At 39.5% G+C, this 143434-nt stretch overlaps 6 protein-coding genes across 11 annotated transcripts in view; 4 read left to right on the top strand and 2 right to left on the bottom strand.

The window, feature by feature from the left end:
• Positions 1-44889, bottom strand: part of LOC130922937 (uncharacterized) — a 63132-nt gene extending 18243 nt beyond the window's left edge. The window contains exon 1 of the mRNA XM_057848220.1: positions 42287-44889. The gene's annotated coding sequence lies outside the window, so the exon portion shown is untranslated. The remainder of the gene's footprint in view (positions 1-42286) is intronic.
• On the top strand, positions 44504-54371 carry LOC130922938 (galectin-related protein B-like). Its single transcript, XM_057848223.1, has 5 exons — positions 44504-44726; positions 44931-45014; positions 45086-45174; positions 50286-50472; positions 52505-54371. Exons 1-5 carry the CDS (start codon positions 44682-44684, stop codon positions 52646-52648), a joined length of 549 nt encoding a protein of 182 aa, XP_057704206.1. The 5' UTR covers positions 44504-44681; the 3' UTR covers positions 52649-54371.
• An 8641-nt stretch (positions 54372-63012) lies between these two features.
• Positions 63013-67126, top strand: ciao2b (cytosolic iron-sulfur assembly component 2B). The gene is made up of 5 exons (XM_057848546.1): positions 63013-63273; positions 66011-66088; positions 66172-66297; positions 66536-66581; positions 66645-67126. Exons 1-5 carry the CDS (start codon positions 63145-63147, stop codon positions 66743-66745), a joined length of 480 nt encoding a protein of 159 aa, XP_057704529.1. The 5' UTR covers positions 63013-63144; the 3' UTR covers positions 66746-67126.
• Positions 67127-72667: 5541 nt separating this feature from the next.
• On the top strand, positions 72668-110773 carry wipf1b (WAS/WASL interacting protein family, member 1b). Of its 5 annotated transcripts, none has more exons than XM_057847523.1 (11): positions 72668-72731; positions 72820-72916; positions 90501-90608; positions 105645-105745; positions 105840-105963; positions 106039-106197; positions 106272-106953; positions 107086-107186; positions 108360-108587; positions 108661-108774; positions 109616-110771. In XM_057847523.1, exons 4-11 carry the CDS (start codon positions 105683-105685, stop codon positions 109660-109662), a joined length of 1518 nt encoding a protein of 505 aa, XP_057703506.1. In that variant the 5' UTR covers positions 72668-72731; positions 72820-72916; positions 90501-90608; positions 105645-105682; the 3' UTR covers positions 109663-110771. The 5 variants fall into 5 exon arrangements, with proteins under 5 accessions (XP_057703506.1, XP_057703504.1, XP_057703507.1 ...); XM_057847525.1 differs by lacking the exon at positions 72668-72731 and adding an exon at positions 87694-87730 and having other exon boundaries at positions 72853-72916; XM_057847524.1 differs by lacking the exon at positions 72668-72731 and having other exon boundaries at positions 72794-72916.
• A 469-nt stretch (positions 110774-111242) lies between these two features.
• On the top strand, positions 111243-130895 carry LOC130922631 (integral membrane protein GPR155-like). Its single transcript, XM_057847520.1, has 19 exons — positions 111243-111387; positions 111685-111906; positions 114043-114190; positions 114251-114380; positions 115930-116114; positions 116174-116326; positions 116411-116478; positions 117837-118008; positions 118090-118245; positions 119098-119181; positions 119259-119382; positions 119461-119545; positions 124400-124487; positions 124593-124836; positions 124905-124982; positions 125050-125207; positions 127641-127801; positions 127868-128005; positions 128070-130895. Exons 2-19 carry the CDS (start codon positions 111728-111730, stop codon positions 128116-128118), a joined length of 2400 nt encoding a protein of 799 aa, XP_057703503.1. The 5' UTR covers positions 111243-111387; positions 111685-111727; the 3' UTR covers positions 128119-130895.
• On the bottom strand, positions 129396-139704 carry LOC130922636 (transmembrane protein 41A-B-like). 2 transcript variants are annotated; one of them, XM_057847530.1, is made up of 5 exons: positions 139363-139704; positions 132746-132896; positions 132466-132627; positions 130369-130507; positions 129396-130302 (listed from the first exon to the last, which is right to left on the bottom strand). In XM_057847530.1, exons 1-5 carry the CDS (start codon positions 139503-139505, stop codon positions 130085-130087), a joined length of 813 nt encoding a protein of 270 aa, XP_057703513.1. In that variant the 5' UTR covers positions 139506-139704; the 3' UTR covers positions 129396-130084. The 2 variants fall into 2 exon arrangements, with proteins under 2 accessions (XP_057703513.1, XP_057703514.1); XM_057847531.1 differs by lacking the exon at positions 130369-130507 and having other exon boundaries at positions 132466-132649.
• Between the last annotated feature and the right edge of the window lie 3730 nt (positions 139705-143434).

Raw genomic sequence — 143434 nt, 5'->3', positions numbered from 1 at the left:
ACAAACGTTTTTTTTGACCGTTTTTGAAATTTTGAAAAATGCGTAAGTACCCCCCCTTACAAAAAAGTCAAAAATTGACTTTTCTCAAAAGTCAACTTTATTTGCATATTTGGGCTCTGCCGAGAGTCCTGACATGTTTTTAGAACGTTTCCCGGCGCTCCTTGGCCCAAAAGTGTTTTTTGACCGTTTTTGAAATTTTGAAAAATGCGTAAGTACCCCCCCTTACAAAAAAGTCAAAAACTGACTTTTCTCAAAAGTCAACTTTTTAGGCATATTTGGGCTCTGCCGAGAGTCCTGACATGTTTTTAGAACGTTTCTAAGCGCTCCTTGGCCCAAAAGTGATTTTTGACCGTTTTTGAAATTTTGAAAAATGCGTAAGTACCCCCCGTTACAAAAAAGTCATAAATGGACTTTTCTCAAATGTCAACTTTTTGGGCATAATTGGGCTCTTCCGAGAGTCCTGACATGTTTTTAGAACGTTTCCCGGCGCTCCTTGGCACAAACGTTTTTTTTTGACCGTTTTTGAAATTTTGAAAAATGCGTAAGTACCCCCCCTTACAAAAAAGTCAAAAATTGACTTTTCTCAAAAGTCAACTTTTTGGGCATATTTAGGCTCTGCCGAGAGTCCTGACATGTTTTTAGAACGTTTTCCGGCGCTCCTTGGCCCAAAAGTTTTTTTTGACCGTTTTTGAAATTTTGAAAAATGCGTAAGTACCCCCCCTTACAAAAAAGTCAAAAATTGACTTTTATCAAAAGTCAACTTTTTGGGCATATTTGGGCTCTGCCGAGAGTCCTGACATGTTTTTAGAACGTTTCCCGGCGCTCCTAGGCACAAACATTTTTTTTTACCATTTTTGAAATTTTGAAAAATGCGTAAGTACCCCCCCTTACAAAAAAGTCAAAAATGGACTTTTCTCAAAAGTCAACTTTTTGGGCATATTTAGGCTCTGCCGAGAGTCCTGACATGTTTTTAGAACGTTTCCCGGCGCTCCTTGGCCCAAAAGTGTTTTTTGACCGTTTTTGAAATTTTGAAAAATGCGTAAGTACCCCCCCTTACAAAAAAGTCCAAAATGGACTTTTCTCAAAAGTCAACTTTTTGGGCATATTTGGGCTCTGCCGAGAGTCCTGACATGTTTTTAGAACGTTTCTAAGCGCTCCTTGGCCCAAAAGTGATTTTTGACCGTTTTTTTTTTATTTTGCAAAATGCGCAAGTACCCCCCCTTACAAAAAAGTCAAAAATGGACTTTTCTCAAAAGTCAACTTTTTGGGCATAATTTGGCTGTGCCGAGAGTCCTGACATGTTTTTGGAACGTTTCCCGGCGCTCCTTGGCGAAAAAATGATTTTTTACCGTTTTTGACATTTTGAAAAATGCGTAAGTACCCCCCCTTACAAAAAAGTCAAAAATTGACTTTTATCAAAAGTCAACTTTTTGGGCATATTTGGGCTCTGCCGAGAGTCCTGACATGTTTTTAGAACGTTTCTAAGCGCTCCTTGGCCCAAAAGTGATTTTTGACCATTTTTGAAATTTTGAAAAATGTGTAAGCACCCCCCCCTTAAAAAAAAAAGTCAAAAACTGACTTTTCTCAAAAGTCATTTTTTTTTGGCATATTTGGGCTTTGCCAAGAGTCCTGACATGTTTTTGGAACGTTTCCCGGCGCTCCTAGGCTCAAAAGTGATTTTTGACCGTTTTTGAAATTTTGAAAAATGCGAAAGCACCCCCCCTTACAAAAAAGTCAAAAATGGACTTTTCTCAAAAGTCAACTGTTTTGGCTTATTTGGGCTCTGCCGAGAGTCCTGACATGTTTTTAGAACGTTTCCCAGCACTCCTTGGCCCAAAAGTGATTTTTGACCGTTTTTGAAATTTTGAAAAATGCGTAAGTACCCCCCCTTACAAAAAAGTCAAAAATGGACTTTTCTCAAAAGTCAACTTTTTGGGCATATTTGGGCTCCGCCGAGAGTCCTGACATGTTTTTAGAACATTTCTAAGCGCCCCTTGGCCCAAAAGTGATTTTTGACCGTTTTTGAAATTTTGAAAAATGCGTAACTACCCCCCGTTACAAAAAAGTCAAAAATTGACTTTTCTCAAAAGTCAACTTTTTGGGCATAGTTGGGCTCTGCCGAGAGTCCTGACATGTTTTTAGAACGTTTCCCGGCGCTCCTTGGCACAAACTTTTTTTTTTACCGTTTTTGAAATTTTGAAAAATGCGTAAGTACCCCCCCTTACAAAAAAGTCAAAAATGGACTTTTCTCAAAAGTCAACTTTTTGGGCATATTTAGGCTCTGCCGAGAGTCCTGACATGTTTTTAGAACGTTTCCCGGCGCTCCTTGGCGAAAATATGATTTTTGACCGTTTTTGAAATTTTGAAAAATGCGTAAGTACCCCCCGTTACAAAAAAGTCAAAAATGGACTTTTCTCAAAAGTCAACTTTTTAGGCATATTTGGGCTCTGCCGAGAGTCCTGACATGTTTTTAGAACGTTTCCCAGCGCTCCTTGGCCCAAAAGTGATTTTTGACCGTTTTTGAAATTTTGAAAAATGCGTAAGTACCCCCCCTTACAAAAAAGTCAAAAATTGACTTTTCTCAAAAGTCAATTGTTTTGTTCTATTTGGGCTGTGCCGAGAGTCCTGACATGTTTTTAGAACGTTTCTAAGCGCTCCTTGGCCCAAAAGTGATTTTTGACCGTTTTTGAAATTTTGAAAAATGCGTAAGTACCCCCCCTTACAAAAAAGTCAAAAATGGACTTTTCTCAAAAGTCAACTTTTTTGGCATATTTGGGCTCTGCCGAGAGTCCTGACATGTTTTTAGAACGTTTCCCGGCGCTCCTTGGCACAAACGTTTTTTTTGACCGTTTTTGAAATTTTGAAAAATGCGTAAGTACCCCCCCTTACAAAAAAGTCAAAAATTGACTTTTCTCAAAAGTCAACTTTATTTGCATATTTGGGCTCTGCCGAGAGTCCTGACATGTTTTTAGAACGTTTCCCGGCGCTCCTTGGCCCAAAAGTGTTTTTTGACCGTTTTTGAAATTTTGAAAAATGCGTAAGTACCCCCCCTTACAAAAAAGTCAAAAACTGACTTTTCTCAAAAGTCAACTTTTTGGGCATATTTGGGCTCTGCCGAGAGTCCTGACATGTTTTTAGAACGTTTCTAAGCGCTCCTTGGCCCAAAAGTGATTTTTGACCGTTTTTGAAATTTTGAAAAATGCGTAAGTACCCCCCGTTACAAAAAAGTCATAAATGGACTTTTCTCAAATGTCAACTTTTTGGGCATAATTGGGCTCTTCCGAGAGTCCTGACATGTTTTTAGAACGTTTCCCGGCGCTCCTTGGCACAAACGTTTTTTTTTGACCGTTTTTGAAATTTTGAAAAATGCGTAAGTACCCCCCCTTACAAAAAAGTCAAAAATTGACTTTTCTCAAAAGTCAACTTTTTGGGCATATTTAGGCTCTGCCGAGAGTCCTGACATGTTTTTAGAACGTTTCCCGGCGCTCCTTGGCCCAAAAGTTTTTTTTGACCGTTTTTGAAATTTTGAAAAATGCGTAAGTACCCCCCCTTACAAAAAAGTCAAAAATTGACTTTTATCAAAAGTCAACTTTTTGGGCATATTTGGGCTCTGCCGAGAGTCCTGACATGTTTTTAGAACGTTTCCCGGCGCTCCTAGGCACAAACATTTTTTTTTACCATTTTTGAAATTTTGAAAAATGCGTAAGTACCCCCCCTTACAAAAAAGTCAAAAATGGACTTTTCTCAAAAGTCAACTTTTTGGGCATATTTGGGCTCTGCCGAGAGTCCTGACATGTTTTTAGAACGTTTCCCAGCGCTCCTTTGCCCAAAAGTGATTTTTGACCGTTTTTGAAATTTTGAAAAATGCGTAAGTACCCCCCCTTACAAAAAAGTCAAAAATTGACTTTTATCAAAAGTCAACTTTTTGGGCATATTTGGGCTCCGCCGAGAGTCCTGACATGTTTTTAGAACATTTCTAAGCGCTCCTTGGCCCAAAAGTGATTTTTGACCGTTTTTGAAATTTTGAAAAATGCGTAAGTACCCCCCGTTACAAAAAAGTCAAAAATGGACTTTTCTCAAATGTCAACTGTTTTGGCCTATTTGGGCTGTGCCGAGAGTCCTGATGTGTTTTTAGAACGTTTCCCGGCGCTCCTTGGCCCAAAAGTGTTTTTTGACCGTTTTTGAAATTTTGAAAAATGCGTAAGTACCCCCCCCCCCCCTTACAAAAAAGTCAAAAATTGACTTTTCTCAAAAGTCAACTTTTTGGGCATATTTGGGCTCTGCCGAGAGTCCTGACATGTTTTTAGAACGTTTCCCAGCGCTCCTTGGCCCAAAAGTGATTTTTGACCGTTTTTGAAATTTTGAAAAATGCGTAAGTACCCCCCCTTACGAAAAAGTCAAAAATGGACTTTTCTCAAAAGTCAACTTTTTTGGCATATTTGGGCTCTGCCGAGAGTCCTGACATGTTTTTAGAACGTTTCCCGGCGCTCCTTGGCACAAACGTTTTTTTTTACCGTTTTTGAAATTTTGAAAAATGCGTAAGTACCCCCCCTTACAAAAAAGTCAAAAATTGACTTTTCTCAAAAGTCAACTTTATTTGCATATTTGGGCTCTGCCGAGAGTCCTGACATGTTTTTAGAACGTTTCCCAGCGCTCCTTTGCCCAAAAGTGATTTTTGACCGTTTTTGAAATTTTGAAAAATGCGTAAGTACCCCCCCTTACAAAAAAGTCAAAAATTGACTTTTATCAAAAGTCAACTTTTTGGGCATATTTGGGCTCCGCCGAGAGTCCTGACATGTTTTTAGAACATTTCTAAGCGCTCCTTGGCCCAAAAGTGATTTTTGACCGTTTTTGAAATTTTGAAAAATGCGTAAGTACCCCCCGTTACAAAAAAGTCAAAAATGGACTTTTCTCAAATGTCAACTGTTTTGGCCTATTTGGGCTGTGCCGAGAGTCCTGATGTGTTTTTAGAACGTTTCCCGGCGCTCCTTGGCCCAAAAGTGTTTTTTGACCGTTTTTGAAATTTTGAAAAATGCGTAAGTACCCCCCCCCCCCCCCTTACAAAAAAGTCAAAAATTGACTTTTCTCAAAAGTCAACTTTTTGGGCATATTTGGGCTCTGCCGAGAGTCCTGACATGTTTTTAGAACGTTTCCCAGCGCTCCTTGGCCCAAAAGTGATTTTTGACCGTTTTTGAAATTTTGAAAAATGCGTAAGTACCCCCCCCTTACAAAAAAGTCAAAAATTGACTTTTATCAAAAGTCAACTTTTTGGGCATATTTGGGCTCTGCCGAGAGTCCTGACATGTTTTTACAACGTTTCTAAGCGCTCCTTGGCCCAAAAGTGATTTTTGACCGTTTTTGAAATTTTGAAAAATGCGTAAGTACCCCCCCTTACAAAAAAGTCAAAAATGGACTTTTCTCAAAAGTCAACTTTTTTGGCATATTTGGGCTCTGCCGAGAGTCCTGACATGTTTTTAGAACGTTTCCCGGCGCTCCTTGGCACAAACGTTTTTTTTGACCGTTTTTGAAATTTTGAAAAATGCGTAAGTACCCCCCCTTACAAAAAAGTCAAAAATTGACTTTTCTCAAAAGTCAACTTTATTTGCATATTTGGGCTCTGCCGAGAGTCCTGACATGTTTTTAGAACGTTTCCCAGCGCTCCTTTGCCCAAAAGTGATTTTTGACCGTTTTTGAAATTTTGAAAAATGCGTAAGTACCCCCCGTTACAAAAAAGTCAAAAATGGACTTTTCTCAAATGTCAACTTTTTGGGCATAATTGGGCTCTTCCGAGAGTCCTGACATGTTTTTAGAACGTTTCCCGGCGCTCCTTGGCACAAACATTTTTTTTTACCGTTTTTGAAATTTTGAAAAAAGCGTAAGTACCCCCCCTTACAAAAAAGTCAAAAATGGACTTTTCTCAAAAGTCAACTGTTTTGGCCTATTTGGGCTGTGCCGAGAGTCCTGATGTGTTTTTAGAACGTTTCCCGGCGCTCCTTGGCCCAAAAGTGTTTTTTGACCGTTTTTGAAATTTTGAAAAATGCGTAAGTACCCCCCCTTACAAAAAAGTCAAAAAATTGACTTTTCTCAAAAGTCAACTTTTTGGGCATATTTGGGCTCTGCCGAGAGTCCTGACATGTTTTTAGAACGTTTCTAAGCGCTCCTTGGCCCAAAAGTGATTTTTGACCGTTTTTGAAATTTTGAAAAATGCGTAAGTACCCCCCCTTACAAAAAAGTCAAAAATGGACTTTTCTCAAAAGTCAACTTTTTTGGCATATTTGGCCTCTGCCGAGAGTCCTGACATGTTTTTAGAACATTTCCCGGCGCTCCTTGGCACAAACGTTTTTTTTGACCGTTTTTGAAATTTTGAAAAATGCGTAAGTACCCCCCCTTACAAAAAAGTCAAAAATTGACTTTTCTCAAAAGTCAACTTTATTGGCATATTTGGGCTCTGCCGAGAGTCCTGACATGTTTTTAGAACGTTTCCCGGCGCTCCTTGGCCCAAAAGTGTTTTTGACCGTTTTTGAAATTTTGAAAAATGCGTAAGTACCCCCCCTTACAAAAAAGTCAAAAATTGACTTTTCTCAAAAGTCAACTTTTTGGGCAAATTTGGGCTCTGCCGAGAGTCCTGACATGTTTTTAGAACGTTTCCCAGCGCTCCTTGGCCCAAAAGTGATTTTTGACCGTTTTTGAAATTTTGAAAAATGCGTAAGTACCCCCCCTTACAAAAAAGTCAAAAATTGACTTTTATCAAAAGTCAACTTTTTGGGCATATTTGGGCTCTGCCGAGAGTCCTGACATGTTTTTAGAACGTTTCTAAGCGCTCCTTGGCCCAAAAGTGATTTTTGACCGTTTTTTTTTAATTTTGCAAAATGCGTAAGTACCCCCCCTTACAAAAAAGTCAAAAATGGACTTTTCTCAAAAGTCAACTTTTTGGGCATAATTTGGCTGTGCCGAGAGTCCTGACATGTTTTTGGAACGTTTCCCGGCGCTCCTTGGCGAAAAAATGATTTTTTACCGTTTTTGACATTTTGAAAAATGCGTAAGTACCCCCCCTTACAAAAAAGTCAAAAATTGACTTTTATCAAAAGTCAACTTTTTGGGCATATTTGGGCTCTGCCGAGAGTCCTGACATGTTTTTAGAACGTTTCTAAGCGCTCCTTGGCCCAAAAGTGATTTTTGACCGTTTTTGAAATTTTGAAAAATGTGTAAGCACCCCCCCCTTAAAAAAAAAAGTCAAAAACTGACTTTTCTCAAAAGTCATTTTTTTTTGGCATATTTGGGCTTTGCCAAGAGTCCTGACATGTTTTTGGAACGTTTCCCGGCGCTCCTAGGCTCAAAAGTGATTTTTGACCGTTTTTGAAATTTTGAAAAATGCGAAAGCACCCCCCCTTACAAAAAAGTCAAAAATGGACTTTTCTCAAAAGTCAACTGTTTTGGCTTATTTGGGCTCTGCCGAGAGTCCTGACATGTTTTTAGAACGTTTCCCAGCACTCCTTGGCCCAAAAGTGATTTTTGACCGTTTTTGAAATTTTGAAAAATGCGTAAGTACCCCCCCTTACAAAAAAGTCAAAAATGGACTTTTCTCAAAAGTCAACTTTTTGGGCATATTTGGGCTCCGCCGAGAGTCCTGACATGTTTTTAGAACATTTCTAAGCGCCCCTTGGCCCAAAAGTGATTTTTGACCGTTTTTGAAATTTTGAAAAATGCGTAACTACCCCCCGTTACAAAAAAGTCAAAAATGGACTTTTCTCAAAAGTCAACTTTTTGGGCATAGTTGGGCTCTGCCGAGAGTCCTGACATGTTTTTAGAACGTTTCCCGGCGCTCCTTGGCACAAACTTTTTTTTTTACCGTTTTTGAAATTTTGAAAAATGCGTAAGTACCCCCCCTTACAAAAAAGTCAAAAATGGACTTTTCTCAAAAGTAAACTTTTTGGGCATATTTAGGCTCTGCCGAGAGTCCTGACATGTTTTTAGAACGTTTCCCGGCGCTCCTTGGCGAAAATATGATTTTTGACCGTTTTTGAAATTTTGAAAAATGCGTAAGTACCCCCCGTTACAAAAAAGTCAAAAATGGACTTTTCTCAAAAGTCAACTTTTTAGGCATATTTGGGCTCTGCCGAGAGTCCTGACATGTTTTTAGAACGTTTCCCAGCGCTCCTTGGCCCAAAAGTGATTTTTGACCGTTTTTGAAATTTTGAAAAATGCGTAAGTACCCCCCCTTACAAAAAAGTCAAAAATTGACTTTTCTCAAAAGTCAATTGTTTTGTTCTATTTGGGCTGTGCCGAGAGTCCTGACATGTTTTTAGAACGTTTCCCAGCGCTCCTTGGCCCAAAAGTGATTTTTGACCGTTTTTGAAATTTTGAAAAATGCGTAAGTACCCCCCCTTACAAAAAAGTCAAAAATGGACTTTTCTCAAAAGTCAACTTTTTTGGCATATTTGGGCTCTGCCGAGAGTCCTGACATGTTTTTAGAACGTTTCCCGGCGCTCCTTGGCACAAACGTTTTTTTTGACCGTTTTTGAAATTTTGAAAAATGCGTAAGTACCCCCCCTTACAAAAAAGTCAAAAATTGACTTTTCTCAAAAGTCAACTTTATTTGCATATTTGGGCTCTGCCGAGAGTCCTGACATGTTTTTAGAACGTTTCCCGGCGCTCCTTGGCCCAAAAGTGTTTTTTGACCGTTTTTGAAATTTTGAAAAATGCGTAAGTACCCCCCCTTACAAAAAAGTCAAAAACTGACTTTTCTCAAAAGTCAACTTTTTGGGCATATTTGGGCTCTGCCGAGAGTCCTGACATGTTTTTAGAACGTTTCTAAGCGCTCCTTGGCCCAAAAGTGATTTTTGACCGTTTTTGAAATTTTGAAAAATGCGTAAGTACCCCCCGTTACAAAAAAGTCATAAATGGACTTTTCTCAAATGTCAACTTTTTGGGCATAATTGGGCTCTTCCGAGAGTCCTGACATGTTTTTAGAACGTTTCCCGGCGCTCCTTGGCACAAACGTTTTTTTTTGACCGTTTTTGAAATTTTGAAAAATGCGTAAGTACCCCCCCTTACAAAAAAGTCAAAAATTGACTTTTCTCAAAAGTCAACTTTTTGGGCATATTTAGGCTCTGCCGAGAGTCCTGACATGTTTTTAGAACGTTTTCCGGCGCTCCTTGGCCCAAAAGTTTTTTTTGACCGTTTTTGAAATTTTGAAAAATGCGTAAGTACCCCCCCTTACAAAAAAGTCAAAAATTGACTTTTATCAAAAGTCAACTTTTTGGGCATATTTGGGCTCTGCCGAGAGTCCTGACATGTTTTTAGAACGTTTCCCGGCGCTCCTAGGCACAAACATTTTTTTTTACCATTTTTGAAATTTTGAAAAATGCGTAAGTACCCCCCCTTACAAAAAAGTCAAAAATGGACTTTTCTCAAAAGTCAACTTTTTGGGCATATTTAGGCTCTGCCGAGAGTCCTGACATGTTTTTAGAACGTTTCCCGGCGCTCCTTGGCCCAAAAGTGTTTTTTGACCGTTTTTGAAATTTTGAAAAATGCGTAAGTACCCCCCCTTACAAAAAAGTCAAAAACTGACTTTTCTCAAAAGTCAACTTTTTGGGCATATTTGGGCTCTGCCGAGAGTCCTGACATGTTTTTAGAACGTTTCTAAGCGCTCCTTGGCCCAAAAGTGATTTTTGACCGTTTTTGAAATTTTGAAAAATGCGTAAGTACCCCCCGTTACAAAAAAGTCATAAATGGACTTTTCTCAAATGTCAACTTTTTGGGCATAATTGGGCTCTTCCGAGAGTCCTGACATGTTTTTAGAACGTTTCCCGGCGCTCCTTGGCACAAACGTTTTTTTTTGACCGTTTTTGAAATTTTGAAAAATGCGTAAGTACCCCCCCTTACAAAAAAGTCAAAAATTGACTTTTCTCAAAAGTCAACTTTTTGGGCATATTTAGGCTCTGCCGAGAGTCCTGACATGTTTTTAGAACGTTTTCCGGCGCTCCTTGGCCCAAAAGTTTTTTTTGACCGTTTTTGAAATTTTGAAAAATGCGTAAGTACCCCCCCTTACAAAAAAGTCAAAAATTGACTTTTATCAAAAGTCAACTTTTTGGGCATATTTGGGCTCTGCCGAGAGTCCTGACATGTTTTTAGAACGTTTCCCGGCGCTCCTAGGCACAAACATTTTTTTTTACCATTTTTGAAATTTTGAAAAATGCGTAAGTACCCCCCCTTACAAAAAAGTCAAAAATGGACTTTTCTCAAAAGTCAACTTTTTGGGCATATTTAGGCTCTGCCGAGAGTCCTGACATGTTTTTAGAACGTTTCCCGGCGCTCCTTGGCCCAAAAGTGTTTTTTGACCGTTTTTGAAATTTTGAAAAATGCGTAAGTACCCCCCCTTACAAAAAAGTCCAAAATGGACTTTTCTCAAAAGTCAACTTTTTGGGCATATTTGGGCTCTGCCGAGAGTCCTGACATGTTTTTAGAACGTTTCTAAGCGCTCCTTGGCCCAAAAGTGATTTTTGACCGTTTTTTTTTTATTTTGCAAAATGCGTAAGTACCCCCCCTTACAAAAAAGTCAAAAATGGACTTTTCTCAAAAGTCAACTTTTTGGGCATAATTTGGCTGTGCCGAGAGTCCTGACATGTTTTTGGAACGTTTCCCGGCGCTCCTTGGCGAAAAAATGATTTTTTACCGTTTTTGACATTTTGAAAAATGCGTAAGTACCCCCCCTTACAAAAAAGTCAAAAATTGACTTTTATCAAAAGTCAACTTTTTGGGCATATTTGGGCTCTGCCGAGAGTCCTGACATGTTTTTAGAACGTTTCTAAGCGCTCCTTGGCCCAAAAGTGATTTTTGACCATTTTTGAAATTTTGAAAAATGTGTAAGCACCCCCCCCTTAAAAAAAAAAGTCAAAAACTGACTTTTCTCAAAAGTCATTTTTTTTTGGCATATTTGGGCTTTGCCAAGAGTCCTGACATGTTTTTGGAACGTTTCCCGGCGCTCCTAGGCTCAAAAGTGATTTTTGACCGTTTTTGAAATTTTGAAAAATGCGAAAGCACCCCCCCTTACAAAAAAGTCAAAAATGGACTTTTCTCAAAAGTCAACTGTTTTGGCTTATTTGGGCTCTGCCGAGAGTCCTGACATGTTTTTAGAACGTTTCCCAGCACTCCTTGGCCCAAAAGTGATTTTTGACCGTTTTTGAAATTTTGAAAAATGCGTAAGTACCCCCCCTTACAAAAAAGTCAAAAATGGACTTTTCTCAAAAGTCAACTTTTTGGGCATATTTGGGCTCCGCCGAGAGTCCTGACATGTTTTTAGAACATTTCTAAGCGCCCCTTGGCCCAAAAGTGATTTTTGACCGTTTTTGAAATTTTGAAAAATGCGTAACTACCCCCCGTTACAAAAAAGTCAAAAATTGACTTTTCTCAAAAGTCAACTTTTTGGGCATAGTTGGGCTCTGCCGAGAGTCCTGACATGTTTTTAGAGCGTTTCCCGGCGCTCCTTGGCACAAACTTTTTTTTTTACCGTTTTTGAAATTTTGAAAAATGCGTAAGTACCCCCCCTTACAAAAAAGTCAAAAATGGACTTTTCTCAAAAGTCAACTTTTTGGGCATATTTAGGCTCTGCCGAGAGTCCTGACATGTTTTTAGAACGTTTCCCGGCGCTCCTTGGCGAAAATATGATTTTTGACCGTTTTTGAAATTTTGAAAAATGCGTAAGTACCCCCCGTTACAAAAAAGTCAAAAATGGACTTTTCTCAAAAGTCAACTTTTTAGGCATATTTGGGCTCTGCCGAGAGTCCTGACATGTTTTTAGAACGTTTCCCAGCGCTCCTTGGCCCAAAAGTGATTTTTGACCGTTTTTGAAATTTTGAAAAATGCGTAAGTACCCCCCCTTACAAAAAAGTCAAAAATTGACTTTTCTCAAAAGTCAATTGTTTTGTTCTATTTGGGCTGTGCCGAGAGTCCTGACATGTTTTTAGAACGTTTCTAAGCGCTCCTTGGCCCAAAAGTGATTTTTGACCGTTTTTGAAATTTTGAAAAATGCGTAAGTACCCCCCCTTACAAAAAAGTCAAAAATGGACTTTTCTCAAAAGTCAACTTTTTTGGCATATTTGGGCTCTGCCGAGAGTCCTGACATGTTTTTAGAACGTTTCCCGGCGCTCCTTGGCACAAACGTTTTTTTTGACCGTTTTTGAAATTTTGAAAAATGCGTAAGTACCCCCCCTTACAAAAAAGTCAAAAATTGACTTTTCTCAAAAGTCAACTTTATTTGCATATTTGGGCTCTGCCGAGAGTCCTGACATGTTTTTAGAACGTTTCCCGGCGCTCCTTGGCCCAAAAGTGTTTTTTGACCGTTTTTGAAATTTTGAAAAATGCGTAAGTACCCCCCCTTACAAAAAAGTCAAAAACTGACTTTTCTCAAAAGTCAACTTTTTGGGCATATTTGGGCTCTGCCGAGAGTCCTGACATGTTTTTAGAACGTTTCTAAGCGCTCCTTGGCCCAAAAGTGATTTTTGACCGTTTTTGAAATTTTGAAAAATGCGTAAGTACCCCCCGTTACAAAAAAGTCATAAATGGACTTTTCTCAAATGTCAACTTTTTGGGCATAATTGGGCTCTTCCGAGAGTCCTGACATGTTTTTAGAACGTTTCCCGGCGCTCCTTGGCACAAACGTTTTTTTTTGACCGTTTTTGAAATTTTGAAAAATGCGTAAGTACCCCCCCTTACAAAAAAGTCAAAAATTGACTTTTCTCAAAAGTCAACTTTTTGGGCATATTTAGGCTCTGCCGAGAGTCCTGACATGTTTTTAGAACGTTTCCCGGCGCTCCTTGGCCCAAAAGTTTTTTTTGACCGTTTTTGAAATTTTGAAAAATGCGTAAGTACCCCCCCTTACAAAAAAGTCAAAAATTGACTTTTATCAAAAGTCAACTTTTTGGGCATATTTGGGCTCTGCCGAGAGTCCTGACATGTTTTTAGAACGTTTCCCGGCGCTCCTAGGCACAAACATTTTTTTTTACCATTTTTGAAATTTTGAAAAATGCGTAAGTACCCCCCCTTACAAAAAAGTCAAAAATGGACTTTTCTCAAAAGTCAACTTTTTGGGCATATTTGGGCTCTGCCGAGAGTCCTGACATGTTTTTAGAACGTTTCCCAGCGCTCCTTTGCCCAAAAGTGATTTTTGACCGTTTTTGAAATTTTGAAAAATGCGTAAGTACCCCCCCTTACAAAAAAGTCAAAAATTGACTTTTATCAAAAGTCAACTTTTTGGGCATATTTGGGCTCCGCCGAGAGTCCTGACATGTTTTTAGAACATTTCTAAGCGCTCCTTGGCCCAAAAGTGATTTTTGACCGTTTTTGAAATTTTGAAAAATGCGTAAGTACCCCCCGTTACAAAAAAGTCAAAAATGGACTTTTCTCAAATGTCAACTGTTTTGGCCTATTTGGGCTGTGCCGAGAGTCCTGATGTGTTTTTAGAACGTTTCCCGGCGCTCCTTGGCCCAAAAGTGTTTTTTGACCGTTTTTGAAATTTTGAAAAATGCGTAAGTACCCCCCCCCCCCCCCTTACAAAAAAGTCAAAAATTGACTTTTCTCAAAAGTCAACTTTTTGGGCATATTTGGGCTCTGCCGAGAGTCCTGACATGTTTTTAGAACGTTTCCCAGCGCTCCTTGGCCCAAAAGTGATTTTTGACCGTTTTTGAAATTTTGAAAAATGCGTAAGTACCCCCCCTTACAAAAAAGTCAAAAATGGACTTTTCTCAAAAGTCAACTTTTTTGGCATATTTGGGCTCTGCCGAGAGTCCTGACATGTTTTTAGAACGTTTCCCGGCGCTCCTTGGCACAAACGTTTTTTTTGACCGTTTTTGAAATTTTGAAAAATGCGTAAGTACCCCCCCTTACAAAAAAGTCAAAAATTGACTTTTCTCAAAAGTCAACTTTATTTGCATATTTGGGCTCTGCCGAGAGTCCTGACATGTTTTTAGAACGTTTCCCAGCGCTCCTTTGCCCAAAAGTGATTTTTGACCGTTTTTGAAATTTTGAAAAATGCGTAAGTACCCCCCCTTACAAAAAAGTCAAAAATTGACTTTTATCAAAAGTCAACTTTTTGGGCATATTTGGGCTCCGCCGAGAGTCCTGACATGTTTTTAGAACATTTCTAAGCGCTCCTTGGCCCAAAAGTGATTTTTGACCGTTTTTGAAATTTTGAAAAATGCGTAAGTACCCCCCGTTACAAAAAAGTCAAAAATGGACTTTTCTCAAATGTCAACTGTTTTGGCCTATTTGGGCTGTGCCGAGAGTCCTGATGTGTTTTTAGAACGTTTCCCGGCGCTCCTTGGCCCAAAAGTGTTTTTTGACCGTTTTTGAAATTTTGAAAAATGCGTAAGTACCCCCCCCCCCCCTTACAAAAAAGTCAAAAATTGACTTTTCTCAAAAGTCAACTTTTTGGGCATATTTGGGCTCTGCCGAGAGTCCTGACATGTTTTTAGAACGTTTCCCAGCGCTCCTTGGCCCAAAAGTGATTTTTGACCGTTTTTGAAATTTTGAAAAATGCGTAAGTACCCCCCCTTACAAAAAAGTCAAAAATTGACTTTTATCAAAAGTCAACTTTTTGGGCATATTTGGGCTCTGCCGAGAGTCCTGACATGTTTTTACAACGTTTCTAAGCGCTCCTTGGCCCAAAAGTGATTTTTGACCGTTTTTGAAATTTTGAAAAATGCGTAAGTACCCCCCCTTACAAAAAAGTCAAAAATGGACTTTTCTCAAAAGTCAACTTTTTTGGCATATTTGGGCTCTGCCGAGAGTCCTGACATGTTTTTAGAACATTTCTAAGCGCTCCTTGGCCCAAAAGTGATTTTTGACCGTTTTTGAAATTTTGAAAAATGCGTAAGTACCCCCCGTTACAAAAAAGTCAAAAATGGACTTTTCTCAAATGTCAACTTTTTGGGCATAATTGGGCTCTTCCGAGAGTCCTGACATGTTTTTAGAACGTTTCCCGGCGCTCCTTGGCACAAACATTTTTTTTTACCGTTTTTGAAATTTTGAAAAAAGCGTAAGTACCCCCCCTTACAAAAAAGTCAAAAATGGACTTTTCTCAAAAGTCAACTGTTTTGGCCTATTTGGGCTGTGCCGAGAGTCCTGATGTGTTTTTAGAACGTTTCCCGGCGCTCCTTGGCCCAAAAGTGTTTTTTGACCGTTTTTGAAATTTTGAAAAATGCGTAAGTACCCCCCCTTACAAAAAAGTCAAAAAATTGACTTTTCTCAAAAGTCAACTTTTTGGGCATATTTGGGCTCTGCCGAGAGTCCTGACATGTTTTTAGAACGTTTCTAAGCGCTCCTTGGCCCAAAAGTGATTTTTGACCGTTTTTGAAATTTTGAAAAATGCGTAAGTACCCCCCCTTACAAAAAAGTCAAAAATGGACTTTTCTCAAAAGTCAACTTTTTTGGCATATTTGGCCTCTGCCGAGAGTCCTGACATGTTTTTAGAACATTTCCCGGCGCTCCTTGGCACAAACGTTTTTTTTGACCGTTTTTGAAATTTTGAAAAATGCGTAAGTACCCCCCCTTACAAAAAAGTCAAAAATTGACTTTTCTCAAAAGTCAACTTTATTGGCATATTTGGGCTCTGCCGAGAGTCCTGACATGTTTTTAGAACGTTTCCCGGCGCTCCTTGGCCCAAAAGTGTTTTTGACCGTTTTTGAAATTTTGAAAAATGCGTAAGTACCCCCCCTTACAAAAAAGTCAAAAATTGACTTTTCTCAAAAGTCAACTTTTTGGGCAAATTTGGGCTCTGCCGAGAGTCCTGACATGTTTTTAGAACGTTTCCCAGCGCTCCTTGGCCCAAAAGTGATTTTTGACCGTTTTTGAAATTTTGAAAAATGCGTAAGTACCCCCCCTTACAAAAAAGTCAAAAATTGACTTTTATCAAAAGTCAACTTTTTGGGCATATTTGGGCTCTGCCGAGAGTCCTGACATGTTTTTAGAACGTTTCTAAGCGCTCCTTGGCCCAAAAGTGATTTTTGACCGTTTTTTTTTAATTTTGCAAAATGCGTAAGTACCCCCCCTTACAAAAAAGTCAAAAATGGACTTTTCTCAAAAGTCAACTTTTTGGGCATAATTTGGCTGTGCCGAGAGTCCTGACATGTTTTTGGAACGTTTCCCGGCGCTCCTTGGCGAAAAAATGATTTTTTACCGTTTTTGACATTTTGAAAAATGCGTAAGTACCCCCCCTTACAAAAAAGTCAAAAATTGACTTTTATCAAAAGTCAACTTTTTGGGCATATTTGGGCTCTGCCGAGAGTCCTGACATGTTTTTAGAACGTTTCTAAGCGCTCCTTGGCCCAAAAGTGATTTTTGACCGTTTTTGAAATTTTGAAAAATGTGTAAGCACCCCCCCCTTAAAAAAAAAAGTCAAAAACTGACTTTTCTCAAAAGTCATTTTTTTTTGGCATATTTGGGCTTTGCCAAGAGTCCTGACATGTTTTTGGAACGTTTCCCGGCGCTCCTAGGCTCAAAAGTGATTTTTGACCGTTTTTGAAATTTTGAAAAATGCGAAAGCACCCCCCCTTACAAAAAAGTCAAAAATGGACTTTTCTCAAAAGTCAACTGTTTTGGCTTATTTGGGCTCTGCCGAGAGTCCTGACATGTTTTTAGAACGTTTCCCAGCACTCCTTGGCCCAAAAGTGATTTTTGACCGTTTTTGAAATTTTGAAAAATGCGTAAGTACCCCCCCTTACAAAAAAGTCAAAAATGGACTTTTCTCAAAAGTCAACTTTTTGGGCATATTTGGGCTCCGCCGAGAGTCCTGACATGTTTTTAGAACATTTCTAAGCGCCCCTTGGCCCAAAAGTGATTTTTGACCGTTTTTGAAATTTTGAAAAATGCGTAACTACCCCCCGTTACAAAAAAGTCAAAAATGGACTTTTCTCAAAAGTCAACTTTTTGGGCATAGTTGGGCTCTGCCGAGAGTCCTGACATGTTTTTAGAACGTTTCCCGGCGCTCCTTGGCACAAACTTTTTTTTTTACCGTTTTTGAAATTTTGAAAAATGCGTAAGTACCCCCCCTTACAAAAAAGTCAAAAATGGACTTTTCTCAAAAGTCAACTTTTTGGGCATATTTAGGCTCTGCCGAGAGTCCTGACATGTTTTTAGAACGTTTCCCGGCGCTCCTTGGCGAAAATATGATTTTTGACCGTTTTTGAAATTTTGAAAAATGCGTAAGTACCCCCCGTTACAAAAAAGTCAAAAATGGACTTTTCTCAAAAGTCAACTTTTTAGGCATATTTGGGCTCTGCCGAGAGTCCTGACATGTTTTTAGAACGTTTCCCAGCGCTCCTTGGCCCAAAAGTGATTTTTGACCGTTTTTGAAATTTTGAAAAATGCGTAAGTACCCCCCCTTACAAAAAAGTCAAAAATTGACTTTTCTCAAAAGTCAATTGTTTTGTTCTATTTGGGCTGTGCCGAGAGTCCTGACATGTTTTTAGAACGTTTCTAAGCGCTCCTTGGCCCAAAAGTGATTTTTGACCGTTTTTGAAATTTTGAAAAATGCGTAAGTACCCCCCCTTACAAAAAAGTCAAAAATGGACTTTTCTCAAAAGTCAACTTTTTTGGCATATTTGGGCTCTGCCGAGAGTCCTGACATGTTTTTAGAACGTTTCCCGGCGCTCCTTGGCACAAACGTTTTTTTTGACCGTTTTTGAAATTTTGAAAAATGCGTAAGTACCCCCCCTTACAAAAAAGTCAAAAATTGACTTTTCTCAAAAGTCAACTTTATTTGCATATTTGGGCTCTGCCGAGAGTCCTGACATGTTTTTAGAACGTTTCCCGGCGCTCCTTGGCCCAAAAGTGTTTTTTGACCGTTTTTGAAATTTTGAAAAATGCGTAAGTACCCCCCCTTACAAAAAAGTCAAAAACTGACTTTTCTCAAAAGTCAACTTTTTGGGCATATTTGGGCTCTGCCGAGAGTCCTGACATGTTTTTAGAACGTTTCTAAGCGCTCCTTGGCCCAAAAGTGATTTTTGACCGTTTTTGAAATTTTGAAAAATGCGTAAGTACCCCCCGTTACAAAAAAGTCATAAATGGACTTTTCTCAAATGTCAACTTTTTGGGCATAATTGGGCTCTTCCGAGAGTCCTGACATGTTTTTAGAACGTTTCCCGGCGCTCCTTGGCACAAACGTTTTTTTTTGACCGTTTTTGAAATTTTGAAAAATGCGTAAGTACCCCCCCTTACAAAAAAGTCAAAAATTGACTTTTCTCAAAAGTCAACTTTTTGGGCATATTTAGGCTCTGCCGAGAGTCCTGACATGTTTTTAGAACGTTTTCCGGCGCTCCTTGGCCCAAAAGTTTTTTTTGACCGTTTTTGAAATTTTGAAAAATGCGTAAGTACCCCCCCCTTACAAAAAAGTCAAAAATTGACTTTTATCAAAAGTCAACTTTTTGGGCATATTTGGGCTCTGCCGAGAGTCCTGACATGTTTTTAGAACGTTTCCCGGCGCTCCTAGGCACAAACATTTTTTTTTACCATTTTTGAAATTTTGAAAAATGCGTAAGTACCCCCCCTTACAAAAAAGTCAAAAATGGACTTTTCTCAAAAGTCAACTTTTTGGGCATATTTAGGCTCTGCCGAGAGTCCTGACATGTTTTTAGAACGTTTCCCGGCGCTCCTTGGCCCAAAAGTGTTTTTTGACCGTTTTTGAAATTTTGAAAAATGCGTAAGTACCCCCCCTTACAAAAAAGTCCAAAATGGACTTTTCTCAAAAGTCAACTTTTTGGGCATATTTGGGCTCTGCCGAGAGTCCTGACATGTTTTTAGAACGTTTCTAAGCGCTCCTTGGCCCAAAAGTGATTTTTGACCGTTTTTTTTTTATTTTGCAAAATGCGTAAGTACCCCCCCTTACAAAAAAGTCAAAAATGGACTTTTCTCAAAAGTCAACTTTTTGGGCATAATTTGGCTGTGCCGAGAGTCCTGACATGTTTTTGGAACGTTTCCCGGCGCTCCTTGGCGAAAAAATGATTTTTTACCGTTTTTGACATTTTGAAAAATGCGTAAGTACCCCCCCTTACAAAAAAGTCAAAAATTGACTTTTATCAAAAGTCAACTTTTTGGGCATATTTGGGCTCTGCCGAGAGTCCTGACATGTTTTTAGAACGTTTCTAAGCGCTCCTTGGCCCAAAAGTGATTTTTGACCATTTTTGAAATTTTGAAAAATGTGTAAGCACCCCCCCCTTAAAAAAAAAAGTCAAAAACTGACTTTTCTCAAAAGTCATTTTTTTTTGGCATATTTGGGCTTTGCCAAGAGTCCTGACATGTTTTTGGAACGTTTCCCGGCGCTCCTAGGCTCAAAAGTGATTTTTGACCGTTTTTGAAATTTTGAAAAATGCGAAAGCACCCCCCCTTACAAAAAAGTCAAAAATGGACTTTTCTCAAAAGTCAACTGTTTTGGCTTATTTGGGCTCTGCCGAGAGTCCTGACATGTTTTTAGAACGTTTCCCAGCACTCCTTGGCCCAAAAGTGATTTTTGACCGTTTTTGAAATTTTGAAAAATGCGTAAGTACCCCCCCTTACAAAAAAGTCAAAAATGGACTTTTCTCAAAAGTCAACTTTTTGGGCATATTTGGGCTCCGCCGAGAGTCCTGACATGTTTTTAGAACATTTCTAAGCGCCCCTTGGCCCAAAAGTGATTTTTGACCGTTTTTGAAATTTTGAAAAATGCGTAACTACCCCCCGTTACAAAAAAGTCAAAAATGGACTTTTCTCAAAAGTCAACTTTTTGGGCATAGTTGGGCTCTGCCGAGAGTCCTGACATGTTTTTAGAACGTTTCCCGGCGCTCCTTGGCACAAACTTTTTTTTTTACCGTTTTTGAAATTTTGAAAAATGCGTAAGTACCCCCCCTTACAAAAAAGTCCAAAATGGACTTTTCTCAAAAGTCAACTTTTTGGGCATATTTGGGCTCCGCCGAGAGTCCTGACATGTTTTTAGAACATTTCTAAGCGCTCCTTGGCCCAAAAGTGATTTTTGACCGTTTTTGAAATTTTGAAAAATGCGTAAGTACCCCCCGTTACAAAAAAGTCAAAAATGGACTTTTCTCAAAAGTCAACTTTTTGGGCATAGTTGGGCTCTGCCGAGAGTCCTGACATGTTTTTAGAACGTTTCCCGGCGCTCCTTGGCACAAACATTTTTTTTTACCGTTTTTGAAATTTTGAAAAATGCGTAAGTACCCCCCCTTACAAAAAAGTCAAAAATGGACTTTTCTCAAAAGTCAACTTTTTGGGCATATTTAGGCTCTGCCGAGAGTCCTGACATGTTTTTAGAACGTTTCCCGGCGCTCCTTGGCCCAAAAGTTTTTTTTGACCGTTTTTGAAATTTTGAAAAATGCGTAAGTACCCCCCCTTACAAAAAAGTCAAAAATTGACTTTTATCAAAAGTCAACTTTTTGGGCATATTTGGGCTCTGCCGAGAGTCCTGACATGTTTTTAGAACGTTTCCCGGCGCTCCTAGGCACAAACATTTTTTTTTACCATTTTTGACATTTTGAAAAATTCGTAAGTACCCCCCCCTTACAAAAAAGTCAAAAATGGACTTTTCTCCAAAGTCAACTTTTTGGGCATATTTAGGCTCTGCCGAGAGTCCTGACATGTTTTTAGAACGTTTCCCGGCGCTCCTTGGCACAAACATTTTTTTTGACCGTTTTTGAAATTTTGAAAAATGTGTAAGCACCCCCCCCCTTTAAAAAAAGTCAAAAACTGACTTTTCTCAAAAGTCTTTTTTTTTGGCATATTTGGGCTTTGCCAAGAGTCCTGACATGTTTTTGGAACGTTTCCCGGCGCTCCTAGGCTCAAAAGTGATTTTTGACCGTTTTTGAAATTTTGAAAAACGCGAAAGCACCCCCCCTTACAAAAAAGTCAAAAATTGACTTTTCTCAAAAGTCAACTGTTTTGGCCTATTTGGGCTCTGCCGAGAGTCCTGACATGTTTTTAGAACGTTTCCCAGCACTCCTTGGCCCAAAAGTGATTTTTGACCGTTTTTGAAATTTTGAAAAATGCGTAAGTACCCCCCCTTACAAAAAAGTCAAAAATGGACTTTTATCAAAAGTCAACTTTATGGGCATATTTGGGCTCTGCCGAGAGTCCTGACATGTTTTTAGAACGTATCTAAGTGCTCCTTGGCCCAAAAGTGATTTTTGACCGTTTTTGAAATTTTGAAAAATACGTAAGTACCCCCCCTTACAAAAAAGTCAAAAATGGACTTTTCTCAAAAGTCAACTTTTTTGGCATATTTGGGCTCTGCCGAGAGTCCTGACATGTTTTTAGAACGTTTCCCGGCGCTCCTTGGTACAAACGTTTTTTTTGACCGTTTTTGAAATTTTGAAAAATGCGTAAGTACCCCCCCTTACAAAAAAGTCAAAAATTGACTTTTCTCAAAAGTCAAATTTATTGGCATATTTGGGCTCTGCCGAGAGTCCTGACATGTTTTTAGAACGTTTCCCGGCGCTCCTTGGCCCAAAAGTGTTTTTTGACCGTTTTTGAAATTTTGAAAAATGCGTAAGTACCCACCCTTAAAAAAAAGTCAAAAATGGACTTTTCTCAAAAGTCAACTTTTTGGGCATATTTAGGCTCTGCCGAGAGTCCTGACATGTTTTTAGAACGTTTCCCGGCGCTCCTTGGCCCAAAAGTGTTTTTTGACCGTTTTTGAAATTTTGAAAAATGCGTAAGTACCCCCCCTTACAAAAAAGTCAAAAATGGACTTTTCTCAAAAGTCAACTTTTTGGGCATATTTGGGCTCTGCCGAGAGTCCTGACATGTTTTTAGAACGTTTCCCAGCGCTCCTTGGCCCAAAAGTGATTTTTGACCGTTTTTGAAATTTTGAAAAATGCGTAAGTACCCCCCCTTACAAAAAAGTCAAAAATGGACTTTTCTCAAAAGTCAACTTTTTGGGCATATTTGGGCTCTGCCGAGAGTCCTGACATGTTTTTAGAACGTTTCCCGGCGCTCCTTGGCCCAAAAGTGATTTTTGACCGTTTTTGAAATTTTGAAAAATGCGTAAGTACCCCCCCTTACAAAAAAGTCAAAAATGGACTTTTCTCAAAAGTCAACTTTTTTGGCATATTTGGGCTCTGCCGAGAGTCCTGACATGTTTTTAGAACGTTTCCCAGCGCTCCTTGGCCCAAAAGTGATTTTTGACCGTTTTTGAAATTTTGAAAAATGCGTAAGTACCCCCCCTTACAAAAAAGTCAAAAATGGACTTTTCTCAAAAGTCAACTTTTTTGGCATATTTGGGCTCTGCCGAGAGTCCTGACATGTTTTTAGAACGTTTCCCAGCGCTCCTTGGCCCAAAAGTGATTTTTGACCGTTTTTGAAATTTTGAAAAATGTGTAAGTACCCCCCCTTACAAAAAAGTCAAAAATGGACTTTTCTCAAAAGTCAACTTTTTGGGCATATTTGGGCTCTGCCGAGAGTCCTGACATGTTTTTAGAACGTTTCCCAGCGCTCCTTGGCCCAAAAGTGATTTTTGACCGTTTTTGAAATTTTGAAAAATGCGTAAGTACCCCCCCTTACAAAAAAGTCAAAAATGGACTTTTCTCAAAAGTCAACTTTTTGGGCATATTTGGGCTCTGCCGAGAGTCCTGACATGTTTTTAGAAAGTTTCCCAGCGCTCCTTGGCCCAAAAGTGATTTTTGACCGTTTTTGAAATTTTGAAAAATGCGTAAGTACCCCCCCTTACAAAAAAGTCAAAAATTGACTTTTCTCAAAAGTCAACTTTATTGGCATATTTGGGCTCTGCCGAGAGTCCTGACATGTTTTTAGAACGTTTCCCGGCGCTCCTTGGCCCAAAAGTGTTTTTTGACCGTTTTTGAAATTTTGAAAAATGCGTAAGTACCCCCCCTTACAAAAAAGTCAAAAATGGACTTTTCTCAAAAGTCAACTTTTTTGGCATATTTGGGCTCTGCCGAGAGTCCTGACATGTTTTTAGAACGTTTCCCAGCGCTCCTTGGCCCAAAAGTGATTTTTGACCATTTTTGAAATTTTGAAAAATGCGTAAGTACCCCCCCTTACAAAAAAGTCAAAAATGGACTTTTCTCAAAAGTCAACTTTTTGGGCATATTTGGGCTCTGCCGAGAGTCCTGACATGTTTTTAGAACGTTTCCCAGCGCTCCTTGGCCCAAAAGTGATTTTTGACCGTTTTTGAAATTTTGAAAAATGCGTAAGTACCCCCCCTTACAAAAAAGTCAAAAATGGATTTTCTCAAAAGTCAACTTTTTTGGCATATTTGGGCTCTGCCGAGAGTCCTGACATGTTTTTAGAACGTTTCCCAGCGCTCCTTGGCCCAAAAGTGATTTTTGACCGTTTTTGAAATTTTGAAAAATGCGTAAGTACCCCCCCTTACAAAAAAGTCAAAAATGGACTTTTCTCAAAAGTCAACTTTTTGGGCATATTTGGGCTCTGCCGAGAGTCCTGACATGTTTTTAGAACGTTTCCCAGCGCTCCTTGGCCCAAAAGTGATTTTTGACCGTTTTTGAAATTTTGAAAAATGCGTAAGTACCCCCCCTTACAAAAAAGTCAAAAATGGACTTTTCTCAAAAGTCAACTTTTTGGGCATAATTGGGCTGTGCCGAGAGTCCTGACATGTTTTTAGAACGTTTCCCGGCGCTCCTTTGCCCAAAAGTGTTTTTTGACCGTTTTTGAAATTTTGAAAAATGCGTAAGTACCCCCCCTTACAAAAAAGTCAAAAATGGACTTTTCTCAAAAGTCAATTGTTTTGGCCTATTTGGGCTGTGCCGAGAGTCCTGACATGTTTTTAGAACGTTTCCTGGCGCTCCTTGGCGAAAAAATGATTTTTGACCGTTTTTGAAATTTTGAAAAATGCGTAAGTACCCCCCCCCTTACAAAAAAGTCAAAAATAGACTTTTCTCAAAAGTCAACTTTTTGGGCATATTTAGGCTCTGCCGAGAGTCCTGACATGTTTTTAGAACGTTTCCCAGCGCTCCTTGGCCCAAAAGTGATTTTTGACCGTTTTTGAAATTTTGAAAAATGCGTAAGTACCCCCCCTTACAAAAAAGTCAAAAATGGACTTTTCTCAAAAGTCAACTTTTTGGGCATATTTGGGCTCTGCCGAGAGTCCTGACATGTTTTTAGAACGTTTCCCAGCGCTCCTTGGCCCAAAAGTGATTTTTGACCGTTTTTAAAATTTTGAAAAATGCGTAAGTACCCCCCCTTACAAAAAAGTCAAAAATGGACTTTTCTCAAAAGTCAACTTTTTTGGCATATTTGGGCTCTGCCGAGAGTCCTGACATGTTTTTAGAACGTTTCCCAGCGCTCCTTTGCCCAAAAGTGATTTTTGACCGTTTTTGAAATTTTGAAAAATGCGTAAGTACCCCCCCTTACAAAAAAGTCAAAAATGGACTTTTCTCAAAAGTCAACTTTTTGGGCATATTTGGGCTCTGCCGAGAGTCCTGACATGTTTTTAGAACGTTTCCCATCGCTCCTTGGCCCAAAAGTGATTTTTGACCGTTTTTAAAATTTTGAAAAATGCGTAAGTACCCCCCCTTACAAAAAAGTCAAAAATGGACTTTTCTCAAAAGTCAACTTTTTTGGCATATTTGGGCTCTGCCGAGAGTCCTGACATGTTTTTAGAACGTTTCCCAGCGCTCCTTTGCCCAAAAGTGATTTTTGACCGTTTTTGAAATTTTGAAAAATGCGTAAGTACCCCCCCTTACAAAAAAGTCAAAAATTGACTTTTATCAAAAGTCAACTTTTTGGGCATATTTGGGCTCTGCCGAGAGTCCTGACATGTTTTTAGAACGTTTCCCGGCGCTCCTTGGCACAAACATTTTTTTTTACCGTTTTTGAAATTTTGAAAAATGCGTAAGTACACCCCCTTACAAAAAAGTCAAAAATGGACTTTTCTCAAAAGTCAACTGTTTTGGCCTATTTGGGCTGTGCCGAGAGTCCTGATGTGTTTTTAGAACGTTTCGCGGCGCTCCTTGGCCCAAAAGTGTTTTTTGACCATTTTTGAAATTTTGAAAAATGCCTAAGTACCCCCCCTTACAAAAAAGTCAAAAATTGACTTTTCTCAAAAGTCAACTTTTTGGGCATATTTGGGCTCTGCCGAGAGTCCTGACATTGTTTTAGAACGTTTCCCAGCGCTCCTTGGCCCAAAAGTGATTTTTGACCGTTTTTGAAATTTTGAAAAATGCGTAAGTACCCCCCCTTACAAAAAAGTCAAAAATGGACTTTTATCAAAAGTCAACATTATGGGCATATTTGGGCTCTGCCGAGAGTCCTGACATGTTTTTAGAACGTTTCTAAGCGCTCCTTGGCTCAAAAGTGATTTTTGACCATTTTTGAAATTTTGAAAAATGCGTAAGTACCCCCCCCCTTACAAAAAAGTCAAAAATAGACTTTTCTCAAAAGTCAACTTTTTGGGCATATTTAGGCTCTGCCGAGAGTCCTGACATGTTTTTAGAACGTTTCCCAGCGCTCCTTGGCCCAAAAGTGATTTTTGACCGTTTTTGAAATTTTGAAAAATGCGTAAGTACCCCCCCTTACAAAAAAGTCAAAAATGCACTTTTCTCAAAAGTCAACTTTTTGGGCATATTTGGGCTCTGCCGAGAGTCCTGACATGTTTTTAGAACGTTTCCCAGCGCTCCTTGGCCCAAAAGTGATTTTTGACCGTTTTTAAAATTTTGAAAAATGCGTAAGTACCCCCCCTTACAAAAAAGTCAAAAATGGACTTTTCTCAAAAGTCAACTTTTTTGGCATATTTGGGCTCTGCCGAGAGTCCTGACATGTTTTTAGAACGTTTCCCAGCGCTCCTTTGCCCAAAAGTGATTTTTGACCGTTTTTGAAATTTTGAAAAATGCGTAAGTACCCCCCCTTACAAAAAAGTCAAAAATTGACTTTTCTCAAAAGTCAACTTTTTGGGCATATTTGGGCTCTGCCGAGAGTCCTGACATGTTTTTAGAACGTTTCCCGGCGCTCCTTTGCACAAACATTTTTTTTTAGCGTTTTTGAAATTTTGAAAAATCCGTAAGTACCCCCCCTTACAAAAAAGTCAAAAATGGACTTTTCTCAAAAGTCAACTGTTTTGGCCTATTTGGGCTGTGCCGAGAGTCCTGATGTGTTTTTAGAACGTTTCGCGGCGCTCCTTGGCCCAAAAGTGTTTTTTGACCGTTTTTGAAATTTTGAAAAATGCCTAAGTACCCCCCCTTACAAAAAAGTCAAAAATTGACTTTTCTCAAAAGTCAACTTTTTGGGCATATTTGGGCTCTGCCGAGAGTCCTGACATTGTTTTAGAACGTTTCCCAGCGCTCCTTGGCCCAAAAGTGATTTTTGACCGTTTTTGAAATTTTGAAAAATGCGTAAGTACCCACCCTTACAAAAAAGTCAAAAATGGACTTTTCTCAAAAGTCAACTTTTTTGGCATATTTGGGCTCTGCCGAGAGTCCTGACATGTTTTTAGAACGTTTCCCAGCGCTCCTTGGCCCAAAAGATATTTTTGACCATTTTTGAAATTTTGAAAAATGCGTAAGTATCCCCCCTTACAAAAAAGTCAAAAATGGACTTTTCTCAAAAGTCAACTTTTTGGGCATATTTGGGCTCTGCCGAGAGTCCTGACATGTTTTTAGAACGTTTCCCAGCGCTCCTTGGCCCAAAAGTGATTTTTGACCGTTTTTGAAATTTTGAAAAATGCGTAAGTACCCCCCCTTACAAAAAAGTCAAAAATGGACTTTTCTCAAAAGTCAACTTTTTGGGCATATTTGGGCTCTGCCGAGTGTCCTGACATGTTTTTAGAACGTTTCCCAGCGCTCCTTGGCCCAAAAGTGATTTTTGACCGTTTTTGAAATTTTGAAAAATGCGTAAGTCCCCCCCCTACAAAAAAGTCAAAAATGGACTTTTCTCAAAAGTCAACTTTTTTGGCATATTTGGGCTCTGCCGAGAGTCCTGACATGTTTTTAGAACGTTTCCCAGCGCTCCTTGGCCCAAAAGTGATTTTTGACCGTTTTTGAAATTTTGAAAAATGCGTAAGTACCCCCCCTTACAAAAAAGTCAAAAATGGACTTTTCTCAAAAGTCAACTTTTTGGGCATATTTGGGCTCTGCCGAGAGTCCTGACATGTTTTTAGAACGTTTCCCAGCGCTCCTTGGCCCAAAAGTGATTTTTGACCGTTTTTGAAATTTTGAAAAATGCATAAGTACCCCCCCTTACAAAAAAGTCAAAAATGGACTTTTCTCAAAAGTCAACTTTTTGGGCATATTTGGGCTCTGCCGAGAGTCCTGACATGTTTTTAGAACGTTTCCCAGCGCTCCTTGGCCCAAAAGTGATTTTTGACCGTTTTTGAAATTTAGAAAAATGCGTAAGTACCCCCCCTTACAAAAAAGTCAAAAATGGACTTTTCTCAAAAGTCAACTTTTTGGGCATAATTGGGCTGTGCCGAGAGTCCTGACATGTTTTTAGAACGTTTCCCGGCGCTCCTTTGCCCAAAAGTGTTTTTTGACCGTTTTTGAAATTTTGAAAAATGCGTAAGTACCCCCCCTTACAAAAAAGTCAAAAATGGACTTTTCTCAAAAGTCAATTGTTTTGGCCTATTTGGGCTGTGCCGAGAGTCCTGACATGTTTTTAGAACGTTTCCTGGCGCTCCTTGGCGAAAAAATGATTTTTGACCGTTTTTGAAATTTTGAAAAATGCGTAAGTACCCCCCCCCTTACAAAAAAGTCAAAAATGGACTTTTCTCAAAAGTCAACTTTTTGGGCATATTTAGGCTCTGCCGAGAGTCCTGACATATTTTTAGAACGTTTCCCAGCGCTCCTTGGCCCATAAGTGATTTTTGACCGTTTTTGAAATTTTGAAAAATGCGAAAGTACCCCCCCTTACAAAAAAGTCAAAAATGGACTTTTCTCAAAAGTCAACTTTTTGGGCATATTTGGGCTCTGCCGAGAGTCCTGACATGTTTTTAGAACGTTTCCCAGCGCTCCTTGGCCCAAAAGTGATTTTTGACCGTTTTTAAAATTTTGAAAAATGCGTAAGTACCCCCCCTTACAAAAAAGTCAAAAATGGACTTTTCTCAAAAGTCAACTTTTTTGGCATATTTGGGCTCTGCCGAGAGTCCTGACATGTTTTTAGAACGTTTCCCAGCGCTCCTTTGCCCAAAAGTGATTTTTGACCGTTTTTGAAATTTTGAAAAATGCGTAAGTACCCCCCCTTACAAAAAAGTCAAAAATTGACTTTTATCAAAAGTCAACTTTTTGGGCATATTTGGGCTCTGCCGAGAGTCCTGACATGTTTTTAAACGTTTCCCGGCGCTCCTTGGCACAAACATTTTTTTTTACCGTTTTTGAAATTTTGAAAAATGCGTAAGTACACCCCCTTACAAAAAAGTCAAAAATGGACTTTTCTCAAAAGTCAACTGTTTTGGCCTATTTGGGCTGTGCCGAGAGTCCTGTTGTGTTTTTAGAACGTTTCGCGGCGCTCCTTGGCCCAAAAGTGTTTTTTGACCGTTTTTGAAATTTTGAAAAATGCCTAAGTACCCCCCCTTACAAAAAAGTCAAAAATTGACTTTTCTCAAAAGTCAACTTTTTGGGCATATTTGGGCTCTGCCGAGAGTCCTGACATTGTTTTAGAACGTTTCCCAGCGCTCCTTGGCCCAAAAGTGATTTTTGACCGTTTTTGAAATTTTGAAAAATGCGTAAGTACCCCCCCTTACAAAAAAGTCAAAAATGGACTTTTATCAAAAGTCAACATTATGGGCATATTTGGGCTCTGCCGAGAGTCCTGACATGTTTTTAGAACGTTTCTAAGCGCTCCTTGGCCCAAAAGTGATTTTTGACCGTTTTTGAAATTTTGAAAAATGCGTAAGTACCCCCCCTTACAAAAAAGTCAAAAATGGACTTTTCTCAAAAGTCAACTTTTTCGGCATATTTGGGCTCTGCCGAGAGTCCTGACATGTTTTTAGAACGTTTCCCGGCGCTCCTAGGCACAAACATTTTTTTTTACCGTTTTTGAAATTTTGAAAAATGCGTAAGTACCCCCCCTTACAAAAAAGTCAAAAATGGACTTTTCTCAAAAGTCAACTGTTTTGGCCTATTTGGGCTGTGCCGAGAGTCCTGATTTGTTTTTAGAACGTTTCGCGGCGCTCCTTGGCCCAAAAGTGTTTTTTGACCGTTTTTGAAATTTTGAAAAATGCCTAAGTACCCCCCCTTACAAAAAAGTCAAAAATTGACTTTTCTCAAAAGTCAACTTTTTGGGCATATTTGGGCTCTGCCGAGAGTCCTGACATTGTTTTAGAACGTTTCCCAGCGCTCCTTGGCCCAAAAGTGATTTTTGACCGTTTTTGAAATTTTGAAAAATGCGTAAGTACCCCCCCTTACAAAAAAGTCAAAAATGGACTTTTATCAAAAGTCAACATTATGGGCATATTTGGGCTCTGCCGAGAGTCCTGACATGTTTTTAGAACGTTTCTAAGCGCTCCTTGGCCCAAAAGTGATTTTTGACCGTTTTTGAAATTTTGAAAAATGCGTAAGTACCCCCCCTTACAAAAAAGTCAAAAATGGACTTTTCTCAAAAGTCAACTTTTTGGGCATATTTGGGCTCTGCCGAGAGTCCTGACATGTTTTTAGAAAGTTTCCCGGCGCTCCTTGGTACAAACGTTTTTTTTGACCGTTTTTGAAATTTTGAAAAATGCGTAAGTACCCCCCCTTACAAAAAAGTCAAAAATTGACTTTTCTCAAAAGTCAACTTTATTGGCATATTTGGGCTCTGCCGAGAGTCCTGACATGTTTTTAGAACGTTTACCGGCGCTCCTTGGCCCAAAAGTGATTTTTGACCGTTTTTGAAATTTTGAAAAATGCGTAAGTACCCCCCCTTACAAAAAAGTCAAAAATGGACTTTTCTCAAAAGTCAACTTTTTGGGCATATTTGGGCTCTGCCGAGAGTCCTGACATGTTTTTAGAACGTTTCCCAGCGCTCCTTGGCCCAAAAGTGATTTTTGACCGTTTTTGAAATTTTGAAAAATGCGTAAGTACCCCCCCTTACAAAAAAGTCAAAAATGGACTTTTCTCAAAAGTCAACTTTTTGGGCATATTTGGGCTCTGCCGAGAGTCCTGACATGTTTTTAGAACGTTTCCTGGCGCTCCTTGGCGAAAAAATGATTTTTGACCGTTTTTGAAATTTAGAAAAATGCGTAAGTACCCCCCCCCCTTACAAAAAAGTCAAAAATGGACTTTTCTCAAAAATCAACTTTTTGGGCATATTTAGGCTCTGCCGAGAGTCCTGACATGTTTTTAGAACGTTTCCCAGCGCTCCTTGGCCCAAAAGTGATTTTTGACCGTTTTTGAAATTTTGAAAAATGCGTAAGTACCCCCCCTTACAAAAAAGTCAAAAATGGACTTTTCTCAAAAGTCAACTTTTTGGGCATATTTGGGCTCTGCCGAGAGTCCTGACATGTTTTTAGAACGTTTCCCATCGCTCCTTGGCCCAAAAGTGATTTTTGACCGTTTTTAAAATTTTGAAAAATGCGTAAGTACCCCCCCTTACAAAAAAGTCAAAAATGGACTTTTCTCAAAAGTCAACTTTTTTGGCATATTTGGGCTCTGCCGAGAGTCCTGACATGTTTTTAGAACGTTTCCCAGCGCTCCTTTGCCCAAAAGTGATTTTTGACCGTTTTTGAAATTTTGAAAAATGCGTAAGTACCCCCCCTTACAAAAAAGTCAAAAATTGACTTTTATCAAAAGTCAACTTTTTGGGCATATTTGGGCTCTGCCGAGAGTCCTGACATGTTTTTAGAACGTTTCCCGGCGCTCCTTGGCACAAACATTTTTTTTTACCGTTTTTGAAATTTTGAAAAATGCGTAAGTACACCCCCTTACAAAAAAGTCAAAAATGGACTTTTCTCAAAAGTCAACTGTTTTGGCCTATTTGGGCTGTGCCGAGAGTCCTGATGTGTTTTTAGAACGTTTCGCGGCGCTCCTTGGCCCAAAAGTGTTTTTTGACCATTTTTGAAATTTTGAAAAATGCCTAAGTACCCCCCCTTACAAAAAAGTCAAAAATTGACTTTTCTCAAAAGTCAACTTTTTGGGCATATTTGGGCTCTGCCGAGAGTCCTGACATTGTTTTAGAACGTTTCCCAGCGCTCCTTGGCCCAAAAGTGATTTTTGACCGTTTTTGAAATTTTGAAAAATGCGTAAGTACCCCCCCTTACAAAAAAGTCAAAAATGGACTTTTATCAAAAGTCAACATTATGGGCATATTTGGGCTCTGCCGAGAGTCCTGACATGTTTTTAGAACGTTTCTAAGCGCTCCTTGGCTCAAAAGTGATTTTTGACCGTTTTTGAAATTTTGAAAAATGCGTAAGTACCCCCCCTTACAAAAAAGTCAAAAATGGACTTTTCTCAAAAGTCAACTTTTTCGGCATATTTGGGCTCTGCCGAGAGTCCTGACATGTTTTTAGAACGTTTCCCGGCGCTCCTTGGCACAAACATTTTTTTTTACCGTTTTTGAAATTTTGAAAAATGCGTAAGTACCCCCCCTTACAAAAAAGTCAAAAATGGACTTTTCTCAAAAGTCAACTGTTTTGGCCTATTTGGGCTGTGCCGAGAGTCCTGATTTGTTTTTAGAACGTTTCGCGGCGCTCCTTGGCCCAAAAGTGTTTTTTGACCGTTTTTGAAATTTTGAAAAATGCCTAAGTACCCCCCCTTACAAAAAAGTCAAAAATTGACTTTTCTCAAAAGTCAACTTTTTGGGCATATTTGGGCTCTGCCGAGAGTCCTGACATTGTTTTAGAACGTTTCCCAGCGCTCCTTGGCCCAAAAGTGATTTTTGACCGTTTTTGAAATTTTGAAAAATGCGTAAGTACCCCCCCTTACAAAAAAGTCAAAAATGGACTTTTATCAAAAGTCAACATTATGGGCATATTTGGGCTCTGCCGAGAGTCCTGACATGTTTTTAGAACGTTTCTAAGCGCTCCTTGGCCCAAAAGTGATTTTTGACCGTTTTTGAAATTTTGAAAAATGCGTAAGTACCCCCCCTTACAAAAAAGTCAAAAATGGACTTTTCTCAAAAGTCAACTTTTTGGGCATATTTGGGCTCTGCCGAGAGTCCTGACATGTTTTTAGAAAGTTTCCCGGCGCTCCTTGGTACAAACGTTTTTTTTGACCGTTTTTGAAATTTTGAAAAATGCGTAAGTACCCCCCCTTACAAAAAAGTCAAAAATGGACTTTTCTCAAAAGTCAACTTTATTGGCATATTTGGGCTCTGCCGAGAGTCCTGACATGTTTTTAGAACGTTTCCCGGCGCTCCTTGGCCCAAAAGTGTTTTTTGACCGTTTTTGAAATTTTGAAAAATGCGTAAGTACCCCCCCTTACAAAAAAGTCAAAAATGGACTTTTCTCAAAAGTCAACTTTTTGGGCATATTTAGGCTCTGCCGAGAGTCCTGACATGTTTTTAGAACGTTTCCCGGCGCTCCTTGGCCCAAAAGTGTTTTTTGACCGTTTTTGAAATTTTGAAAAATGCGTAAGTACCCCCCCTTACAAAAAAGTCAAAAATGGACTTTTCTCAAAAGTCAACTTTTTTGGCATATTTGGGCTCTGCCGAGAGTCCTGACATGTTTTTAGAACGTTTCCCAGCGCTCCTTGGCCCAAAAGTGATTTTGGACCGTTTTTGAAATTTTGAAAAATGCGTAAGTACCCCCCCTTACAAAAAGTCAAAAATGGACTTTTCTCAAAAGTCAACTTTTTGGGCATATTTGGGCTCTGCCGAGAGTCCTGACATGTTTTTAGAACGTTTCCCAGCGCTCCTTGGCCCAAAAGTGATTTTTGACCGTTTTTGAAATTTTGAAAAATGCGTAAGTACCCCCCCTTACAAAAAAGTCAAAAATGGACTTTTCTCAAAAGTCAACTTTTTTGGCATATTTGGGCTCTGCCGAGAGTCCTGACATGTTTTTAGAACGTTTCCCAGCGCTCCTTGGCCCAAAAGTGATTTTTGACCGTTTTTGAAATTTTGAAAAATGCGTAAGTACCCCCCCTTACAAAAAAGTCAAAAATGGACTTTTCTCAAAAGTCAACTTTTTGGGCATATTTGGGCTCTGCCGAGAGTCCTGACATGTTTTTAGAATGTTTCCCAGCGCTCCTTGGCCCAAAAGTGATTTTTGACCGTTTTTGAAATTTTGAAAAATGCGTAAGTACCCCCCCTTACAAAAAAGTCAAAAATGGACTTTTCTCAAAAGTCAACTTTTTTGGCATATTTGGGCTCTGCCGAGAGTCCTGACATGTTTTTAGAATGTTTCCCAGCGCTCCTTTGCCCAAAAGTGATTTTTGACCGTTTTTGAAATTTTGAAAAATGCGTAAGTACCCCCCCTTACAAAAAAGTCAAAAATTGACTTTTATCAAAAGTCAACTTTTTGGGCATATTTGGGCTCTGCCGAGAGTCCTGACATGTTTTTAGAACGTTTCCCGGCGCTCCTTGGCACAAACATTTTTTTTTACCGTTTTTGAAATTTTGAAAAATGCGTAAGTACCCCCCCTTACAAAAAAGTCAAAAATTGACTTTTCTCAAAAGTCAACTGTTTTGGCCTATTTGGGCTGTGCCGAGAGTCCTGATGTGTTTTTAGAACGTTTCCCAGCGCTCCTTTGCCCAAAAGTGATTTTTGACCGTTTTTGAAATTTTGAAAAATGCCTAAGTACCCCCCCTTACAAAAAAGTCAAAAATTGACTTTTCTCAAAAGTCAACTTTTTGGGCATATTTGAGCTCTGCCGAGAGTCCTGACATTGTTTTAGAACGTTTCCCAGCGCTCCTTGGCCCAAAAGTGATTTTTGACCGTTTTTGAAATTTTGAAAAATGCGTAAGTACCCCCCCTTACAAAAAAGTCAAAAATGGACTTTTATCAAAAGTCAACATTATGGGCATATTTGGGCTCTGCCGAGAGTCCTGACATGTTTTTAGAACGTTTCTAAGCGCTCCTTGGCCCAAAAGTGATTTTTGACCGTTTTTGAAATTTTGAAAAATGCGTAAGTACCCCCCCTTACAAAAAAGTCAAAAATGGACTTTTCTCAAAAGTCAACTTTTTGGGCATATTTGGGCTCTGCCGAGAGTCCTGACATGTTTTTAGAAAGTTTCCCGGCGCTCCTTGGCACAAACATTTTTTTTTACCGTTTTTGAAATTTTGAAAAATGCGTAAGTACCCCCCCTTACAAAAAAGTCAAAAATGGACTTTTCTCAAAAGTCAACTGTTTTGGCCTATTTGGGCTGTGCCGAGAGTCCTGATTTGTTTTTAGAACGTTTCGCGGCGCTCCTTGGCCCAAAAGTGTTTTTTGACCGTTTTTGAAATTTTGAAAAATGCGTAAGTACCCCCCCTTACAAAAAAGTCAAAAATTGACTTTTCTCAAAAGTCAACTTTTTGGGCAAATTTGGGCTCTGCCGAGAGTCCTGACATGTTTTTAGAACGTTTCCCGGCGCTCCTTGGCCCAAAAGTGATTTTTGACCGTTTTTGAAATTTTGAAAAATGCGTAAGTACCCCCCCTTACAAAAAAGTCAAAAATGGACTTTTCTCAAAAGTCAACTTTTTTGGCATATTTGGGCTCTGCCGAGAGTCCTGACATGTTTTTAGAACGTTTCCCAGCGCTCCTTGGCCCAAAAGTGATTTTTGACCGTTTTTGAAATTTTGAAAAATGCGTAAGTACCCCCCCTTACAAAAAAGTCAAAAATGGACTTTTCTCAAAAGTCAACTTTTTGGGCATATTTGGGCTCTGCCGAGAGTCCTGACATGTTTTTAGAACGTTTCCCAGCGCTCCTTGGCCCAAAAGTGATTTTTGACCGTTTTTGAAATTTTGAAAAATGCGTAAGTACCCCCCCTTACAAAAAAGTCAAAAATGGACTTTTCTCAAAAGTCAACTTTTTGGGCATATTTGGGCTCTGCCGAGAGTCCTGACATGTTTTTAGAATGTTTCCCAGCGCTCCTTGGCCCAAAAGTGATTTTTGACCGTTTTTGAAATTTTGAAAAATGCGTAAGTACCCCCCCTTACAAAAAAGTCAAAAATTGACTTTTCTCAAAAGTCAACTTTTTGGGCATATTTGGGCTCTGCCGAGAGTCCTGACATGTTTTTAGAACGTTTCCCAGCGCTCCTTGGCCCAAAAGTGATTTTTGACCGTTTTTGAAATTTTGAAAAATGCGTAAGTACCCCCCCTTACAAAAAAGTCAAAAATGGACTTTTCTCAAAAGTCAACTTTTTGGGCATATTTGGGCTCTGCCGAGAGTCCTGACATGTTTTTAGAACGTTTCCCAGCGCTCCTTGGCCCAAAAGTGATTTTTGACCGTTTTTGAAATTTAGAAAAATGCGTAAGTACCCCCCCTTACAAAAAAGTCAAAAATGGACTTTTCTCAAAAGTCAACTTTTTGGGCATAATTGGGCTGTGCCGAGAGTCCTGACATGTTTTTATAACGTTTCCCGGCGCTCCTTTGCCCAAAAGTGTTTTTTGACCGTTTTTGAAATTTTGAAAAATGCGTAAGTACCCCCCCTTACAAAAAAGTCAAAAATGGACTTTTCTCAAAAGTCAATTGTTTTGGCCTATTTGGGCTGTGCCGAGAGTCCTGACATGTTTTTAGAACGTTTCCTGGCGCTCCTTGGCGAAAAAATGATTTTTGACCGTTTTTGAAATTTTGAAAAATGCGTAAGTACCCCCCCCCCTTACAAAAAAGTCAAAAATGGACTTTTCTCAAAAATCAACTTTTTGGGCATATTTAGGCTCTGCCGAGAGTCCTGACATGTTTTTAGAACGTTTCCCAGCGCTCCTTGGCCCAAAAGTGATTTTTGACCGTTTTTGAAATTTTGAAAAATGCGTAAGTACCCCCCCTTACAAAAAAGTCAAAAATGGACTTTTCTCAAAAGTCAACTTTTTGGGCATATTTGGGCTCTGCCGAGAGTCCTGACATGTTTTTAGAACGTTTCCCAGCGCTCCTTGGCCCAAAAGTGATTTTTGACCGTTTTTAAAATTTTGAAAAATGCGTAAGTACCCCCCCTTACAAAAAAGTCAAAAATGGACTTTTCTCAAAAGTCAACTTTTTTGGCATATTTGGGCTCTGCCGAGAGTCCTGACATGTTTTTAGAACGTTTCCCAGCGCTCCTTTGCCCAAAAGTGATTTTTGACCGTTTTTGAAATTTTGAAAAATGCGTAAGTACCCCCCCTTACAAAAAAGTCAAAAATTGACTTTTATCAAAAGTCAACTTTTTGGGCATATTTGGGCTCTGCCGAGAGTCCTGACATGTTTTTAGAACGTTTCCCGGCGCTCCTTGGCACAAACATTTTTTTTTACCGTTTTTGAAATTTTGAAAAATGCGTAAGTACACCCCCTTACAAAAAAGTCAAAAATGGACTTTTCTCAAAAGTCAACTGTTTTGGCCTATTTGGGCTGTGCCGAGAGTCCTGATGTGTTTTTAGAACGTTTCGCGGCGCTCCTTGGCCCAAAAGTGTTTTTTGACCATTTTTGAAATTTTGAAAAATGCCTAAGTACCCCCCCTTACAAAAATGTCAAAAATTGACTTTTCTCAAAAGTCAACTTTTTGGGCATATTTGGGCTCTGCCGAGAGTCCTGACATTGTTTTAGAACGTTTCCCAGCGCTCCTTGGCCCAAAAGTGATTTTTGACCGTTTTTGAAATTTTGAAAAATGCGTAAGTACCCCCCCTTACAAAAAAGTCAAAAATGGACTTTTATCAAAAGTCAACATTATGGGCATATTTGGGCTCTGCCGAGAGTCCTGACATGTTTTTAGAACGTTTCTAAGCGCTCCTTGGCCCAAAAGTGATTTTTGACCGTTTTTGAAATTTTGAAAAATGCGTAAGTACCCCCCCTTACAAAAAAGTCAAAAATGGACTTTTCTCAAAAGTCAACTTTTTGGGCATATTTGGGCTCTGCCGAGAGTCCTGACATGTTTTTAGAAAGTTTCCCGGCGCTCCTTGGTACAAACGTTTTTTTTGACCGTTTTTGAAATTTTGAAAAATGCGTAAGTACCCCCCCCTTACAAAAAAGTCAAAAATTGACTTTTCTCAAAAGTCAACTTTATTGGCATATTTGGGCTCTGCCGAGAGTCCTGACATGTTTTTAGAACGTTTCCCGGCGCTCCTTGGCCCAAAAGTGTTTTTTGACCGTTTTTGAAATTTTGAAAAATGCGTAAGTACCCCCCCTTACAAAAAAGTCAAAAATGGACTTTTCTCAAAAGTCAACTTTTTGGGCATATTTAGGCTCTGCCGAGAGTCCTGACATGTTTTTAGAACGTTTCGCGGCGCTCCTTGGCCCAAAAGTGTTTTTTGACCGTTTTTGAAATTTTGAAAAATGCGTAAGTACCCCCCCCTTACAAAAAAGTCAAAAATTGACTTTTCTCAAAAGTCAACTTTTTGGGCAAATTTGGGCTCTGCCGAGAGTCCTGACATGTTTTTAGAACGTTTCCCGGCGCTCCTTGGCCCAAAAGTGATTTTTGACCGTTTTTGAAATTTTGAAAAATGCGTAAGTACCCCCCCTTACAAAAAAGTCAAAAATGGACTTTTCTCAAAAGTCAACTTTTTTGGCATATTTGGGCTCTGCCGAGAGTCCTGACATATTTTTAGAACGTTTCCCAGCGCTCCTTGCCCCAAAAGTGATTTTTGACCGTTTTTGAAATTTTGAAAAATGCGTAAGTACCCCCCCTTACAAAAAAGTCAAAAATGGACTTTTCTCAAAAGTCAACTTTTTTGGCATATTTGGGCTCTGCCGAGAGTCCTGACATGTTTTTAGAACGTTTCCCAGCGCTCCTTGGCCCAAAAGTGATTTTGGACCGTTTTTGAAATTTTGAAAAATGCGTAAGTACCCCCCCTTACAAAAAAGTCAAAAATGGACTTTTCTCAAAAGTCAACTTTTTGGGCATATTTGGGCTCTGCCGAGAGTCCTGACATGTTTTTAGAATGTTTCCCAGCGCTCCTTGGCCCAAAAGTGATTTTTGACCGTTTTTGAAATTTTGAAAAATGCGTAAGTACCCCCCCTTACAAAAAAGTCAAAAATTGACTTTTCTCAAAAGTCAACTTTTTGGGCATATTTGGGCTCTGCCGAGAGTCCTGACATGTTTTTAGAACGTTTCCCAGCGCTCCTTGGCCCAAAAGTGATTTTTGACCGTTTTTGAAATTTTGAAAAATGCGTAAGTACCCCCCCCTTACAAAAAAGTCAAAAATGGACTTTTCTCAAAAGTCAACTTTTTGGGCATATTTGGGCTCTGCCGAGAGTCCTGACATGTTTTTAGAACGTTTCCCGGCGCTCCTTGGTACAAACGTTTTTTTTGACCGTTTTTGAAATTTTGAAAAATGCGTAAGTACCCCCCCTTACAAAAAAGTCAAAAATTGACTTTTCTCAAAAGTCAACTTTATTGGCATATTTGGGCTCTGCCGAGAGTCCTGACATGTTTTTAGAATGTTTCTAAGCGCTCCTTGGCCCAAAAGTGATTTTTGACCGTTTTTGAAATTTTGAAAAATGCGTAAGTACCCCCCCCTTACAAAAAAGTAAAAAATGGACTTTTCTCAAAAGTCAACTTTTTCGGCATATTTGGGCTCTGCCGAGAGTCCTGACATGTTTTTAGAACGTTTCCCGGCGCTCCTTGGCACAAACATTTTTTTTTACCGTTTTTGAAATTTTGAAAAATGCGTAAGTACCCCCCCTTACAAAAAAGTCAAAAATGGACTTTTCTCAAAAGTCAACTGTTTTGGCCTATTTGGGCTGTGCCGAGAGTCCTGATTTGTTTTTAGAACGTTTCGCGGCGCTCCTTGGCCAAAAAGTGTTTTTTGACCGTTTTTGAAATTTTGAAAAATGCCTAAGTACCCCCCCTTACAAAAAAGTAAAAAATTGACTTTTCTCAAAAGTCAACTTTTTGGGCATATTTGGGCTCTGCCGAGAGTCCTGACATTGTTTTAGAACGTTTCCCAGCGCTCCTTGGCCCAAAAGTGATTTTTGACCGTTTTTGAAATTTTGAAAAATGCGTAAGTACCCCCCCTTACAAAAAAGTCAAAAATGGACTTTTATCAAAAGTCAACATTATGGGCATATTTGGGCTCTGCCGAGAGTCCTGACATGTTTTTAGAACGTTTCTAAGCGCTCCTTGGCCCAAAAGTGATTTTTGACCGTTTTTGAAATTTTGAAAAATGCGTAAGTACCCCCCCTTACAAAAAAGTCAAAAATGGACTTTTCTCAAAAGTCAACTTTTTGGGCATATTTGGGCTCTGCCGAGAGTCCTGACATGTTTTTAGAAAGTTTCCCGGCGCTCCTTGGTACAAACGTTTTTTTTGACCGTTTTTGAAATTTTGAAAAATGCGTAAGTACCCCCCCTTACAAAAAAGTCAAAAATTGACTTTTCTCAAAAGTCAACTTTATTGGCATATTTGGGCTCTGCCGAGAGTCCTGACATGTTTTTAGAACGTTTCCCGGCGCTCCTTGGCCCAAAAGTGTTTTTTGACCGTTTTTGAAATTTTGAAAAATGCGTAAGTACCCCCCCTTACAAAAAAGTCAAAAATGGACTTTTCTCAAAAGTCAACTTTTTGGGCATATTTAGGCTCTGCCGAGAGTCCTGACATGTTTTTAGAACGTTTCCCGGCGCTCCTTGGCGAAAAAATGATTTTTGACCGTTTTTGAAATTTTGAAAAATGCGTAAGTACCCCCTTACAAAAATGTCAAAAATTGACTTTTCTCAAAAGTCAACTTTTTGGGCATATTTGGGCTCTGCCGAGAGTCCTGACATGTTTTTAGAACGTTTCCCGGCGCTCCTTGGCCCAAAAGTGTTTTTTGACCGTTTTGGAAATTTTGAAAAATGCGTAAGTACCCCCCCTTACAAAAAAGTCAAAAATGGACTTTTCTCAAAAGTCAACTTTTTGGGCATATTTGGGCTCTGCCGAGAGTCCTGACATGTTTTTAGATCGTTTCCCGGCGCTCCTTGGCACAAACATTTTTTTTTACCGTTTCTGAAATTTTGAAAAATGCGTAAGTACCCCCCCTTACAAAAAAGTCAAAAATGGACTTTTCTCAAAAGTCAACTGTTTTGGCCTATTTGGGCTGTGCCGAGAGTCCTGACATGTTTTTAGAACGTTTCCTGGCGCTCCTTGGCGAAAAAATGATTTTTGACCGTTTTTGAAATTTTGAAAAATGTGTAAGTACCCCCCCTTACAAAAAAGTCAAAAATGGACTTTTCTCAAAAGTCAACTTTTTGGGCATATTTGGGCTCTGCCGAGAGTCCTGATATGTTTTTAGAACGTTTCCCGGCGCTCCTTGGCACAAACATTTTTTTTTACCGTTTCTGAAATTTTGAAAAATGCGTAAGTACCCCCCCTTACAAAAAAGTCAAAAATGGACTTTTCTCAAAAGTCAACTTTTTGGGCATAATTGGGCTGTGCCGAGAGTCCTGACATGTTTTTGGAATGTTTCCCGGCGCTCCTTGGCGAAAAAATGATTTTTTACCGTTTTTGAAATTATGAAAAATGCGTAAGTACCCCCCCTTACAAAAAAGTCAAAAATGGACTTTTCTCAAAAGTCAACTTTTTTGGCATATTTGGGCTGTGCCGAGAGTCCTGACATGTTTTTGGAACGTTTCCCGGCGGTCCTAGTCCCAAAAGTGTTTTTTGACCGTTTTTGAAATTTTGAAAAAATGCGTAAGCACCCCCCCTTACAAAAAAGTCAAAAATGGACTTTTCTCAAAAGTTTACTTTTTTGGCATATTTGGGCTGTGCCGGGAGTTCTGACATGTGTTTGATGAGTGTCCCGGCGCTCCTAGGCCCAAAAGTATTTTTTGACCATTTTTGAAATTTTGAAAAAATGCGTAAGCACCCCCCCCTTACTAAAAAGTCAAAAATGGCCTTTTCTCAATAGTCAACTTTTTTTGGCATATTTGGGCTGTGCCGAGAGTCCTGACATGTTTTTGGAACGTTTCCCGGCGGTCCTTGGCCCAAAAGTGTCTTTTGACAGTTTTTGAAATTTTGAAAAAATGCGTAAGCACCCCCCCTTACAAAAAAGTCAAAAATTGACTTTTCTCAAAAGTCAAATTTTTTGGCATATTTCGGCTGTCCCGAGAGACCTGACATGTTTTTGGAACGTTTCCTGGCGGTCCTAGGCCCAAAAGTGTTTTTTGACCGTTTTTGAAATTTTGAAAAAATGCGTAAGCACCCCCCCTTACAAAAAAGTCAAAAATGGACTTTTCTCAAAAGTTTACTTTTTTGGCATATTTGGGCTTTGCCGGGAGTTCTGACATGTTTTTGATGAGTTTCCCGGCGCTCCTAGGCCCAAAAGTATTTTTTGACCGTTTTTGAAATTTTGAAAAAATGCGTAAGCACCCCCCCTTACTAAAAAGTCAAAAATGGCCTTTTCTCAAAAGTCAACTTTTTTTGGCATATTTGGGCTGTGCCGAGAGTCCTGACATGTTTTTGGAACGTTTCCCGGCGGTCCTAGGCCCAAAAGTATTTTTTGACCGTTTTTGAAATTTTGAAAAAATGCGCAAGCACCCCCCCTTACAAAAAAGTCAAAAATGGACTTTTCTCAAAAGTCAACTTTTTTGGTGTATTTGGGCTGTGCCGAGAGTCCTGACATGTTTTTGGAACGTTTCCCGGCGGTCCTTGGCCAAAAAGTGTCTTTTGACCGTTTTTGAAATTTTGAAAAAATGCGTAAGCACCCCCCCCCCTTACTGAAAAGTCAAAAATTGACTTTTCTCAAAAGTCAACTTTTTTGGCGTATTTGGGCTGTGCCGAGAGTCCTGACATGTTTTTGAAACGTTTCCCGGCGGTCCTTGGCCCAAAAGTGTCTTTTGACCGTTTTTGAAATTTTGAAAAAAATGCGTAAGCACCCCCCCTTACAAAAAAGTCAAAAATTGACTTTTCTCAAAAGTCAACTTTTTTGGCGTATTTGGGCTGTGCCGAGAGTCCTGACATGTTTTTGGAACGTTTCCCGGCGGTCCTTGGCCTAAAAGTGTCTTTTGACCGTTTTTGAAATTTTGAAAAAATGCGTAAGCACCCCCCCTTACAAAAAAGTCAAAAATGGACTTTTCTCAAAAGTTTACTTTTTTGGCATATTTGGGCTGTGCCGGGAGTTCTGACATGTGTTTGATGAGTTTCCCGGCGCTCCTTAAAATGGTTTTGTCATTTATTTTGAAATATCAATAACATATCATTCATTTGGCCACATTTGGGCTAGCTTTATCATATTTAGATTGGTAGGAGCTGTCCCATTACCTAATATCCAGTTTCAGCTATGTGTAGAGCATGGAAAAATATACAACCATGTAATCGCATTCTAATAAAAAAATAACGATGCTGGACTTACCACTCACTCTCCCGTTCGTGAAGTGTCGAGCTGTCAATTGGCGTCATGACGCCATCTGCTGTGTCAAGTAAATCGCCGTCATCTGACGCCTCAGGTTCAAACATGTAGGGATTAATTGTAGTTCATCTTTCCTGGGAGCCTTTGCCATCGGTAGCGTCATGAAAGAGCAATCCTGAATGGTTACCTTTGGTGGAAATATCACTGACATCGTTGTTGCTGCTATGCTAGCTGTGGGTAGTCTTCTGTTGCCTACGTCACACTTCCGGGTTTGCGACGGGACCATTAACGGAGTGCAAAAAAACTAAAAAAACGCAAATTATCCTTACAATTACGTGTTGATAATGTCATGGTTGTTTTGATGAACTCGTCCAAAGTTTATATTCATAAAATTACACCAAAATCCGGAAAGGTCTTCAGTTGCCCTTTAAGACAATCTCCTGCAGTTCAAACCGAGCATCAGTATGGGGAAGAAAGGTGATTTGAGTGACTTTGAACTTGGGATGGTTGTTGGTGCCAGAAGGGCTGGTCTGAGTATTTCAGAAACTACTAATCTACTGGGATTTTCACGCACAACCATCTCTAGGGTTTACAGAGAATGGTCCGAAAAAGAAAAAACATCCAGTGAGCGGCAGTTCAGTGGGCGGAAATGCCTTGTTGATGCAAGAGGTCAGAGGAGAATGGACAGACTGGTTCGAGCTGATAGAAAGGCAACAGTGACTCAACCACCCGTTACAACCATGGTAGGCAGAAGAGCATCTCTGAACGTACAGTAAGTCAAACTTTTAGGCAGATGGGCTACAGCAGCAGAAGACCATGCCGGGTGCCACTCATTTCAGCTAAGAACAGGAAACTGAGGCTACAATTTGCACAAGCTCATCGAAATTGTACAATAGAAGATTGGAAAAACGTTGCCTGGTCTGATGAGTCTCGATTTCTGCTGCAACATTCGGATGGTAAAGTCAGAATTTGGCGTCAACAACATGAAAGCATGGATCCATCCTGCCTTGTATGATTCAGGCTGGTGGTGGTGGTGTAACGGTGTGGGGAATATTTTCTTGGCACTTTTTGGGCCCCTTGGTACCAATTGAGCATCGTTGGAACACCACAGCCTACCTGAGTATTGTTGCTGACCATGTCCATCCCTTTATGACCACAATGTACCCAACTTCTGATGGCTACTTTCAGCAGGATAATGCGCCGTGTCATAAAGCTGGAATCATCTCAGACTGGTTTTTTGAACATGATAATGAGTTCACTTTACTCAAATGGCCTCCACAGTCACAAGATCTCAATCCAATAGAGCATCTTTGGGATGTGGTGGAACGGGAGATTCGCATCATGGATGTGCAGCCGACAAATCTGCACCAACTGTGTGATGCCATCATGTCAATATGGACCAAACTCTCTGAGGAATGCTTCCAGCACCTTGTTGAATCTATGCCACGAAGAATTGAGGCAGTTCTGAAGGCAAAAGGGGGTCCAGCCCGTTACTAGCATGGTGTACCTAATAAAGTGGCCGGTGAGTGTGTGTGTGTGTGTGTATATATGTATATATATATATATATATATATATATATATGTGTGTGTGTGTACACGTACATATATATACGTATGTATATTCATTTTTTTATACTATGGGGAAAAAGGTAAAAAGAAACATATTAATACATAAACTTATATGTATGTGTTTCCAATGATAGATCTGAGTAAATACATTGAACAAAAAACAAAAAAAAATGGGGGGCAGCGCTTCTTCGCGGTTTTTAACTTATCGCGGCAGGTTCTGGTCCCCATTATCCGCGAAAAACGAGGGATCACTGAATGTACTATTTGGACTTATATGTAATGCCACCAAATGTCCACTTGGAGGTAGCAGCGTATCTGCATTATTTATAAAGAAGGTGCGTCTGGTAAAGGGGCAGGGTTTTCCCTGTCAATCAATTAGAACTAGGTAAATTCAATGATTTTTATAACACATAACGGGTTTTCAAATAAAAACTAAAAAATGGGTGTTGGGCTTAGTTTAAAAATAAACACAGACACGCCCGCGTTATGTAATTGGGTGAAGTGTGTGATTAGTCCTCTCCAACAGACGGGGATTAAACCGGGGAGTGTGTAATTATGAAAAAAAGCATACGTCAACAGTTGAGTTAACCACCCGAGGCGGGATTCGGGAATACCCTTTGGCTACCGCTGCTGCTCGGCCCTCTCGCTAGGCCGCCCATCAGCAACCCCAAACCGGAAGACGACGACGCAGTAGCCCCGCTCACGGCTCCGGAAGGAGTGCCACGACGCGGACACACGACGCTCCCAAAACGGCAGGCAGGGCAACTCCTTCCTCCCCCTCCTCCTCCTGGTCTTCACCCTCCTCCTCCACCGGGACAGACAGCATCCTATGCGGCTCAAGATGGCGGTGCAGGCAGCAGAAAACGACGCGATTGTGAGTATTTGTGCAGTCCGAAGAGGCGGATTGCTTTTTAAAATGGATTCTCTTGTGTGCGTGCGTGAGTCCGTTCCGTGCGTGCAGATTTTGCACGCGGCGAGGCGAATTTTAGAGGCTCACCTGGCTCGTCGGAGCTCCTGTGGTGTGTTCACGGACCCTCATTCTGTTTAGTACAATGAATAAAATGAATTAATTTTGTAGGTAGTGGAGGACGAGCAGCTTAATGACTCATTGGGGAGCGTCGGCCTCATCTCACCTGACAAGGAGGATTTAGCACGGCTTCTGGTAGGACTGCATGGAGGGGGGCATCCATTCATCCATTTTTCATACCGTTCAAGCTTACACCTTATTTTTAGACAGTACCCTTCAGTGGACGCATACGAGGCGGCATGAGGCCCGGCAAGAAGATCATAGTGATGGGCATTGTGGACTTGGAGCCAGACAGGTAAGTCATTGCTTGCCAATGCCATTGACGGCATTAGACGCCCATTCCATTTATACAGGTGTGTCCCTCGTTTTTCGCGGTAAATGGGGACCAAAACCCTCCACGATAAGTGAAAAATTGCAAAGTAGCCCCCCCCTTACAAAATATTTTTATTTATTATTTTACTTTGTTCAATGTATTTATTCATATAAGACATGTTTTCTCCACTTTTCCCCAAAGCATGATTCAACTTTTACGTATATATAAAGTTTAATAAATGTTTTTTAAGCACTTCAAATGTAGTTATTATGATACATGTTACTGAATTATTTTTAAACAAGAATAAAGTAGAAAAATGCTTGTCTTTATTATATGCTTCATTGAGTGAGTCCACTCAAATCCGCTCAAGTCGCTCACTTGCACACAATGAGTTGCCACAGCAACAGTTTAACAAGTGAAACAATGATTGACGCATGCGGCACTTTGAAGCTTTGGCTTCCGCGTATTTGTGGTAAGAACAAACATTAAACGTATGTCAATCATCATTAAATTTAATAAGCAACTCCAGTGCACTGCCTGAGCAACAAAGAGCAGCAGGAGGGAGAGTGAGACTACGTGATTGGCTCGGGACGGCTCATCTGTTTTTATTTATTATTTTTTTTATTGAAAAAAAATCTGCTATGGACTGAGGGTGCGAGGTTTGAAGCGCGAAGTAGCGAGGGACCACTGTAATCATGTTTCAATGGCATTAACGGCGAGAGACGGCCACTCCATTTTGAACTGTCTTGAATGATCACTGCCCAGCCCCTACCTGGTAAGATGGATCGAATACCTATTGCCATCAATGGCAGGTAATGTGTTAAGTATAGTAGATGAAAGAGTTTGAAAATGACAGACAAGAGTTCGTATAAATGACCGTGTAAAAAATAGTTGCTCAAAGAATCTTAATATGCAAATCACAAATCTCTTAGAACTCTGATAATGTAAAATCTAATGTTTAGACACAAGTAGCGTAGCCAATGGGAGACAAACGTGTCGTCAGGTGCGCTGTCAGTCACAAAACACTCATACAATTGAAAAATTTGTCTCTTTGCAGTATCTGTCTGTCCTCTTTCTCCGTCTGAGACTCAGACGAAGTCTGCTTCATCTCTTCAGCCTATTAAAGCGTGCATAGGCCAGTGACTGTGCATATTACAGTGATTAGCCAATATGTAAGGGGTAGCCGTGATCTGAGATGGTGACATTTGATTGGCTAAAATGGTACTGGCATTTAAACATGCCTGAACATTTTTTTTTCTTTCAATTATTAAACAAGATTCTTGCTGCTGGGATGCACTTGATCAAAATATTGTCTGTGCCTTAGAAAATTTAGACTCTTTTTGGTCTGTCCAGTTGCTTGGACTTTTCCACTAAGAAATCTCTCCATAGTCACTTTCTGACATAAATATTTTAGACTTGCAGATTGAGCCAGAGCTCATAAGGTGTGAACTCTAAAAGCAGACTGAACAATGACACGTACTTAATAACAAGGTTTATCTTTGAAAAAGAATTAAAAACTATTAAAAACTATTTTAAAAAAAACATATGTTATGTAGACACCTTATTGTTTAATCACACACTATTTAATCCCTTCATACCTGCATTGTTTCTGCTGGGTAAACAAACAAACTGCGCTGATTTTGACTCAAACACCAGAACAAACTTCAATTTTTGGTCAGAGATATTAATGCTTTTATTTTTTATTTTTAATGTTAATGTGTTTTTGATGAGAAATGAGCACTTTACGTTATCCTTTTGCAAGTTGCGCTTGGTCAGCTATTTTCCAAGAGCCAAAAATAGCAAAGAGGGCGTGCCAAAACTCATGATTTGATTTCGATGAGTAATGTTAATCGAATCATCTCCCAGAAGTGGCAATAGCAACTAAATTCAGTGTATTTATAGGTTTTGAGACGCTAACGCATCATGTCCTTCAGCAGCATGCTTAGGCTGAAGGGGTTAAAAAGTTAGCTTTTGTGCGCTGCATTCTCATCACTCAAAACATTGCAGTGATGCGGTCGTAAAACATCGAGTCTCGTGTCTTCCCGTTCAAAAGTTTAACAGTCTCATCTTCAGCCTTAAGATCAAGCAGCTATCAGACTTGTCAGTCGTTCCAGTTTATTATCTTAAAACATTCCTATTCCTTTGCTTACTGCTTATCAAAAGTTGTTACTTCATGTTGTGGTGAAGAAGAATAAAGAAACGACGGCGTGCTCTAGGAGTCTTGGGTGCACTGTCGTTGTATGGTAGTTGGTGCATCAACCTGCGTGTCTAAAACATACTTTTGCTTGTATTAAGACAACAACGCCTACCACAAATTTTCCAGACTGTCAATAGGTCGCTAGGTGGTAAATCACTGCATAATGTTGGAGTAAAATGAGCCGTCGGACACATTAACCGTCACATTACTAGACTTCAAGGCATGTCGGGGATTAATTTAAAAAAAAAAAAATTTTTTTATAATTGTACTTGTTTTTGTGAGTCATTTTGTCCCTTGTACCAAATGATTTTAGGGTTCCCCACGGGCTCAAGTCTTTAATTTAACAACCTTGATTGATGAAGTCCTTTAAAATGTATTGACTTTCTTCTGGTAGGTCATAAATGAAATGATGTCCGAGAAATTTTCTGATATTTTAGGAGTTATTCAATTTTTGCGAGATTGGCTGTGAAATTTGTTCCGGAAGTGACTGTAAATTCTGTAATAAGGGGTCTGAAAAAAGGTCTTTAAAAGTCCTAAATTTCAATTGATGGAACCTGTATGAATCCTGTTTTTTCTATTTTGCCCCCCCCCCCCCCCCCCCCCCCAAAATTACCCTGGCTTGGCTGTAAAGGTGTTGCCCATCTCTTCATTCAAAGAGATAAACCCTTTTGTTCGAGATTTGCCCAGCAGATTCCCTCGACCCCCACCCACCCCGAATCCAATGAATAATTACTGCTTTGGGCGCCACATGAACGAGAATGACGACTTTTTTAAGGCAGTCAGGGCGTTCCCTCTCCAGAACCAGCTAGCAAGGAAGGGGGCGGGGTGGAGGGGTTGGCGACTTCTCTGGGTGTGACTTGACCCTCTATGGAAAGTTCAACCGCCTCAGTGACTTCATTGCTCACTGCAGCTGACCACAACCAGCACAAAATTGATGTTGTAACTGCACTAAAGCATTGGGACATGATAGACGATTTCCTTTAAAAAGAGTTCAATGATGTTGGTTTTCAAGCTGTTTTTTACACTACAGTTGTGCTCAGCTGTGAAACTAAAGACACATAACAAAAGAAACTACATATACTGTGCATTAAACTCAAGAATACACTTTGCATTCTTTTTTCCCCACAAGTTAGCTTAAAAAGCATACGACAGGAGAAAAAAAGTCTTAAATAGCATTATTATGTGAATTAGAATCATATTTTGAGACAATTCCACTATATACAACAATTTAGCAAAGCGCAGATGACAAGAAATTAGTCTTTTAATCTGCCGGTTAGCCACGCCTACCATTATAGGGCTCAAGCGTCCCCAACAGGTGGATGACGTCAGCGGGAGACTGGGCTCATCGGTTTACAATACAGCCCATTGAGGGGGAATTATTCAGAACGAGGAAAACGCGACGATGAGAGCCGCAAAATGTCATTGTTTCAGTTTCTCTACTCCAATATTTTTACAGGATATTCTTTTTATCCAAGTATTTTTTCCCCAATAGCTAAATAAATGGCTTGAGAAGGACCAGTCAGCCTGTCGAGGGGGAACTATTCACAACGAGGAAAATGCAACGAAGAGATCTGCAAAATTTCATTGTTTCTGTCTCTTTACTTCAATATTTTTACAGGATATTCTTTTTATCCAAGTATTTTCCCCAACTGCTAAATAAATGGCATGTTCATGACAAATAACAGTCTTGTTCTAAATTGAATTTGAAATAATAAAAATGCACTTATTCAGGACGACATGGCAAAATTACTCCATAATGGTCAAAACTGTCGACTTCACCTTTACTGTTTTACCTCCCGAACGATATTTTATGACACCTAAATCGGACGTATGTCATTTCCCTTCCCCGGCTTCGGAGAATGTAAACAAACCAAGAGGTGTGACAGCTAGCCGACATGCTAACCCGAACCGAGTGATGTTTCAAAGTCTTCGAAGCGGAAAATCACACGTAACTAGCCTGGATTATTTGACATGATGACTGGGTTGTCGATTGTCTTTGCGGATCGGCAAACCGCCCGGCGGAGAGCAATTTATAGCTCGTTCCCCGGAGGAGGGCGGCTGCAGTTGTTGTGCAGCTAACGTGCAGCTAATGTGCGTGAGGAGAGCTTTTTACATGCCTATCAATTATCAAACGTAAGTGGTCCTTTATTTAAAGAAAGTTTGTAGTGTTTACTTTGTAATCGCTGTATTCGTATTTGACATAATACAAAACAAGATGTTTACCCACTTCCTCGTTAGTCCAATGGTCCCACAGTAGTAGGGCTTGTTTTGGCCAATATCCACCGGTGAATGGGAACCTTTTGAAACCCCAAAAAGGCGCACACGCCTCTCCCTCATACAGCAAGATTTTTTGGCAGCCGTTTGGCTGGCGTGATGCGAAAAATAAACGTATTAATCCGAAAAATCAGCTGAATCCTTAGTCCTCATACACAACAGTAGGCTGTATAGTGAAGAGGAGTCCTTCTCCCTTACACTGTGATAAGTGCTCTTTTTGAAAGGCAGGCGTATTTTATGTTAATATTTGCTTCACATGTAAAATCCTGAACTACTTTCTAGTTTGTTGCATTCTTTAAACTAACATTTAAAAAAAAGAACAATTGAAAAATCAAGTTTCAAAAAGTAACATTTATTGGGTAATATGAAAAAGTATAATAATAATTTGGGGCCAGATCACCCAGCCTTATTGCATTGTAACTTTCGGGTGTCCCAAAACTTTTGTCCGTAAAGCCCTTCAAGCTTGTTCATTTCCAGTTTCCGCACGTGTGCACAAGGGCACTCGCCCAAATGAGCAGTGGAGATTATGATTCATTCCAGCCATCATCCCAGATTAGCCCGCAGATTCAAACATCTGGCAACCCCCATGTTGACTCCCTTCCCTTCTCTTTAACCCTCTCAGTTTTGATGTGAGCCTGACCTGCGGCCGGGACAAGGACAAGGAGGAGGTGGCCTACGACGTGGCCCTAAAACTCACCGCCCGCTTCTCAGACCGTCAGTTCCTGCGAAGCGCCCGTGTGGCCGGCAAGTGGACAGAGGCAGAGGCCTCCACCGCCTACTTTCCCTTCATCCCAGATCAGCCTTTCAGGGTAAAACACCTTCATCATGAATTAACGAAAACACTTTTTTTTATCTGTTGAAAGAAACTATTGCATGTTTGTGCAAATGTGCTCTCAGAATTTTTCTGAGGGGATAAAGTGTGAATCCAAACGGTGAGTCATGTCGTGATTGCAGCTTTTGCGTTGACAATGAGTACTTGTCTCTTGTTTTCCGTCCATGAAAACGAAACCGCGTCTCGGTGACGATGATAAAACTTGTTGTGGTTTTGTCCGACACAATAATTGCAGTCTCGACAAAACAATTGGATGTACTTCTCTTTGGGATTGTTGCAACAAGACAGTTCACTGCATTAGCAGAGGTGGGTAGTAACGCGTTACATGTACTCCGTTACACTTACTTGAGTAACTTTTTGAGAAAAATGTACTTCTAAGAGTAATTTTACTAAGCCATATTTATTACTTGAGTAGATTTGTTAAGAAAAAACGCTACTCTTACTCAGCTACTTTGGGCTGCACAAGTTGTTACATTTCTCCTCTTTATTCTACACATTAGATTTATTTTTTATTTTTTTTGCCAGTGATGCAAAGAGTAGCTCTACCAATTTCACCAATGAGACGTCGCAACAATAATAACATGACTCCATTGCACCAATCAAACGCAAGCTTGCCATTGTATGATCACGCTGACCTGTTCAATCACGTGGCGTCTTTAAAGCACCGTAAAAGAATCAAATATTTGACATAGAGGGCCACCGTCAACATGACTCGAAAGCACGGATTTTAGAATACATTAGAATAGAATAGCCCTTTATTTTCATTATACAGTTGTACAATGAAATTGTGGAGCATATCCCTTTACAGTGCAGGACAAGTAAAAATCTCAAAGTGGCTCGCAAGAATAAAAGTATAACATCTAAATAAATATAAAATGTGTATGAGGTAGTCCTATGTTCAGGCAGTGCAAATCATTGAAGGGAAGTAGCAGCAGTTGACAGTGAAGGCATTGATTATTGGAAATTGATATTGCACGTAAATAAGTATTGCACATAGAATATGGTGAATAGAAGTTAAGTAGCAGCAGTTGACAGTGAGGCAGTCTCGTCAGACAAATACTGGCATCCAGCTATTAATCGTCACTTCATCGTCATGAAAATAAATGTTCGTTGACGAAATTTTTGCGGTATCGTCATCATTGACGAAAACAACACTGGTGTTCATCAAACATAACAGGAAAAATGCATAGTGGTGCGAAGCTTCTCAAAAGCTTAATTGGCCATCAGAGAGGCTTATCGTTGAAATATTTTCAGAAGTTAAAATGGGTATTGGTAGAGATGTACACATATTTTGGTGATGATCAGTGGCTGTTTACTCACATTGAAAGCAATGTAAATCACAATGTTTTCCAATGTAAAAATGGTCTTTGCTGACTTCACACGCACTGGAGTACAAAAGCATCGGGGGAGTGTTCACTTTTCCGAAGAAAAGTGTTATGTGGACGAGTCATTATTTCCAGATTGCTCCAAAATTGATTAATGATAGTGAAAATGACTATTACGATGGGCAAAAAAATTGTTTGTTTGTTAAAATAAATTTTAAAAAAGTCTTGCCCTTGGGAGGAGAAAATGGGTGATTGCAATTGCAAGTTTATAAACTGGATGAGCTAATCTGCTGGTCCCAAAAAGCAAATATGCACGTTTCCGGCACTGCGCAACTAACAAGCAAACAGGAAATTCCACATTCATGCAGATACATGCTACTATTTCTGCACCAGCGCAGCTGTAGATAACATATGTGATGAATTTCTCCCACGTGACCAGAGGAAGGTCACACATTCTGCTCTAATAAACCTTAATGTGATGACGACGAGCACATGCGTCGCTCAGCCGTTTGTCAAATGAAATCTAATACCTCTGTGAGAATTTTCAACCTCATGCTTTTGTTCTGCGCAAACTTATGTAAGAGCATCCAAATGATAAAACTCTGTGTGCCTGCAGATTATGACTGATACCGATGCTGTTTTGTTGTTATTATTGCCGAAGTTGAATGGTTTGTCTGTTTCTAGGTGGAGATCCACTGCGAGCACCAGAGGTTCCGGATATTCGTGGACGGACACCAGCTCTTTGACTTTTACCACAAAGTAAAATCTTTGGCCTCCATCGACACGGTACGGATAGACGGAGACCTACAGATCACCAAACTGGGCTAACCGCACATCTACGCACACACTCATGCGCAAAGCTCGCCAGGTTGAGGGTGTGTGCATGAAGGACTTGAGCACGCACACACACACACAAATGCAAAGCTAGCATACACAACAAGGCTCCTCCACTTCATAGTCTTTAAATGTTAAAGACTAACAACATTTCACCATTTCTCATGTTTTAGTTGATTTGAAGCCCAAAAATATCTCTACTTGCTATTTTCATGCTATCTTGTTTTAAAATGAAAGCATTATTTAATACTCACTGGCTGCTATTGACAGTGATAGACATCCCCAAAAGAGTTGACGTCTGTTGTTGTCAGTTGCAGCCAATAGGTTAATAAAAGCTTAGGTTAAAATGTTCAATTTATTTTTCAAATGTAACGCTCACAGCATCTTTAAATAGTTCCCCTCTTTTTTTGTATAAATAGTTTGGATTATATTTTTTATTTAATTTAAAAATATATTTCACTAACACTAAATTACAAATTTGAAATATCACAGCATCTTTACATTTTTTTTCAGTTTATTTACAGTATTAACTCATAGAAAAGATATATTTTCCAATTAATTGTGAGCCAATTTCAATTTATTTGTGACTTTAGTTATTGTGAAAAGTATTATTAAAACTTAAAAAAAGTTCTGAGCATCGTTTATTGCTATTTTCTTTCCTGAAAACCGCTTGCATTTTCAAAAATTTTAAGAAGTGTAATTAAATGCTTTTTGAAGTTTTACTTTAATTTATACAAATACTTTTTTTTTTTTTAAATGCAAGAAGTTAAACCTCACCGCAACTCTACTTGTTAATGCCTTTATATTTTTTTAAATTTACTTTTAAAGGGATTCACGGACAGAAAGACTTTTAGTTCTTAAAAGATAAACGTTATTATGAGTTAGTATAATTTGAAATTGAAACCCCTCTTGATGTTTTCGTTTTTATACAATTTGTAAAATTTGTCTAACTAGTAGGTCGCCATTATTGTTGACGTCGCAGGGCAGTGACGTCACATGGTCACGTTGCCGGGCTGCGAGAGTATGACTCTAGCGATATAAACATGTCATCGGTTCAACCCTTTCAATTTGAACCCGAGAAGAACATTAATGAGCATGACAGCACTGTTGATATTCCACAAAACGAGCAGCAAAAGCAAAATGAACAGGAAAGACGGGATGAGCCGAGATGAGCGTAGGGGAGAAAAAAACGGTGTCCTGTCAAAATGTACTACACCGGCAAAACGTCTACAAGAGGCAAATTTGACACCCAAAGTACTTCCGTGTGCTTTCAGCTTGTTTTGTTTAGATGCATACAGACAGAACATACGAAAGATGCCTTAAGAAAATACTTAAGCGTGGTAATATCAAACAAGGTTGGTTTAAATATGCTATGTGACTAATGTGGTCAGCAGTTCAAGTATCTCCTTTAAAGCTACCACAAGAAAACACAATACTTAAAAGTATGAGAAGGAAGCACATGCAAAACGTATTTTGAGGCAATAAAAAGGTAATAATGGACTCAATAAATACACAAATAGTAAGTACTCGCCGCTTTTAAACGATGTGTGCGTGTGTTGGACGTCATGCCGCGTAGAAGGAATTGCAGTAACCCGGTAGTATTCGTCGAGTGACAGTGACAATCTACGTCAGGGGTGCCCAATCCCAGTCCTCGAGAGCCCCTATCCAGCTTGTTTTCCATGTCTCCCTCCTCTAACACACCTGAATAAACTAATAAGGATCGTTATCAGGCTGCTGCAGAGCTTGCTGATGAGCTGATCATTTGATTCAGGTGTGTTAAAGGAGGGAGACACAGAAAACAAGCTGGATAGGGGCTCTCAAAGACCGGGATTGGGCACCCCTGATCTACGTCATCACCCCGAGCGTCCATTGCACGCTTAAAACATGGCGCCCTCCGTAGGTTAGAACATTTACTAAATAATAGATTTTTAAATCGATGGCAATATTTTATGTGTTTCTATTAACATATTTTAGTAAAAGACAAGTCTTTAAGTCCGAGGTTCCCTTTAAAAAGCTTAAGAAATGAAATTTAGCGATTCTCTTGATGCCTATTGCTCATTGATCAATTCAACACAAATCTTTCATTTCAGAACACAAAGATTGCAACAACAAAAAAATCTCCCTTTTTAAAAACTCTTAAATAAATACAGCATAAATAAAGTCTTCATGCATCTTTGCTAAATATAAATTCGGGCATCAAGTGGTTAAAATTTACTGGATCTAAAATTCCCTGTATATTATTTGTTAAGTAAAACATATGAAGTTATTTGTTTGAAAATAAAATAAAAGCCACAACATCTTTCCTTCGCTATTTCCATCCATACAGGACTGCTGTCATTGCAGTCATCGACAGTATGTGCACACAGACACTCCATCTACCGTGATTTATAAGCATATCTAATTGAACCTTAGAATTCACTGCCACAAAGTCATCAAACATGTTTTATAGTGAGCGTAAATCCCAGTTTAGATTATTGCACTAAAAGTGGCATCGGAAAGATGCATATTTCAAGTATTCCAGCCACGTCTGCTTTCCCTGATGCCCCTGAAGGGATGCCTTGTGTTTGGTTGTCATGGTAAAACATGACCTAAATAATCTAAAATAGGAGGAAGACGATCAGGAAGTATAATTTTGACTGGTGGGCATTTCTGAGTGGAATTAGCATTTTTTAAAATCCCTTCTTTAGTCACATTTTGTTGGATGTGAAATGGTGGGCAGGCTTTCTGTGAATTGGATAATAACCTGGAGTGTTGTGTATAATTTGATGTGCAAAATACTAATATGGTGCCAGTGATAGAAGATGATGATGGGAAATTTTTGGTTTTAACTTTAAACAGGGTCAGATTGTGGTCATGTTTTGAATGTATACCGTTTCTCTTGACGGTGACAGACGTCCAATCCATTTATACTTGCAGTCAAAATGAATTGAACATCTCTCGCAGTCAACGACAGACAATGAGTTAAAGTAATTTTAGTCTACATTGCATCCTGAAAGCATTTTCTGAGCTTCACGCAGCTAAAATTCTGGTCATGACATTGCAAGGATGGACATAGTCACCGGTGCACTTTTAATGGCCCAGTTTACATGCAGCTATAATTTTGTGATTTAGGTCATATTCCGTTTTAACAGTCATTGAAAAATGATTTGTTTACATTCGGAAGTGTGCAAGGTTGTTTATTTAAAAAAAAAAAAAAAAAAAGCCCTTAGTGATGTCATAGCATCCATTTGGTCCCACTTTTACTTTTCAAGGCACCGCCATGTTTCCCGTCCACATTGGCGAAGACCATATATTGGCTTTTTACTAAATCTTGCTATCCTGGACTAGTTCTTTCTACAACCAATAATATACAGTGGGGCAAATAAGTAGTTTTTGTCAATCACCAATTGTGCAAGTTCTCCTACTTGAAAAGATTAGAGAGGCCTGTAATTGTCAACATGGGTAAACCTCAACCATGAGAGACAGAATGTGGAAAAAAAACAGAAAATCACATTGTTTGATTTTTGAAGAATTTATTTCCAAATTACAGTGGAAAATAAGTATTTGGTCACCTACAAACAAGAAAGATTTCTGGCTTTCAAAGAGGTTTAACTTCTTCTAACGAGGTCTAACGAGGCTCCACTCGTTAACTGTATTAATGGCACCTGTTTTAACTCATTATCGGTATAAAAGACACCTGCCCACAACCTCAGTCAGTCACACTCCAAACTCCACTATGGCCAAGACCAAAGAGCAAAGGACACCAGAGACAAAATTGTAGACCTGCACCAGGCTGTGAAAACTGAATCTGGAATAGGTGTACGCTTGGTGTAAAGACATCAACTGTGGGAGCAATTATTAGAAAATGGAAGACATACAAGACCACTGATAATCTACCTCGACCTGGGGCTCCATGCAAGATCTCACCCTGTGGCGTCAAAATGATAACAAGAACGGTGAGCAAAAATCCCAGAACCACACGGGGGGACCTAGTGAATGACATACAGAGAGCTGGAACCACAGTAACAAAGGCTACTATCGGTAACACAATGCGCCGCCAGAGACTCAAATCCTGCACTGCCAGACGTGTCCCCCTGCTGAAGCCAGTACACGTCCAGGCCCCTCTGCGGTTCGCTAGAGAGCATTTGGATGATCCAGAAGAGCACTGGGAGAATGTGTTATGGTCAGATGAAACCAAAATAGAAGTTTTTGGTAGAAAAACAGGTTCTCATGTTTGGAGGAGAAAGAATACTGAATTGCATCCGAAGAACACCATACCCACTGTGATGCATGGGGGTGGAAACATCATGCTTTGGGGCTGTTTTTCTGCAAAGGGACAAGGACGACTGATCTGTGTAAAGGAAAGAATGAATGGGGCCATGTATTGAGAGATTTTGAGTAAAAATCTCCTTCCATCAGCAAGGGCATTGAAGATTAAATGTGGCTGGGTCTTTTAGCATGACCATGATCGTAAACACACACCCAGGGCAACAAAGGAGTGGCTTCGTAAGAAGTATTTCAAGATCCTGGAGTGGCCTAGCCATTCTCCAGATCTCAACACCATAGAAGATCTGTGGAGGGAGTTGAAAGTCTGCGTTGCCCAACAACAGCCCCAAAACATCACTGCTCTAGAGGAGATCTGCATGGAGGAATGGGCCAAAATACCAGCAACAGTGTGTGAAACGCTTGTGAAGAGTTACAGAAAACGTTTGGCCTCCGTTATTGCCAGCAAAGGGTACATAACAAAGTATTGAGATGAACTTTTGGTATTGACCAAATACTTAGCATTTTTCACCATGATTTGCAAATAAATTCTTTAAAAATCAAACAATGCGAGTTTCTGGTGTTTTTTCCCCCCACATTCTGTCTCTCGTGGTTGAGGTTTACCCATGTGTGAGAGCTTGCACAATTAGTGGTTGACTAAATACTTACTTGCCCCACTGTACTTAATGTCCAAGAATTTCACCACACTCGAGATGGGTTTTCTTCCATATCGCAGGCCTTAGGTTTATTGGGTAAAACCTGAAAGTCTGTAAGAATTTTTTTTTAAAAATTAGATCCTAAAAGATTACTTGTGACTGGAGCATGTGCAGTAAAGCTTACTTCAAATGTGGTAGAAGCTGTAAATTGGTTAATAAATTGGGTTGAGTCCTTGTTTTTTTTTTTTAAAGGAATATGAGGGTATTCATATATTTAAAAATAAATAAATAAGAAAGAAACATGATTTCATGGCCTTGCATAACCAGGTTATTGCCAGAAACCCAAAATGTGGCCAATGACTTAATTGAACAAAATAAAGACACTACTTTCTGCTTGCGTTTCACTGGACGGGAAAACGTGAGGTTCACTTTGAGTAACAGAAAGGGTCTAAAGATGACGACTGAGTGCAAAAGTAACTTTATTCATATCGGCAAATATGGACCACATACAGTACAAGCATTTGACTCTTTGGCTGCCATTGACGGTAACAGACATCCTATCCTTTTTGACTGGGAGCTGCCAATGCTCTTTTGTGTCAATAGCAGCCAATGAGTTAAAATGGGGGACAATTACATGAATGTAATAGACTTTCAACCCCAAATTAGACTTTTCTTTTTAACCCTTTCCCAGTTTCCTGTGCTCACACGGCCATAGCTCAAACTCCCCCCCCCCCCCAAGGGGGGGGGGGGCGAACAGGAAACGAGCATCCAGCCTGTTGCATCATTACTGCAGCAGCAGAACAAAACGTGCTCTGTGCATGTGTCGACTGTGCCTGGCTCTCGATCGCAGGCTTACAGTACACTACTGTAATGACACGTTTTTTCTTTTTTTTAACTAGCACATTCTCTCGCATAGGGAATGAAAAGCCTGTATAAATAATTGTGACCTATTTGTTATTAACTTTGGGGAAACAAGTGTGGTGTTTTTTGGTACTGAAACACTTTAAACAACTTGAAGACTGTTTTTTGTAAATTAGGACCTGATTCAAGTGATGAAATGGATATTAGATGATGAAATGAGTGTTCCTGTTCCATAGAGGAAAAACGTGTTTACACTATTGTCTTATTCTTAAACTTGCTAGCTGCAGAGAAACTTTGTTTTGCTCTTCCACATCTGCAGCTTTGAAATGTCAGTTTTACATGTTTTCGTACTCGGAATGGGACCCGAAAGAAGCAAAGTGGTACGTTTTGTATAGTTGTTGACTAAAGCATTATTCACAAACAATTCAGGTTTCTATCTTCAGTGGTGCCTTGAGATATGAATTAATTTGGGTTCGTAACTACAAACACACATTTGTTGGAAATGCCAGTTTACACTATCATTCAGCAGTGTTATCTTAAGTAAAAAAACGGCTAACAGCTCAAATTTCAAGGAAATCTGAAGTCTGGTCACTCATATCTCAAGGCACCGCTGCATTCCTTTAATAGTGTGAAAATATGAATGTTCTGATTGTAATTTGATTTGATTGAAAAATGTTTTTTTAAAGTATATATTTCACACCTCTTTGTAGTAATCTAGATGTTGTCACGTTTTGCCACTGATTTGATTTCTGTACGTGCTATTGGACTTTAGATGTACATATTTGTAAAATTACCCTTTGTTTTAAAATAAGCAAGGAGTCAAGGAACAAGCACAGAAAATAGTCTTGTATTCATGACTGAGGCATTCAAACGTGTCATTAAAGCATTTTAGGACTGACTACCTAGAAAGAGTCTCAAACTCTGTGAAGTGTACTCTGGAGTGTTTTTGACTCTGAGTGGGTTTTATTTATTGGAGCATAAACCAGCCGTGTGTGAGTGCGTGTATGCACGTGGTCCCAATGAAATCGATTTAAAGAGTTGAATACCAATGTAAGTGTTCTGGTGTGTATACGGAAGAACTGCAGCCTGCAGACATTTTATTTTGGGGTGTATTTTTTTTAAACCACAAAATCAACTAAAGTATAATTTTTCGCTGCACTGTTTTCTGCTGTGTGGTATAACCCCAAAAATAACCAATCTACTCCACTGCTGTTTTTAGTCCAGTCTAAGCTTCTGCAACCCCCCATTCAGCTGCTTTTGTAAAAAAATAAATAAAATGTTCCTCTAAAAACCATTGAACCTAGTTTCCTGGTATGTGTATGTTGTTTTATTTTAGTGTATTTAATTGCTCTCATTTAGTTTGACATCTGGATTACAATAAGACTAAATCGAAGTCTGGTCGAATTATTTGACACCTTACATTTATAAATGCTTTTAATTTGAATCTATACCGCGGCGGAGAAAAGTGAGATACATTGAGGAACAGAAGTATTTGCACCCCTTGTGATTTTGCAAGTTTACACACTTAGAAAATAGGTAAAGGTCTGAAATTTCAAACATAGATGCATTTTCATACATAGAGACATAATCTAAAAAAAAAAAAATCCGGAACTCACATTGTATTTTTTTTTTTAATGATAATTTATTTCTAATTTACTGGGGTTCATTGGTATTTGTGCCCCTGATCATCAGCAATAATCGTGACACTCCAGTTGTCTTAAAAAAGTCCACCTTTCCCCATGAGTAACCACCTATCCACCACCTGTTTGAGCTCAATATTGTCACCTGTGCACCCCACAGTTAGTCATAATCCAACTGCTACCATGAGCAAGAAAGACCAGAGAGCTTTCGAAAGACACCAGAGAAAAAAATTGTTGAGCTCCACAAAGCTGGAAAAGGCAATGGGAAAATTGGAAAGCAGCTTGGTGAGAATACAGTGCCCTCCATAATTATTGGCATTCCTGGTTAAGATGTGTTTTTTAGCTTCTAATAATTTTTTTTTTTATTCAAATAATATGGGACCTTAATGGAAAAAAGAGAAAAATCCAACCTTCAATACAAGCGCATTTATTCAGTGGGGAAAAAATCCCACATAAAGAAATGATTATTTGACATCAAATAATGTGTGTCACAATTATTAGCACCCCTGGTGTTAATACTTTGTACAACCCCCTTTTGCCAACAAAACAAGGTCTGGGGACTGAGATGGCCATGGGAGGAGCTTGATTTTGTGTCTGGTGAACCATTTCTGTGTAGATTTGGCGAAGCAGCACCACAGCATCACTGACCCACCAGCATCAGATGAGACCAAGATTGAGCTTTTTGGCAACAAATACTCTAAGTGGGTCTGGCGTGCCACGAAAGATGCGCATGCTGAAAAGCACCTCATACCCACTGTGAAGTATAGGGGTGGGTCAGTGATGCTGTGGGGCTGTTTCGCTTCCAAAGGCCCTGGGAACCTTGTTAGGGTGCATGGCATCACGAATGCTTTGAAATACCAGGACATTTTAAATCAAAATCTGTTGCCCTCTGCCCGAAAGCTGAAGATGGGTCGTCACTGGGTCTTTCAGCAAGACAATGACCCTAAACATATGGCCAAATCTACACAGAAATGGTTCATCAGACACAAAATCAAGCTCCTCCCATGGCCATCTCAGTCCCCAGACCTTGTTTTGTTGGCAAAAGGGGGTTGTACAAAGTATTAACACCAGGGGTGCTAATAATTGTGACACACATTATCTGATGTCAAATAATTATTTCTTTATGTGTGATTTTTTCCCCCACTGAATAAATGCACTTGTATTGAAGGTTGGATTTTTCTTTTTTTTTCCATTAAGGTGCCATATTATTTGAATTTTAAAAAAATATATATATATTAGAAGATAAAAAAACATCTTAACAAGGGGTGCCAATAATTATGGACGGCACTGTAAATCAACAGTTGCAGCAATTGTTAGAAAATGGTAAGGGTAAACATGAGCTGAGGCTCTGTAAATTCCCCCCTCGTGCAGCATCACTCATGATGAGAAAAGTGATGGCTCACCTTAGAAATACACGGCAAGAGCTGGTCAATGACCTAAAGAGAGCTGGATGCACAGTTTCAAGGGATACCGTCAGTATAACACTACGGTGCAATGGTTTAACATCATGCATTACTCAGAAGGTTCACCTGTTGAAGCCAGTACATGTGAAGGCCCGTCTGAAGTTTGCCAGGGACCATTTGAATGATGCAGAGGGGTCATGGGAGAAAGTCATGTGGTCAGAGGAGACCAAAGTAGAACTTTTTGGTGCAAACTTTACTCGTCGTGTGTGGAAGGGAAAAAAAGGACGGGTACAATCCCAAGAACACCATTGTCTGTGAAGTAAGGAGGTAAAAACCTCATGTTTTGGGGCTGCTTTTCGGCAAAGGGGACAGGACGACTGTACTGTACTGTATGAAGCAGAGGATGAATGGTGAAATCTATCATCACATTTTGAGCCACAACGTCCTTCCCTCAGTAAGAGACTTGAAGATGAGTCGTGGCTGAATCTCCCAACATTGACAATGATCCGAAGCACACAGCCAAGCTAACCAAGGAGTTGCTGTGTGAAAAGCATATCAAGGTTCTGGAGTGGCTTAGCCAGTCTTCAGACCTCAATCCAATAGATCGTGTTTGGATGGAGCTGAAACCCTGTGTTTCTCAACGCCAGCCCCGAAGCCTGACAGATCTAGAGGGGATTTGTGTGGAGGAATGGGCCAAAATCCCTGTTTCCATATGTGAACACCTGGTGAAGAACTACAGAAAGTGTCTGACCTCTGTAATTGCGAACAAAGGCTTCTGCTGTAAATATTAGCACTGATTTTCTCAGCGGTACAAATACTTATGAACGCCAGTAAATTACAAATAAATTATTGAAAATCCTGCAATGTGAGTTATATATATATATATATACAGTATATAGATTATTTCTCTTTAAGTGGAAATGCATCTATGATTGAAATTTCAGACCTCTGCCAATTTTCTAAGTGGGTGAACTTGCAAAATCACAAGGGGTGCAACTATTTCTGTTTCTCACTGTATTTACTCCACGAAAATATTCTCAATTTACTGAACTCTTGATGGATTTTTAACAGATTTGGCTTGTAACAACCCGTTTTAGCTGAATTGAAAAAATAATAATAATAATTAATCTTTTATTCGTGCAGTAAATGTATCGTATCTCACGTTTAAAATAAACCAATCTCTTTGAAAATTGAACAATCTATATCTAATTAAAACTGCGGTGAACTAAAAGTACGGACTCGTCGTGCCATTGGCTCCGACACAAAATGGCCGATGATTGACAACGCCCGTATCCGTTGGCTCAGTCCACATTAGTCATCTAGCATTATTTAAGTTATATCTGTGGGTCATACTTTAATCTTTAGTCACCCACATACAGCGGGGACGTTTTTATCAGCCACTTGATTAAATCAAAATTTTTTAGATATATGCATGATTTTCTCACGTTCCCATTCTATTGTTCTGCAAAACAAAGATTGATTTTAGCTAAAGTAAACCATGAACGGTTGTGAATTTTTAATGAATTCTGTCGCCACCTGTAGCCCGTAGTGCGATGATTTAGGTGGATTTGCGCATGCGCCGTTTTTCCAGGAAGCGTGTTTCGTTTTTGTAACCGAGCAGCCTTACATATGTACACGAGCTGAAGGTCTCAAACTTCTGTTTTGAGGTATCAACATACCGTTTGAAAATGTCCGTCGGGACCCAATTGGAAAACGCCAACCCGGTTATATTCCAGCGGTCCGGCGAAAGGCTGCAGACGGCATCCGACGAGGACGAAGACGTGCACGACCCTATCGATGACAGGGAAATCTTTGATATCCTTGATGTCGCAGTTTGTATTTATTAAAAACCCTCCTTAGGGTTTTAATGTTGAAATGTTGGAGTAACTACGTATGCTTATTAGTTGTCAATCTTACCATTCTTTGAAAATGTCCATCCTGGAAAATAATGTTCAAATTATTATTATAAAAAAATATTTAGTCCCTGTGTGTAGATCTCGTCAAGATAAATATGGTTTATCAAGTGCGTTACCACCACCCAAGTTGTATTAAATATTTGAAGTGACCCTCCAAAATGTGGAATAGAATAGAAAGCCTTTACTGTCGTTATATTTAAAGCTTCGCCATAACTTGCACCACATAGATATTGAGAAAGCTTAATCATGAAAATAACAAGGAACACCTCTTTCTATAAAAATGAATATTAAAAAAAAAACAACCTTGGATAACATCACTTAATTGCATGAATGTCTTTTTTTTGTTGTTGTTGTTGTTAAAACACCTTGAAAAAAACGTACGTTTACAATAATATTTAAAATTCTGCATAGGTTATAGTTATATTTCACCAACAAACAATAACATAACATGATCAGATGTGCATTTTTATTCATGCAACTGTATTAACAGAAAATAATCTAAATAGATAGTAGGCCTGTACAATATATCGTTTGAACATCGCAATGTGCGCATGTGCAGTAGTCCCATCGTAGGATGTGCAATTGTTATTTGTTTGTTTTTTGAATGTAAGCTTTTGTTTTTCTTCCTAAAAGCAGCAATTGTGCAGAAACATGGCTTCCTGGATCCCTTTTATATACACCAGTTTTCATCATTCACAGATAAACCCCCTTATCCTGGATCACACGGTATTATATGAATACTAGGGATGTCCTGATCGCATATTTTTGCACCCGAGTCAGAGTCCAAGTCACCTGATTTTGAGAATGTGCCGATAACGAGTCCTGATCCAATACCAAAAAAAGGTTTTGTTTGTTTGTTTTTGCTTTGACACTCACGCTGCCAAGAACAGCACACTTCAGACTGAGTAGCAAGCTTAACGATGATTAACACATTTGTGCCTTAGATCATAGAGCTAACGAGGCGTCTATGGCCAGATCAGAGCTACAAACCTGTCAATCATAAGTAACTTTAAGTACCAAACGCCAGCTGCACTGGTGACCAAGAAACGCAGCAGAAGGGAGGGTGAGAGGCATGAAGCAGAAAAACATAAATATATTTTTTAAATTAAAAACCCGTTCCTTGTCACCCGATTCCGATCCTCTGAAAATTTTCCAATCATGTGATCGGATCGGGACATCTCTAATGAATACAATGTGGCCATAGAGATCCACCAAAGTAGAATAGAATAGAATAGAATAGAATAGCCCTTTATTGTCATTATACAGTTGTACAATGAAATTGTGGAGCATCTCCCTTTACAGTGTAGGACAAGTAAAAATCATGGCTTGCGAGAATAAAAGTATAAAATATGTATGAGGTAGTCCTATGTTCGGGCAGTGCAAATAATTGAAATAGCAGCAGTTGACATTGAAGGCATTGAATATTGCACATTAATATTGCACGTAAATAGGTATTGCACATAGAATATGTGTGAATAGAGGTTAAGTAGCAGAAGTTGACAGTGAGGCATTGAATATTGCACTTAGTAAGTATTGCACATAGTATATTGCATGTCATTAGATATTGGACATCTGATGATGTGATGTTACATATGGCTGTTCAGGGTGGAGATGGCTTTAGCAAAAAAAACTGTTCCTCAGTCATTTCTTGCTTTTAAACACCTATAGCGTCTCCCAGAGGGTAGCAGTTCAAACAGCTGGGAACCAGGATGTGAGCTGTCCTTGAGGATGTTTAGAGCGCTGCTTAGGCATCGAGAGGAGTAGATGTTCATCAGGGAGGGGAGAGGACAGCCAATGATCCTCTGCGCCGTCTTGACTGTCCTCTGATGCCTCTCCCCGTCTGCAGCAGTGCAGCTTCCATACCAGGTGGAAATGCAGTATGTTAGCAGGCTCTCAATGGATCAGCGGTAGAAGGCCAGCAGCAGGTTCCTATCCAGCTTGTTCTTCCTGAGGACTCACAGGAAGTGCAGACGCTGCTGAGCTTTCTTTATGATAGCTGTTATGTTTGCTGTCCATGAGAGGTCATCTGAAATCTGGACTCCCAGGAAACTGAAGGTGTGGATCCTCTCCACACACTCGTCGTTGATGTACTGGGGCGGCGGGTCAGTACCGTTCCTCCTGAAGTCCATCATGACCTCTTTGGTTTTGGTTGTGTTCAGTGCCAGGTTGCTGTCTGAGCACCAGGCTGAGAGTTTGTGGACTTCCTCTGTGTAGGGTGCCTCATCTTCCTGTGAGATTAGTCTAACCACTGTGATGTCATCAGCAAGCTTGACGATGGTGTTGTTCCTGTGGATTGGACTGCAGTCTTAGGTGTAGAGGCAGTACAGGAGGGGGCTCAGCACGCAGCCCTGTGGTGAGCCGGTGCTATGTCCAAAACAGAGCTATTCAAGTTATTTGGTGAAAATTTTTCTAGTTTTAATATCGCAATACATATTGCAAACCCCCCAAAAGTTGCAATGTTAGTTTTTTCCAATATCATTCAGCCCTAATAGATGGATACTATTAAAATTCAGTCGTACATATTGCAGCTGCAAGGTTTCACCTAGATCTTGGCATTTCTTCTTTTTTAGGAAATTACATATTTGTCTCATTCCACAACATGATTAGAATGAGCTATTTTCTTTAACTGATTGAACATCTTATTCGATCCATTAATGATCCCGAACACCCACTTTCTCTGGAGGAACTTAACGTTGTGGAGCAAGTCCGAGTCAAAGTACGTTTGCAAGGAAAATGTCTATATTCTCTGTTATTGTAGTGAAATTCTTGAAAAGCCCCTTGTTGTTTTTTGGAATGCAGGTGAACGATGCAGACAGTAACGTGAATGTGGAGTTCACGCCCACCATTCCACACTGCAGCATGGCTACACTTATCGGCTTGTCGATAAAAGTCAAGCTGCTTCGCTCGCTGCCCAACCGATTCAAGGTGCGACCGGGTTAAAGGTTATATTCATTGAGTACCATTGAGAATGCTAGATGTCCAACAGTCCAAGCGATTATGACTGGGAGGCCCTCCCAGTTAAAATGGATAAGGCTTCTATTGCCGTTAATGTTGGGATACGTTTAGAAGTGGGTCTAATTATTTATTTTAAAAAATCAAGCATTTGGAAATGGGTGTGTAATTTTTTATTTCTTTTAAATATCATTTATGTTGTCACCTCTAGATTGATGTGCACATCACGCCTGGGACACATGCCTCCGAGGATGCAGGTAGGAAACTTTCACCCTCCGGTGTGAAAATTCTGGATTTGACCGTGCCTTCTGTCCCTGCAGTGAACAAGCAGCTAGCCGACAAAGAGCGAGTGGCGGCTGCGTTGGAGAACTCGTCGCTGCTGGAGGTGGTCAACCAGTGTTTGTCCACAAGGAGTGTCTGATGAACGGGAAGTGTTCCCTACTTGAGGTTGTTGAATACGCCACAGAAGTGTGAATCCGTGTTTTAAGTGCGTGAAGCACACGCTCACCAGCACGTCATTTGCTACTCTTGCACAATCAAATGATGCCTAAAGCAAAAGAAGACATTTCTTTGTCACATTATAGAAAGTTGTGGTTGTATCTCTGTTCAAAGCAAATTAAAGTGTTGTTTTCTGACATCCACCTTCAGAAATGATTGGGAGCACTGGAACTGGAGCTGCAAATGTGCCTGTTATTGTGCATCCAAGTGGTAGTGTGTTCCATAAAGGCCGCAGACATTAATTCTGTTAAGGGTTTTTAACATTTGCTTGAAAATGGAGTATTAAAATGTTCACATTTGTATCTTGAAATTTGTCCTTCCTTGCATATTAACCAGATATTCTTGGTGAGACTTCAAAAAGCACAATACATTTGTATCCAACAACTTTTGAAAATGCTAAATGATTGTCAACAAATATATGAAGTCAACGTTATTTATGGTATATTGCTTTAAATCCTCAAAAGCTCCCAAAGGACATGCCAAACACGTATTTTTATATGAAATTAAAAGCAAATGAGTAATTATAAATATTAAAGATTAATGGTTAACTGAATTCTATCGGATTGAAAAAAAAACTTATTACCATAATTTGAATTTACTGCATGTCATTTGTTAACATTTCTATTCACAATTTTATCCGAATAATTAAAAAAATTTTCAAATAACATTTTCTAATTAAATGTAACGCCGGAAAGTTTCCTTTATTTTACATAGTTCTGAAGAATTGTTAATCTTAGAATAATTTTACGTTCCACAAACAGTTGACTTATTTTAATGCGAGTTGTGTCGAAAATGACCAAATTTATAGGCAAAGTATTTTTTACAGGGCACTAATTTAACTCATTGTCTGCAAGTGCACGCTGCCATCCTCCCCAGTCAAAATTGATTGGACGTCTGGTACCGTCAACGGTAGATGAGCATTCAGGGGCCTCCTAGTTTAAATTAATTGGGCCTGAATTGTTGTCAAAGGCAGGCAATGAGTTAATAGTAAATGTTCTTTTATTTTTATTTTTTAAGACGCTTTTTTTTGTTGCTGTCGTAGATGTTTTTACAATTTATTCAAAAAACAAAAAAAGACAGAATCCGCTTATTTACTTTCTGTATTTGGACCACATTTTGGGTCATATAGATATAGGCCACCCCAGGGCCATCTGGGCCACCCTTGTACAATGCCAACGTCCACGGATGGATGCAAGGTCTTTGAGGCAATTTTTGTGCCATATTTACAAAATATTTTCTTTAAATCAGCAAACAAGCTTTTACACCCTTAAAAATATTCATTAACGCAATATACAGTGGGGCAAATAAGTATTTAGTCAACCACCAATTGTGCAAGTTTTCCTACTTGAAAAGATTCGAGAGGCCTGTAATTGTCAACATGGGTAAACCTCAACCATGAGAGACAACGTGGGAAAAAAAAAACAGAAAATCACATTGTTTGATTTTTAAAGAATTTATTTCCAATTTAGAGTGGAAAATAAGTATTTGGTCACCTACAAACAAGCAAGATTTCGGGCTGTCAAAGAGGTCTAACTTCTTCTAATGAGGTCTAACGAGGCTCCACTCGTTACCTGTATTAATGGCAACTGTTTTAACTCATTATCAGTATAAAAGACACCTGTCCACAACCTCCGTCACACTCCAAACTCCACTATGGCCAAGACCAAAGAGCTGTCGAAGGACACCAGAGACAAAATTGTAGACCTGCACCAGGCTGGGAAGACTGAATCTGCAAAACACTTGATGTAAAGAAATCAACTGTGGGAGCAATTATTTGAAAATGGAAGACATACAAGACCACTGATAATCTCCCTCGATCTGGGGCTCCATGCAAGATCTCACCCCGTGGCGCCAATATGATAACAAGAACGGTGAGCAAAAATCCCACAACCACACGTGGGGACCTAGTGAATGACATACAGAGAGCTGGGACCTCAGTAACAAAAGCTACTATCAGTAACACAATGCGCCGCCAGAGACTCAAATCCTACCCTGCCAGACGTGTCCCCCTGCTGAAGCCAGTACACGTCTAGGCACGTTTGCGGTTCGCTAGAGAGCATTTGGATGATCCAGAAGAGGACTGGGAGAATGTGTTATGGTCAGATGAAACCAAAATAGAAGTTTTTGGTAGAAACACAGGTTCTCGTGTTTGGAGGAGAAAGAATACTGAATTGCATCCAAAGAACACCATACCCACTGTGAAGCATGGGGGTGGAAACATCATGCTTAGGGGCTGTTTTTCTGCAAAGGGACACGGATGACTGATCTGTGTAAAGGAAAGTATGAATAGGGCAATGTATCGAGAGATTTTGAGTGAAAATCTCCTTCCATCAGCAAGGGCATTGAAGATGAGACGTGGCTGGGTCTTTCAGCATAACAATGATCCCAAACACACAGCCAGGGCAACAAAGGAGTGGCTTCGTAAGAAGCATTTCAAGGTCCTGGAGTGGCCTAGCCAGTCTCCAGATCTCTCTAATATTTTCAAGTGGGAGAACTTGCACAATTAGTGGTTGACTAAATACTTATTTGCCCCACTGTAAACCTATGTCAATTCTTGCAATCTAGTCGGCGACTACAAAAAAAAATCCACATGCTTGTATTTGGGGAACACAAAGTCATTAAGCTGGACATGTTCTTTTCCAACCGCTAGATGACGCTAGTGTAACATTAATGTAGCCCGTCAGTGCTTTTCCATCAGATACTCTTTCGGTTCCATTAATGGTGATAGACGTCAAATCAGGTGGCTCTTTTCATCCCATCTGCTGTGCAGTTAAATGAGTTTGCCATTAGTAGACGTCCACTCTAATTAAACTGGGAGGTTTGGTCAACCCTCCCAATGGATTGTATGTCTGTCGATGTCAATTGAAGCCGCTGTAAAATAAAATTTACATCACGAGGTGATATGGGAAGCAGGGGCGTCACATTAAACATTACTTACATTCAGGCATCGCACAAGGCTTATGGATAAGTAATTCAAGAAAAGTTTGGGGCAAGCGATTATTTCTGGTAATAATAATGTTATTATACAGTCCCTGACAAAAGTCTTGTCGCTTATCCCTTTTGTAGAAACAATTGCTAATAAGCTGACTTTTAATTATTCAATTGGTTTCAGAAATGGCTCATATGGAAGCTAAGACCCGCCCAAATGATGTTGAATGTACAAAAATATAATTGTTTCACTGAAAAAAAAGATTTATCATTTAATGAACACATAAAGGTCAATTTTTGGCAAGACAAAAGTTTTGTCGCCTACAGAAAGTAGTGTGAAAATTGAACTAAAAATGTACTTTAAATACAAAAATATGTTACATAATATAGGCAAATTAAGTAGTGGTGTTGTGAGATCCAATTTTAATATTTTGTATGACTTCCATGGGCTTGAAGGACTGCATCCATGCGGTTTGGCAAGGATTTATGCAATTTATTGATGAAATCATCAGGAACATCAAAGAAATCAGTCTTGCATGCCTCCCAGAGTTCATCAACATTCTTGGGTTTCGTCTTCCATGCTTCCTCTTTCATCCTACCCCAGACATGCTCAATGATGTTCATGTCTGGTGACTGGGCTGTCCAGTCCTGGACGATCTTGATCTTCTTTGCCTTGAGGAACTTTGAGGTAAAAAATTGTATCCCCTGGGCGGAGCCATATGGAGGTATATTTGTGCCTTTATTATTCAATCAAAAAAAAGTTGCTTCAATAAAAAAAAGTTGCTTCAATCAAAATATATATTTTCAATCAATAAAAAGTCGCTTCAATTAAAAAAATGTGTTTGAAAGCAAAAATAAATTTGAAACTCAAAAAAATGCATTTGAAAGCTTTTTTTCTTTGATTTTTTTTTTTTTTTTTTTTTTTTTTTTATTGGAGTCAAGTTTTTTTTTTTTTTTGATTGAAGCAACTTTTTTGATTGAAGTAATGTTGATTTGTGTTGGGGCCACATTTTGGCTATGACGTTTTTGTCTTTTATTGAATCAAAAAATAAGTTGCTTCAAAAAAATATATTTTCAAATAGAAAAATCACTTCAATCAAAAAAGAAAAATTTCAATCATGGAAAACGTTTTTGAATGCGAAAAAAATATTTGAGATTGAAAAATTTGCATTTGAACACTTAATTTTTCATTGATAAGTTTTTTTTTTTTGTCTTTCTTTGATTGAAGCAATCCTTTTTGTATTTGGGTCATATTATGGGTAGGACATCAATCCCAAAAAAGTTGCTTCAATTAAAAAAAAAAAAAAATTAAATCAAAGAAAAATCATTTGAAAAATATAATTGCCCCCCCCCCCATTTTTTATTTTTTATTTTATTTTATTTGAAAATTACCGTATATGCAAAGCAAATGACCGTCTAAGGTGCTAGTCACATGATCTGTTCAAAAAAATAATTTTTACCCATTGTAAATATTTTTTTGTTCATTTGATTATTTTTTGTTGCAGTTTTATTGCGTCACAGCTTTTATGTATATAGGAAAGTCAATTTCATGCAAAGACACTTTTCGGCCCCCATGTCCCCCCTTAAAATCCGCTTGTAATTTAGACAAGGGCGTAAGTTTGCATAGGGACGGTAGGGACATAACACTAGCAACTTTTCAGGATGCTCAAATTATCCCCACAAACTTTTAGGCAACCTTATTATACAATGACTTCAGTTATATTGGTCATTTAGATTGTCTTCCTATATGTTGTAAGGATAGACTTGATCCTACCATGATTAGGTGAATTACAGTACTTTCATTATGTTCAGACTTACACTGACCCGTTTTCACTCGCTGAGTGTGCCAGTCCTTTTTCCCCCCTCAAACGCACGTTTGATTGGCTGTTAACTTGAACCCCCCCCCCCCCCCCCCACACACACACACACACACACACACATTCATAACCCGATAGAAATACAACATGCCGCCTCCCCTGCCCCCTTCAAAGACGTGGGATATTACAAGTTTTTTTCTGCCAGCAGCAGCTACTGTAAGTAATATGAAAAGACGTCAATGTTGTGGAGGTGGGTAACACTCCACTAATTATGTTACTGCTACAGTGCTTCAAGTCGATTTTACTCACTTAGATTTCTTGAAAGACAAAAAGCTAGCTGAAAATAAGCTTAAGACTTATTTTAAGCAAAATGTTTGTGTATTTAATCTTAAAAGAAAAACTTGTTTGTCAGAAATGTTAATTCAAGAATATTGTTCAAAACATTATTTGAAAGAATTTTTTTTCTTGATTTAGGTGAAAAATGACCAACTTTTAGATGTATGGGCTCAATATAAACAAATAGTAATGTTTACTTCATGTAAATCGAAGAATCTGACACATTAATCTGTTAACTAGCCTTTAACACTCAAAAAAAGATGGAGAAAATTATTTGACTAGATTTAACAAAAATTATCTAATTAAGACGTAATAAATCTGCAGTGTGAAACTTAGTATAAATCAATACAGATTTATTTTTGCATTAATCATTTATCCAATCAATTAATTAGGTTCATATAGGTGAGAAATGTAGCCCTGACCCCCATTCACCAAACATGTTTGGTCTTATTAATGTCCAATCCCCAGCAAAAAGTGTACATTCAGGTTATGCTGTTATATCATCCCTACCAATATTAAGACCAAACCTACGCTCTTGGATTTAGACGTTCATTTCGAAGAAAGCCAACAAATGAACACTAATGTTAATCAAGATTTTGATAGCAATGTCCTGTCATTCATTCCACTGCATGGCTATTAAGCGTGTCCTAAATAGATAAATCATGCAGTAAATCCCTCACGCACACACATGGAGGAAAGAAGGGACTTGGCCGCTGCTTATTCAGGGAGGAGGAGGAGCAACAGCTGGCCCGCCCTCTGCAGTCTTGACCATTGACTGCATGCCTTCCCCATCATTACCCCTTTTGACGCCTCCTGACTCGGGCTCGGGTGAGTTAACGCAAAGTCACGTTCTCGAGGAAGTAACGCGCGCATGATGAAGGCTTGTCATCCCTCCTCTTCCTCCTCCTCCAAGCAGCAGCTGGCAGCGATTGAGGCTGCTGCGGGGATTGTTTACTGCAGAGAGAAGACGAAGAAGAGGGGGACTACTTCTTGCTTGTTGGCGGAGGGCCCAGGTTGGTTGCTGCCCTTTTTTAACCCGAAAAAGTATCTCAAAACGAACGTTTTGTTTGGACGAGAGCTCCATTGCGTCCACATTTGGTTTTCATTATCATGCTCAAAGAGGTCTTTTATATAAGGAGACATCTGCCTGCTTCATGCGCATCAGTACGTGGAATGTGTGTGTATATCCTGTTTGACAGAAAACAGTCTTTTTGCTTGGCTTGTGTCAACATTCAGGGGGAAACTGAGAAAAATATGTTAAAAGTGGTGCACTGCATGTAAAGTAATGAGAAAGTAGAGAATCTGATGTTTCAGACGTCCAATCCGTTTGAAATGGGAGGGGCTGGCTTGTCATTTCGAGTGCGGTGCGGTTTTTAATTGCAAAAATTAGGGCTGTCAAACGATTAAAATTTTTAATCGAGTTAATTATAGCTTAAAAATTCATTAATCGTAATTAATCGCAATTCAAACCATCTATAAAATATGCCATATTTTTCTGTAAATTATTGTTGGAATGAAAAGATAAGACACAAGACGGATATATACATTCAACATACGGTACATAAGTACTGTATTTGCTTATTATAACAATAAATCAAGAAGATGGCATTAACATTATTAACATTCTCTTAAAGTGATCCATGGATAGAAAAACTTGTTCTTAAAAGATAAATGTTAGTACAAGTTATAGAAATTTTATATTAAAATCCCTCTTAATGTTTTCGTTTTATTAAAATTTGTAAAATTTTTAATCGAAAAATAAACTAGTAGCTTGCCATTGTTGATGTCATTACACCATGCTCACTCCCCAAATCCATAAAATCATTTGGACCCAAGCGCCAGCACAGGGCGCCAAACAACAAAAAACAGATAACAAGTAACAAGCGGACATTACTCTTCTGTCATTTTAATCTGAGCGTGGCATGTGCGTTAATTGCGTCAAATATCTTAACGTGATTAATTTATAAAATTAATTACCGCCCGTTAACGCGATAATTTTGACAGCCCTAGCAAAAATTAATAATTATACTAATTCGTCAGAAAGCTATATGCAAATTACAAAAGTGTAAATCACTTAAATCCTGTATTTGATAAAATAAAAATGTTGATTTAAAAAATACATGAACATTTGTACCATTTCATAATTACGATTAGGGCTTTAGCGATCGATTATTTTAGTAGTCGATTAATCGATGAACTAGTTAGTTCGAATAATCGAGTAAGGAACACAAAAAATTAAAATAGCTGACATGAACCTCAAACGGTTTAAAAAAAAAAAAATGTGGATATATGTACAACAAAAAAACCCAAAGGGCTAACCTACATAACAAAATTCCGCTAGCTTAAATGGTGAGCTTAAATGGTGTAATATGCCAACTTTTTTTTAATTTTTTTTTTTTTATACAATACTCTTAACAAATAGTTCAAACACATATTCCCACAAAAAAAAAAAAAAAAAAAAAAAAACAGCTAAATATACCTTTAAACTAAATTACAAATGCATTAAAAAAAAAAAAAAAAAAAAGTTTGCTCAAACAAAAACTTGTGTTGGCCCTAACAGGGAGCAGCTGGATTCAGCCATGTGAAATTAGGTGGACTAGAGGGCAGCATATTCACCCAAATTAATAAAATTAAATGCAAACACTTTCGAAACAAACCATTACAACGCCACTTTAATTAAACGAATGTTCGAAGCAGCAAAATTTAATTTGAATATTTTTTTCTAATCGAATACTCGAGTTAATCGATTAATCGTTGCAGCACTAATTACAATATAACTTTGATGACATTTTTAAAAATATATTCGGCCTTGCTATATGGCAGTAGTTAGCTAGCAATAATTCCTGAAGACTGTTTGGCATTGCAGGTAATAAACAGTATTAGTTAAACAGTTTGTATTAGTTTTCTGTTTGTCATTCATCTGTGAATATAAAAAAAAAACAAAGGTTTGACAACATTGCCCAGTATATTGCAATTCGCATTGCAATATGGCATTTCCATATTATTGCTATACTGTACACTTCAAGCCACAGTACCAGCCCTGATAGCAAAGCACATTTTCATTATGAACGCACAAGATGCACCAGTACTTGGTATCACTGACTACTCAAATCGACCACCAATCTAATGTTTTATTTTAGTTTTTTAAATATTGAAAAAAAAAAAAAAAACGTTTGTGGAAAACGCTTAAATTGCAGGAAAAAAAGATCACTGTACTTAACTTGGAACTGTAATCTTAATCTTAACTGTAATCTTAAAAATCTTAATTTATAAAGACAATGCATTCATGCCAGTTATTGGGAACAGAGTTGTTGGGATTCCTCATTGTTTTGGATCATTTCAGTCTGCCGAAGCATTTCCCGACACTTTCTTTCCATCTACCGCTTGCTCGGAAAGACTATAAAGTGATGAAGGGAACATATGAGTGTGGAACACATTTAGTTTGGCTCACTAAGTCAAACACAATCCAAAGTTAATACACAGGAGAAGATTGGAAGAGCAGATCTTTTACACACGAATGCGTCTGCTTACTTTAACAGCACATGACACAGATAGAAACATCTATTCAAACATCTATTCAAACATTTTACACGGTCACATGCTTTTTACGCTACAATGTTTTACTTGTTCACCAAATTTGTCACGCTCTGTTCAAACGATAAATTAAAGCAATGTCTCTCGAAATTTGTAAGTACTAACTCTAAATTATTCCTAAAAGTAAAATTAACACTTAAAAATCTATCGAGATACTCCTAGATGTATTGACATATTTTCCAAAAGTCACCAAAATAAACTTTAGCTCTATTTCAATAACTCCAATTGTGACCAAAAACTGTTAAATCTACTAAAATTTTACAAAAATTTTTTTTTGATCACTGAAATTCTCATGTAATCAAAATACTGCTAGATGTACAGAAATATTTTCTAAATGTGACTGAAATGCTGTTAAATTTACTTCAATAGTCTCAAAGACCCTAAAAAAATTCTTTGAATTACAAGTTTTTTGATAAAATTCCATTGGCTGCCATTGACATTGATAGGCATCCAATTACCGGTAGTAATATGCAATATATTTAATAGCCAAATGCTGTCAATATTTTATTAAAGCTCAGTGTGGTAAAAGGATTATTGAATTTATTTCATATACTACAGACACACCAAGATTTTGAAAGATTTCTGCATGAGCTCCTTTTTCACAGACATGAAAGCTCCACGGCTGCCACTGTAGCTCCCCACTGACTTACCAGTGAGGATGTAAACAAAGTCTAAATTCATTATTTTAAAAAAAAGTGTCATTTAGAATAAATTTTTGCCATTGGTGCATATTTGCCGGTGAGCTCTTCTCAAAGTTGAAACCACATCCGGGTGGGTGGGGTGGGGCCGTGTACGTAAAAGGTGTTGGGAGACCATGGCGCCTCCATGGTCAACCATTTCAAGAGCCTCGCTCTCCTGGAGGTGGGGCCAAGTCGAAATTTCCCAAAAATCACTCCCATATTTTAGTCAGTTCAAAATGTGTTTGTCTTTGTTGACAAATACCCAAAATGTTTTCATCTGTAAAAGTCAAAAGGTTTTAGTCCAAAAAAAAGTAAATATAAAGATTTCCAACAAGCACATATTGTAGTGTCTACAAGGACAACGCAAATTGGTAATGATGATAGACCAGTGTTTTTCAACCGGTGTGCCGCAGCACACTAGTGTGCCGTGAGAGATCGTCAGGTGTGCCATGAGAAATTATCTAATGGCGCATTTATTATACATATATATTTATATTAGGGCTGTCAAACGATTAAAAATTTTAATCGCGTTAATTACAGCTTAAAAATTAATTAATCGTAATTAATCGCAATTAATCGCAATTCAAACCATCTCTAAAATATGCCATTTTTTTCTGTAAATTATTGTTGGAATGGAAAGACACACGACGGATATATACATACAACATACTGTGCATAAGTACTGTATTTGTTTATTGTAACAGTAAATCCACAAATGCCATTTTTAACATTCTTTCTGTTAAAGTGATCCACGGATAGAAAGACTTGTAGTTCTTAAAAGATAATTGTTATAGTTACAAGTTATAGTAATTTTATATTAAAACCCCTCTTCATGTTTTTGTTTTAATAAAATTTGTTAAAATTTTCAATCAAAAGTAGAGTTAATATAATAATAAGAAGAATAAAAATAACAATAATAAAAATAGAGTGACCAAAGTTTTACGTGTATTTTGCATAGCTATTTTGATATGGAATGCCAGTTCATTTTGCATTGTTGTTTAACTGTGTGTCCGAATAGGGCCTCATTAGTATAGACTGAAGTGTTTTTCTTTTTGTGAACATTATTTTTTTTTTGGAGAGATAGGAATATTATTTTTGTTGTGTTTTCATTAAACGATACTTATGTTTGTTGTGAAGGAGAAGCTTATGCCAATAAACGGCGCGGTCCAAAGAACGCCTGTGTCTACTCGCCTTTACTGTATAACATATATCTGCACATATCTTACCCAAAATACAACAAGAGACACATAATTGCCACTAAAAGAAAGAAAACTTACCGAAATATGTGTGGAGCACAAATAGCAATTTGCATTGCATTGTGAATACAGCATAAACGTCTCACAACTACTAATTCTCCCATGTTTAGAAGAAATAACATGAGTATGGAACGGCGCTGCCCCCAAGCGGCCGGTGGCATTCTCTTCACTCTTAATGTCCATAAACGGCCTCATTGTAATCTGTTTGAGGCAATGTGCGAGCGGGTCATTTCGTGCATGCGTTAATTGCGTCAAATATTTTAACATGATTAATTTAAAAAAATTAATTAACGCCCGTTAACGCGATAATTTTGACAGCCCTAATATATATATATATATATATATATACATACATATATATATATATATATATATATATATATATATATATATATATATGTTGTAATGTCCATAACTGGGCGGGCCCTTAAAGGGGCCATCAGACTGCAGAGTGGTGACGTAGCAGGAAGCAAGCAAGCAAGGAGGGAGGGAGAACGGTGTGAGAGCAAGTTAGCGGTCGCATGTTGCGGATGAAGCTGTTATTTTGTTTATTATTTTCCGTTGTTGCCACAATAAAGTGGGAAAGCCATCACCGACTCCTTTCCTTTCTATTTCCCCATTCGGGGCAATTACTATATTTTTTTTACATCGTCGGGCGGAGTTGCAGTAGGAAGTAACGAAGGAGTAGGAAGAAAGTTCTCGGTCGTGTGCAGATGAGCGAAGTGTCACTTTCAAAAACTGCTCGGATTGCTAGCCATCAATGACCTTGCTGTCCACGACAATGTGGACCCCAACATGTCTACTGCACCTTATATAGTTAGACTCGTCATGTGTCGATATACTCGAAAGTGTCCTTTCTATTTCATCAATATGTGACGACTGTCAATCCTCCCCGTGTTATATTACAACACATTGTTGAGAACAGCAAGGAGGCTAATGGCTAAAAATCCGAGCAGTTCTTGAACGCGCCTAAGGGCCATGGTGCCAAGCAAGTTTAAACGTCATCTCCAAACGAAACACCCGTCGCTTCAAAACAAGTAGATGGACTATTTTGTTCGCCTTCGTGAAAACACAGAGAAACAGGCAACTTTTTTTTGTAATATAAAAACTACGAAGGAAAGTAAGAAAGCCCTCAAAGCCAGTTACCATGTTGCTAAATCCAAAAAGTCCGACACCGTGACAGAGACATTAATACTACCTGCCTACAAAGCCATTGTCTGTGAGATGCTTGGTCCTGATGTGGTTAAAGACATTGCTCAAGTCCCCCTGTCTGATAATTCTGAGATTTTTCAAGCCTAACTGCTATTAAAAAAATAATAATAATAAAAATACAAATAAAAACAAAGACTGAGAGCTGTGGAAGAATAAGGATATCGACTTTGTGTTCATCTGAACAGGCTCAAGTTTCACACTGAGTAAGTATACATACTGAGAAATTATTTTATAATTGAATATACTGTACAGAAAATAATTTTGGAACATTTTTGGTTCGTGGTGTGCCGCAAGATTTTTTCCAATGTAAAAACGTGCCGTGAGTCACAAAACACTGTGATAGACACAGCAGGAAAACAGTACATTATTGTCAATTAATTATACCCACCTGGACGCTATGAACTGTATGTGAAAAAGGTTTTCCAAGAGTTTAAGACGCTCGCTACACTAAAGTTAATGCTAACGCGAAAGCTATGCTAACGATATGAGTTACATTTAGTGTGTGATGATCACACAGCGCAGGCCTTTAAAGGCTAAAGCAACATTGCATATTCTCTCTTCTAAAAATCTTGCCGCGTGTTTCCAAAAAAGCAGGCCTGGAGCACAGCCTAGTTTGAAGGACATCATAAACAGCAGTGAGCGGAGTGAGGGAGAGGGGCAGCACATGAGTGACATGACCCAAGCACTCATACGATGCAGGCTGACATACTACATGGTAAACAGAGTTATACTTGTATAGCGCCTTTCCACCTTCAAAGCCCTCAAATTGCTTTACACGACATCCCCATCCACCTACTGGTGACTCAGCACCAGGAACAACGTGGGGTTCAGTATCTTGCTCAAGGATACTCAGTCGAGTTCATCAGGGTGGAGATTCGAACCCACAGCCTCTGGGTTGGGGAACAACTACCACTGAGCCACGCTACCCCATAATGTACAATAAGTAAATGTCATGCATTGTGAACATATGACAGAAACTATGTTGCACTTTAGTCTCGTTTTCATCTCATTAGATGAAATCTGGCATTCGTATTGTTATGTTTTAGTCTCCCAAGACACGTTTTTAGCGCGTCATCATAATGAAAAAATTGTTCGTCGACGAAATAGTTTTGTTATCGTCATCGTTAACGTAAAAAACAATGGTATAGAACAGTCTGAGAATTGAATCGGTGTTTTTGATCACAATAGCAGTAAATGAACTATTTATAAAACACGTTTTTCTGAATGCAGAAATATGTGCATAATATTTTAAAATAATATGCATCACTGAATAAAGCACATGCAGTAAGAAATAATGACCTATCATTTATTCATGAACAAGAATTGTCAATACTCAACAAAACGATTTTTTTAATTGTATTTTTATTTTTATTTTCATTATTATTTTTACTACCATTTGTATCTGTGCGCTCCTGTGTACGCTCTGTTGTGCCTGTGCAGCCTACGCTGTAGAGGAATTAGTCCCATGCTCACTCTGAGTCAAGGCTTGTAAAAGTATATTAAAATACTGTATTACATTATACTGCACAAAGCTATATACAATGAAAATATTAATACAGCTTGAGTGTTCAGCCGCGTATGTGTGTGAGTGGTCTATCAGACGTTAGTTTTTAATGATCTGTGAGACTTTAACAACTTGGTGATTTGTGCAAACGGAAATAATTTAGCGTTCTCAAAAGAACTTCACTCTTTGCCAAGTTACATTAGCAGTGGTTCCCAAACCGGTCCTCAAGGACCCCTGTGGGTCCTGGTTTTTGTTACTACCGATCGAGCACAGATCGTTTAACCAATGAAGTTTCTGCTAAAACAAGCAGCACCTGACTACAATCAACTGATTACACTTGTAAAACACCAGATTGGTACACATGTGTCCTCCTGTTTTGTTGGAAAGAAATTCAGCACCCACAGCGGCCCGGTGTGGAATAGTTTGGGAACCCCTGCATTAGAGACACAAGCTGGGTTCAGCTCTGCCTTTTAAAATGCACAGCGTTAGCCACCCACATAGCAAAACAAGTCCTTCAAGTAACTTTACAATCCAAACACAAATACAGGTGAGGTAAAAAAAACTAAGGACTGAGTAGGAAGAAGAGGGCAACGAGTTTCTAAGTTCCCAGTAAGCAGGGTTCTCAACACGAGCACTCCGTAACAAATACTCATGTCACTCGGGTATCTTGCTCATCCCTACTACTTACAGAGTGCATTATGTAAATATTGTGTTGTAAAAGTTGCATTGCAATTTGCTTCATTTTGTGAGTTAAATGTCTGCAATCTTTTTGGGTGCTTTAAAATGCATAATTTAAAAGTGAGCAGTTATTTTTTTGGGTTGTCAAAAATTGAAATGAAATTTTATTTTATTGTGATGATTTGTTGTGAATATTTAGTAAAAAAAAGAATGTTCAAACTAAGTGGTTACCTACTGAAGTCATAGGATGCCATTGATTCAATTTGATTGCGATAATCCATTTCAATTGTATTGGACGTCTATTGCCGTCAGTGGCTGCCAATGAGTTAACTTAAATTTGATAAATATTGAATAAACATTGATATTTGGAAAAAAAAAATCAAGATATAAAATTTAAGCCATATCGGCCATCAAAATGTCCAATCCATTTTAACTCTAAGGGGCCGGTCAATTTAAATAAGTGGTTTATTCCTGTTGCACTAGTGATACTCGCACCGTACTTTAATAATCCCTAATCCTCTATTTATTATTTTTTTATGGCACCAATTGAAGCGTCCACACCTGTCAGCCAATCACAATGAGACCATGTTAATCACCTTGCGTGACCCAGGCACTAATAAACTCAAACACTTACCACACTTTTATTCAAAAGTGTGACTTGCTGAAGGTCTTTGGATGGATTAATAACATTAAAGTCCCTGTGACACGAAAAAGCATGTTTATTTCATAATATACGCGGTATTTTATGCTTCTGAATGAAATGGATCGCTTGGATGTGTGTGGAAGCGATCGCTATATTTTAGGGCTGTCAAACGGTTCAAATTTTTAATCGAGTTAATCACAGCTTAAAAATCAATTAATCGTAATTAATCGTAATTCAAACGATCTATAAAATATGCCATATTTTTCTGTAAATTATTGTTGGAATGGAAATATAAGACACAAGACGGATATATACATTCAACATACTGTACATAAGTACTGTATTTTTTTATTATAACAAATCAACAAGATGGCATTAACATTATTAACATTCTGTTAAAGCGATCGATGGATAGAAAGACTTGTAGTTCTTAAATGTTAGTACAAGTTATAGAAATTTTATATTAAAACCCCTCTTAATGTTTTCATTTTAATAAAGTTTGTAAAATTTTCAATCAAAAAATAAACTAGTAGCTCACCATTGTTGACGTCAATAATAATTATGGTGCGAAAACCCATAAAATCAGTCGCACCCAAGCGCCAGCAGAGGGCGGTTTGCCGACTGGCGAAGACAATCGACAACCCAGTAGTCATGTGAAATGATCCGGGCTGGTTATGTGTGATTTTCCGCTTCAAACACTTTCAAACATCACTCGGTTCGGGTTAGCATGTCGGCTAGCTGTCACGCCTCTTGGTTTGTTTACATTCTCCGAAGCCGGGGAAGGGAAATGACATAAGCCCGATTTAGGTGGCATAACATATCGTTCGGGAGGTGCGACAGTAAAGGTAAAGTCAACAGTTTTGACCATTATGGAGTAATTTTGCAATGTCGTCTTGAATAACTGCATTTTTATTATTTCATATTCCATTTAGCACAAGACTGTTATCTGTCATGACCATGCCATTTATTTAGCTATTGGGGAAAAATATTAGTAGAGAGACTGAAACAATGACATTTTGCGGCTCTCTTTGTCACGTTTTCCTCGTTGTGAATAATTCCCCCTCAATGGGCTGCATACTAAGGGGCTGTTTACATGGTGACTCTCCGAGAATACGAAAAACTTCAAATTTGCATTTGCATTTGCGTCTCCATTTGAATAATGTCGCAATTCCGCATGAAAACGATGTAGTATTCATGCCAGGCCCTAGGGGGCAGTGCAGATTTACAGGGTGACAGAGAATTATGCACTTTGACACCGCCAAGCTCCCTCAGCCCGGAAAAAAATATGCCCACCCACTCGAAGCAATGTAATTTTTCTTTTGTTCAAAAAAGGACAAAAATTGAAACATTCAACAGTATTTAATTTAAAAATATTATTGAAACAGTAAATTAAAGCCGACATTCTGACATATTTGCTGTTTTTAATGTTTAGTAGCACCGTGACGTGTACGAGTGCTGACGTTAACGGCGCGGTCTCGCGCCGCAGGAGCCTTTGATATGCATGCCGAGGAAGCCCCCCTCAATCGGATTCTTCCACTTTGGAGGCAGGATTCAGAATTTTTCGTCTTCGCTGACACCATATGCACGCGAGGCGAGTCAGCTACTCAGTCATTGCGTCTTTGTGTCGCAGAGTCGCCATGTAAACTGCCCTTACTCCGCTAATGTCATCCACCTGTTGGGGACGCAAGAGCCCTATAATGGTAGGCGTGGCTAACGGGCAGATTAAAACACTAATTTCTCGTCATCTGCGCTTTGCTAAATTGTTGTATATAGTTGAATTGTCTCAAAATATGATTCTAATTCACATAATAATCCTATTTAAGATTTTTTTCCCTTCACTTTAAATAACATGTGATGCTGGTCTTTGGGTCTTTAGTAGTTTTAGCTGTGTTAAAGGAACTAGCGTTACAAAGATATATTGGTGAATATCTGTTGAAAAGCATAAAAATACTGTGTGAGGCAGGCGCATGTGACTAGCACACGCAAAAGTTGAAAAGTTTGAATAAAGAATGTCCAAAAAGCAGTTGAACAAGTACTGCATTCCCTTTTCTGCTCTTATCTTTTTCTTTCTTTCACACTTGAGATGTATGTGTGTGTCCACACACGCACACACAGAGTGTGACATTGCTAACGAAGCAGGAAGTGGGACGGTAAGATGACAGGAAGTGACAGGAAGCGTCTGCTGTGAAGTCAGCATAGCGCTCGTTCACGTTTAGCTTTTTCTGCTTCATCACTTGCGCTTTAGACACATTTTTGCAAAAGGATCCATTAGTTTGTTCAAATTTCAATCGACATATGTGACCCGGCGTAGTAAGGGCTAAGAAAACCTAATGGTTGTTGGTTTGCAACTGGATTGGTGCTGCAAATGCATGGCCTTGGACTGAACTGGTGTTCTAATATTTGTGTAACAATAATGGATGTAAAGGCAGCAACTTGGGAAAATCAGACAAGACAGCTCTAGTGAAGTTGAAAATAATTCTGGAGATTGTCAAATCAATGGGAATGACAATAACGGTTCAGGATTGAACATAAATCAATCAATCAATACTCCTTGGTTGTTGATGACCCTCAATGGCACTGGGTAGGTTTACATGCGTCCAAAAATCCTATTAATAATCCGATTGAAAGGCCATTACGATAAAAAATGTCACATATAAACACCTTAGCCAATTGGATTCACCCGGATCGGATTGTATTTTGGATCAGATTGTCAGAGGTACCTTATGCCAATTGATAATCCGCTGCATGCCCCATGTAAACTGCTGAGTGGAGCGGATTGTGTTGATAGAGAGGATTGTTCGGTTTGTGCATTCGCTCCTGCTACGTGAGAGCAAGATGGTGAAGCAGGAAGTGCACCTGTTCTTGTCTTATACTGCCTTCATGTGATGTTGTAATTATAGTAAATACCACTTATTGAGTGGAAAATTGCATGTGAACCCCTCTCAAGTCATATTTTCTACTGGAAAACTGGGATTTTATTATGATACCCGAGATGGAACGACCGTTTACTTTCAAAATGGCGGAACGTGAACAAGAAGTTGTGAAAAGATTTTTTAAAGAACATTTTTCATCAATATGCAGGTTTTTTTTTTTTTTTAAACACCAGCATCAAATCAATTGGTAAAATATCCATCCATCCATTATCTTCCACTTAGTCCGGGGTCGGATCGCGGGGGCAGCAGCTTTAGCAGGGAAGCCAAGACTTCCCTCTCCCCACCCACTTCAGCCAGCTCCTCCGGCGGGATTCCAAGGCGTTCCCAGGCCAGCCAAGCGGCATAGTCTCTCCAGCGTGTCCTGGGTCGACCCCGGGGCCTCCCGCCGGTGGGACATGCCCGGAACACCTCTCCAGGGAGGCGTCCAGGAGGCATCCGAACCAGATGCCCGAGCCACGTCAACTGGCTCCTCTCAACGAGGAGGAGTAGCGGCTTGACACCGAGCCCCTCCCGGATGACCGGGCTTCTCACCCTATCTCTAAGGGAGAGCCCGGACACCCTGCGGAGGAAACTCATTTTGGCCGCTTGTATCCGGGATCTTGTTCTTTCGGTCACAACCCACAGCTCGTGACCATAGGTAAGGGCAGGAACGTAGATCGACCGGTAAATCGAGAGCTTTGCCTTTTGGCTCAGCTCCTTCTTCACCACAACGGACCGGTGCAGAGTCCGCATCACTGCAGACGCTGCACCGATCCGCCTGTCAATCTCCCGCTCCCTCCTACCCTCACTCGTGAACAAGACCCCAAGATACTTGAACTCCTCCACTTGGGGCAGGATCTCATCCCCGACCCAAAGAGGGCATGCCACCCTTTTCCGGTTGAGGACCATCGGATTTGGAGGTGCTGATCTTCATCCCCACCGCTTCACACTCGGCTGCGAACCGCCCCAGTGAGAGTTGGAGGTCACGGCTCGATGAAGCCAACAGCACCACATCATCTGCAAAAAGCAGAGATGCAATGCTAAGGTCACCAAACCGGACACCCGCAACGCTTCGGCTGCGCCTAGAAATTCTGTCCATAAAAATTATGAAAAGAATCGGTGACAAAGGGCAGCCTTGGCGGAGTCCAATCCTCACCGGGAACGAATTAGACTTACTGCCGGACCAGACTCTGACACCGGTCGTACAGGGACCAAACAGCCCTTAACAAGGGGCTCGGTACCCAGTACTACCGGAGCACCCTCCACAGGACTCCCCGAGGCACATGGTCGAAAGCCTTCTCCAAATCCACAAAACACATGTAGACTGGTTGAGCGAACTCCCATGCCCCCTCGAGGATCCTGCCGAGGGTGTAGAGCTGGTCCACTGTTCCACGGCCGGGACGAAAACCACACTGCTCCTCCTGAATCTGAGATTCAACTTCCTGACGGACCCTCCTCTCCAGCATTCCTGAATAGACTTTACCGGGGGAGGCTGAGGAGTGTGATCCCTCTATAATTGGGACACACCCTCCGGTCCCCCTTCTTCAAAAGGAGGACCACCACCCCGGTCTGCCAATCCAGAGGCACTGTCCCCGATGTCCACGCAATGTTGGAGAGGCGTGTCAGCCATGACAGCCCCACAACATCCAGAGCCTTTAGGAACTCCGGGCGGATCTCATCGACCCCCTGGGCCTTGCCACCGAGGAACTTTCCAACCGCCTCAGTGATTTCAACCCCAGAGATCGGAGAGCCCACCTCGGAGTCCCCAGACCCAGCTTCCTCAAAGGAAGGCGTGTCGGTGGAATTGGGGAGGTCTTCGAAGTATTCTCCCCACCGACTCACGACGTCCCGAGTCGAGGTCAGCAGTACCCCATCTTCACTATATACAGTGTTAATAGTGCACTGCTTTCCTCTCCGCAGACGCCGGATGGTGGACCAGAATTTCCTCGAAGCCGCCCGGAAGTCGTTTTCCATAGCCTCGCCAAACTCCAGTAAAAAATTCAGTTACAAACAAAAACTTACTGTTTGCATTTTGAAGCACTAACTTCTTACTGTAGTTGATAAATTCATAGGTCTAAAACCTTTTTGCTCACGCAGCAAACCAAATTGAAATACCGGTACATGTCTGTTTATTTTTTTATTTAAAAAAATTTTTTTTTGCAACGACAACAAAAGCATATGAACAGGAAGTACGGTACTCGTAATTACCATTTAGCACGTGATAAGGATCATTTTTCACAGAACATGTGAAGTCAGCATTACAGATTACAGGTTGTGGCAGAGAATGAGGGCGCTTGCACGCTACTACCACTGTTTGGTCCGCTTTAAACGGTCCAGAGTTCTTTTTCTCAGATAGTCCGGTACGTTTTGTAAATGTTAACGCGCATCCGAGCTCTAGTTTGGACCAACCAAACAAACAAACTCTGGTGCGCTCAAAGTCGTGGGTCACTGTCTGCTTTAAGCGCAACCTGCTTTGGTTGTGAATGCGACCGGAGCAGGGTGCGCTTTTCCTACTTTTACGTACATCGCCACAGCCCGGAGCTGTGATGCTCCAGGCTTTGACGCCAAACACAGTGTATCCATGGAAGCAGAAGTATAGCACGCACGCTATTCAAAATAAAAGAATGGCAAGAGGACAGATGATTAACAATGGCCAAATGTTGTGCTGCGCTGAGATGTTGTATTTGATACACAGAATCGGGTTCTAATGTGGCGGTTGTGCTTTGCATGCTGTTCCTGAGCTTACCGTGTGAGAGTTAAGAGAGGTGCGGGATACTTTCACTTTCTATGTTCTGTTGTTGTTGTATTCGCCTACGGCAGACAGTAGTCATGTTGTGTTGCACAAGTTCTAAAATAAAGGATTAAAAACCTGACGAAGCTATCGTTGTTACAGTCTTAAGGAAACAAATGCCTGCTCCAGAGGCTCCATTTTTCGGTTTTGTTTTTCTCCCTTTTTTCCGAAGGGTTGGGGTGAGGGGGGATAGTTCGGTTGGCTCAGTGTGAATGCTGAACCTTTTCAAGTCATTTGCAAGTGTTGTTGCCAGGAAGTCCTCCAACCGGACCCTGGTCCTCTGGGTCTAATGTGAATGTGCCTTAATATAATGTGCATGTCAGAAAGAACAATGCAAAACAATCAAATTCAGCTGGGGCCATGCAAACGCGGATTGAATGTGAATCTCCTTACTTTAACTTCATGTATACAGATCAAATCCTATTCATTTAATTCGATTTATTTCAATCAGATTAAGAAAAACTACTCATGTAAACGTACTAACTGATTCCTATGTATCTTCCCTCTCCCTTTCTCATAGTTACCTAGATATCCCCTACCCACATGGTGTCCCATCGGTAAGCATAGACAGAGATAGCAACAATACTTGTATTGGGTAGCATGATAAATAACCCTAACCCTGTATATTTAATCAAGTTTTTTTGTATCACGATATCCTTTGTTTTCTGTTTGTTCATTTCCTTCTGTCCCCCAAAACCTTTACTGTCCAGCTGCTTCGCTGAATAAACAACACAATGCAAACAACTACAATGGGAGTGCACCAAACGCCCATGTGGAACATTAAAACTGTTCAACCTATAAAGGCAGTCAGATTCCCGTTCTCCTTGTCAAAGTAACTGAACAGGTCAGGTTAAAAAAAATGACACTGATTTAAAATTTATTTGAAAATCTAAACGAAATACATTTAGATTATTAAATTATGGCTGAAAAATGCACTTATTGTTCCTCAGTATATACAGTGGGGCAAATAAGTATTTAGTCAACCACTAATTGTGCAAGTTCTCCCACTTGAAAATATTAGAAAGGCCTGTAATTGTCAACAATGGTAAACTTCAACCATGAGAGACAGAATGTGGAAAAAAAACAGAAAATCACGTTGTTTGATTTTTAAAGAATTTAAATTGCAAATCATTGTGGAAAATAAGTATTTGGTCAATACCAAAAGTTCATCTCAATACTTTGTTATGTACCCTTTGTTGGCAATAACGGAGGCCAAACGTTTTCTGTAACTCTTCACAAGCTTTTCACACACTGTTGCTGGTATTTTGGCCCATTCCTCCATACAGATCTCCTCTAGAGCAGTGATGTTTTGGGGCTGTCGTTGGGCAACATGGACTTTCAACTCCCTCCACAGATTTTCTATGGGATTGAGATCTGGAGACTGGCTAGGCCACTCCAGAACCTTGAAATGCTTCTTACGAAGCCACTCCTTTGTTGCCCTGGCTGTGTGTTTGGGATCATTGTCATGCTGAAAGACCCAGCCACGTGTCATCCTCAATGCCCTTGCTGATGGAAGGAGATTTTCACTCAAAATCTCTCGATACATGGCCCATTCATTCTTTTCTTTACACAGATCAGTCGTCCTGATCCCTTTTGCAGAAAAACAGCCCCAAACCATGATGTTTCCAGCCCCATGCTTCACAGTGGGCAGGTGCAATTCAGTATTCTTTTTCCTCCAAACACTACCAAAAAGTTCTATTTTGGTTTCATCTGACCATAACACATTCTCCCAGTCCACTTCTGGATCATCCAAATGCTCTCTAGCGAACCGCAGACGGGCCTGGACGTGTACTGGCTTCAGCAGGGGGACACGTCTGGCAGTGCAGGATTTTAAGCGCCTGGCGACGCATTGTGGTACTGATGGTAGCCTTTGTTACTGTGGTCCCAGCTCTCTGTAGGTCATTCACTAAGTCCCCCCGTGTTGTTCTGGGATTTTTGCTCACCGTTCTTGTTATCATTTTGACGCCATGGGGTGAGGAGGGAGTTGAAAGTCCGTGTTGCCCAAAACATCACTGCTCTAGAGGAGAGTTGCATGGAGGAATGGGCCAAAATACCAGCAACAGAATGTGAAAAGCTTGTGAAGAGTTACAGAAAACGTTTGGCCTCCGTTATTGCCAGCAAAGAGTACATAATAAAGTATTGAGATGAACTTTTGGTATTGACCAAATACTTATTTTCCACGATGATTTGCAAATAAATTCTTTAAAAATCAAACAATGTATGTTTCTGTTTTTTTCCCCCACATTCTGTCTCTCATGGTTGAGGTTTACCCATGTAGACAATTACAGGCCTCTCTAATATTTTCAAGTGGGAGAACTTGCACAATTAGTGGTTGACTAAATACTTATTTGCCCCACTGTTTATACTAAGGAACAATAAGTGCATCTTTCAGCCATAAATTAATAATCTAAATGTATTTCGTTTAGATTTTCAAATGAATTTTAAATCAGTGTCATTTTTTTAACCTGACCTGTTCGGTTACTTGTACAAGGAGAATGGGAATCTGACTGCCTTTATAGGTTGAACAGTTTTAATGTTCCACATGGGCGTTTGGTGTACTCCCATTGTAGTTGTTTACATGGTTTGTTTATTAAGCAAAGCAGCTGGACAGTAAAGGTTTTGGAGGACAGAATTAGTGGTTGACCGAATACTTATTTGCCCCACTGTAGTTAGAATGTGTGCCAAATGCTGGTTGTTTATGGAGAAGGGTCAAAGGAGTCAACCAAGATCAAAATATTGAAGCGCACGACATCCTTTGGTTTGCTAGATAAGTGCTTCACAATCTACTTTTTGGTAGAATTTAATTTCAATTCCTAACCAACATGCGTATGTATACGCGTAAAGACTGTATCTTTGCCTCAGTCAATTGACCCTCATGCTATGCATGTAGCACGAGCATGATAACTTTGTTCTTTCATTTAAAAAAAAAAAAAGGGGGAGGGTCAGTGTGACGAATTTTGCGGTACTGGGTCATATATACAGTGATTTTCATGATTATTCTGTACTTTTTTAGTCACAGTGTAATAATAAAAATACTGTGAATTTTAACATAGCACGTTTTTTTCCAAGAAACTCAAAGATAAAAAAAAAAAAAAAAAAAAAGTCCCACCAAAAAAGATAATTACAGAGCCGAACATATAGCTGATGAAAAGAAGGCTTGTATGGAGAAGTAAAAAAGTGGAAGTGGCGCGTGCTGCATGTCATGTTTTATGCCCTAACAGGAAATAGAAGAAATACTATGGGGGAGGGGCATCTTTTTTTTCTTTTTTTTTTTTAACATTCAAGCAATCACTCATCTTCTGCTTTTTTTTTCTTTACTTTTTTCAGCTGCATGTGGCTTGTGCTCACACTTTGCATTTTCATGAGGACGGAACTGAGGTGCTGTTTTTATTGTCTCCTCAACATCCTGCTCCTTCTTCTATGGACGCAGATTGAGTGAGTACAGCCATATTTTACGAATACTCATAACTCGCATTCTAGTGTTTATTGGACTGAAAAAAGGGGTCTAACAGTTTGTTTTCTTTAAAGGAAAATACTTTTTATGTACTCTTGGAGGCATTTCTAAAATATATACTGTATATTATAATTAGTAATATATTTAGATATTAAAACCAACATTGCATACTGTACATTTTACAAATTTTACATTTTTAATCCATTTAAATAAAAAAAATAAATAAATAAATAAATAAACAATCAGTAAAAACGAATACTTTTTCGACCATAAAAGTAGAAAGATATGCGAGAAGATGGTCCTGCCGGATTCATCATGCGGTACTGTCTTGACAACCTCAAGTCGTCCAACCAGCTCTTAGCCTTCCGAGGTCCGCGCCAGTCAGGTGAAAGAGCCTGGAGCTGCAGACGTGACATCACTTGGAGCCGACGATCTGGTTGAATAGAATGGCGGAGTGCAAAGTGATTCTTGTTGATAGGTCCATTTTCAGAAATATACTCAATTTCCTCATTAAGATAAAATCAAAGAACGTCACCAAAGGCTTCTTTGAAAGTAAGCAATGTTTTTGCTCTTCTCCTGACCAATATGTCATACTGTGGCTTAATGTGGATTGGTCGGGGATAACTGTGACGAAAAGTCACCCTCCCATCAGCAGCCGTATATTTTTTGAAGGTTCCTCCCATGAGGAAGGTCCCAATTGGATCTTTCCCAGATGGACATGTGAAGTATTTCCGTGGTGGATATATGGAACAGTCTGTCTGGTGTACTAGGTAATACATTTATAAAACAAAATAAATTTTGATATAATAGAACACAAATGAAATGTATATTGGACAATAACAATAATTTAAGCTATATTATTGTACTGTAAAATAACTGACCTTTTAGAATGTAAAATACAGTACATTTAATGTGAAATAAATACAAATGACTAATTCGTTATTAAGATACTAATTACTAAATTAATATGAGTAAAATACTGCCAGTAAATTCATTTTTAGAAATATCATAATGAAAAAGATACACGTACTGTATGTCACATAAACATGCATCTTATACACAAAAGTTATTTAAAGTAACAGTAATCTTTTAGTATAAATTTAAATGGCCATATGAAAAGTGGTTGCTCAAAGAATCTAACTATGCAAATGATGTATTACCGTAATTTCCCGAATATAACGTGCACTTTTTTCCCCCAAAATGAACTTGTAAAATCATGGTGCGCATTATAAACGGGTGCATGGATGGAGACAGAAATATATATATATATATATATATATCAGGGGTCGCGTTAATCGAATATTTTCCGTCGTTGACCGGTTTTCTAAAACGGTGACGGAAAAAATTGAGGTCCATCTGTCATTTTGACAGGTTGCAATTCACACCCCAGACCACAGGGTGGCGAGTGAGCATATTAATTAGCTATTGTCTCTCTTGATGCATGACGTCGTTGGCCTTACTCGGAAAAATGTCAAGGCAACTGAGTGTTTGCTTGGCACGGCCAGACTGTTCTCCCTGTATTTTTCAAACACTGAGAGAAAAGTCTGGGACCCAGCCCATTAACCGCCTCTCGAGTAGGTACAAAATCAATCGACAAATCAGATTTATTTGCGTGATGTGTTCTTCACGAGCAACGTCACTCTTGCACGCCGAAAGTCGTCTCTACGACAACACGGATGGCGAACGGGAGAGCCGAGAATATGTTCCAATCCGCGGTAAATTCAGTTTTAAATGAGCTAAAACACATCGACACGAGTCATTGACAACAGTCTTTCTCGCGCTAGCCATGTTGAATAAACTCCGCTCTCCTCGTATGTTTACTTCCGCGCACAAGTCCCTCGTCCTGCCCTCGTCGCTGATTGGTGCACTCCGCTGTCTGTTTGCCTCTTGTTAAGCTTGTTCAGACAGAATATTGATTAAAAATGAATGAAAACTAAATACTATTGAATATGTCATTATTATCATTTTAAAAATGTAAGTGACGGGTAAAAATAGATTATGACCGGATTTTTATGACACTGTCAGTCAAAATGACAGACAACGAAAAAATCTAGCGCAACCTCTGGTGTATATATATATATATATATATATATATATAGATATAAACTGATTTTTTTAAATTGACACGGCCACGTTGTGTTGAAGAAACGTATGCAGCGATCCGTTGCCTACCATTACGGTACCTGACGTCACCATTATGTTTCGGTAATACTTCACTCTGATCGGCCGAATGATTTCGTCCGTGTTAAATTTAGCTTTTTTCACTCTTCATAAAGCACAGAATTTAGTTTCTTGAACTCATTTGAGTCAACGTTTATTGCAGCTCCGCAACTTGGACCATAACAAACGTAACAACACACTTCCTGTGTGTGTCCTTCAGCTAACCTTAATAACAATTGTTCCTATTGTTACTGTCGTGTCTGTTTTATCTTGTCTTGAAAAAAACTAGAATACTTCGAGTGCCGTGTTCAACGTTTATTTCTTGCTTTCAATGAACTTAAATGCAGACAGTGCAGCTATAATGCAGCGCTATGTTGTCTAGCCTCAGTGGCCCTCTGGCTCATAGACAATCACAACATAGATATGACAATACAGCAGCATGGAGCCACCAGTGCCACAACATAGAACAACATAACATAGAATACCAATATGTCACAGTGTCGACAGCGATGAGCTCTCTCAGATTTCCGACTTACGTTCTCACTTTCAGTTTACCGTATCAATCCATGGAAGAAACATTTATTCATCATGATGAAACGAACAAGTTATACAGCAGCCTTTAAAGAAAAGTCACATCTGTTTTGTTTTCTCCTAGATTCTGGTAAGTTGGAGAAGCTGTCAAATCATATTATTACCGTAAATATTGTCAGTTTATGGTAATGTTTTGAACTACCAATATGCTATGCTTGTGCTGTGTTTCACCAGTCAGTAAAATGACATTTCTGTATCTGTACACGAGCTCTGTTTTCTTGTATTCTTCTATTTATTGGTGCTAAAATCAGGGTGCACGTTATAAACAGGTACAATAATTTTCCCTAGATTTTACAAGTAAATTTGGGGTGCGCATTATACACGGGTACGCCTTATATTCGGGAAATTGCGGTACTTAAAGTGCCTAAGCCAGGATTTAAAAAGTCTTAAATGGCATTATTATGTGAATTAGAATCATATTTTGAGACGATTCGACCATATACAACAATTTGGCAAAGCGCAGATGATGAGAAATTAGTCTTTTAATCTGCCGTTTAGCCACGCCACCATTATAGGGCTCTAGCATCCCCAACAGGAAGATGACGTCATGGTTTCATCCGATTTAGAAGTCAGCCCATTGAGGGGGAATTATTCAGAACGAGGAAAATGTGACGAAGAGAGCCGCAAAATGTCATTGTTTCAGTCTCTCTACTCCATTATTTTTACAGGATATTCTTTTTATCGAAGTATTTTTTTCCTAATTGTTAAATAAATGGCTATGGTCATGACAAATATCGGTCTTGAGCTAAATGGAATATGAAATATTACAAATGCATTTATTCATAACGACTTGGCAAAATTACTCCATTATGGTTAAAACTGTCGACTTCACCTTTACTGTCGCGCCTCCCGAACTATATTTTATGCCACCAGAATTAGCCACCGGCTTCAGAGAGCGTAAACAAACCAGGAGGCATGACAGTTAGCCGACATGCTAACTCAAACCGAGTGACGTTTCAGAGTCTATTCTCAGCTTTCGAAGCGAAAAATCAGTCAAAACCACCAGGCATCATGTCACACGGCGGCGGGGTTGTCGATTGAGCAAGTTACAGCTCATCCCCTGCTGCGGGCTGGAGAGCGTGTTTGCCGGGGAAGCAGCTGGAGAATTACCGCCGGACAAACCGTCCGACGTCACAGGAGCGCGTAGCTGCCACAGGATCAACACGAATATGGCGTAAACAAATGCTTAAGGCGAAGACGTAAACAGTGAGGAGAACTGTGTGTCTAAGTGTGGCTGAGGAGAACTTTTCTACATGTCTGTTCGTGATCAAACGTAAGTAAATAGGCCTTTATTTAAAGAAAGTTTGTAGTGTTTACTTTGTAATTGCTGTATTCGTGGCCAATTTTAACACAAAGTTGCAATTTCTGATCGGATGAAAAATTTGACAGAACACAGGGCACACAAAGAGGGCAATAAACCGAGTATAGCGCTCTCCCGGCGGGATGATGTGCAACAAGCCGCCGTTCGTCGGCCGAGTGGCATTCTCGGTAGACAAGGAGCATGTCAGCCACAAAATGCAAGCCCCCTCCGTATTAAAACCTGTGCCATGATCCCAGTATTTGACATAATACAAAACATAATGTTTACTCACTTCCACGGAAGTCCAATGGTCCCACAGTTGTTGCACACTTGTTTTGGCTGATCTCGGGGTGAACGGGAACCCAAAAAGGCTCACACGCCTCTTCCTTGTACAGCTACAAAAGCCTGTAGCCGTTTGGCTGGTGTGATGCGAAAAAAAACCAAATTAATCCACAAAATCAGCTGAATCCGCAGTCCATCTACATGCTATAAAGCAACGCTGTATTGTGAGATGCTGACCCGGGTGACGTCACATTCGCATTCGTCCTAAACCCGAGACTGGAGCCGGAAGTAACTCATTTTCATGGCGCGGGATTCAAAAATTAAACGATCGCTTCCACACACATCCAAGCCATCCATTTCGTTCAGGAGCATAAAACACCACATGAAATATGAAATAAACATGCTTTTTGGTATCATACGCACTTTAAAACTACTTCCAACACTGAAAATGATACACTCCTAGATGCTGACATTTTGGAACGAATGTGAAGTCGGATAAATAGTGGTACCTCGACACACAATCGCATCAACATACGATCTCGTCATTTGTCTCGACATCCGACAACTTATGACAGCGTCGCAATTTCATTGTTTTCCCGCAAGACTGACGCACGGCGGATTTTCTTGTCAGAGAAATCAACATGGGTCCCAAGAAGGCTAGTGCAGGTGGTGAGAAAAAAAGTGACGCTTACCATTGAAATTAAGAAAAATATAAGCGTGGTGTACATGTGAGTGAACTGGCTAGACAACGCGGCTCACCTTCCCCCCCGAAACCCACCAACAACAACAGAACATGAAAAAAGACAGTAAAAACCCACTCTTCCAATCCTCTCTCGTCAGTCACACGATGTGTTCAGGAACAGCATGCAAAACGCAACTGCCAGATCAGAACCCAATTCGTTACATTAATTTGTTATTATTACCTGTATTATATTATTATTATTCCAATTTATAATATTTGTTATGCTATATGTAATTGCTATTAGTAATTGTACCTACAGTATTTATTAAGGATCTAGCATAGGTTTTTGGCCTGTGGAACGAATTAACCGAATTCTAAAGCATTCTTATGGTGAATTTCTGGTCGACATATGACCATTTCCCTTATAGTCATATGTAGAGGTAAAACTAGTTTCATGTTCATGTGCACGTCAGCAATGTTAGCAGGCACTGTTAGCGCACAGCACGTAAATGCTTGTAGACTCAAGTATAAAGAAGAAAAAATGAAATAGGCACACATTGTTTAAAGTTATTAAACCTCTTCTAGTCTCACGTTCTTACTCTGTTTAACCATACTGGACGAAGATGAAGCCTTTGTTCCAGTGAATTGTAGTGCCATGTAGCGATAGCCTTTTTGCTTAATATTGTATAAACCCTCTGTCCTCCTGGTAGGGCTAAAAGTTGAACTTTGTGACCTCTTGACACTGCCTTCTCCTTTTCTTAATGTTGGTTTTGAGAGTAAAATCCATGTATGAAACAATTATTCCGTGCATGACTGAATGGCAGCAAAGCTGCGCAGCAGCAGAAAGCTACAACATATCAAAGTACGGCAAAATAGTTACCTAAAGCCAGACGAGTTGGACAAAGTAACACAACTATCTCCTTATCATACATGGTTTTTGCCTGCGCAAAATCAGTCCATATGCAACTATAGATGTGACGACTTGCACATAAAAGAAATTGACATTGTAATACCCTAGGAATTTGTGGGCGTCTTTGACATCATAAGCGATGTAGACTATCTGAAATACTCGCATTTGATTGGCTAAAACACTTCTGACATAAAAAATGGCTGCTCTCAGCAATTCTGCCCACTTGCTGGAAATATTGACCTTTATTGAGTTTTTTTTCCTCCACTATTATTAAACAGCAGAAAAATGAAATTGTTATTCTTTTAATTCTTTGATCAAAAGATCTTTTGATAAAAAAGATTACAAAGCGTAAAAATAGTTCACATTGAAAATATGTTATCGTAAGATGAGTAGTTCTCTACAAAATATAATGTTAGGACTGAAACATTCATAATAGTTATTTTGTATGTTTGGAAATTGTTTTTTTTTTTTTTTTTTTTTTTTTTACATTTAAAATTGCCATTTTTATTTTTTCTTCTTGTGGAATTTTACAGCAAAATGTCCCCCCCCCCAAAATTTGGAGGAACATTTTTTTTTCTTCTTTTTTTTTAATATTATTTTTGTCACATAACAGTTATGTTTGAATAAGAAACCAGAGAAAATGGGTAATTTTATGATTTTAAACCAAATAAAAATAGCTTTTCAACCCATATTTGCAAGTGGAATGTTTCTGTTTTATGGTTTGACTCAATAAGGAACAGACATGGGGTCAAATTACATTGTACATCTGCGTGTGTGTATGAGTGTGTGGGTGCATACGCATGTGTATGCAGTCTTACAGAGTGCTAGCTTAGCAGCTCAGCAGCGCACTTCTCACACTGCCAAAATTTTTGCCTTCACTCTGTCCAAAACATCTGAAGTTACTTTTAAAAATTCTCCTTTAAACTTGAAAAAATGTGTGTTGCACTAATTATTCGCCCTTTTATGGTTGCTAACCCCCTGGGGGGAAAAAAAGGATACCTCATTGAAAGAGACCGCCGGCCCAATAACAGTCACCCTTTACTTCTTTTTTAGTATGTGAAAAGTGATTTTTTTTTTTTATTATTTGACCAAAACCTGAATTAATTAGGTGCATATTTGAGTGATGTAAGCACGCAAAAAAAACAATCATTAGCAGCAATGTATTTTTAAAACACAAAAAGAAAACTAGAGTAAAATATCCTCAAATATCCTCAAATTAAAACTGATTAAAGCCATGGATATCCAACTCCGGTCCTCGAGAGCGCCTGTCCAGCTTGTTTTCCATCTCTCCCTTCTTTAACACACCTGAATCAAATGATCAGCTCATCAGCAGATTCTGCAGCAGCCTGATAACGACCTTGATTATTTGACTCAGGTGTTTGGAGGAGGGAGACATGGAAAACAAGCTGAATAGGGTCTCTTAAGGACCGGAGTTGGATACCCCTGTCCTAAGCCTTTTTTGTGTCTGTTTCTTGGCTGTTTTTTTTTTTTTTTTAAATACTTTTTATTTTTGTCTTTTTATAGCATGTAAAACATGTTTAACATGCCCTGGGTATGTTGCCTGGTATAGTTGTTCTCAGCACATAATCTATATGAAGTATTGTTATTACACTATAACCTATTAAATGACCATACTATGCTAATAAATACATGAAAATAATCCAAATTTCGACTTGAAAAATACTTCTACATAAGTGAAGCATCTAGAGCAGTCATCAGCAGATGTCATCGATGGCGTAAATGCGTTGACGAGCACATCATCCTGTCGACAGTGAATAAAGGGTTTAAAAAATATATATCCGTGGAAAGTTGAGAATGGCGGAGCGCAAGCGGTGAAAGTGACACAAAGCCAAAAAAGCGCACCAGAGTGGCAAAAGCTTGGACTTATTTTAACAAAACAAAAGAGGGTACAATATGTGTAAGGTCTCTTCAATGCCAAGCTTGCAATTGCATACCTTGGTAGGACGTCAGCCGTGAATGAACACTTGAAGCGCCGTCACCCAGTTGTAATTTTGGAAGACGACAGGAGACAAAAGCTGGCAGATCATCAATCCATATAACCAGTGTTGTTCATCTCAGCGTTAGAGTATAACAGCATTATTTTTGTCAGTAGTGAGTAATATAATTAGGTACTTTTCCCATCTTTGCAACGCCGTTACCATTACTGAGGATGTAAAGGCGTGCTTTACCACAATTGCTAACTTGAATGACGCGAGAGATGTCTGAAAGACAGGGAGGAGGGAAGGGGGTTGTGGCGCCGTTGCAAATGCGATGCTTGGTGGCTCGGGCCATTAGCTCACTTATTACTTACTTACTTACTTACTTACTTATTTTTTTATTTTTCAACCAATTATATGCGCTAAACAAATCCATTTTACGTATTTCCTTAAAAATTTCACATATGAATAAAGATAAACTGCTTGTTTTTACCCTGCATGCTGCACTGTTACTCGCGCTCCTTGCTCCGAGAGGCGGTTTCTCAGCTTGTTCAAGGCCGCCCTCCGCCACTCCGTCCCCTAGTTTGGATGTTCGGAACTTTGGATGCCTGCAGATATCTGCTCTAGCTAACTCAAGCGGGCCGCTGCTGCTATTTTTCTTTCTGCTGCTGCACTGCGTAACGGCAGGGCCGCGCTGCAGCGCCCTCTGTCTTTGATAGATATGCGTGCTATGGTTTATGTATTGTAACTCTTGAGAGAAAGTATCGTGGCTGGCGAGGCGGCCGCCAGCCCAGCGGCGGTTCTGTGCTTCTCCCGAATGCACATATGGCCAGTCCACCTCTGGTTAAAATGGCCAATATAAGATTAGGCTTCCTTTTTTTCTCCCTTTCATGCTGGACCTGATATGTTAGCATAACTAACATAGCAAACGTCCGCTAGCATAGCATGCTAATAGAATAGAAAGCCTTTATTGTCACTGTTGCTAACATTATGATGAACTAGTTCCATTTAAAATGGCCGCTACAAACAACACAAGAACTTGTTTGCGAACACTAGTCTTACAAACATCACACAATAAGCAGAAATAGTCAGTTGCAGCCATATGTGGGCTAAGACTCCAAATATCTCTTTTTACATGTCATTGAACACAAGACCAAGAGGACATCAGTAATGTCCTTTTTTGAAATTTTGAACAATTGTGTGTGTATATATTAGGGGTGCAACGGTTCAGTTAGCCCACGGTTCGGTTTGCACCTCGGTTTTGGGATCACGGTTTCGGTTCGGTTTCGGTTTGCTTTTTGCTTTTTTGTTGTTGTTTTTTTGCTGCCTTTATTTTGCTTTTAAGAAAATGAAATAAACACTTAAAATGTAAACATGTTCGACTGTTAAAATGCCTCTTAGCTCTTTGGCTAGTTTAGTGACTGACTACTGAAATACACAGACAGTAGTAAAAACGTTACTTGGCAAAGTAACTGGTGTTACCTTTCATTGTTTTTTTCCATTTTTTTAAAAAACAAAAACAAACAAACAAAAAAAACATAGTAACCTTTGCTATGTTTGGAGATCATTTAATTCAACTGTTAAAGTTGATAAAATTGCTCCCGTTTTTGCATTAATTCCCTTCTGTCTACTTTTGACATGTGAAAATTTTAAAACTGTTTCATCATTTAAAGATAGACTCAAGTCAAGATTTTACCGATTCAGGAGTATTTTAGATAAAAAGATACTGAGGTTCACTAGGAAGGTTCACTACAACAGCCTTTCTGAGAAGTTTACTGCTCTAAAATGGCGGCTGTTTACTAACACTACCGAGTCTGTCATTTCGCATGTAGTTCTATATGCATGAGATATCTAGGCGTAGGTTGTAGGCTGTCTGCTACAGTCAGGAAATATTGGAGCCACCTAGCCTAGCATCACGTTTGCTACAGCGTCACAACAAACACTCTTCCTTCTCCGTGCCTCTGACTTTTCTCGCGTCATTCAACCAACGTGTTAACGAACGGAGGAAACAAACGTAATGCACGAAAAACGTACAGAATTTGAACGTACGTACGGCGTACACATTTAAAAATCAGTGCTCACTTGTACAAATTACGCCGAGACCGTACAACTTGACAGGTATGAATTATAGTGGACCGTCACAGTTAGATAGTAGCACTCTGTAGCATGGGACGTCCAGCTATCAGTGGTCACGGCGAAACTATGTGCTTTAGCGAAGTCATCTTCGATGGCTTTGCGTGCCATTTCCTAAATGTCGGGGAATACGTTGTTGGAGGAATATATCCGCGAGCGAAAAATGTAACGCGGGTCAAGCGTTGCAAATAAATTAACGAAGCCCGCCGTGTGTTTTCACTGGTGTCATCCCCGGGGTTGTCCTGCTCTGAGCAAGTGATATCTGTGGGTGATGCCGGCTGAGGTGCCGGAGTCATGTCATAAGTGTTGCCATTAACATAGGGAACAAGCGCTGAGCAATGCTTGCAAATTGTTTTTTTATTTTTTTTTTATTTTTAATATTTTCTCTCCCTCCTATTTTCTCTCCCTCTGCATTGTAGTCCACGGGGAAACCGAAATGTTGCCACACAGCAGATTTGAAAGAAGCCAGTGCTACCTCAAAATTCGGTCTCTCCACTCCTCCGCTCGCCATAGCTTTTTGTTTTCTTTCTTGTTTCACTTTCACTTCGCTCGTAAGCGAGAGAGGGTGTTACTCGGCTTCTATTACACAGGTGCTTGACAGCGATCGGACATGTACTTTCGGCAGGGCGGGAATTTCTCCACAGCTGTGCTTCACGTCACACACAGGCACACAGAGCTCGACCAATTCATTACACAAGCGTTCGGAAAAAATTAATTGCAAAACCGAAAAGGCGCGGTTCATAAAGGCGTATTGAACCGTACAGGGCGAACTGTACGGTTCGGCTTTGAACCGCAAACCGTTGCACTCCTAGTATATATACAGTACATACACAGTTTATTTTTAAAAGACACATAGACAAGACAGTGGGCGTTGTTTAGGGCAAGGCTTTTGATTGGATGCTGCCAATGATGAAAAGTCAAACAACTAAACGAAAAGTGCACATAAAAGACCACTGCTGGATCAATGTTGGCTCAACTGGGCAAGTCCACGTGTGCGACAAGTTGTCGGTAGTAATTGTATGAGCAAAAGTGAAACCAATCAGATTGTAAAGTATGATGGCAGATGTCAAATGGTGGCGCCTGCGATTTTCGCAGAATAATGGTGAGTAGCTAAAATCATGATACTTTTATGAATTAAAGACCATACTGTGATAAAAGTAAATATTTTTTTCATACGTTTAGAGAGTATTTGAGTTAATTTAATAGTATTTAGTCAGTGTTTAGGGGGTATTTCAGTAGGTTATACTCAAATCAACATGTTTTTCTATAGTGCAGAGCTGTACCAAAGCACTTTACATAAATGAAAAACTGCTGATTTTAGAGTATTTAGCTCACTTTAAGGGAGTATTTGCATATATCTAGTAGTATTTAGATAAAAGGCATGCCCAAATTGTGAGTTAACGCGGCTTTGTTGTTGTAGTAGCACATAGTGTTCGCATCACTGTGCTATACAGAATTTTGAATGAATTTAAATAGTCTACAAACCATTGTTTAAATGACCATTCATGATCATTTCAGAATTTTTCTATCATCCATGTGAATAATACGAACTAGAAAACCCCCTTTAAAAAAAAAAAAAAGAAAATTTGTATGATGGAGTTAACAACGGTCCAAAACAAGGAAAAGCATAACCATTTGCAGATTTCAATACATTTGAGTGGTTCTGGAGGACGGAGGAAAGAGTCCAAGCATTAGAAAGGAAACAATTGGACTGTTTGTTATTGCCTTTCAACACACGCACACACAATTGTGCTACTGTTCAGAACTGATCAGAGTGTGCATGTGACTTCAAGAGATACTGTCGTCCACATGTCATTGGTTTGGAACTACAGTGGGCTAACTCCATTTATGTCATTTTGCAGCACATTGGCTATTATTGACAGTAAGGTGACGGTATCACTGTCAATGGCACTGTTGCGGGAGATCTACTGACTTTAGTTGGTCACCTTGGACATCACGAGCAAAACTGTCAAAACGGGTGCTTACATTTCCTGTATGATGTCCTAACATGCACTATTTCGCCATGGCTTGCAGAAAACTTGAGTTGATGTATGCTTTGTTTTCACAAAAGTTGATCAAGATTTAGTCTCAAAGTAACAAATGTGGTTTAATCCTGCTATTTATCCTTTTTAAAATTTGAGGTCAGAGGTCACATTAATGGCGGTAATGTGCTGTTGTGCTAATAGCTGCACTTCCTGTTTTTCTGTGTCCTTAATGTCTTAATGTCCTGGGCTAGTTTCAATGCTCCCACCCACTCCTTATTTTATAGTTTACGCCTTCTCCGACTCACTGATTTGAACACATTTCATAACGCATGTACAATGTTCCAAATTGTAAATAATATGAATAGCAGACTGTCTGAGCTCATTCCAGTCTGGACTCCTCTCCATACTCATAACACCAGAAACAAAGACCTCATCAGTGGAAAAAAGAGAAGACTTGTTAGCACCAGCCTGAGCATTACAACTAGAGGCCCCCAGATTTGGAATGAGCTCGACGAAAATCTAAAAGTGTTGAAATCCATCTCCATCTTTAAAAATAGGTTAAAAAGTATTCTGATCAGTAAATATAACAATTCCAACATACCTAGGTTATGAATTGTCTTCTAGGGAAGTATTTCTTTTTTTTTTTTTTTTTTCCTTTTTTCTCTGTGTGTGTGTGTGGGTGGGCGTGTGTGTGTGTGTGTGTGTGTGTGTGTGTGTGTGTGTGTGTGTGTGTGTGTGTGTATATATATATATCGAGTTATTGTACATTATTATGTTTTTGTATGAGAACAGTGTAAAAAAACTGCAACTCACCCTTCTGCTCATCTGATAATGATCTGATAATGTTTCTTGTGATTGTCTTAATGTATGCAGGCTCCTGACTATAAGCTTTTAGTAGCTTCTTAAGGAGACCTGACTCACACATAATCTTGGCTCAGCACTGAGATATGATGTACACTTTGTAAATATGAATGTGTGTGTGAATAAATTGAAATTGAAATCTATTTCTATAATTAATAGGGGTGCGAGAAAATATCGAAATGGTGATATCTCGTGATACTTTGTATCCCAAAAGGTTATCGATATGCTTCTGTCAAGAATCGAGATATCGTTTTAAAAAGGTGTCAGTGTTTAAAAAAAAAAAAAAAAAAAGAACCATCAAGTTGCTACCAAAATCTTCCACCATAATAGTGTCTCAGTTAACCCTAAGGCTGCCAGGGACTGTGCTCTAGTGATGTGTTGGTCGCGAACGAGCCGGTACAAAGGTGAGGTGAACGATGAGAGCCGGCACCCTCCCTCGAGAACCGGCTCTCTCCCTCTTTCTCTCGCGCGCTCTCTCTCTCTCTCTCTCCCTCTATATGTCGCTCTCTTTTTTTCACGTGTCTGAAGCGAGGTTTGGCAGTGGCTCAACTGCCGTGCTCAGAGAGGGAGACAGGAAGAGAAAGGGGAGGGGTGAGGGGCTTGGTACTAGATACTGCACGGAGTGCACGCTGACCACATGCTCCGTCGCGTCTGCGCAGCCACAGACAGACACAGGAGGAGGAAAGGACTTCACACGAACGCGATTTGTAGGCCTTCAAGCTGAGCCGAAAACACAGTAACATTTGGAGACATTTTAATTGGTTAAAGGCAGATGACAATAGGGCAGAATGCCATGTCTGCAAACTATAATGAAGAGTAGATTGTGCGTTGTAACAACATCTGTACCATCAGAGAGGGTGTTCTCAAAGACTGGACAAATAATTACTGAGAGAAAAAGCCGGATCAGCCCATCCGAGTTGAAGTATTTAGTTTTCTTGAATGCAAATCTAAAATAAAGCAAGGAGTAGCTTATGTTTGTTAGAATAAAGCAAGGAGTAGCTTATGTTTGTTTGGTTCGCTGCTGCTGTTGCAGTTACTACTCACTATTTTTGTTATGATGAGCATGTTTGATTGTTGTTGGTTGAAGTTTAATTATGTTTCTTGTTTATTGTTTGGACCCTCTTTAATGTTCAATTGTACAGTGCAGTACACCAAGTCATTTATCAAAATTTATGCTAAATTTGTCATAAATATTCAAAAGAAAAGCTAAAATTAAAGGAGCCGTTTGAGAGCCAAAAAGAGACAGCTCTTTTCACTGAGCCGATCCAAATGAACCGGATCACCGAAAAGAGCCGAAAATCCCATCACTACTGTGCTCGACGCCCAATCCATTTAGACTGGGAACGTTCGTTCATTCAAAACCAGAGAATTCACAGTCATTCGGTCCGATTTTCCGGGCATTAACAGGTCACTTGCTGTTCATTTTGGGGCATTTCAAGGTCATTTCCTGTTGAGTTTGAGTCTCTGCCTATTCATTTGGATGATTCCCAGGTCACTTCCTGTTGTGTAACTCAAAATAAACAGGAGGTTTATCCTGTCCTGTTCTGTAACTCAAAATAAACCGCAAGTGACCCATAAAATACCCCAAAATCAACAGGAAGTTACTGAAAATCAACCGGTAAATGACCGTAAATGGCCAAAAATTACCTCATTGCCTGATATTGGCTGCCACTGACAGCCATAGTTGTTCAATCCGTTTGAAGTGGGAGGGATGGCAGCGAATGAACGAATGTTCATTCGCTGCCACTCTCCCAGTTCAAATGGATTGGGCGTCTACTAGTGATAAACTCATTCCAGTTCACAGCAGAAGCCTGTTTTTCTGTTTATTAATTTTTTGTAGAATATCCTAGAATGATTTCCTGACCAGTGTATCAATAATCATTGTATCGCCATATCGTCAGATCATCGTTATCGTGAGCTTTGTATTGGAAATCGTATCGTATCGTGAGGTACCAAGAGGTTCCCACTCCTAATAATTAACACAGTTGATAATAATTAACTAATTGGCTGCCATTTATGGCGATAGACATCCACTACATTGTAATTGGAAGGGCGGGCTTTGAATCCTCATTCAGTGCAATTAACAGTGATACTGGTAATGACGGCCAATGAGCTACCTGTCGGATAAAAACTGCTATATGAATGCAAACAAATTGACCAGCTGTTTGTCCCTCAGCGTGCAAAGTCGAGCGCAGACAGCCTAAACCTAAAGAGATGCCTGCCCCACCTCCGCCGCCTCCGCCCCCGGGAGCCCCACCTCCTCCCACGCTGGCACTTGTAAGTCACAATACCAATCTCGTTAAACCCTCGCATTCGTATTTGTTCCCTCGTGGAGACACTTGACACCAATATTATTCTGTGGCCATTGCAGGCGAACACGGAGAGACCGAGTCGTGGAGAACAAAAGGGACGCAACGCGCTGTTGTCTGATATCTGTAAAGGAGCCAAACTAAAAAAGACTGTCACCAATGATCGCAGTGGACCTCAGCTGGACAGTAAGACATGCTCACATGCTAACTCAGGTTCACCATATAATATGAACATTAAAAATGTGTTATGCTTGTACTCAGAACCCAAAGGAGGAGGGGGAAGTGCAGGTTCAGGAGGAGGTTCAGGTTCAGGAGGAGGTGGTGGAGGATTTGGTGGCGGTGGTTCTCCTGCTGGCTTAGGAGGCCTATTTGCAGGCGGGATGCCAAAACTGCGCTCAGCAGGCAACCGAGATTCAAATGGTAAGAACAAAAGGATGCCAAAAAGAGTAATCTGTTTTTGTTAATGTTAAAGTAATATTTTGCTCCCCCTCCAGACTCAGGATCTAGCAGAGGACCAGCGCTCCCACAAAATCGCTTCGGTGGGGGCCCTAGTCCTTTCGGGGTAGCATCTGCTGGTCCTCCAAAGCTCCCAGGTACGCCCTCTGCAGCCCGTGGCGGGGTTCCTGATATTCCCAAGAACCGCGTAAACATATCAAGGCAAGACACTCCTGGGGGTGGCCCACCCCCTATCCCTAACACGCCCCGGCCCAACCAGAACTTCAGTCCTCGAGGGGGACACCCCCCTCCGTCACTCAATGTAGGACCAAGATCTAACCCTTCGTCTGGACCGCCACCACCAAGTCTTCCTCCGGGGCGGCACGGGCCCCTGCCTCCGCCTCCAGGCGGCTCCTCAAGACCAAGCTTCTCCTCGCCTCCAAATAATAGCCGACCGCCCTTACCCCCGGTTCCCGGGGGGCGGCCCCCGCTTCCTGACGACCGGCCCCCTCCCCCGCCAGCCCAGATCGGAGGGCACCGACCCTCCATGCCTCGAGACACGCCCCCACCACCACCTCCCGCAGTCAACACCAAACCACCATCTTCTATCTCCTCTCGCTCTGGTGGGGGGGCACCCCCTCTTCCACCAGGGCGACCGGGCCCGCCTCCACTACCACCGACACCTGCTGTGGGGGACCAGCACTGCACACCTCGTCTACCGCAGAGGAACACTTCACTCAGGTACGCTAAAAACAAAGCAAAAGGTGTAAAGTGCCTCTTTGTCTGGATCATATTAACTCATTCAATGGCAGCAAATAAGTTAAAATGACATTTGATACTTCATTTCAGTTTTGTAAATGTTATTCATTTCAGCACTAGTGCCTCTTCACCACATATCCGCACCGGACCCCTCCCTCCTCCACCCAATGAGAGACCACCATCTTTTGGAAGAAGCCAATCGTCAGGCCGCACAGGTTGGCAAAATGTATTCTACAGAAACCTAACCGTTAAGAGTAAATGTTTCATTTTTACTTTAGGGCTCTCACTAATAGTCATTTTGATATTCGAATAATCACCGATTCTTTGGGGGACGATGAATCGACTAACGTAAATCACGTTATTCACTATAACTATGGGCTCACCATTTTTGCTGTGAATGTGCATCATCATTGAAAAATAAGGTGCTGAGGAAAATTGGACTTTGAATACAGTTAATATATAATTGTTTTCTAAAGCAAAAGATGTTTGCAAATATCTTTGATAAATCATATACGATTTGCTCGCTTTCCTTGAGAATAGTTTTTGAATTGTTTGCTTTTTAAAACTTAGAAAACTTAATTAAACAAACTTAAAATGAAATACATTAAAGTGAATACTTGTCTTTTTCTTTTCCTGTATGATTATTTTCATTGAAAATAATTGAAAAAAAGACCATTAAAAAAAAGTAAAAAGAATACATTTAAAAAAGGATATTTGGTATTTTTAAAAATGTTCTATTATTTGTATAGTAAATAGCGTTTAATTTTATTTAATTCCCCTTATTATTTTTTTGGTTTGAAAAAAAGAATATTTAGTATTTAAAGCCCCCCATAAAAAAAAGTAACATATGTTTCTGAATACAAGGAGTACTTAAAATACTTTTATTTTTCCCCAAAATTTACAGTATAACAATCCAGTACGCCTTATATATGAATTCTGGTTTGCTTAAGGACCTCAAACCTATTTTGTTGGAACATAGCAGTATTATACTGCTCCAATAAAATGCTCAAAACACACATTCATCAAACACATATATAAAACAATACAGCAGATAATAAATAAATGAATAAATCAAACAGTAATTATAATGTTAAAGAAGAAAAAATGACAAATGCAGTACATTGATGTATTAATGCATCTTATTATTCTGTTGCGTCCTATGTTTGAAAATAGTCGTTCGTTGCTGGTCTCTTTTATAATCCGGTGCACTTTATAGTTCGAAAAATATGTTTTTAGACAATTTCTATCTCAACAATGTCTCTTAATCGATTGTCCAAAAATTTGTCAGTTAGTGTGATAATCAATTCTATTGTCGATTAACAGTGGAAGACCCAGTTGACTTCCAAAGTGAGTTTTTGAAATTGACTTGATCATTGTTACCTCCACAGGCCCCCTACCCCCGCCTCCTCCGTCAGGCCGTAACATGGGCGGCATCGGCGCAAGGTCATCGCCAGCACATTCATCTATTAACCGGTCGGGCTCAGATTCTCCACGTGGTGGGCCCGGAATTAGGCCCCCTCTACCTCCTGACAGACCTGGGACGGGACCGGGTGGTGCCCCTCTGCCGCCATCCATGGGCAATGGCTTTCAGAACTCGCACCACAATCAGATACATGGTGAGTGCTCATGCCTGAACATGTTTATTGAAAATGAAAAGGGTGTTGAAAATGGGGTTCCCTCTTTGTGCAGACGATTGGGAGGCTCGCTTCAATTTCCATCCTGTCTCGGACCTGCCGCCGCCAGAACCATACCAGCACTTCCACAAGACGTACCCCAGCAAGATCAGCAAGAATGACGGCTTAGGTCAGCGCGCCCGCATGCTTGCATTGGGAATTTAAAACGTCATCTTTTGACAGTACCGGAATTCAGTGTTCAGAAAAATTTCACATTGTTCACAATAAATCGATTGATTGAATATATGTGAACAAATGTATTTTAATCACTTTATTTTAGAATTATTCTGGGAAAAAACATATCTTGTAAAAAGATTCATCCTTCAACCACATTTTTTTTTTCTAAAGATGGCAACTTTCTCAAAAAATATATCTGTTTTCTAACAAAACTATATTTCTATCCTGGCTAAAATACAACTAAATTGTTAAAAGATTTGGCATTCAACTATTATTTTAAAAATCAATTAAGATGATTATTTAACCAATTTTATGACTAATCGATAGAAACAATAAATCATCTCAATTTCTATCCCTTTCTTCAAAACAGTTGACATTGCAGAAAATGCAAAGACTGCAAAAATTGATTATGCTTTAGTTAGTAATATGCTAACATGAAAAAATGGTAAAAATAATGCAACATTATTTTCCAAAGTAAAAGTAAATATTTACAAATGTCTTATTTTCTGTATATTCACTCATTACTTGTTATAGACAGCAATAGATGTTGAAACCATTTTGAAATGTCAAATACAATGTCTTGCTGTCACTGGCAACCAGTTAAATGCAAATATAATTAGTCTACTTCCATGGAGAACTAGAAAAATCAGAGAATATGTGCTAATGAGGTGCCGATATTCTGATCTTTTTAAAATTAAACTACGTCATATATATCAAAAAGTAAAAATCCATCAGTAATCAATTTAACTGATGAATCGTTAAACTTAAAAACCATTTTTTTGTGTTCTTTGCAGGTTCAGGTAAAAAGGAAAGAGGGGCTCCTCCTCCCATTCCCAGGTGAAGAAGATCTGCAAAGCACATACCAAAAGACCAGTGTAAAGATTGAAAAAAAAACATCTATATTGAATTTTAGTGTTCCTCAAGCACAAGTTTTCCTCTTGCTTTCCCCTTAATTTAATTGATCATCCCTGACAAAATCCACACTTGTGTGAGGTTCATAGCACAAAATGAATGTCACTCGCAGTCAATCAGCTTCCTCAGGGCATTTGTTGTTTGTGTTTTTAAGGATCGAATGTCTAAGGTTTTGTGCCTTATGGAGAAAGCCAGGGATTCATTCCCCCTTAGTGCCTTAAGGTATATTAATTGCCTTGTTGTGGTTGCTGGAGTATTCATTCTAAATATCAAGAAGAATGTGTGTGAATGGGGAAATGCAATGTCCAATTTTTCCCACAGCCACGCGTGCCTATACAGTATATTTACCTATTTTTGTGTGTTTCTCAATGGTACTATTTTTTCTCATTTTCACCAGAGCACACACTCATTGCACTCAGCTGCAACAACAGCACTGATGTATTTTCATTTGTTAAAAATGCCTTGTTCTAAGATGAAGGTCCTGTGTATATATATGTATCTTTTCGGTTAACGCAGGTGGTAAAGTTGTTCTTACAGAAACTGTGCAGTATTACGTGTTTCTATTTTGTGTGTGTGTGTCTTACAACATTTATTAATAATACGAGTGGAGTCAAAGACAATCAAATGGAATAAAAGGAGCTGATAGGTTTGTACTCTACTTTGGCTGATGTGTAATTCTTTAAAACAAATTTTTGGCAACATGTGTAACAATCCAAAAGAGTTCACTCATTACCAGCATTGACAGTGATAGACATGGGTGTGGTAGAGGAAGCAAAAGTGGACCTGATTAGTACCCAGGCCCGAGGAGAAAATCCTGATTTTTATTTATGTATTTTATTTACTTTTTTCATAAATGATTTTACTTTCAAATTAGAACCTCTAATAAATTGATGTCATAAATCATAGTTCATTTCAAATACAGTTGATAATGATAACTATTATTATAATAATATTTTTATTAACTATTACTACGATAACTCTATTGCATTTCTATAAACTAGCTCCGTCTGCTATTCCTATTAGCAGTCCTGGTGCATCTTGTCTATCCGTCCTGGGAGTGGATCCCTCCTGATTGTGGTTCTCCCCAAGGTTTCTCATTTTTTCCAAAGAGTTTTTGGAGTTTTTCCATTGCCGACATGGAGGATCTAAGGATGAGGGATGCCCAGGACTTGGACTACAACTTTATTTAATTAATCTACTGTTTTTGTCTTTGTATCATATTGCCTCTGCAAAGCCCTTTGATATAGGGCTATACAAATAAAATTGAATAACATTGATAGTCAATTTGGTGCTATGCCTCAGGCAATAGAGAAGAGCATGTCATTGGAAAGACGACTTGCTCGCATTTGATCCCTCTGAATAAATAAAGTTGAAATGAAAATTATAATCCAGATAATACTTGAAATATATATATAAAGTTTCTATCGAAAACATCACATGATCGGATCCACCACCCCCTTCGCCGCGCCCTTTGTGTCCTCCAGCCAATCGCAGAGGGTTGCGGATTCTCCTCTGACGTTTGATTGGCCCACTTGCCTGTCAGTTACTTCCAGCTGTCAGATTCAGAAATTCCAACCGCTTCTCTCCCAAAGGCAATGAACCTGCACGCCTGGCGAGAAATTTAATCGGACAAATGATGATTTGAGTAATAGAGGTGAGTATTATGACCAAAACGGGCTGTTTGTGTGTATTATAAAGTCTATAAAGTGGAATTAACGTGAATGTCGTCAGGGCTTGGACGTGCCCTGGTGTTTTTAGCATGCAGTAGCTAACGAGGGTAAAAACGGGCTAGCCCCCCTTTTACAGAGTTCCCATTATTTGATTAAAAATAACAAGTTTAATTCCTTAACATACGTTATAGAGTCTCGTTAATCTGTCAAGTGAGACTGTATTTAGAAGCTCTAACGTTTCTTAAAACAAGTTCACCTTTATGTTTGCCTTCTTCCTCCAGTCAAGGTGTTCATCTCCCCTCCACATCAGCCCCGGCCGTCACTATGGAGACAGCCGGCGGATACGTGTTCATCCACGGGAAGAATATCTCCCACAGCTCCATGACGAGCCCTGGCGGTGGTGTTGGTGGAGCTGCTGCTGGGCCTCACATGTCCATTGACAAGCTGTTTCCTGCACTGCTCGAGTGCTTTGGAATCATCCTGTGTGGATACATGGCTGGCAGGTGGGTTTTACATTTTAATTGATGTTTTTACAGTTAATGAATTTGGTCGAGTGACACTAGCAAAATTGATTGTAGGCAGTGCTTAATTTGTAAATCATAAGGTGCCGGAACGCAAAGTACATATGACAGCGCAGGGATGACAAGACAGGCGCAGGTCCCGGACCATACGCAGAAAATGGTGCAGAAAACAACACGGAAATGCCCACTTGCCATGCTGTGGGACTTACCACCCTCAATGTCAGATAATATCCATGGTATAAATGTTATGACAACAATTTACAATTATTTAAGCTATATTCTGCACAGCACGGGCAATTGCTCACAGACCACGGGTGGGACTTACAGTGCACAGTCAGCAATTAGTTTCTCAACAGGTCTAACTTGTAAAACAAAAACAAAAAAATCAGAGATTACAATAAATAACACAAACCCATTTTTTGGCGAGTTTCATCCTTTCGTCTTCTCTGGCCCCAAAGTTCCCACTGCCTTACAAATTGTGCAGCCCAAACCCGAATTTCCCATAAGAGTACTGGCCTGTTACGGCTGTTGGTGGTCCACCTGGCTGACTGCTGGCGCTGTAGCTGGCCCCCTCTCCGGGTGGCGCTTAATCTGACCAGCTGCTGCCACGGTAGCAGCCTCCTGCCCCGGCTTAGCATGATTGCTGCAGCTGCCCTCATCGCCGGTTGTTGCTTTACTGATTCGTTTTTAACCATTTTCTTCTTTTTAAAAAAGGACCATAAATGCAACTGTCTTTTTGGCATGTCAAAACACCGTTTGATCCTGGCTGCTTGCTCCCGAGATTCCGCAAATTTCCATAATTTTTTTTTTTTTTTTTAATGTTCGGAGCGTGATTTGTTGATCCAGCTTTTCAGTGCATCAACAAATCTCAGACTCTTTCAAATGACATACAATTTTTATAAACAACATGCAATTCTTGGGATTTGTTCTGTAAATGAATTTATACATATTATTTTATTTTATACATTTTTTTAAATCATTTTTATATTGTAGCGAGTTTTACCAGAATTCACCTGCGGAACTAATGTTGGCAAATTGTGTGTTTCCCGGGGGGAAGGGTTTAGTTAAAGGAAAATCCGGAAGTAAAACAATGTTTTCCCGCAAACGTTTCTTAAAACGTTATTTTGTGATGTTTCAATGTCAATAAAACAACGCAGCTTGGCTCTGTGACTCCTGTCCTAGCGCACCACAATATTATTATTATTTTCTATACACGAAAGGTGCCGGATCTGCCCAAATAAGTCCCGGAACACAGGGAGGCCAAAATCAAGAGGTGCTGGATCTTGTTCCAGCAGGATCCAGCACAAATTAACCCCTGATTGTAGGTGTTTGATAATCAGGCTCGCAGGCATTGAGCACATTTTTATCATAATTTATTGATAAATGGTAACGAGAATCAGTAAACCAAAATAATTGTGGATTTAATTTTTATTTTCAAAAAAAAAAAAAAAACAATGACATTTTTAAAAATGGCTAAATGTACATGTTATTTTAATAACTATAGCAGTGTATTGAAGTAGTGTAATTATTGCAAAAATAAAATGCAACAACAAATATCACTGAATTAAATTAAGGTTGGCATGACAAGTATTATTCGCCAGCCATAATAGTCTTATGTATTTGTTTTTGCTAAAAGCAAATAATACATCTAATTCCCTTCATCACTCAAATGAAATGAATTGAATGGTAATAGCTTCTTGTTGCACTGTTATTTCAAAAGCAGTTTTAGGTAATTAAATATTTAATGATTGAGAAATCAATTTTGATAAATGAAAAATAAAACAACATTTGACATTTGAGGCAAAGACTCAGAATTTAGATTTTCACACACTAAGTAAATATTGGCCCAGTCTGTGATCTACTGTATAGAATAAAGAAATGATTTAAAAAAATACTAGGGGATTAAAAAATAATTAAATAACAACATTTTGAAATTATTTAAAAATAAAAAATAGAAAAAATTCCAGATTGGAATTGTGTGTTTTTTTGGCCTGACTTGTTTCCTTAAGTATATGAAACTCTTTGTCAATGAATCTCATTTGTAGTTAGCACCCAAAAAGAAAACCTTGAACTATAAGACACGAACATGTCATTCAAATGTTTGTTGTCCCTCCACAGGGCTGATGTGATCACTGAGAACCAGGCCAAGGGTCTGGGCAATTTTGTCTCTAAATTTGCCCTCCCAGCTTTGCTGTTCAAAAACATGGTGCTGCTAGAGTTTGGTGACGTGATCTGGTCCTTCCTATGGAGCGTCCTGATCGCCAAGGTCAGTTTATTATCCTTGATGCTAACAATTGATAAATTGTATACATTTGTTTGTGTCTAGGTGGCTGTATTCGTGTTAGTGTGTGTGCTCACATTAATGGTTGCCAGTCCAGAAAACAGATACGGCAAAGCTGGACTGTACGCCATCTTTGCCACGCAGAGCAACGACTTTGCCTTGGGTTATCCAATAGGTGAGTTCCCACACAAACACATTTATACTGGAGTTAGTGCTGGGCAATAATGAAAAAGGGTATGGGCTATTTTATATCACAGTAACGATGTGGATTTCACTGACTATTGGCCACCACAGTATGACGTATTGGATGTGTCAGAAGTGCAAAAACCTTGTTTCTTGTCAAAAAGCTTTAGTGACGTTCTTTGCTCCCTTTTCCCCAGACAAAATGTAGGAAAATGACTAGGGATGTCCCGATCGCATATTTTTGCACCCAAGTTCGAGTGCAAGTCACCTGATTTCGAGAATCTGAATAACGAGTCCCAATCCGATGCCGAATTATTATTTTTTTTTTTTTTTCTTTTAACAAAAGTTCCAAACATGTTACAGTACTGTACTGTTTACAGTACCTCTTCCTCTTTTTCCGGTACTGTTGCGGAGTATAAAATGTATATATTTCCGCACTGATAGCACAGTGCATTTTGGGGAATGTTGCTTGTAAACCTCCGGTGAAGTGAACAACTGTTATTGACTTATTTCCTACAACTTGCATTCTTCCCTTTGAACTGTTCTGTATGCAGTCAACGTTACAGGGCACTTCAGGGTGATGGGAATGCAGCTTGTGTGTTTGCTGTTCTGGAATTCCCAGCATGCCCTGTTGTGGCCTTTTGTAAAAGTTATTAATATGTACAGGTTTATTTGTAGGTGGATAATTCTTACCCAATGTGGTAATAGTCACCGTGTGTCTATACAACCTTATAGTTCCTTAAATTTCATGAATTGTTTGTTTTAAAATGTTATATGTTTATGACATTTGGTGATTTAACAAACCCTTGACGGTTTAGAGAGTAGTAGCCATTCCACATTATTGATTTAAGAAGTACCATATTTTTCGGACTATAAGTCGCACCTGGGTATAAGTCGCACTAGCCCAAAAATGTGCAATGAAGAGGGGAAAAAAACCATGTTAGTCGCACCGGAGTATAAATCGCATTTTTGGGGACATTTACTTGATAAAATCCAACACATAGAACTGATATTTCATCTTGAAAGGCAACTTAAAACAAAAATACAATAAAGAACAACATGCTTAATAAGTGTACAGTATGATAATGTTACATGATGCATGAACAACGAAATGTTAACGTGGCCGGTATGTTAACGTAACATAGCTATTAAGAGTTATTCAGATAACTATAGCATAAAGAACATGCTAACAAGTTACCAAACCATCAGTGTCACTCCAAAACACCAAAATAACATGTGAAATGATATAATAATGTGTTAATAATTTCACACATAAGTCGCTCCAGAGTATAGGTCGCACCCCCAGCCAAACTATGAAAAAAAACTGCAACTTATAGTCTGAAAAATACGGTATAAGCTCTATACTATAGAGTTAAATCAGTTAATTTTTACGATACGAGAGAGTATATTATTCAAATTGATGATCATAACAATAACATTTATGTTGATACTTAATTTACCATTGTTTTAGTGATATACGATATATCACCCAATACTAATTACAGTAGTCCATTTTTGACTTACGAGTGGTATTTTCCCAGTGGATGCTTTGTATCGGAGCACGTACCCGGAATACCTGCAGTACATCTACCTGGTGGCTCCCGTGTCACTCATGCTCCTCAATCCGGTCGGCTTTGCTTTATGCGAGGTGCAGAGGTGGAGGAGACGGACCGACCACCAGGCGGAGCGAAGCACGGCCCGAGTGTTGGCAGTTGTCGCCCTGCAGGTACCGCGCCGCTGTCAGAGGTGAAAGATACTCAAATGATCCTCAATTTGCTCCTGCAGGTGTTGAAGAACCCTATCGTTTTCATGGTGGTGGTAGGAATTGTCTCACACTTTGCTCTGGGTCAGAAGATCCCCGAAGTGCTGTCCCAGTTCATCGACGGCTTGGCTAATTCCTTTGGAGGGGCCGCTCTGTTCTACCTGGGCCTGACTATGGTCGGGTCATGTTTATTTGCGTGTGAAGCATGTGTTAATTAACTATGATGACGTAACTGCAAGGGCTTTGTGTTTGTGTCGCAGGTTGGTCAGATGAGGAAGTTGACGCGAGACGCTGGCGTTGCCTTGATTCTCCTCACCACTGCCAAACTGTGAGTGATAACTGATTATGGAAATGTTTACCCCAATCAGTAACTCTATTAAAAAGAGCATCAGCACTGTGATGCGCTTTCATGCTGTTAATTCTTTCAATTTCCAGAAGTTTGCCATGTTTTGTGAAGTGAATTCACCTTTAATAGTCAATTTTTATTAGCTGTTCACCTACACGTGCTTGTTTTCTTTTAACTAACTTTGGCAATACAATCACAATTAGATGCACATTTCTAGCACCAATATAAAATCAAATCAAATGGGGAAGCAAAATTACTGTACATATGAATTTGCAAACATACATTTCCAGATGTAATATCATATTTAGTTCTATTTATTTGATTATTATTATCTATTATTTGATTGCTTATTATCTTTTGTTATTTAAAAAATGATATAAAATAATTAAATCAAAATGGAAAATAGTCACAGCCTCGTAATTAGATTTATTTCTTGATGTTAGCGTAAAAAAAGAATAAATGAAGACATTACATGCCATAGCCATATCTAGCTATCGAGCTAGATCTGCGGTATATATTAAATAACATGTTTAAATTTCTCTATAAAAAATTTTATATTACCTGTGTTATATTAATTTTTATATTTAATCTTTAAATCACATAAAAATGACAAAATCATTTTGGCGGTATGTAATTTTTAATGTAATTATAAACAGTAATAAAGTTCGAAATTTACAGTGCCAAGATCATATTGAGCTCCACATTAGTTTAGCATTTTAAGGAAACATGCTGAACCATAGAAAACAGTTAAAGACAAAAGCAGACTTTCACATTTTTGTGAATTGGCTGGAATGTTTTTTTTGGGGGGGGGGATTTCCAGTTCCTATTTAAAACGTTGGTTTTTTTAAATTATTATTTATTTAGTGTGGCGGCACAGTGGCTGAGTGGTTAGCACGTCTGCCTCACAGTTCTGAGATCAAGGGTTCAATCCCGGGCTTCGGCCTTCCTGTGTGGAGTTTGCATGTTCTCCCCGTGCCTGCGTGGGTTTCTTCCCACATCCCAAAAACATGCATGGTAGGCTGATTGAACACTCTAAATTGTCCGTAGGTATGAGTGTGTGCGTGATTGGTTGTATGTCTCCTTGTGCCCTGCGATTGGCTGGCAACCAGTTCAGGGTGTCCCCTGCCTACTGCCCATAGGTGGCTGGGATAGGCTCCAGCACCTCCGCGACCCTCGTGAGGAAAAAGCGGCATGGAAAATGAATGAATGAATGAATTTATTTAGTGTATTTCAAGTAACAAGTATAAAAGAATTCAGCGGCTAATTTGGGGGAAAAAATCGAAATTTTATTGAATAACGCTTTCATTTTGCATTGGAACTCTTCACTTGCTTCTCCTCAGTCTGTTGATGCCGCTGTTCTGCAAAGACATGATAGACATTTTGGATGTTGGCGTCAACAGCACCAGCGCTAACCACACCAGCTTGTCCAACTTCGCTTTCCTCTACGGCGTCTTCCCCACAGCGCCCAGTGTGGCCATCTATGCCGGCCACTACGGCATGGAGCTGGAGGTGGTGAGTCAAGCCCAGCACTTCATGTAAAAAAGACTCTTTATGTACACTGATAGCAAAAAAAAAAAAATTTGTGGTGTTCAGGTGACGTCGGGCATGGTGATCAGCACATTTCTTTCAGCGCCTATCATGTATGTCTCGGCATGGCTGCTGACCATTCCACTCATGGATCCCGCACCTCTGGTGGCCGAACTTCAGAACGTCAGCTTCAACATCAGCGTCGTTTGCCTATTAGCACTGGTACGGACAAAGCAGATATTTACATTTTTTTCCCCACCAAAGCAGACATTTGATATTTAGTTTAGGTCTCATCAAGTATTCAACTACCTTTAGGAATCAATGTTGCAATTTTAAATAATGGTTATAATAATTGCTGATAACTGATTTTTTACAAACTGTTCAGTTTGTAAAATTTAAATGGGCTTACAATAACTTTGAAAATGCAAATAAATATATATGTTTCATCACACATGCCTCAATATTTCCATAGACTCATTTAGGAATTTTTCAAGGATCATGTTTTCATTTTAAAATTTTGATGTGTTTATGTGCTGATTTATTTGTCTTTTTCACTTTTTTTAAAGACTCAATTTGTTAACCTATTTATTTGGTCTAACATACTTTAGTTTGGGATGTTTTTTTTTTTTTTTTTTTTTCATTTAAAAACATTGACTTTTTTTATATTTACTCATGAAATTGATTCTTAATATATTTCTATTCAAAATGTTTGTTTTCGTTATTTTTGGAATTACTGTACGTTGTTTTTTTTTTTTAACATTTTATTTATATGTTTACTATCCCTTTAGCTGCATAATAATTCACTAAAGTAATCTAGTATTGATTAAACAGTATTGTTGATTTAAGTCATATTATCATGAATTTGAACCAAAAAGATTCCTTACTTGACTTCCTGATTTGAGGAAAGTTGGACTTGAAAAAACAAATGATCAGTCATAAAAAAAAAAAAGTGTGTCAACGATAAAATAAGACAGGATCTTTTCTCGTAATACTATAAATTAAGCTGTGTGACAGCAAGAAACGTAGCACTTATGTACCTACTGACATTTTTTGTTGCTCCAAATGTCCTCTCAGGTTTGGACCATTGCTGTGCTGCTGCTTAGCGGGAAATTCAAGCGTCTTCCCCACCTTTTTGCCTTAAATCTCTTCTTAGCGCAGGTCAGTCTTGAACATAACAAAAAAAAAAAAAAAATCACATTTTGAAAAAAACGATCATGTTTGTGCTCTTCTTCTAGTTCCTGGTGTGTGTAAGCATGATTCTATGGAACTTTCTGGCCAGACAAGAGGATAATCTGACAGGCAAAATGCTGACGTTTGTGCTGCTCTACGGCTCGCTATACAGCACATACATTTGGACGGGCAAGTGTTTCCGCTTTTATGCGCTGCCGTTAATCTGCGTACCAACCAGCGCTTCTCTCCTCTACTGGATTTTTTTAGGTTTAATCCCGCTGTGCTTGGCGCTAACCAGCAGGGACGATCTGCTCAGGCTGCGGCCAGCCGTTTTCATGATTCTGGGTTGGGGGTGAGTTTACCTATTTACTGCCATTGAATTCCAATTTCAACTGGGAGGGACTGGCAGCACTCACTCAGTGAGTGATTGTAAATAATATACACAGACGTAAAGTTTGGCATCACACTCCTCAGCCTCCCTGGGAAAGTCTACTCCAAGGCACTGGAAAGGAAAGTCCGGCCAATTGTCGAACCTTGGGTTGAGGAGGAACAATGCGGGATCCGTCCTGGTCGCGGAACAATGGAATTGATTTGAATTGAATTGAACCAGCTCTTTACTCTTGCTGGAATCCTGGAGGGGGTTTGGGAGTATGCTCATCCACTCTACGTACAGTGGGGAGAAAAAGTATTTGATACACTGCCAATGGGTTTTCCCATTGGCAGTGTATCAAATACTTGTTCTCCCCACTGTATGCTTTGTGGAACTGGAAAAGACATATGACCGGGTCCACCGGGATCAGGGGTCGAGTTAACCGAATATTTTCCGTCGTTGACCGATTTTTTAAAACGGTGACGGAAAAAACTGAAGTCCATCCGTCATTTTGACCGGTTGCAATTCACACCCCAGACCACAGGGTGGCGAGTGAGCATATTAATTAGCTATTGTCTCTCTTGATGCATGACGTCGTTGGCCTTACTCTGAAAAATGTCAAGGCAACTGAGTGTCCGAAGTTTCTTCAAAAAGCCCCAAAACGACGATGGTGTTGATAAAAGAGGTGAAAAAACAGGGGCTGCACAAGCGGGCACGCAATTCAAGTCCATGCGCACCAGGAGGAAAGTGTGAGACTACGTTCAGGCCACAGCAGGTGAACTGTTAATTTCATTGTTCCTTAAAGCATATGACACCAGAAAAAAAGTCTTAAATGGCATTATTATGTGAATTAGAATCATATTTTGAGACGATTCGACTATATACAACAATTTAGCAAAGCGCAGATGACGAGAAATTAGTCTTTTAATCTGCCGGTTAGCCACGCCTACCATTATAGGGCTTTAGCGTCCCCAACAGGTGGATGACGTCAGCGGTAGACTAGGCTCATCGGTTTTACTATTCAGCCCATTGAGGGGGAATTGTTCAGAACGAGGAAAACGCGACGAAGAGAGCCGCAAAATGTCATTGTTTCAGTCTCTCTACTCCCAATATTTTTACAGGATATTCTTTTTATCCAAGTATTTTTCCCCAATAGCTATATAAATGGCTTGAGAAGGACCAGTCAGCCCGTCGAGGGGGAACTATTCACAATGAGGAAAACGCGACGAAGAGAGCGGCAAAATGTCATTGTTTCTGTCTCTTTACTTCAATATTTTTACAGGATATTCTTTTTACCCAAGTACTTTCCCCAATTGCTAAATAAATGGCATGGTCATGACAAATAACAATCTTGTGCTAAATGGAATATAAAATAATAAAAATCCATTTATTCAAGACGAAATGGCAAAATTACTCCATAATGGTCAAAACAGTCGACTTCACCTTTACTGTCACACCTCCCGAACGATATTTTATGACACCTAAATCGGACATATGTAATTTCCCTTCCCCGGCTTCTTAGAATGTAAACAGACCAGAAGGAGTGACAGCTAGCCGACATGCTAACCCGAACCGAGGGATGTTTCAAAGTCTTCGAAGTGGAAAATCACACATAACTAGCCTGGATTATTTGACATGACGACCCGGTTGTCGAGTTTCTTTGCGGATCGGCAAACCGCCCGGCGGAGAGCAATTTACAGTTCGTTCCCTGGAGGAGGGTGGCTGGAGTTGTTGTGTAGCTAACGCGCTAACAGCTAACTGCTAATGAGCATGAGGATAGCTTTTTACATGCCTATCAATGATCAAACGTAAGTAGTCCTTTATTTAAAGGAATTTTATAGTGTTTACTTTGTAATCACTGTATTCGTATTTGACATAATACAAAACAAGATGTTTACTCACTTCCTTGTAAGTCCAATGGTCCCACAGTAAATATCCACGGTGAATGGGAACCTTTTGAAACTCCAAAAAGGCGCATACGCCTCTCCCGCATACAGAATGATTTTTCTGCAGCCGTTTGGCTGGCGTGATGCAAAAAATAAAAGTATTAATCTGCAAAATCAGCTGAATCCTTCGTCATACACAACAGTACACTGTATAGTGAAGAGAACGTCTTCTACCGTACACGTCACAGCGCCCTCCTCCTCAATGCAAGACCGAAGCCGGAAGTCACTCATTTTCATGGCGCGGGATTCAAAAAACTAAATAAATATAGCGATCGCTTCCACACACATCCAAGCAGTCCATATCATTCAGGGGCATAAAATACCGCGTGTATTATGAAATAAACATGCTTTTTCGTGTCACAGGCACTTTAATGTAGCCTACCTACTGGGGCCAGTCAGCTGTTTTTGTCACTGCGGAGAAAAAGTTCATATTCATCTGCTTGATGTGTTATGGCACGGTGTGGATTCTCTGTTAAGCTTGTTCGGACAGAATATTAATTTAAAATGAATGAAAACAAAATACTATTGAATATGTTGAAGCGGTATGCAATGTAAGAGTCTTGTTAGCTGTAGGCGCACTATCCTATTCCCCTCACTATCCACTCGCGGGGGCCTGCGCTTGTCAGTGACGTTCCTTATTCTCGCTATATGATTATACAACTTTAACATTTGTTAATAATACGCTCTGTGTGTAGTATCATCCATCGCTTTTCCTTTTTAAATGGGCACTTATAAGCGAACGCAAGAAGTAACAACGGGAACATTTTTAAACAGGCATTTTACGGGAGAGCATTTCGACTCTTCGGCCAATCATATAGCGAGAGCGAGTGGATAGTGAGGGGACCGCGCGCGGCTCTTAAGTGTCTCTGTCACGTGACTGTCGTAGCCGGTAACGCGCTCGGCCAAATGAAGACACAAGTACGGAAGGTGAATTATGCCAAACAAAGGGTCACCACAATGTCATTATCATCATTTAAAAAATGTAAGTGACGGGTAAAAATAGATTATGACCGGATTTTTATGACCCTGTCAGTCAAAATGACAGACAACGAAAAAGTCTAGCGCAACCTCTGCCCGGGATATACTGTGGGAGGTACTGCAGGAGTATGGGGTGAGTGGGCCACTCCTCAGTATACCCCTGTATAACCCAAAGTGAGAGTTGTGTCTGTGTCCTTGGAAGTCAGACTTGTTCCAAGTAGGTGTTGGCCTACGCCAGGGTTGCACTTTGTCACCACTTCTGTTCGTGATTTTCAATGATAGGATATCGAGGCGTAGTCGTGGCGGAGAGGGTTTATAGTTTGGTGGGCTGAAGATTGCATCGTTGCTTTTTGCAGATGATGTAGTCCTGTTTACATTGTCATCAGCCTGTGACCTGCAACATTCACTGGATCGGTTTGCAGACGAGTGTGAAGTGGTGGGGATGAGCATCAGCACCTCCAAATTTGAGGCCATGGGTCTCTGCAGGAAATCTGTGAATTGGTAGGGAATGAGGTTCTGAAGGAGTTCAAGTATCTTTGGGTCTTGTTCACAACTGAGGCAAAAATGGAGCATGAGATTGGACGGAGAATCGGGGCAGCAGGAGCGGTATAGCAGTTGCTTTATCACACTGTTGCAACGAACAGGGAGCCAAGCCGAGAGACAAAGCTCTTCATGTACCGTTCGATCTTCGTTCCTACCCTTACCTATGGTCATGACCGAAAGAACAAGATCCCGGGTACAAGCAGACAAAATGGGTTTTATCAGGCAAATTGCTGGCGTCTCCCTTAGAGAATGGTGAAAAACGATGCTATCTGTGAGAGGCTCAGAGTCGAATCGCTGCTCCTTCGCGTAGAAAGGAGTCAATTGAGTTGGTACGGGCATCTGGTCCTGATACTACCAAGGTGGATCCCTAGGGATGTGGTCCTGACATGTCCAGCTGAGAGGAGACCTCGGGCCAGATCCAGGTGGAAGAATTATATCTCGACACTGGCTTGAGAGCTATACAAGAGGCCAAAATGAGTTTCCTCCAAAGGGTGTCCGGGCTCTCCCTTAGAGATAAGGTGAGAAGCTCGGTCATCCGGGAGGGCCTTGGAATTGAGCCACTTCTCCTCCGCATTGAGAGGAGCCAGATGACCTCGGGACCCGACTTCAGATAAGCTGTTGAAGATGGATGGATGGAGACGTAAAGTGTGTTATTAATGATGAATAGAATTTCCTCAGCCAAGTTCTCCACGCTATTAATTTGGCAATGAAGAGGGAACTTGATTTATTAGGAAACGTAAATCAGCAAGCATTGCTTAACAACACACGTCCAGAACATCCTCGCAAACTTGAGTTTCGTGCGTAAATGATGACTAATGAATCATTTTTAAATCAAGTTACAGTATATTTTACATGAAATGCGCATCCCGTCTTTTGGTAGCTGTTCGCCGAGCTAATGTTTCGGCCAGATTAATTAGTTTACCAGGAAATAGTGCACTGACAAAGGTTCCATCTTGTTTAAAGCTTCCATGTTTAAAACCTAACCTGCAATTACAATGCGTTCTTTTTTTTTTTTTAACTCCTTAAATCTTGTAATTAATTAATCGTTATTAACATATTAAAGTCTCATCCCTTATAAATACATAAATAGTGGAACAATAACATTTAATGACAAATTTAATTACTTATTTTGTATTTATATACTGTATTTTTTTTATCCTGGCCCTCCATACTGGGAAAATTTATAAAAGATGTAAAAACGTTAAGTAACTTATCTGGATTCAGTCGATAATGTAAGATATTTTTTGTGTTTCATATATTATATACAGTATATTTATTTTATGTGCTAAAATTTCATACACATTTTGACGAGGAAGAATGTCTCCGTCCCATTTCATTTTATTATTGTAATGAATGGTTATGTGTTCAGGGTGCCTTTCTTCGTGGTGGGAGGTCTTTTGTTAACAGGCCAGAGGACCGACTCCATCGACTCGGCTTTCTTCTACGGCAAAGCCCAGGTTAGGCACACACATTCAGAAACATTTACTCTTGTTACTATTTTTTAAAATCCAAATATGATAAGTCAAAAACAATTGCAAATGAATGTCAATTTTTCTTTGCAGATTATTAGCACGGCGGTAGTGCTGGCAGTCAGTTTGGTACTCGCCGCGGTTTCTCTGATGGGCCTCAGCCAGGGAGAACGTGAGCAACGAGGCTACCACGTGCTGAGCCGCACGGTGCCGCTCACCTCCGGTGAAGAGCTGCTAAGGGTTCCTGCTGGTATGGAGGACTCACTACAGCAACAACAGCCGCAGCAACAAGAGCACTTGGGGGAACTTTCTCCTTCCGCCTGCAGTGTTAACTCAGGTAGCTTATGTTTGTGCTTGCTTAAAAGAGAGGTTAATTAAGAATGGTAATAATTATTTTTGTGTTAGACCTCCACACGCCTCCCCTGCTCCAGTCCATGCCAGATATGATCACCAGCACACAAAGGAATCGCTGCCACAGCACAGGCAAGACATGAGTATTTTTTTTATGGCTATAATTTTGATTGGCAATTTTATGCAATGTCCTCTACAGGCCACACGGAAGCGCTGTGCGACGGTCATCAGCAGAGTTCGTCTTCTTCAGAACAGATGCTCAATTTAACTGTGCCTGAGCATCGACAAGCCATGGATGACAAGCAGACAGTCAGACACGTTTTACTCTGTCTACTGCTTACCGTCAGCCTGCTAGCAGTAAGAAATTACTCATGGATATTATTATGAAAATATGAATTGTAGTCAGTAGTGGTATACAGTAGCGGTACTTTGTTAGGACTTTCTGTTCTGTAATCTGGTTTTTACTACAGCTCCCCACAGCCCTAAACAATATCAGCAGCAGATAAAATGAAGTGATGAGTAGCCAATATATGCAGTATATATTTGAATTGATTTTTCAGCTTTTTATAGTAGGGAGAATTCACATATGTATATTTCTTCTTTGTATTACTAGTCTATGAAATTTCTTCGATCATTTTTTTTAAATGCATCTGTTATGGGACGTTCAACCAACTTTGTACTTAGGCATGTCTACACCTAGCAGTTTTTTGTTTTTTTTTTTTTTTTTAAACCGAGGATCATGCCCTACTACGTCCTGAAAAAATAATTACGTCCACACCAGCACGTTTATAGAAAAAAAAAAAATCCACAGCCAACCGCATTCATTCATTTTTAGGTACATTCATAACAGTGCACGAAAAATTATTGTCCATAATACCACCATCCTTAGGATGTGTTGTTCAATATGGAGCACTGCGAGAGTTTGTAATAATTAAATCTCAGTGTAAACATTGGTCTCATGTGTGACGTAGGAACAAAGTTTGTCGCAGTCAGTAGTGATGTTTCCACAGTTAAATCTTCGATTATCAGTGTCCACATGATGGCGCCACAAACACAAAATTCGCACATCTTCACTTGGGACGGAGTCTTTAAAGAGTATGTCATGCCCTGGGAAAATGTTAATATTCCATCTTTTATCTATAAACGCATGCCTTTTGTATTCATATCATGCCTCTTCGTGTAATTACACACAAGAAAATGAGAGAAATTTGGCTCGATTGTCAAGCTAAAACGACCAGCGCCCAAGATCTGGCAGATTGTGTGTGTGACGTCATTTCAAGTGAAGAGAGTGCCACCGGCCACTAGGGGGGCAGCGCCTGTCTGCATCAATATAATTCCTTCTAGTGAGGGGAGAATTAGCGGTGTTTTGAGCTGTTTATGCTGTTGCATTGTGTTCGTCCTGCACATATTCCAGGTTCCCTCATGAAGAAACACCCCTCGTTGTCAATAAAAGAGAATTCAGAATTGACAGTGAGGGGTGTTTCTTCAACAAGAAAAAAGGCTCAGTGCTTTAATACTGAATGGCGGCGATGATGGCAGACAATTTCGTTTCTAGTTTCAGCGACGAATCCGACGTAGAAGGACGTAACGAATGTTCATCTAATGGTGATGAGGAGAGTTACGAAGCTTTAATTGGTGTTTTAGGTTACCAATTTGAGCCTAAACGAACGCCAATGCAGCGTAATGAAACGGTCATTGAGGGGAGCAATGACACTGATGAAACATCGGCAGCAGATCGTGTGGGAAACAACGAATTATATTTTTTGCATTTCTTTTTGTGAAGCTGATACACCGTGACCGCAAAATAATGTATAGAATAATTATCATTTATTGGGCTATCATAGTTTTTCGCTCTGCCAACAGACACAAATATGAATGGGATCAGAGGATTTGTTCTATATATTTTACGAGCGATAATTTATACATGTGTCCAGTCCTGTATCCAATGCGTGATATATTTTTTATTATTAAAGAGTACTCACTCTGGCCATTTCGAGCTTGGCTGCTCCCCTCCTTTGCTTAGCCTTAGCCTCCTTTGCCAGTCATCGTCCTCTTTCTTGATATCTCGGGACATTTAGGAGGCTGGTGTATGGTGGGCACCGCATCTGCTTTGAGCAGCAATCTTGCGGCAAAACCCGATTTCACTTGTCCATAGTTCAAGAAGCTTTCAGGTGGAAAATAACAGAAAACAGTGCCGGAGGCTGGGTCTAGAAAATTAGCCCTCTTTGCACGGATGAACTTTACCTATTGTCTGCGCAGTCCAGCTTTTTTTTTTTTCGCGTTCGGGAACCCATGGATACTATATTCCGATAAATAGCTATTTGTACACCACATAGCACAGCAGTTTTGTACCATTTTAGTGATGTTTTGGTCAAACAAACCCGAACGCTATTCTCTCATCGATAAAAAAACAATGGCACCTGGCTCCGCCTCGACTGTCAATCACTTGTTGTGACGTCCCCGCCCCATTCGGCTGTTTCCGGAACACTTTCGGAAATGTTCGTCATTTTCGATCTATTTTCGATAATTGCTCAGTAATGTGATTGATTTTTTTGTTAACTTTATCAATATTTGTTATCTTGGCACATAACGGTTCTATTGATGTCTCACACCCCCTTTGCCGTTACATAACCTTTAAGAACCTTCGTTTTCAATGCCTAAAATAAGCGTGTGCTTGTGGATGGTAGGCCAAACCTTAGAAACAGTTCTTCTTTTTGCCAAATACTCTACTACGTGTATACATGGCCTTAGTCAGCATGCGTCCATTCAGACATTTTCTTTCGATTGCAGAATGTGTCAAGCTGTCTGTGGTGGCTGCTGAACAAAGACCCCGGTCGCCTCTACTTGGAGCTTCAGTTCTTCTGCGCAGTGGCCAACTACGGTCAAGGCTTCCTGTCTTTCGGGATCTTCGGCCTGGACCGCCACCTCATTGTCCTGCCCTTCAAGAGAAGGTGAGCAGACTGCTGACACCAGACATTTTAAACAGGGTGATCACCATACCGCCTTTGTCCCAAAAGGTTTTCGGCGTTGTGGCGAGGGCGAGACGCGGACGGGAACTGTCCTTCGGTAGCTCGCGAGGAGGTCCGACTCACCTGCACACAGTTTGTGCGCTACCACAAGGAGCAATGTGTGCAAGGGCTGGTTCACGTGCGCAGGTATGGGACGACTAGTGTTGGTGTTCTCTTCTTACTGCTAAATTTTTGCACTTCTACCCCACAGTACCTCAGGAGAGAGTGCAAACACTCAGACTGGTGAATCCTTGCTCTGATGACCATCAGTTAGAACCGGCACCGACACCAGCATGACTTCTAGCTGACATAAAGGCAGCAACCACCATGAACCCTTCACAAAGTGCCTTACGGTGCCGTTCTTCCGTCTATCAAGTTGGTCGCTGATTTCACATCTGATCAATTTACTCCTGTTGAGATGTTTTTTTTTTTTTACTCTAAAGCACTATAGTACAGACATAATGTTAGGTACACCTTCATTGGATGTGAAGTATAGCCCACTTTTTCAAATGACAGGCTTTTGGGAAAAAAGATTGAAAGCATTGTTAGATGAATACCTCGACTGACACTTGAGCATTTTTATCTTTCTTTGTTACCAAAGAAATGGTACAAACGTATTTTTATCTAGGCACATTAACTCATTGGCTGTGGTTGACGGTCCCCCCAGTTCAAATGGATTGGACGCCTGTCACTGTCAATGGCAGCCAATGTTAACATTTCAGCTGGGTACTTCCACTTATGTCGTGGCGGTGTTCTCATTATTAAATATGCAACATGCATTTGATATTTGAATATGCACTGCATTATCTGAAATCCAAACTTGGTACACTTTCCTCAGTCTCAAATCTGTTTATTGTATTGTATTTTAAAAAACAACAACATTCAAAAATGTTTTAATTACAGTCAGATATGGTTTAACTTGATTTAACTCAAATTAAGAAATAGATTTGAAAATTAAAAGATGAAATGTGAAATATTAACTCATTGGCTACCATTGACAGCGACTGACATCCAATCCATTTGAATTGAGAGTGCATGCAGCGAATGAGCATTGATGACAACCCTAAACCCTAACCCTTAATTCGCTGTCAGACCTCCCAGTTCAATAGATTGGACATCTATCGCCGTCAATGGCAACCAATGAGTTAATAAATCAACCAATCAAATGAATTAAAAACAATCTGTGTAAAAACATTGATGATTCTAAATTATTTTCACACATCATTAATCTAAAGTACAACCAAATTTACTTTAGAAATACACCATATTTATATAAAGTGAAAAGTTTTAAATAGTAATAATAAAAACATTAAAATGAAGAAATACATTAAAAATTTTAAATGAAAGAAGTCAATTTAAGACAATGCATTTCAGGTACAGCAAGACTTGATTGAAGTAAGGATTGCGGTGAAAGTAAGTATTAAGGAAACAAGTAAATGAATATACCAATTTATTAAAAATCAAGTATACTTTCTAATCCTTTGGATGCTCACTGAGTTGAAGTCTTGCATGAACCTTGGACTTTAAAGGCTTACTTTTCAGTTTCTGCTCTTGTTCCAAATTTTGTTGAAAGCACTGTATTACTGGAACTAGTGTGCATCCGACTTCCTCCTGTTGAGTTGCTGCTAATTACTTTCATGAACTGTGACAAAAAAGATGATTGAAATGTCTTTATTTATTTTGGGATTTTAATCCAAGTCAGTGTTTTAAAAAATGGCACATATCCTCACGACCATATTTATCTCTGTAAACAAATATCATTGTGCATCTTTACATTATGTTTACTAATTGCACATGTAATCTCCACCCATGTGAAAAGAGTGCACGTGTGCATGACGTGTGTACAAAGTGTACCAAAAAATTAAAAAGGTTTCAAAAAGTGCTGTTTATTGTGCATTTTTCTTGACAGAAATTTAAAAAAAAAAAAAAAAAAAAGGACAAGACAGTACCATTTGTTCGACATGTTTACAAAATTTGGTCAAAGAAGAAAAGTTGAAAATCTCATCCTCAGAGACACACAAATGTGTTACTCAAAAAATATCTTAGTATTAAGACATTTAAGTGCTTCACAGGACGTAAAAAAAACAACGTAAAATAAAAAATGTTTGTTGAGCAAGCAAACAGATGTAATTAAAATAATAATTTGCTGTCAATGGCACCGCTTTCTGTTCACAGAGACGTCAAGGCTTGCGACCTACAGTTTTAAAAGTCCTCGTCTTACTTTGGTCATCGCCTCTTCCAATCGGTGTCCTGCGTGGCGTCCATTCCCTCCACCTTGAGGTGAGTTTGACCGTAACGCTTGATGAGCGCGCCCGGCACCAGCGCCACAAGCGCGATAGCCAGCAGCTGGGCCAGTGTGGCCCATGAGAAGATGTCATCCAGTGAGTGGATCTCGGAAAGGATGGCGCCCGTGCGCACGCAGATGAAGTTGTAAGGTATCAAACCTGCGAGAATGAAACAATGTGGGGAAGTGATTGTAGCTAGCATTGGTGGTTTGCGGAGGCGCTCACCGATGAAGACTGAGAAGAAGAAGATGGGCATGGGGATGTTGAGGACAGGACAGGTGATGTTAAGGAACCAGTTAGGGGTCATGGGAAAGAAGCGCAGGAAAAGGAGGAAAAAGAATAAGCTGCTACGGTTTTCTTCTACCTGACATGGAGTGGGAAGAGAGGAAGGAAGGAAGCGTCATACCCAAACAGGAAAAAAAAGTTTACAAAAGATCACAAATATCAACGTGATAAATTTGACATGGAAATGGGATGAGTTTCATGTGAGTAGTGATGTTAGGTATCTTATACGTTTTTAATTGAAAGGTTTCATGTTTCAATGTAATGATTGTTAAAACTGAATAAATTTCACATATCATGGTGATACGTATATCTCACGTTTAACAAGTTTACCTTATAAGTAGGGCTACAACTATTGATTAATTTTTTTGATTATTTAGTTTGAATAATCAAGTAATCGATTACGAACATTCAATGCATTGCAGAATAAATTTTAAGATTTTTAAAACAAACAAGTGGTAATGCCTGCAATAACATCATTTTGGATTGCTAAGATTGCACATTATAAAGAGGATTACATGCGAATACAAAATACAATTCCTGAGTGTTTCTTCAAACTATGCAAAATTACTTTCATTACACATTTAAATTAAAATACCCGAGTTTAGCCCCAAACAGTATAAAAAAAATAAATAAATAAGAATCTAATTACGTAAAACAAAAGAACAATTGGCTAACATGCATAGCAAAAGACCACTAGCCTAAATGCTATAAAATGCCTGTTTTTTTTTCCCCAAAAAACTTCTAAATATACTTCTAAACTAAATAACGAATGCGTAAACAAACATATTAGCGCAAACAAAAACACCTTATGTCTGTCTTAACAGGGAGCAGCTGGATTCAGCCATGTTAGACGAGTTATGGCATATCCACTGTTGCCACAAGACGGTAGTGTATCCACCCAAATCAATAAAACTAAATGCAACACTTTCAAAACAAACCATTACACATCACTCAAATCAATCCTCAAAGCAGCAAATTTTGATGCGAAGCTTTTTTTCTAATCGAATTACTTGAGTTAATCGATTAATCGTTGCAGCACTAGTTATAAGTAAATATTTGTAATATAATGGATATACTTTTCAGAATAAAATGTGATTTTACATTTTAATGTGATCGATTTAATGTTACAATGTGGTCACACCTGAACACAAGTTTAGCTTTATAACGTGCTATGTCCGGTTAACGTGATGAGTTTCACAAAAAATGTCTTGCACTTATCATGTCAAAACTAATCACAAGTTATCACGTTAGGTTTTACGTTATTACGTGAAATGGAAAAATGATCACATTATCAGTTAATATGTTAAAGTCTGAAACTTATGTTAAAAATACACTAATAACTATTTCAAGTTAGAACCCGATAGGTTTTTAAATTAAAACAAGTGAATTCACATTAAAAAGTTTTAAACTTATTTAAAACTAATCACAATCTATCAAAATTAAAGCATCATTTTATCTTATGATGGGATCATTTTCACATTGTAGCATAATTTTTACGTTAAAACTTAAAACACGACAATTTTCACATTTGAACCTGATAGTTTATCACTTTCTCAGATTTCCTGATTAACAGACAAGTTAAAATATGATATTTCATGTTAAAATGTTCTTGTTTAAACCAATGTTTCACATTGTAATGTAATGCATTACCAGGTCACATTAAAATTAATGACAAGTCATCAAGTAAAAAGATGAAAATTTTTGTTAAATGTTATAATTTTCACATTAAAACGTGATCATATCCACATGCGTTCAACTTCCACATCCGGAGGAAAAAACCTAAACAATTCCTTTTAGGGTAACTGCCAAAGGCCTACGGAGGTACTGTATGTGTGGTTTTTTTGTCAACTACGTATACCAAAGTTACTGCCTACAAAAGTGTCCTACTTTTGTATAATAATGTTTTTTTTTGTTTGTTTGTTTTCTTAAACACTACCCCCTATTATGCTTTGCTGAATTTGAAAAGAATTTAAATTTTAAATCCTGTTTTCTTTTTCTCCATGAATCTTGCCTAGCAACAACCCCACATCACCGTACCTTGCTTTGTAGTAGCGCCACTTTGTCCGGGAAGATGCGGACCACGTGCTGCTTCCCAAAGGCGGACGACAGCAGGTAGCAGAATGTGGAGCCGGTGGTGGTCAGAAGGCACGCAAGAACCAGGCCCTCCCAAGGTCCGAAAATGGCGCCGGCTAACATGTTCTGCCACAAAGGATCGGACGTCCTTTTGATGTCGACAGCATCCATCAACTCAAAAGTCGGCATATTTGCAGATCGACAAAGTCGAGACCAAAGTCAGATTTGGCATTCAGGGTCTCACCAGGAAGGAGGAACCAGGAATGGCAAAGGACTGCTTGTAGAGGTAAGCGCTGCAAAAAAGCAGCAGAACGTAGCCATGGTGCTCCTGTTTGTAGAACTTGAGCATTTCGGCAAGCTCCCGAAGTTCATCGAGATCCGATGGGAACTTAAGTCTAGAGAGTGAGACAACCAGACTTTAGAGCTGCCTTCAGCAAACCACAAAACATTGAAAATAGAATATACGGCTTTATACAGGAAGTGGTAACATGTGCTTAATCCTTTTTTCCCCATTTCGTCACCCATACATTTATGTGCGTGTTTCGGTCGTCTAGGGACGATAACATAACGCTGAGCCAGAATCCCCCATACCAAAAATGGAAATAGAGCATGTGTGTTTACACTGGGTAAATTGATATTACTACTTTAAATAAAGCCTGTTCTGTGCTGTGTATGCATTTTGATTTCCAGTACTGAATGTACGTAACCCCCAATGTACTATTTTTAAAATTAATTTCAAAATCAAAAAGAAAAAGTGACAAAAGCAGGGTTTATTAATATATTCATTTTATGAACATTGCATTTTAAAGGATTTACAACAATTTGTGGTGCTGTATGCATTTTTTACTGTAATGCACTTGATTCTTTAATGTACTTAAACTTTTTTTTTTTTTTTTTAATTCATAATATTTTTTTTGTCAGTAAAGGAGGAATATTTATTTTTATTTCCTGAACATGTATTGAAATTGAGTCCTAACAATTTTTTGTGGTATAAAAAATTTGGAAGAAAAATAATCCACAAATGAAATGGGATAAAAGAAGATAATCTATTAAAAAAAAAAAAAAAACTATCCTGTTATTAATTGTATGCGTATACATTAAACACGTTTAATTACTATATTACACTTACACATCGCCTCCTCTGTCTTCTACTGTTTGTCCTACTTTCCTCCTCCATGAAACGAAGAAATGTAGCCGGCCTTTGGATTTTCTTCTTACTAAACCTGTGTGCTATGATATAGCTTATGCAAACTATTGTTGCAGCTCAAACGTGGGACTGCCAAGTTGTCTTTCAACCTTCCCAGTTTCATTTTGCTTTTTCTCCTGCATGCAGAAAAGTCTCACTTTTTTTCCCCACAACTGAGGTGCGTTTAAAGTCCCCTTCCGCAAGGACATTTTCGCAAATGATCACTCCAGTTATAATGGGGAAATACAAATGAAATTGAGCGAACATAAAAATATAGTACAATTAGTTAGAATAAAGTATGCAGAGGAGCTGCATGTAAGACAAAGAAAAAAAACTCTAAAAAGTATCATTTTGAGCATACTTTTTACTCTAGCTTCGCTAAAACCTTACATCCCTTACTAACACACCCCATCTTCTACCTCTTCAACTTGTTGCCCTTTGGCAGGCGCTACAGGGCCATGCCAGCCAAAACACACAGACAGACTTTCCCAGAGCTGTCACCATACTGAAATGTCACTGTCATTGCACTGCCAATGCCACAACATTGTCACATGCATCTCACCAAGTAATATGTTCTCAGACATCTGTCTCAATCTGGGTACTGAATATGCAATATTTGCACAGTTACATTATAGCCTTTGTGCACTGTTACATCAATATCTATGCATAATCTGTCAAGTTAGCCATCTGCCTCGTAGTCTGAGTACTGTAAATTGCTATATACGCACCGTTATATTACCACATCACTTCTTGCTGCTAGTCACTTTTCCACTGTATTCCCAATCTGTGTACAATGTAACCAGTATTTTTATACAGTGCTGCTCAAAAGTTTGTGAACCCCCTCAACATTTTGGAATTTTCTATTATTTCAACCTGATTTCCTAATCAATCAATTCAGTAGTTTTTTTTTTTTTTTTTAACAGTTGTGTTGTCGAGACTAAATTAAAAAGAGTTTTCATCAACTGATGTAGGTGCAAAATTGAACTGTTTGGTCACAACCAAAACCGCCATGTCTGGCGAAAAGTCAACACTGCATACCACCAAAAGAACCTTCTCCCAACAGTGAAGCATGGAGGTGGGAATGTCAAGATCTGGGCTTGCTTTTCATCCTCAGGACCTGGACAACTCCACATAGTCCAGGGAATCATGAATTCTGAGGAATATTGTCAAATCCTAGAACATAACCTGACGCCATCTGTTTTGAAGTTAAAGCTTGGCAGAAGGTGGATCATGCAACATGATAATGATCCAAAGCATTCCAGCAATACAACCAAGGAATGGCTGAAAAAGAAGAAGATTCGTGTTCTGGACTGGCCCAGTCAAAGTCCTGACCTAAATCCCATTGAAATGCTGTGGCGGGACCTGAAGCGAGCAGTTCATGCCAGACGCCCATCAAACCTCTCTCAACTGACTGCGTTCTGCAAGGAAGAATGGGCAAAAATCCCCCAAAGTAGATGTGAGAGGCTGATTAGTCACTACAGAAACCGTTTGGTTGAGGTAATCTCTGCAAAAGGAGGCGCAATATCCTATTAACTGAAGGGGTTCACATACTTTTGCACACATGATATCTGAGTTTTTCTTAAATCAACCACTTTTGTTAAATAAAGAATGACAATATAACTATTTCTTTTGTTTCAGTCCATTATTTGGAATGTCAGTATTGTGGATTTGGGTATAATTTAACATTTAATAAGGTTATTTTAGTTTTTTTTACAAAAAATCTGACCATCGCTGTGGGGTTCACAAACTTTCGAGCAGCACTGTATATTAGCCCACTGGACTTGTATTCAGACCCGGCTGCAGAAAGAAATTACAGGGGGGGCATTACATTTTTTTTTGGGGGGGGGGGTTGGGGTCGGGGGGGGGCACACTTCTTCAACGTAAATTTAGCCTGAACCGTTGGGTTTATTACCCATACATTACTACATCAGTGCACTGAAATATTTTCTGTCACTGAAGTCACAAGTGGTAGTTCATCGTAAAATCTACAAGACAAACGAAAACATACCTGTCAACCTGAGGCCGTTGGCAATCTTACAAATAGTGACGTAGCATGCAATATGAAACAAAAATAATTTTTTAAAAAATAATATGAATTTATTGGTAATATTGTAACATATAACCTGGTGCAATCAAAAAACAATATCTTCAGCTACATCATGATTACTAAAATTTAACAGTGACTTTTGTTATAATTGTATGTTGTTGGTATAATTGTATGTACTATTGGCAGTTTCTATTATGTCTTGATGGCTGCACTTCATGGCATTTCAGCTCGCAATTCAGTTTGACTTGAAGGTACTTCGTTAGTGTGTCCAATTATACATTAAAAAAGTCAATTGATAAAATTAACTTACCGCTGAAATCTTTGAGCCAGGGAACATTTCTTTTGCTAATTTTGAGAAGTGATCAACAATAGTTGCGGGCAAATTGTGTTCGTCAACGAATTGGCAGAATGAAATCTCCGCTTTCGTCACTTTTCATTTTGCAGACTTCATTTTTATGACCAGTGTTGTTAATCTTTCTTTTAAAAAGCAACAAATTAGTTACAAAATCTCCCAAAAAGTAATTGAGTTAGTAAGTCAGTTACCTGAAGGTAAAAGTAATTAGTTACTTGGAAAAGTAACTGGTGTTACCTTTCATGTTTTTTTTTCATTTAAAAAAAACAACAGCAACATAGTAACCTTTGCTATGTTTGGAAATCGTTTAATATTGTGAATCAACTGTTAAAGTTGGTAAAATTGCTACCGTTTTTGCATTAGTTCCCTTCTGTCTACTTTCAACATGTTAAAGTTTTAAAACTGTTTTATCATTTAAAGATAGATTCAAGTTAAGATTTTGCTGATTTAGGAGTATTTTAGATAAAAAGTTACTTAAGTTCGCTAGGACGGTTCACTACAACAGAGCCTTTCTGAGAAGTCTACCGCTTCAAAATGGTGGATGTTTATTTACGCCGCCGTCTGTCATTTCACATGTAGTTCTATAAGCATGTGATATCTAGGCGTAGATTGTAGGCTGTCGGCTACAGTCAGGAAATATTGGAGCCCCCTAGGCTAGCATCGCATTTGCTACAGTGTCACAACACTCTTCTCCCTCAGTGTCTCTGACTTTTCTCGAGTCATTCAACCAACGTAGTAATGCATCGTAACGCACATTATCTCGTTGCCGAAACAGTGACAAAATCCGCAGAAAAAAAAAAACGTAATGCACGAAAAACGTACAGATTTTGAACGTATGGCGTACACATTTAAAAATCAGTGCTCATTTGTACAAAGTATGCCGAAACCGTACAACTTGACAGGTGTGCGAAAAACAATGGTGCAGTTCTGTGTGCATTTATTCAACTAAAGTGCTTCAACGTAAACATAACATATGCACTGATAAACATGAGCACCCAATGGCCGGCTACTCGGCCCGCCCTCCTTATCTGTGATTGGCTAGAAATTGCCATCATTCACTGCTCAGATTGGTTGAATTGAATGACGACAGGTCAAGGTAGGATGAATAGAGGGTTCGTCCTCTCCGTGTGTGAGTGGGTTTTTGTGGAAGATTTTTTTAAAAAAAATTACACAGTACAGTCTAATCAAGCTAGGGCGGGCACAGCAGTCTCTCAGGGCGGGCCCGGTGTAGGCGCACTATCCTATTCCCCTCACTATCCACTCGCGGGGGCCTGTGCTTGTCAGTGACGTTCCTTATTCTTGCTATATGAATATACAACTTTAGCATTTGTTATTAATACGCTCTGTGTGTAGTATCATCCATCGATTTTCCTTTTTAAATGAGCACTTTTAAGCGAACGCAAGAAGTAACAATGCAAGCAACACATTTTTAAACAGGCATTTCACGGGAGAGCGTTTCGACTCTTCGGCCAATCACGGGAGAGCAGTTCGACTCTTCGGCCAATCATATAGTGAGAGCGAGTGGATAGTGAGGGGAAGAGGATAGTGAACCTACACCGGCCCCCTAATGCCCGCCCGTGCTGCCGGGTCTAGTTGTATTGTTTTATGTAGTGCACACTATGGCGAAGCTTTAATTCTCATTTTACTCTGTACTCTGACAATACAGGCTTTCTGTTCTATTTTATACTATTCTTTTCAAACATGAAATAATTACCGCAGTGCAATAAAAATAAAAGCAATCATACAGCACATTTCATTTAAGTAGTTCAGATCCATGACAAATCCCACAACGTGTATTTAGCAACCGTGACTTAACAAAATCAATGAAAGTCTTTATTTACTGTTGAAACAAAATGTTAAATAGATTACATGTAGTCCCCGGGTTACGAACAAGTTCCGTTTCTAGGCTGGAGACGAAACCCTAATTTCCGTGTAAATCGGAATTAACCCTTTAAGTAACCCCTAAATACCTCTTAAATCTCAAAATAACTATCAAAATAGATGTATTATACGTCCTTGTACTGTCCTCGCCAAGACGTTGGAGCCAAGTCCCAGTTAGACAGCGAGCTAAACCATAATCTTCCACTCTCTCTCTCACTCGGCCGTGTGACTTAATCGTGGGAGCAAAAACAAAATGGCCGAGGAGACTCCGGCGTCGTAAAGTCGAAATCACGCAAGTCGGGTACGTCGTAACCCGGGCACTACCTGTATTATCATTCACAAGGTAGTGGCGAGGCTCGAAAGACATAAATCTGTGTCCAATCCAAGTGGCCCAGTTTACCACAGTCTGCACCTGATGGTAATGTATATTATGTATAGAATTGTAACTGGCGCAACACCAAATCACGGTCATCATCAATCTCATACATTACTTTGTGACCCCATACTTTGATCCATTGTAGCTCTTAGGACTAAATACTAAGATTGATAGTCTCTTCTAAATATAGTCTATATTAATCATCTTTAAGGGAAATGCCATAGTTAAAAGAAATGCACTTAAATTGCCCTTGTCAGGTCCAAGTAGCTTAAGTTAGATGATGATTTATTTTTTTGGCTGCCACTGGGCAACACAAGCTGCTGCATTCTTGGAAAGTGAGCTATTTTTGACTCATTACAGCAAAGGAGGCAACTAAAAATGATCAAGGATGTTCTTAAAATGTTTGAGTAGTTGACACGCATTTGTGAAGCGCCGACGAAAGACAATCTGCTTGCCAACTAGGAGAGAAGACAAGTGTTTATGCGAGAGAGTTACATATTGGGCCAAAATGAAAGTGTCCATCCTGACACCCGAAATCCTGAACAGGTTTTTGGGTCCCGTGCGCGCGTGTTGACCAATCGTATGTTGGGACCTGCGACCAATAGAAAGTGGTGCTGTTATAAGGCCTGGCAGGTGCTGAACAAGGACCACAGAGTTAGGTTACATATGAAGGCCGGTTCTAGTCTTGAGTGTTTTTCTACCCTCTACGCATGTCTATTTATGTCCCAATTAATTCTAGCCCATGGGCTGGTGAGTTATGGCTGCCTAGCCTCTCAGTCAAAATGGATTGGACGTTCCCCACTGTCAATAGTAGCCAATTGATGCGGTGGAACACATTAATGGCATTTCAGTTCATTGAAATATCACAACTAAGAAATTTGCCTTACGAGCTTGATCATGGAAGGAAACTCGTAAATCAAATTAGTACAATTAGTTAGACCGCTAGTCTACACAATTAAAAGTCAAGCCTAAAATAGAGGACATTTAAATGATGAAGTTTTTGGTTGCGTTCGACCTACTTGTAATAATGGGGCTCAGGCTCTGGCTCCCCAGGCGAGGCCGGCTGCAGGTATTCAGCCGCCGGCGGGAGGTGAGTGGAGAGCACGTAGAGGTAAACGCTAGCTGCCGCCACGGTGGCCGCGAGACCGGCGAAGGACAGCATGTCGCCGGCTGACAAGTTTGAGTGGGTACGCTGAGTGACTCGACAATTTAAGAAGGGAGACGAGGCAGGCGGCGTCTTGGTGCGGTACAGCTGGACGACAGAACGACCCCGGGGAGGCTCGGTGTCTATTACCCGCCGACACGCGACCCATGACGGCGACGGATCAGGTAACACCCGGCTGAACTTTATCCGGTAGGACTCGCTGTCTTGAGAGTTTTTTTTTTTTTTTTACTGAATTGTGTCGCTCTGCTTGGTCGTCACACGTGTCGGTATCTATGGAAGTACGAAAACACATTTCTGCCAGTGGGGGGGGGGGCTGATTTTTCTTTCTTTTATTCTTACTTTCACAGCCGTTTTCCACCAGTAGATTTTTTTTTTTTTTAAAATAAACTTTAGCGTGCCCGTGTATTTTTTACTGACTTGTAGTAACATGGCCCGGCTACAGGATGGCAGCAAAGTGACGAGTTACAAACATCTTGAGGGGAATTCTAAATCAGGCTGCTTAGGACAGCTATAATTTTTTTGCCAAGATCGTCATCCATTGAATATGGTACGCCTGCCGGTGTCATGCCAATATAGTTACCCTAGTCAAAAATTGTATCCCCTGGGTGGAGCCATATGGAGGTAGATTTGTGTCTTCATCAGGTCTTCATTATTCGATCCCCCCAAAAAAGTTGCATCAAAAAAAAAAAAAAAAAAAAAAAGTTGCTTCAATCAACATATATTTTCAATAAAAGGAAGGAAAGTCACTTCAATCAAAAAAAAATGTGTTTCAATGCAAAAATAAATTTGAAACTAAAAAAAAATGCATTTGAAAGCGATTTTTCTTTGAATTTTATTTTTGATTGAAGTCAATTTTTTTGGTTGAAGCAACTTTTTTGATTGAAGTAATGTTGTTTTGCGTTTGGGCCACATATTGGCTAGGACATTTGTGTCTTTATTATTCAATCAAAAAAATAAGTTGCTACAAACAAACAAAATATATTTTCAAAAGAAAAATCACTTCAATAAAAAAAATTTCAATCATAGAAAAAAAGTTTTTGAATGCGAAAAAATATTTGAGACTCAAATATTTGCATTTGAACTCTTAATTTTTCATTAAAAAAGTTTTGATTTTAGCAATCCTTTTTGTGTGACATATGTGTCTAAATCAACCCCTCCCCCCCAAAATATTTTCAAAGAAAAATCATTTGAAAAATAAAATTGCCCTCCCCTAATTTTTTATTTTTTTCTTTTTGTGGGCGGGGGGGGGGATAATATGCAAAGCAAATGACAGTCTAATGTGCTTGTTGTCACACTTAGACAAGATGAGCGGACTCAGATGCAGAATTCAGTCTTTTAATAACATAAAATGGTCAGAGGCAAGTACAAACTGAGGGTGCTCCAGTAGGAGGAAATAACGGGCTATGAAACAAAAATAATAAAAACGAGAAACGAGAGCCAGGCAAAATGCACTGGAGTATACAATTACAACAAAGGGCTATGCATGAGGCACAAAAAAGAAAGAGCTATGGCAGAATACTATGAGCAATTTACTACTTAGAATATCTTTGGCTATGGACTGGCTTTGGTGGCATCGAAGGGCGAAGACACTTTGGCACAAGACTAGGGAGTGACAAACAATTTAAGCACATGAGGAATGGGGCACAGATGGGAACAATAGCTAATCATAATCAGAAGCAGGTGAGACAGCAGGAAGGGTGAGTGGTGGAAACAGGAGGTTGAGCCTTCAAAATAAAGCAGGAAGAGAACAATATGCCAAGACATGACGACCCACACCCAGACGTGACACTCGTCACATGATCTGTTCGAAAAATCATTTGGACCCATTATAAAAATATTGTTTTTTGTTCATTTCATTTTTTGTTGTTTGTTTTATTGCTTTACAACTTTTATATATATGTAGGAAAGTCAAATACATGCAATTACACATTTCGGCCACCAGGGGGGCCTGGACCCCCTGGCCCCCCTTTAACTCCGCTTATAGTTACAAACCTATATATAGGTAAAGGACCCCCCCCCTCCCCCGCTCCCCATCTGTGTTAGATTGTTTTAAATGAACTCCATTCAAAATCCTTAATTATGTCACGTTCTATGCCTTTTTGTGACTCTCACTTTAGGCCTGGGCGATAAACCAGTTTAATGAATAAGTGAAATTTATACAGTGGTACCTCGACATACGACGTTAATTCGTTCCAGGACCTTGTTTGTAAGTCGAAATGGTGGTATGTCGAGCAGGATTTTCCCATGAGCAGTGTTGTTTTTGGCAGCCATTTTATTTTCAGTCTTAGTTTATTGGACGAAAAATACTTATTGGTCATATTTTAGTCATTTCAAAATGTGTTAGTTTTAGTCTAGTTTTAGTCGACAAATATTCAAACAACTTTTAGTCTAGTTTTAGTCTAGTTTTAGATGACGAAAACTCAAATTTTAAACTAGTATTGGTTGACGGAGACACAAAGTTTTAGTAAAATCACGTGAATGACGGCTCAGAAGCAGGCTGACAGTACAAAAAAAACAAAAAAAAACCTTCGTGCACAACTATCAAATGTCACGCATTGTGAACATATATTGGGTACGATGACACATTTTCATGTCATTGTCGTCTCGTTAGACGTAAATTGGTAATCTTTTCGTCACGTTAGAGTCATCCAAGTCGCGTTTTTGGCTCGTCATCATTAGGTCACCGTCATGAAAAAAATGTTCATAACGAAATGTTTTCATTGTCGTCATCGTTGAAGAATACATTATAATGGCTGCCGTGACAGTGAAATATGTGCGGTAGAGACTTTACTTTTTATTTTAATGTCCTGTTGTTGTTGGCGTCAACTGCGGCGGACAGTCGGCGTGTTGTGTTGCACAAGTTCTGAAATAAATGATTCAAAACCTGACAAAGCTGGCAATTTCTTTGTCGATGTTACCACAAAAGTACTTGTCACCTTAACTTATAAAGACTGGCGTACGGAGGTCGGAGGAGGACCGTCGAGATCGTAGACATTCTACAGCCGTACTGTCCAGCCAGTTCACGGACGCTCACACCATGCTCATATTTTTCTATCGTTTTCATTTTCATTTCAATGGTAAGTGTCACCTATTCCCTTTTTTTCACCACCTGCACTAACCTTCTTAGAACCTATGTTGATTTTTCACAAGAAAATCCGCCTTGCATCCATCATGCGGGAAAACAATGAAACTGCAGCACTGTCATAAATCGTCGTATTTCGAGCATGTCGTCCGATAAAAAAACAAATGGCAACTCAAAATTTTACGTCAGATGTCGAAAAGATCATGTGTGGAAGCGATTGTATGTCAAGGTACCACTGTATATATATATATATATGTGTATATATATATATATATATATATATATATATATATATATATATATATATATATATATATATATATATATATACGTAATTTTCGGTCTATAAGGCGCACCTGAGTATAAGCCTCCACCCACTAAATTTGACATGAAAAAACACATTTGTTCATATATAAAACGCACTGGACTATAACCCAGAGCTGTCCTCACTGTATTACGGGATATTTACACCAAAAGATATTAACCAGTAACACTTTATTTGACTGTAGCATCATAAGAATGTCATTAGACCGTCATAATTATGACTTGACACTGTCATGTCATTCATTAATGAATGCTTATGACAGATGTCATTTAGTGTTATCCAGCAAATCATGTCACTTTTGGATGGATGTGAAAGATCCAAGCTGGACATAAATAGAATTGGTGACAAAATTTGCCGGATGACACTTAATGACATCTGTCATAAGCATTCATTAATGTTCATGACAGTGTCATGTCATAATTATGACCAGGGGTGCACATAATTTTTTTGCCCAGGTTCTCAGAGGAGGACCTGGAGATGTGACTTGGTCCTCATTGAGCTTGAGAGCCGACCCGCCTG

This window comes from Corythoichthys intestinalis, chromosome 10 (assembly GCF_030265065.1).
Source record: "Corythoichthys intestinalis isolate RoL2023-P3 chromosome 10, ASM3026506v1, whole genome shotgun sequence".
Classification (NCBI taxonomy): Eukaryota; Metazoa; Chordata; class Actinopteri; order Syngnathiformes; family Syngnathidae; genus Corythoichthys; species Corythoichthys intestinalis.
The sequence above is the reverse complement of the archived record's forward strand: the minus strand, read 5'-3'. Positions and strand labels throughout refer to the sequence as shown.

Coding starts and splice junctions, on each gene's coding strand:
- LOC130922938 (XM_057848223.1), top strand. CDS start 44,682: ATGCGGCTCAAGATGGCGGTGCAGGCAGCAGAAAACGACGCGATT. Junction 45,175..50,285: donor GTGGACTTGGAGCCAGACAG/GTAAGTCATTGC, acceptor TAACCCTCTCAG/TTTTGATGTGAGCCTGACCT. Junction 50,473..52,504: donor TCCCAGATCAGCCTTTCAGG/GTAAAACACCTT, acceptor GTCTGTTTCTAG/GTGGAGATCCACTGCGAGCA.
- wipf1b (XM_057847521.1), top strand. CDS start 72,775: ATGATGAAGGCTTGTCATCCCTCCTCTTCCTCCTCCTCCAAGCAGCAG. Junction 105,746..105,839: donor CTCCTCCCACGCTGGCACTT/GTAAGTCACAAT, acceptor TGGCCATTGCAG/GCGAACACGGAGAGACCGAG. Junction 108,588..108,660: donor GCACCACAATCAGATACATG/GTGAGTGCTCAT, acceptor CTCTTTGTGCAG/ACGATTGGGAGGCTCGCTTC.
- ciao2b (XM_057848546.1), top strand. CDS start 63,145: ATGTCCGTCGGGACCCAATTGGAAAACGCCAACCCGGTTATATTCCAG. Junction 63,274..66,010: donor ATGACAGGGAAATCTTTGAT/ATCCTTGATGTC, acceptor CTGATTGAACAT/CTTATTCGATCCATTAATGA. Junction 66,089..66,171: donor TGGAGCAAGTCCGAGTCAAA/GTACGTTTGCAA, acceptor TTTGGAATGCAG/GTGAACGATGCAGACAGTAA.
- LOC130922636 (XM_057847530.1), bottom strand. CDS start 139,505: ATGCTGTCCTTCGCCGGTCTCGCGGCCACCGTGGCGGCAGCTAGCGTT. Junction 132,897..139,362: donor CCTGAGCCCCATTATTACAA/GTAGGTCGAACG, acceptor CTCACTCTCTAG/ACTTAAGTTCCCATCGGATC. Junction 132,628..132,745: donor TTCCTGGTTCCTCCTTCCTG/GTGAGACCCTGA, acceptor CCTTTGTGGCAG/AACATGTTAGCCGGCGCCAT.
- LOC130922631 (XM_057847520.1), top strand. CDS start 111,728: ATGGAGACAGCCGGCGGATACGTGTTCATCCACGGGAAGAATATCTCC. Junction 114,381..115,929: donor TGCCTTGGGTTATCCAATAG/GTGAGTTCCCAC, acceptor GTATTTTCCCAG/TGGATGCTTTGTATCGGAGC. Junction 116,327..116,410: donor TCTACCTGGGCCTGACTATG/GTCGGGTCATGT, acceptor TTTGTGTCGCAG/GTTGGTCAGATGAGGAAGTT.